The sequence below is a fragment of the Oryctolagus cuniculus genome, chromosome X, assembly GCF_964237555.1.
Source record: "Oryctolagus cuniculus chromosome X, mOryCun1.1, whole genome shotgun sequence".
Classification (NCBI taxonomy): Eukaryota; Metazoa; Chordata; class Mammalia; order Lagomorpha; family Leporidae; genus Oryctolagus; species Oryctolagus cuniculus.
Window position 1 is genome coordinate 36,220,025 of NC_091453.1, and position 144,179 is coordinate 36,364,203.

The 144,179-nt window shown below is 41.8% G+C and overlaps 1 protein-coding gene, 2 long non-coding RNA genes, 1 other non-coding gene and 1 pseudogene across 7 annotated transcripts; 3 read left to right on the forward strand and 2 right to left on the reverse strand.

Annotated features, from left to right (window-relative positions):
- Positions 1-26,981: 26,981 nt before the first annotated feature.
- MAGED1 (MAGE family member D1) lies at positions 26,982-113,527 on the forward strand. 4 transcript variants are annotated; one of them, XM_008248504.4, is made up of 14 exons: positions 27,037-27,073; positions 61,581-61,695; positions 105,403-105,476; positions 106,158-106,880; positions 107,538-108,206; positions 108,317-108,380; positions 108,820-108,899; positions 109,070-109,161; positions 109,394-109,473; positions 109,565-109,607; positions 109,879-109,941; positions 110,555-110,669; positions 112,745-113,130; positions 113,318-113,527. In XM_008248504.4, exons 2-13 carry the CDS (start codon positions 61,605-61,607, stop codon positions 113,120-113,122), a joined length of 2,472 nt encoding a protein of 823 aa, XP_008246726.1. In that variant the 5' UTR covers positions 27,037-27,073; positions 61,581-61,604; the 3' UTR covers positions 113,123-113,130; positions 113,318-113,527. The 4 variants fall into 4 exon arrangements, with proteins under 4 accessions (XP_008246727.1, XP_008246726.1, XP_051690670.1 ...); XM_008248505.4 differs by lacking the exon at positions 61,581-61,695 and having other exon boundaries at positions 26,982-27,073; XM_051834710.2 differs by lacking the exons at positions 27,037-27,073; positions 61,581-61,695 and adding an exon at positions 104,222-104,405.
- Positions 63,846-71,995, forward strand: LOC100358212 (protein SET-like; annotated as a pseudogene).
- On the reverse strand, positions 96,475-96,606 carry LOC127487858 (small nucleolar RNA SNORA42/SNORA80 family). Its single transcript, XR_007915111.1, has one exon. It is a non-coding gene; the product is annotated as a small nucleolar RNA SNORA42/SNORA80 family (small nucleolar RNA).
- Positions 113,528-126,518: 12,991 nt separating the features above from the next.
- Positions 126,519-131,104, reverse strand: LOC138847525 (uncharacterized). The gene is made up of 2 exons (XR_011385380.1): positions 130,986-131,104; positions 126,519-126,837 (listed from the first exon to the last, which is right to left on the reverse strand). It is a non-coding gene; the product is annotated as an uncharacterized lncRNA (long non-coding RNA).
- A 49-nt stretch (positions 131,105-131,153) lies between these two features.
- Positions 131,154-142,341, forward strand: LOC138847636 (uncharacterized). The gene is made up of 2 exons (XR_011385564.1): positions 131,154-131,252; positions 142,050-142,341. It is a non-coding gene; the product is annotated as an uncharacterized lncRNA (long non-coding RNA).
- Positions 142,342-144,179: the final 1,838 nt, after the last annotated feature.

Sequence of the window (144,179 nt, forward strand, 5' to 3'; positions counted from 1 at the left end):
GCGTCCGGCTAGGCCTTCATCACGGCCATAAAGGACACCTCCTGGAGGTGCTGCCCCAGCGTCTCCTGACACTCACTACTGAAGCCTGAGCTCTCCCAAGCTCAGTGGTCTTCTCCCATAGCTCTGCTTTCTGCCTGTGGAAGCATCCAGGTCTGTCCACTTTCATTGCTCCCATGAGACCTCAAGGGCAAATGGAACTGGGGCAATCATGAAGCTCTGGCTACTGCTTTTGCTGTGAGAATTAAAGGCCTTCGCCTCTGTTCCAGGGTTCTTATTATCCAGAATTCCATCAGTCTATGGTAAATTAACTTGCTAGTTTGCAAGCAGCATGAAATCTTAGACCCTTTGCCATCCTTGACACGGAGATTTAAGTGCATCATTCCTCTGCCTCCCTTTGCTGAAGGTCAGTTCCACTAGCATCATCTCTCAGACTCTGCATATCCTGGCCCAACCCACCTCTCATCTTGTGCCACTTTCCTGTAAATCTGTTCTTTTGTCATGTAGGGGAAAAATGAGCCCGTGACCTCTGGGCACTGGTCTGCCACATAACTGGGCCCCTTGGTGGCTAATAACCTGGCCTCCTACTCACAATTAGACCATTTTGTTCTCATTGACATAAATGCCTGAATCACTCAGCCTAAACCCAAATCCTATAATAGACCTTTGCTAACATAATCTTTCTGAAACACTCCCAGCTTCCTCATGTTATGCACTCTCCCTCATTGCAAGGAATAATAAACCCAGCTTATTTAACTTCCTGTGTATTCTTCCTGCTCTTTAGCTGGAAGACTTTGTTATATGCTGATACTAGTCTTTTTGTTTATGAAACATGCCCTTTTCTTTCCTGCCACAAGTACATTACACATACTGTTCCTTCTGTCTAGAACAGTGTTTTCCTCACCTTCTTAACCTAACTAATCCCTCTGCATCTCGAAGTTCTCAGCATAGATATCACTTTCTCTAACATGTTTTCCTGTTTCCCTTAGCAAAATTTGAATTGTATTGCGAGAGTACCTTGGATTTTTTCCTATTACATACACGTTTCAGAATTTGTCATTTGTTCTATATAGTTTTTGGTGTTACTCTTTACTTATTTAATATCTTTAAAGATGTTTACCAATCTCGCTTGGTCATTACTATAGCCTTACATGTAGCGGGAGGTTTGACTCATCTTAAGAATCCACTTTTCAACATCGTTCATTCTACAAATAATTATTGAGTGCATACCATATGCTAGACATTGTTCTGTGATCTAGGATCCTACATTAAAATTGATGAAGTTGTGCCCTACACAGAGATCACACTTTATTTTAGTGAAGGAAACAATAGAAGAAATAGATGTGTCCCTCAACAAATATTTATTGTGCAACTCCTACTAGATACTGTTTTAGAATCTAAGATTATAGTGGAGTAAAAAAAATCAGTAACATTTGTGTTTTCAAGGGCCTTCAATTATGGTATCTGGTATGTGTGTGTATAATATTATTAAATATCGATGAGGTTCAGTATTGATAATATTTAGTGTAAAATAAAACATGGCATGGTGATAGAGAACTTTAAGTGAATGTTAATTTTTGATATGGCTATCAAGAAGGTCTCTTTGAGAAGTTGATATATGAGATCAGACTTATGCAAAAGTGTGAAATGTAGTCATCATGTGAGCCCTTGATAGTCATTGTGGTAATTCTCTTTTTCTGTGCAAGGTGGCATCTCATGGATATCGTTGAGGAGAGTAGGGAATTTAACTTAAATTTTAATAGGATTTCTCTGGCTATTGTGAGGGATACTGACTCAGGATTGAGGAGCAAGGGAGAAAAATGCTAACAAAGAAATTGGATAAATGACTATTTTGATTATTCAAGTGAGAAATTGTGGTGACTTAGCTCATGGTGGAGTAGTACATAAGGAAATGGATCTCTCAAATCCCTCTTTAAGACGGGACTTGCCACTCAGATGAGAGGAATGTGGTCAGTTGACAACTTCCCCAACTGTTAGCTACATCAGATCTGCATTTTATTCCCAAGTAAAATTCCAGTCTTCTCTGGTGACCCTCACGCAACAACTGAATGAGATAATGGTCAAGTTATTTATTAGGTAACCACCAATCAATACATAAGCAAGGTGGTTGCACAAAGGCCTAACCATTTCCACCCTACATGGTTTCCTCTAATGGGCAATGTTTGCCCCAGAGCTCCTTACTGGGCTGGAACATGGTATGATGGCTTTCCCTACTCAATATTTCTTCTTCACGTTCCTTTCATAGGTGTTACTCCCTGTGATAGCTAATTTTATACATCAACAGTAGTTGGCCATAAGGTGATTAGACATTTATGTTGGGTGTGTCTTTAAGGGTATTTCTAAATGAGATTAATGTTTAAATAGATGGGCTGAGGGGCCAGGGTTGTGGTATATCAGGTTAAGCTGCCACTTGCCACCCACCACCCTATTATCAGAGTGCCAGTTTGAGTCCCAGCTATTTGGCTTCCAATCCAGTTTCCTGTTAATATGCCTGGGAAGGCAGCATATGATGACATAAGTGTTTGGGTCCTTACCACCTATGTGGGAGACTTGAATGGAGTTCTAGTTTCTTGACTTTGGCCTGGCCCAGCCCCGGCTACTATGACCATTTGAGGGGTGAACCAGTAGATGGAAGATTCTCTCTCTCTCTCTCTCTCTCTCTCTCACTCACTCTCACTCTCTCTCTCCTCATTCTCTCTCACTCAGCTTGTCAGATAAATAAATCTTTTAAAAAATAAATAAGTACACTGAATATGGCATATTGCCCTCTCAAATGTGGATGGGCCTCATTCAATCAGTTGAAGAATTAACACAAAAGAGTAAAGTAAGAAGGAATTATTCCTGCCTCACTGGTTGAGCTGCAACATTGTTATTTTTTTTTCCTGCATTTGAACGCGAATTTTTCAATTATCTCTTAAGGCAGATGTTTGGCCTAGTGGTTAGGACACGAGTTACAGTTCTTGTTCTGATGTTGGAGTGCCTGAGTTCAAATCCCAATTCAAGCTCCTGATGTTAGCTAGCATCCTGCTGATGCAGCCCCAGAAAAGCATTAATAAATGACTCAAATGGCTGGGTTCCTGACATCTATGGAGGAGTCCTGGATTGAGCTGAAGACATCTGGGGAGTCAGCTGTAGATGGGATCTCTCTCTCTCTCCCCTCCTCGCTTCCCTCTCTCCCTCTCCCCTCTTGCTTTTCCTCTCTCCCTCTCTTTCAAATAAAAATGTTAACTGTCTCTGCTGGTTCTTGGGCCCTAGGACTCAGACTGGAGCAATGCCATCTGCTTTCCTAGAGTACCAGCTTTCCAACTGCAAATCTAGGGACTTTGAAGACACCAAAATTGCATGAGTCAATTTCTTTTCTTTCCTTTTTTTTTATTTTTTTGACAGGCAGAGTGGACAGTGAGAGAGAGAGACAGAGAGAAAGGTCTTCCTTTGCTGTTGGTTCACCCTCCAATGGCTACCACGGCCGGTGCGCTGTGGCCGGCGCACCACGCTGATCCAATGGCAGGAGCCAGGTGCTTCTCCTGGTCTCCCATGGGGTGCAGGGCCCAAGCACTTGGGCCATCTTCCACTGCACTCCCTGGCCACAGCAGAGAGCTGGCCTGGAAGAGGGGCAACCAGGACAGAATCCGGCGCCCTGACCGGGACTAGAACCTGGTGTGCCGGCGCCACAAGGTGGAGGATTAGCCTAGTGAGCCGCGGCACCGGCCGTCAATTTCTTATAAGAAATATCTTGGAGCCGGCGTGGTGGCTCATTTGGTTAATCCTCTGCCTGTGGCGCCGGCATCCCATATGGGCACCGGGTTCTAGTCCTGGTTGCTCCTCTTCCAGTCCAGCTCTCTGCTGTGGCCCGGGAAGGCCATGGAGGATAGCCCAAGTGCTTGGGCCCTGCACCCACATGGGAGACCAGGAGGAAGCACCTGGCTCCTGGCTTCAGATCGGTGTAGCTCCAGCCGTAGCAGCCATTTTGGGGGTGAACCAACGGAAGGAAGACCTTTCTCTCTGTCTCTGTCTCTCTCACTGTCTAAATCTATCTGTCAAATAAATACTTTAAAAAAGAAATATCTTTACATACAGCCTACTGGTTCAGTTTTTCTGGAGAACCCTAATATACTCCCACTTTATTTTTTGCATTCTTAACTCAGTCTCAGTATCTGCTTCCCAGAGAAGCCAGTCTGTGACAGAGATTAGTGGTGTAGAATATGAGAAATGTACAAGATTCTGGATACATTTTGAAGGTAGAACTAATAGGATTTGTTGAGGGTTTTGATATTTCATGAGACAAATACTTATCAAATATTTCGAAACAACTACGTGGTAGATACTGCCACTCTTCATCAATTTTGAAACTCTGTGCAAAGGGAAAAGTCACTTTTTTTCCCTCTTGAAGTTATATTTACATTCTGGTAAATGAAATATGAATTGAACTAAGTGTCACTTATTTTATAGAAGAAATTATGATGTGATAAGTGTTTCTGCATGCTTTCTTAACTGCTGTAAAGGCTGGAGGTCCCTAGGATATAGCCTCTATCATCCTGTGTCTCTGTGTGAGCTCAATAGGGCACAAATACTCTTTCTGATTTATAGTATACATGTACAATAAACAAGAAATAAGCATCAGTGTCTTATAACGTGTTGATATATTTTGTCACAGCAGCCTTATCTAGCTTAACTTGACCTAAATAGTTACCAGTACTGGAAGTGGACTGCGAAAGAAACCAAGCCCATAAAAATCTAAATGGCATTGACTTAGCAATCAGGTGATAGGTGATGGGCACAGATATATTCAAAAACTAGAACTTGGTTTTTTCTTTAACATTCATGTTATGTATTTGAAAGACAGAATTACAGAGAGATAGGGAGAAACATACAGGTCTTCCAACTACTGATTCACTATCAAAATGGCCTCAATGGCCAGGGCTGGGCCAGGCTGAAACCAGGAGCCAGGAGCCTCCTCTGGGTCCCTGTGTGGGTACAGGGACCTAAGCACTTGGGTCATCCTCCATTGCTTTCTGAGACCATTAGCATGGAACTGGATCAGAAGCGGAGCAGGGGCCAGCTCTGTGGCATAGCAGGTTAAAGCCATGGCCTGCAGTGCTGGCATCACACATGGATGCCTGTTCGAGTCTCGGCTGCTCCACTTCCCATCCAGCTCCCTGCTAATGCACCTGAGAAAGCAGTAGAAGATGGCCCAAGTCTTTGGGCCCCTGTACCCACGTGGGAGACCCAAAAGAAGCTCCTGGCTCCTGGCTTTGGATCAGCTCAGCTCTGGCTGTTGTGACCATTTGGGGAGTGAACCAGTGGATGGAAGTCCTCTCTCTCTGTCTCTATCTCGCTCTATAACTCTGACTTTCAAATAAACAAAATAAAATATTAAAAAAATAAAGAAGTGGAGCAGCTGGGATTTGAACAAGTGCCCATATGGGATACCAGTACTGCAGGTGTCGGCTACTTCACCATAGAGCTAGTCCCAAAAAAACTTGTTTATGTTCACACATGTGGTAAAAGGTAGATGTGAATTTGAATGCAACTGTTTTTGACTAAAAATTCTATGTAGTTTATCAATATCTCCAATTTTGGGTTTAGGTAGTTGGATTGTGGCATGTTCTGACACATTTGATTTTTTTTAAAAGATTTATTTATTTGAAAATCAGAGATGCACAGAGAGAGACAGAGAGGTCTTCCATCCACTGGTTTACTCACCAAATGGCTGCAATGGCTGGAGCTGGGCTGATCTGAAGCCAGGTGCCAGGAGATTCTTTCAGGTCTCCCATGTGGGTGCAGAGGCCCAAACTCTTGGGTCATCTTCTGCTGCTTTCCCAGGCACATTAGCAGGGAGATGGATTAGAAGCAGAGCAGCTGGAACTTGAATCAGTGTCCATAGGAGATGCTGGCACTGCAGGCAGTGCTGGCCCCACATTTTATTCTTTTAATAAATATTGGTTTATTTGTAGTATCATTCAGTATGTGCTGGACAAGCAAAGGAGCACATATAAATTAGTGAGTCCAGCAGACTCATAGAATGGCAGATGTCCTAAACAGCACTCTGGCCTCAGAATCAGCCCTTAAGGCATGCGGATCCAGCTGAAAAGCCCATGAGAGTATTTCAGGCATGGAAAGCCAAGACATTCTGGGGAAAAAAAAAACTTAAATGAAAGATCTCCGCGAGTGAGATCCCAATGGAAAGAATGGGTCATCAAAGAAGGAGGTACCTTTCTCTGAAGGGAGGAGAGAACTTCCACTTTGACTATGACCTTGTCTAAATATGATCAGAGTCAGTGAACTCAGGGGGCTTCCATAGCCTTGGCAGCTCATGACAAGAGCCTAGGGTGATTACTAATGCCATAAACAAGAGTGTCAATTGTTAAGTCAACAACAGGAGTCACTGTGCACTTACTCCTCATGTAGGATCTCTGTCCTTAATGTGTTGTACATTGAGATTTAATGCTATAACTAGTACTCAAACAGTATTTTTCACTTTATGTTTCTGTGTGGGTGCAAACTGATGAAATCTTTACTTAATATATACTAAATTGATCTTCTGTATATAAAGAGAATTGAAAATGAATCTTGATGTGAATGGAAGGGGAGAGGGAGTGGGAAAGGGGAGGGTTGTGGGTGGGAGGGACGTTATGGGGGGGAAGCCATTGTAATCCAAAAGTTGTACTTTGGAAATTTATATTCATTAAATAAAAGTTAAAAAAATAAATTAGTGAGTGAACTTCAAGTCATAATTGAGTTTGAGCTGACTTTGGAACTGCTGAATGGAAAGAATGACACAGTAAGAATTTAATCATTCATCCATTCATTCATTTGTCAGTTTTGAATTATTTTTAATTTTTCTTGGTAAAATACCCAAGTTCATGAGATATAATTATTTAAGTTTTTATACTTTGTACTGTTTTTTTCCTGGTTTTGGAATTAGGAAAATATTTAAATTATATGTGAAGTAGTCCCTCCTGTTTTATTTTATGAAATATTCATGTAAATATATGTTAATTTTTCTTTAAATATTTAGTGTATTTCTATAGTGAAGATATCTTGGCATGGAGACTTTTTTACGAAGCTTTTATATTTTACAGTAAATACTTATAATTTGTTAAGTTTAAAGAAATAGAGATAGATACATAGTTATATTCCTGAGGAGTCTCTAACTTCAAACAAATAGAAAATGACTTTGATGTACAATGTTAAAAAAAACTTGAAATGCTATATCATTAGTTTATTGTTAATTACAGGTATTTTCATCTGTATTATTTAAGTATTGGCAAAATGCAACATGAGAATGTTTAAAAATAATATTGTATTAATTCTACTAATTATCTGTACACAATTTATGCAAATTTTGCTTTCTTCCCACATGATTGCTTAATAAAACATCTCTAATATTTTTTTTAATTTTATGTTTCTCTTTTTTTAAACTTTTATTTAATAAATATAAATTTCCAAAGTACAACTTTTGGATTATAATGGCTTTTCCCCCATAACCTCCCTCCCACCCAGAACCATCCCATCTCCCACTCCCTCTCCCTTCCCATTCTTCATCAAGACTCATTTTCAATTATCTTTATATACAGAAGATCAATTTAGTATATACTAAGTAAAGATTTCAACAGTTTGCACCCACACAGATACACAAAGTATAGAGTACTGTTTGGAGACTAGTTTTACCATTAATTCGCATAGTACAACACATTAACAATAGAGATCCCACAGGGGGAGCAAGTGTACAGTGGCCCCCGTGGTTGATTTAACAATTGACACTCTTATTGATGATGTCAGTAATCACCCGAAGCTCTTGTCATGAGCTGCCAAGGCTATGAAAGCCTCTTGAGTTCACAAACTCCGACCTTATTTAGACAAGACCATAATCAAAGTGGAAGTTCTCTCCTCCCTTCAGAGAAAGGTACCCCCTTCTTTGATGGCCAGTTCTTTCCGCTGGGATCTCACTCACAGAGATCTTTCATTTAGGTCACTTTTTTTTTTTTTTTTTTTTGCCAGAATGTCTTGGCTTTCCATGTCTGTGAAGCTCTCATGGGCTTTTTAGCTGGATCCGAATGCCTTAAGGGCTGATTCTGAGGCCAGAGTGCTATTTAGGAATCTGCCATTCTATGAATCTGCTGTGTATCCTGCTTCCCATGTTGGATTCTTCTCTCCTTTTTAATTCTATCAGTTATTAGCAGACACTAGTCTTGTTTATGTGATCCCTTTGACACTTAATCCTATCATTATGATCAATTATGAACTGAAAATTATCACTTTGACTAATAAGATGGCATTGGTGCATGACACCTTGATGGGATTGATTAGGAATCCCCTGGCACTTTTCTAGCTCTACCATTAGGGGTAAGTCCAAGTGAGCATGTATCAAACTACATCTCCTCCCTTTCTTATTCTCACTCTTATATTTAACAAGGATCACTTCTCAGTTAAATTTAAACACCACCTCTAATATTTTTATAATTATCTAAAATGCTTTCATATAATACCAATTAATTTATTAGCTTGAAGCAACTATGTGAAATAGAGTAAAAAAAGGAATCACTATGCATTTGAAAAATAATAAGTACATTATTTGCTGCTAAGAATCAACTAACATTTATTGATCACTTCCTACTTTCCAGGGTCAAAATCATGTTTGTTACCTTACAAAATTATTTTTTTAAGATTTTATTTATTTATTTGAGAGGTAGAGTTACAGACAGTGAAAGGGAGAGACAGAAAGAAAGGTCATCCTTCTGTTGGTTCACTCCCCAAATGGCCACAACGGCTGAAGCTGCGCTGATCTGAAGCCAGGAGCCAGGTGCTTCTTCCTTCTCGCCCACGTGAGTACAGGGGTCAAAGCACTTGGACCATCTTCTACTGCTTTCCCAGGCCATAGCAGAGAGCTGGATTGGAAGAGGAGCAGCCAGGACTAGAACCGGCGCCTATGTGGGATGCCAGAGCCACAGGCGGAGGATTAACCTACTGTGCCACAGCGCCGGCCCCACGAAATTCTTTTTAAAAAATTTATTTATTTGAAAGACAGAGTTACAGAGAGAGAGAGAGAGATATCCTTTATCCATTGGTTCACTCCCCAGATGGCTGCAATGGATGAAGCTGGTGGGATCCAAAGCCAGGAGCCAGGAGATCTTCCAGGTAGCCCATGTGAGTGCAGGGGCCCAAGGACTTGGACCATCTTTCACTGCTTTCCCGGGCACTTTAGCAGGGAGCTATATCAGAAGTGATGCAACCGGATCTCAAACTAGCACCCATGTGGATACCAGCATTGCAGGCCAGGGCTTTAACCCACAGTACTGGCCCGATCTTACAAAATTCTTGAGGACATACTTTAAGGTAGGTAATAGTATTTTTAGACTAACAGATGAGAAAACAAAGAATCAGATTGACAGGAACTTGTTCAACATCATATGAAGTAATATATTTAATTATATTGACTGCTAATTTTCAGGACACATATTACCTATTTTTCACATTTGTGTTGTTACAGCAAAGTTTTTTCTTCATTCATTTTTCATAAGTTCACGTGGATGTAACAGGAAAACCTGTCTCCCTAATGTCATAATCACTTGTCTATAATTTATTCTTATAATTTTAATAAAATATACATGGACAGGATCATGGCATTAAATATTATTCTTATGCTGGAGTTTTAGAATGACACAATCGGGACCCATGTTGTGGGTAAAACTGCCACCTGTGATACCAGCATCCCAAGTCCTGGTTGCTCCACTTTCTATCCAGCTCCCTGCTAATACTCCTGGGAAAACAGCAGAGGATGGCCCAAGTGCTGGGGCCCCTACACCCATGTGGGAGACCTGGAAGGAGCTCCTGGCTCCTGGCTTTGGATTGTCCCAGCTCCAGTGGTTGTGGCCATTTGGGGAGTGAACCAGCAGATGAAAGAACCCTCTACCTCTCTGTCCTCTCTGTCTCTATCTCTCTGTCTCTGTCTCTGTCTCTCTCTTTCTCTCTGTCTGTGTGTTTGTGTGTAACCCTGACATTCAAATAGATAAATCTTTGGGAAAAAAAGACACAAGCACACACTTTAAAAACTGTACCTATCATAAATGGACATAAACTATAATTTCTAAAATGCATATTTTTAAATTAGCCTCAGTTTTGGTTTATAAATATAAGTATAAATATAGTATGTTACTACAATTTTTTTTTATTTATTTGAAAGTCAGAATTACACACAGAGAGAGAAGGAGAGGCAGAGAGAGAGAGAGAGAGAAGGAGGGTTCCATCCACTGGTTCACTCCCCAATTGGCTGCAAAGCCTGGAGCTGTGCAGATCCGAGGTCAGGAGCCAGGAGCTTCCTCCGGGTCTCCTATGCAGGTGCAGGGGCCCAAGCATTTGGGCCACCTTCTACTGCTTTCCCAGGCCATAGCAGAGAGCTGGATAGGAAGTGGAGCAGCCAGGACTCAAACCCATATGGGATGCCAGCACTGCAGGCGGTGGTTTAACCCACTATGCCACAGCGCTGGCCCCTGCCAGTTGTTTTTAAGATTTGTTCCATTTATTTGAAAAGCAGAGTTACAGAGAAAGAGAAAGAGAAAGAGAAAGAGAGAGAGAGAGAGAGAGAGAGAGAGAGAGAGATTGTTTCATCCATCTGTTGGTGCAAAGGCCAGGGCTGGGCCAGGCTGAAGCCAGGAGTTTGGTACTATGCCTGAGTCTCCCACATGGATGGCAGGAGGCCCATGTACTTGGGCCATCTTCTGCTGTTTTCCCAGGTGAATTATTAGAAGGGAGCTGGATCAGATGCAGAACAGCCCAGACTTGAACCCAGGTTCATTTGGGCTACCAGCATTGCAGGCAGCATCTTAACCTACTGTGCCACAATGCTGGCCCCAACTACACGTTTAAATTACTATGAGCATGTTTTATGATGACCAGTCACTTACAAGGTACTGAAATAATGATATTCTTTCAATTTTTTTTCTTATTTTTTTTACAGGCAGAGTGGATAGTGAGAGAGAGAGACAGAGAGAAAGGTCTTCTTTTTTGCCGTTGGTTCACTCTCCAATGGCCACCGTGGCCGGCGCGGTGCGGCTGGCGCACCGCGCTGATCCGATGGCAGGAGACAGGTGCTTCTCCTGGTCTCCCATGGGGTGCAGGGCCCAAGCACTTGGGCCATCCTCCACTGCACTCCCTGGCCACAGCAGAGAGCTGGCCTGGAAGAGGGGCAACCGGGACAGAATCCGGCGCCCTGACCGGAACTAGAACCCGGTGTGCCGGCGCCTCAAGGCGGAGGATTAGCCTCGTGAGCCACGGTGCCGGCCTCTTTCAATTTTAAAGAACCTCTCCTAAGAACTGAATTAACAAATGGTTCCTTCTTTTCATTCAACTGAAATAAAGTCATAAAAGTAATATTTTCATTTATATTGCAGAAATATAACTACAACCAAAATGTCAAACAATGCAAAAATTCAATAAGTATTGAGGAGAATCCAATAGTTAATCAAATTCTAGTACATACTATTATGCTAATGTATATTATCTTACAGAAAGTCTGTTCTGATAAATAATCTTAATAGAAAGGGAAATAACTACAGAGCTGTCATTGTGGTGCAGCATGTTAAGCTGCTACCTATGATGCCGGCATCCCATATGAGTGACTGTTTGAGTCCTGGCTGCTCCACTTCTGATCCAGCTCCCTGCTAATGCACCTAGGAAACCAACAGAAGATGGCCTAAGTGCTTGGACCCCTGCACCCACATGGGAGGCCTGAGTGAAACTCCTGGCTCCTGGTTTCTGTCTGGCTCAGCCCTAGAGGTTGTGGCCATTTGGGGAGTGGACCAGCCAATGGAAGATTTCTCTCTGTCTCTCACTTTCTTTGCAACTCTTTCTTTCAAATTATTTTTAAAAATCTTTTTAAAAAAATAAATTGACTATTAGAGATATGGTAAGTGCCCTTATTTTATAGCTTAGGGACGGAAGCTCAACCTTGATAAGTATTTTACCGAAGCCATTTGTTAATATAGAGCTAGGACTGATTACTGAACCTGACTTCTACTCTGGGCTGTATATTTGTTCTCTTATTTTTATTCATCATTTTTAAACTTTAATTTAGAAAGTTATCGAGTAATAAAACTTCTTCTCCAGACCAACCAACTTTCTTTTTCTCAAAAATGAACATTTGAAGAACAGGATGCCTTTCATAACACAAGAGCACTTTCACGGCCTCATTAATATGAGAACTTTACACAGGAAAGAGTTCACTTTACATATAATTTTTGGTTCGGCTGGAAAAAGTTTATATACAAGCCATGGCTTTAAAGTCTCCTTATATCATAGCAGCTTCATGTGTCGTGAAATGCTTTTCTTTAAGTTTGACGTTTTCTTCCAATAGCCAGTTTCCTTGTTTTTGCTGACTTATAAGAATTTCTAAAAATTCCAATCTTCTTAGAATTTATTGCTTTTGTAGTGCAAGAAGAGTTATCTTCAATGACTGGGGACCAGCGTTCAGCAAGCTGGTCACATGTGAGGTTGGCCAGGCTGCCATTGGCACAGTCTTCATGGCGGAAGATCTCCACACAGTCGGGAGTGTTCCAGGTGTAGCCACACGTGGCCCAGGGCAATGGACACTATGAGAAACAGTGACTTGATCAGCCCTTGTCCTGACGGTTGATGTACAGTGTAATACTTTATCCATTTTAGTATTTTTTTGTTCTAGTACCATTGGTTGAACTCTGTAATTAACACACAATTATTCTTAGGTGTTTAAATTTTAACTGAAAAGTGATCCCTGTTAGGAATTTGGAAAACATTATGCTGAGTGTAATAAGCCAATCCCAAAGGGACAAATACCACTTGTTCTCCTTGATAGGTGACAACTAACTGAGCACAAAAAGGAAACCTGTTAAAGTAAAATGAACACTAGGAGAAATGGTGACTTGATCAGCCCTCACCCTGACTGTTGATGAGCAACTTGATATGTTATCCCTCTTAGTATTTTTTTTGTTTGTTCTACTTAATACTTTTGGTTGAATACTGTAATCAATACACAGTTATTCTTAAGTGTTGAAACTTAACTGAAAAGTGATCACTGTTAAATATAAGAGTGGGAATAAGAGAGGGAAGAGATGTGCAATTCGGGACATGCTCAAGCTGACTTCCACAAACGGTAGAGTTAGAAACATACCAGGGGATTCCAATTCAATCTCATCAAGGTGGCATGTACCAATGCCATCTCACTAGTCAAAGGGATCAATTTCTGTTCACAATTGATCATAATGATAGGACTAAGAACCAAAGGGATCACAGAAACAAGAATAGTGTCTGCAAATACTAGCTGATAGAATAAAAAAGGGAGAGAATGATCCATCATGGGAAGTGAGATACACAGCAGACCCATAGAATGGCAGATGTCCTAAACAACACTCTGGCCTCAGAATCAGCCCTTAAGGCATGCGGATCCAGCTGAAAAGCCCATGAGAGTATTTCAGGCATGGAAAGCCAAGACATTCTGGGGAAAAAAAAAACTTAAATGAAAGATCTCCGCGAGTGAGATCCCAATGGAAAGAATGGGTCATCAAAGAAGGAGGTACCTTTCTCTGAAGGGAGGAGAGAACTTCCACTTTGACTATGACCTTGTCTAAATATGATCAGAGTCAGTGAACTCAGGGGGCTTCATAGCCTTGGCAGCTCATGACAAGAGCCTAGGGTGATTACTGACACCATAAACAAGAGTGTCAATTTGTTAAGTCAACAACAGGAGTCACTGTGCACTTACTCCTCATGTAGGATCTTTGTCCTTAGTGTGCTGTACATTGAGATTTAATGCTATAACTAGTACTCAAATAGTATTTTTCACTTTATGTTTCTGTGTGGGAGCAAACTGTTGAAATCTTTACTTAATGTATGCTAAACTGATCTTCTGTAAATAAAGAGAAACGAAAATGAATCTTGATGTGAATGGAAGGGGAGAGGGAGTGGGAAAGGGGAGGGTTGCGGGTGGGAGGGACGTTATGGGGGGGAAGCCATTGTAATCCAAAAGTTGTACTTTGGAAATTTATATTCATTAAATAAAAGTTTGAAAGCAAAAAAAAAAAAAAAAAAAGAGTTATCTTTGAATGTAGCTCACAGACTTCCTGCCAAGCACAGTTCTTATTTATGTCTGTTCTACAGTAAAAATACACAGTTTGTAATATTTCCATGCTATAGTCTGCATCTGATATAAGGAATTTTCAATGTCTACGTTATCCAATTCCACAGTTTCTTTTGGGGCAGGTATAAAAGAATTAATTTCTGTTTAGATTTTCTGTGGGTTTAAAAATCACAATAATAGATTTCTTTATTTGTGTTTAATTGTCCAACTCTGATTAAAAATTGTGCTGAATAAGAATGGCTTTTGCTGTACTAACTGATTTCCATATAATTGTTGTAAAGGTTGGATTACCAAGGTAATTGATAGTTATTTCAAGTACCTACCGGATTTCTAAAGATTGCTGAACACCTTCTCAGTTGGAAGCTGTCAAAATAATAGTTGTAGAATTTCAATTCTCAAAAAAATTTATGAAAACCAGGTATATTTATGTCTTAGTTAATTGGTTACTTTGGTTTCCAAGGTACATTATGTTTTTCTTTCTTTTTTTTCAGTATCATGTTTAACTAGATGAAGAGTTTGCTTGCTATTTTGTATACATCTTGTAAAAACTGGAGCTGGTGGCTTGACCTAGGCAAATGAATCACGTAATTCTGCAAGTTCAAGGAGCACATCTGTATCTGTATTTTTGTTTGCCTCATTTGCTACAAACAATTCTTCTGTCTTGGATTTTTGGCATACTTCTCATCTTCTAGCTGTTTTTCTGAGATTTTTTAACAGGATCTTTTCTCTGATTGTCTTTTGGCAAAGAAAACATTGTTGGAATTGGTCTGTTTCAAATATTGAATATTCTCTCTGATGTCAAAAGAGGCCAGTGTTAGATGGGCACTATACAGGAACTGAATTTATTGTTAACCCACGAATATCCTTTCATATTCTTTAACCACTTTTCAAGTCTGTCTTTGTCATGTAAAGGAAGTGGGTACAAACTCAGCATGGCTCAGGTGAGACCCTGGGAGACTGGTGTAAGCAGGAGGAACAGGATGGCATTCCACCAAAAGGTAGGGATTTCTGCAGCTTTTGAATCACACATTCAATATCTTTCATGATTATTGGATCAATCAGATTAGCAAATTATGTATTTTATCTTGGTTGAGTTTTGGTAGGTTGTGAATTTTGACGAATGTGTCCTTTTCTTCTGTGTTATCAAATTGACATAAAATTGTCCATACTTCTTTTTAATTATGTGGGTTCTACAGTGATATCCCCCTTTTCATTCTTTTTTTAAAAAGATGTATTTATAAAGAAAGCCAGACTTACAGAGAGAGAGGGGGAGAAAGATCTTCAATCCACTGTTTCACTCCCCAGACAGCCACAATGGCCAGGGCTGGCCCAGACCAAAGCCAGGAGCCAGGAGCTTCATCGGGGTCTCCCACATAGGTGGCAGAGGCCCAACCATTTGGACTATCTTCTGCTGTTTTCCCAGGCCATTAACAGGGAGCAGACCGGAAGCAGAGCAGCCAAGACTTGAACCCGCACCCATATTGGATGCCAGCATTGCAAGCTGCCGCTTTACCAGCTATGCCACAACACTAGTCCCAGGAAGAACACATTCCTAGGCTTCTTATTGTCAGTGCATCGCTGACAGATGCCCCTGGCCATTACTATCAGCTGTCGTGGTGTTCCCTATGGCACTTCAATTCAGGGGAGAAATGAGCTTACCTGTCTTTTGTTCTTGCTAGGTTAGGGTCTGGGTAATGTTGAGCCTAGATTTCTTTATTTGATGGAAATTGATTGGGAGGAGATACCACAAAACACTTTGTCATTATGTTGCTCCTACACTTCTGTGCTCTGTAACAAGTTGGTCTGCCTTTTCTACTTCTCTTGTAAGATTTATTTTTAAGATTTCTACTTCTCTTTTAAGATTATTTATGTATTGGAAAGACAGGGTAACAGAGAAAGTCTTCTATGGGCTCATTCACTCCTGTAGAAATATCAATAAGTCAAAACTGAGTAGTAGCAATTACTGCCCCATTTCGAAGGAAATGGTCACTTGTGTTTTCTTTCTTCTTTTCATTATCACTCCATTAGAGATTTATCAACTTTATTGATCTCACAGAACACCTTTTTGTTTCACTGATTTTCTTTGTTTTTAGCTTTTTCTCTGACATTGTTTCCACTTTGATTTTTACTCCCTTTCTTCTGCTACTTTGAGATTAATTTTCTTTTCTGTTTCTAGTTTCCTGAGGAGGAATATGAGGTCATTGATTTGAAAGCTTCTTCTTTTCTAATGTAGATATCCAGAGCTATAAATTTCCTGCTAAGTATATCTTTAGCAGCATCACACAAATTCTAATATTGTGTTTTTATTTTCATTCATTGAAAAACACTTTTAATTTCCTTTTGATATATCCTATGATCCATGAGTTATTTATAAGCTTGTTATTTAGTTTCCAAATGTGTAGGGCTTTCCCAGAATCTATTATCTAATTCTAATTTAATTCCATTGTTGTCTGAGAATACACTTGTATGCCTTGAATCCTTTAAAATATATTGAGATTTATTTTGTTCTACAGAATATGGTCTATATCAATAAGTGTCCTGTGTGTACTTTGGAAGAATGTGTATTCTACTTTTGCTGTATAGAGTGGATCTATAAACGTCAGTCAAATCTAGCTAGTTCAGTGTGTTATCCAAGTTTGCTTCATATCTTTTTGCTGATTTTCTGTTTTCATTGAAAGAGAAGTATTGAAATCTCTGACTATAATTGTGAATTTATACATATATGTGTATATATATATATATAATATATATGTACCTTTGCAGTTCTGTATGGTTTTATCTCATGGATTTTGACATCCTTTTATTGAGTATGTAAACTTCTATGATAGTTATGTCCTCTTCTTCAAGTAACTAATTTATCATTATTTTTCCATGGCAATATTCTTTGCATCCAATTCTATTTTGTTTCACATAAATTTAGTATCTCCAGCTTTCTTTCCACGAGGGTTGACGTGGTATATATTTCACTTTTATCTTGTTAGTGCCTTTTAAACAGAAGTACATTTCTTGTAGGCAGCACATAGCTGTATGTTGAGTGTTATCCCATCTGCCAGCTTTTGACAGCAAATTGGGGTGTTCAGAAAAGTTACATTTAATGTCACTATTGCTGTGGTTTGGTTTCAGTCTACTATTTTTCTTTTGTCCAATCTGTTATATGTTCCCTTTTCCCTCTTTTCTGATTTCTTTCAATCATGTATTTTTCTGATTCCATTTTTAAAAAAGATTTTATTTATATGAGAGGAATTGTTACAAACAGAGGCGGGGGGAGAGAGAGAATGAATCTACTATCCACTTGTTCACTCCTCAAATGGCCGCAACTGACAGAGCTAGGCGGATCTGAAGCCAGGAGCCAGAAACTTCTTCCGGGTCTTCCACATGGGTGCAAGGGCCTTTGCACTTGGGCCATCTTCCATTGTCTTCCCAGGCCATTAGCAGAGAGCTGGATCAGAAGAGGAGCACCTGGGACATGAACCGGCACCCATATGGGATGCCGGCGCCTAAGGGGGAGGCTTAGCCTACTACATCACAGCACCAGCCCCGTTTCCATTTTATCTCCTTTGTCAATTTATTACCTGTTACTTTTTGTTTTGTTATTGTAGTTCTTGACCTAGATTTTATGATGTACCTCTATAACTTATTACAGTCTATCTTCAATCAATATTACATCACTTCTTAACATGGAATGCTCACTTCTTGCCTTTATGCCATTGTTGACATACATTTACTTTTATGTATGTTACAAACCTTGCAATGCATTATTATTTTAATTTAAGTCATTTCTTTTAACAAGTTTTTTTTTTTTTTTGACAGGCAGAGTTAGACATTGAGAGAGAGAGAGACAGAGAGAAAGGTCTTCCTTTGCCGTTGGTTCACCCTCCAATGGCCGCCACGGCTGGCGCGCTGCGGCCGGCACACCACGCTGATCCGATGGCAGGGACCAGGTACTTATCCTGGTCTCCCATGGGGTGCAGGGCCCAAGCACTTGGGCCATCCTCCACTGCACTCCCTGGCCACAGCAGAGAGCTGGCCTGGAAGAGGGGCAACCGGGACAGAATCCGGCGCCCTGACCGGGACTAGAACCCAGTGTGCCGGCGCTGCAAGGTGGAGGATTAGCCTAGTGAGCCGCGGCCCCGGCTAACAAGTTTTAAATATTAAAAATATTAAAAATTTTCTCACGTTTTCTCATGTTTATCCCTTTTGATACCCAGTGCTGGCCCCCTTCATTCCTTTGTGTAGATTTTCAGATTTCCATCTGGTTTTATTTTCCTTCTGCGTGAAAGATGATCTTCCACATTTCTTACAGTACAGATCTGCCAGTAATGGATTATTTCAGCTTTTGTATGCCTGGAAAATGTCTTTTTTTAAGCTAAGTTTTTTGAAAGATGTTCTTGCCAGATAGAGAATTTTACTTTGACATTTTTCTTTCTTTCAATATGTTAAAGATGTTTCTCTGCTGTCCTTACGCTTATTATACTTCTCATATTGTTTCCATGAGAAATCTGTTGTTATTATCTTTGCTCCTCTGTATACAATACAGCTTTTACCTCTGGCTGCCTTTCAGATTTTTTTCTTCGTTGCTGATTTTTTTTTTTTTTTTTTGACAGACAGAGTGGACAGTGAGAGAGAGAGACAGAGAGAAAGGTCTTCCTTTGCCGTTGGTTCACCCTCCAATGGCCGCCGCGGCTGGCGCGCTGCGGCCGGCACACCGCACCGATCCGATGGCAGGAGCCAGGAGCCAGGTGCTTTTCCTGGTCTCCCATGGGGTGCAGGGCCCAAGCACCTGGGCCATCCTCCACTGCACTCCCGGGCCACAGCAGAGGGCTGGCCTGGAAGAGGGGCAACCGGGACAGAATCCGGCACCCCGACCGGGACTAGAACCCGGTGTGCCGGCGCCGCTAGGCGGAGGATTAGCCTAGTGAGCCGCGGCGCCGGCCTCGTTGCTGATTTTAAGCAATTTGAGTATAGTGTGCATTGGTGTAGTTTTCTTTGTTTTGCTTGTGTTTGGGATTCATTTATCTTCTTGATTCTGTGAGTTTATAGTTTTCATCAAATTTGGAAATTTTCAGCTGTTATTTCTTCATTTCTGTCTACCCTCTCCTTTCTCTTTTAGAGACTCCAAATACCCATCTATTAGTCATTTGAACTTGGCTCAGAGTTCATTGGTACTGTTCATTTTTTAAGAATTTATTTTTTCATTCTTGTATTTTGTTTTAGATTGTTTATATTGTTATGTCATCAAATATGCTAATCTCTTCTTTTGCAATGTCTAACCTGCCATTAGTTCTACCTATTACATTTTTTCATCTGATAGATTTCAGCGTTTATTTGGAAATTTTTCATATCTTCCATGTATCTACATAATTTTTTGAACATACAGTATACAGTTATAATGTTTATTTAAATGTCCTTGTCTTGGGGCAGGCATTATGGCATAGTTGGTGAAGCTGCAGCTTGAGATGTCTGCATCCAATATCAGAGTGCTGATTCAAGTCCCAGCTGCTCTGCTTCCAATCCAGCCTCCTGCTAATGCACCATGGAAGCAGCAGGTGAGGGCTCAATTACCTGGGCCTGTCACTCACATGAGAGACCCAGATGGATTTGCAGACTCCTGGTTTTTGCCTGGCCCAGCACTGGCTGTTGTGGGCAATTGGGAAGTGAATCAGTGGATGGAAAATATTTCTGTATGTCAGTCTCTCTACTTTTCAGATAAATAGAAAGTGTTTTTTAAAAGAAGAAACTACGGAAAGTAAAACCAAAGCAACACAATTTATAGTAGCTCAAAAATGAGAAACAGGAATAAATTTACTAAAAAAGTATAAGATCTGCATGTTGTAATCTACAAAACACTAATAAAAAAATTAAACAAAATTGAAAGAAATTGAGAGACATCCAGGGACATGGGTTGATAGAGTCTCCATAATTAGGTGACAGTTTTCTCTAAGTTAATCTATAGATTTAACACAATTGCAACCAACATCACAACTGGATATTTTTGTAGATATAGAAAAGCTTATTCCATAATTTATAGAGAAAACCAAAGGAGTTAGGATAGCTAAAATAATTTTGAAAACAATAAATTTGGAAGAATCATGCTATTTGAGATTAAGACAGTGTGGTATTAGTGAAGGTATGATACATTGTTCATGGGAAAAAAAGAGTACTCACAAGTAGATCTTTGCTAAGTTGCAACTCCAATGGAGAAATAATAGTCCTTTCAACAAATGATGTATATACTAAAACCACAAATAGATTCTGCTACACACCTGTTGTAATGGCTAACATAAAAAGTACTGGGGGGGGGATGCCAGCTCTGTGGTACAGTAGGTTAATCCTCCACCTGCAGTGCCGGCATCCCATATGGGCACTGGTTCTAGTGCCAGCTGCTCCTCATCTGATCCAACTCTCTGCTATGGCCTGGAAAAGCAATGGAAGATGGCCCAAGTGCCTGGGCCCCTGCACCCACGTGGGAGACCCAGAAGAAGCTCCTGGATCCTGGTTTCAGATTGGTGCAGCTCCTGCCATTGTGGCCATTTGGGGAATGAACCAGCAGATGGAAGACCTTTCTCTCTGTCTCTCCCTCTCACTGTCTGTAAATCTATCTCTCAAATTAATAAATAAAATCTTAACAAGAAGTATTGGAGTTGGCATTGTGGTGTAGTGGGTTAAGCCACTACCAGTGATGCTAGCATCTAATATGAATGCCAGTTCAAATCCTAGCTGTTCCACTTCCAATCCAGCTCCTGTTAATGTACTTGGGAAGGCAGCAGAGGATGACACAAGTGATTGGGCCTCTGCCACCCATGTAGGAGACCTGGATGCAGTTCCTGGCTCCTGGCTTCACCTGGGCCAGCCAGGGCTGTTGTGGCCTTTTGGAGAGTGAACCAGTGGATGGAAGATCGTTCTCTTTTTGTCTCTATGTGTATCTCCCTTTCTCTCTGTGTAACTCTGTCCTCCCAATAAATAAATAACTTTGTTAAGAAGTATAAAGATTGGCTGGCGCCATGGCTCAGTAGGCTAATCCTCCGCCTGCGGCGCCGGTACCCTGGGTTCCAGTCCCGGTTGGGGCACCAGATTCTGTCCCGGTTGCTCCTCTTCCAGTTCAGCTCTCTGCTGTGGCCCGGGAGTGCAGTGGAGGATGGCCCAAGTGCTTGGGCCCTGCACCTGCATGGGAGACCAGGAAGAAGCACCTGGCTCCTGGTTTCGGATCAGCGCAGCACACCGGCTGTAGCGGCCATTTGGGGGGTGAACCAATGGAAGGAAGACCTTTCTCTCTGTCTCTCTCCCTTACTGTCTAATTCTGCCTTAAAAAAAAAGAAGTATGCCGGCGCCGTGGCTCACTAGGCTAATCTTCCACCTAGCGGCGCCGGCACACTGGGTTCTAGTCCTGGTCGGGGCTCCGGATCCTGTCCCGGTTGCCCCTCTTCCAGGCCAGCTCTGCTGTGGCCAGAGAGTGCAGTGGAGGATGGCCCAAGTGCTTGGGCCCTGCACCCCATGGGAGACCAGGAGAAGCACCTGGCTCCTGCCTTTGGATAGGAGCGGCACTCTGTCCACGGCGGCCATTGGAGGGTGAACCAACGGCAAAGGAAGACCTTTCTCTCTGTCTCTCTCTCTCACTGTCCACTCTGCCTGTCAAAAAAAAAAGTATAAAGATTATCAAGTTTTGGCAAAAATATAGAGCAGTAAGAACTACTGGGAATGCAAAATGATACACACTTTAGAAAATAATTTGGCAATTTCTTATAAAATTAAAAATCCATATGCCATATTATTTACCAGCAATCTTACTTGCAAAAAATTAAAACTTATATTCATGTGAAAACCTGTATATGAATGCTGTAGCTGCTTTTTCATCATATCTAAAAGCTGGAAACTACATGAGTGTTTTTCAGTGGGTGAATGGATAAACGATCTGTGGTACATACATATGATGAAATATTATTCAGAAGTAAAAACTAATGGAATGGTTAATGCATGTAACAAATTCAATCAGCCTCAAAAACATTATCCTAAGTAAAAGAAACCTATTTGAAAAGGTTACTTACTGTATGCTTCCATTCATATGACATTTTAGAAAAGACAAAACTAGGCTGACAGGGAACAGAGCAGTCTTTGCTCATATTTTAGAGGTGGGAAGGACTGTGCGACTAAAATGGATGAGCACTGGGACCAGCACTGCAGTGTAGCAGTTAAAGTTGCCTCCTGCAGTGCTGACATCCCACATGGGCACTGGTTTGAGACCTGGCCACTCCACTTCTGATCCAGCTCTCTGCTATGGCCTGGGAAAACAGTAGAAGGTGGCCCAAATCCTTGGGCCCCTGCAGCAGAATGGGAGACCTGGAAGAAGCTCCTGGCTTCTGGCTTGGGATCGGCCCAGCTCCAGCTGCTGCAGCCATTTGGGGAGTGAAACAGTGGATGGAAGACCTCTCTCTGTCTCTCTCTCTCTCTTTCTCTGTGCCTCTGCTTCTCTGTAATTCTGACTTTCAAATAAATAAATAAATAAATTCTAAAATAATAAAACATATCTTGATGGTGGTGTGGTTGCATGCATCTATACACATGTTACACTGATAGAACTGTATGCATCAAAAGATGTCACTTACCTTATGTTAGTTTAACAAAATGAGGAGCACTTTTATGTATCAATGTGAAAAGCATGCTTACATATATATCTAAGTAAAAAAGTCATGATGCACAATAGTTTGTGTTATATGCTTCCATTTGGTAAAAATATGAAATATACATATATGTATTAATTTTATGTATACAAGTATCTTCAAAATAATAAATAAAATAAATAATATGTTGCCTAAGGAGAGGCAGTTGAGTGGTGGGAAACCAGGTATAAGGTGGAAAGTTTTCATTGTACTTAAATTTTGTCTCCCTTTTGGGTAAATTTTTATTTTTAAAATTATTATTTATCTTTTCATTGTAGTATATGATACATACAAAACAATACATGTACTTTATTTGTAAATTATTGAAACAGTACTATCATGAATACTCTTGAGTCATCTCTGAACTTCTGATCAAGATAATTACCATTAAATTCCTTTTAGTCCCAAAGGGACAAATATATGTTCTCCCTGATCGGCGACAACTAACTGAGCACCAAAGGGGAAACCTGTTGACGTGAAATGGACACTATGAGAAACAGTGACTTGATCAGCCCTTGTCCTGACTGTTGATTTACAGTGTAATACTTTATCCCTTTTAGTATTTTTTTTTTGTTCTAGTACTATTGGTTGAACTCTGTAACTAACACACAATTATTCTTAGGTGTTTAAATTTTAACTGAAAAGTGATCCCTGTTAAATATAAGAGTGGGAATAACAGAGGGAGGAGATGTACAATTTGGGACACGCTCAATCGGACTTGCCCCAAACGGTAGAGTTAGAAACATACCAGGGGATTCCAATACAATCCCATCAAGGTGGCATGTACCAATGCCATCTCCCTAGTCCAAGTGATCAATTTCAGTTCACAATTGATCAACTGATAGGTCTAAGAGTCAAAGGGATCACACAAACAAGACTAGTGTCTGCTAAAACTAACTGATAGAATAAAAAAGGGAGAGAATGATCCATCATGGGAAGCGGGATACAGCAGACTCATAGAATGGCAGATGTCCTAAATAGCACTCTGGCCTCAGAATCAGCCCTTAAGGCATTCAGATCTGGCTGAAGAGCCCATGAGAGTATTTCAGGCATGGAAAGCCAAGACACTCTGGAAAAAAAAAAGGAAGAAGAAGACCTAAATGAAAGATCTCTGTGAGTGAGATCCCAGTGGAAAGAACGGGGCCATCAAAGAAGGAGGTACCTTTCTCTGAAGGGAGGAGAGAACTTCCACTTTGACTATGACCCTGTCAGAATAAGATTGAAGTCAGTGAACTCAAAAGGCTTCCATAGCCTTGACAACTCATGACTAGAGCCTAGGGAGATTACTGACGCCATAAACGAGAGTGTCAAATTGTTAGGTCGACAACAGGAGTCACTGTGTATTTACTTCTCATGTGGGATCTGTACTTAATGTGATGTCCAATGTGAAGTAATGCTATAACTAGTACTGAAACAGTATTTTACACTTTGTGTTTCTGTGTGGGTGCAAACTGATGAAATCTTTACTTAATATATACTAAATCGATCTTCTGTATATAAAGATAATTGAAAATGAATCTTGATGTGAATGGAATGGGAGAGGGAACGGGAGATGGGAGGGGTGCGAGTGGGAAGAAATTACGGGGGGGGGGAGCCATTGTAATCCATAAATTGTACTTTGGAAATCTATATTTACTAAATAAAAAAAAAGCTGTGTAAAAAAATTCCTTTTGACTATGAGACACTCCTCTGTCTTTCATCTCTGTGGCAGAGGTTAATACTACTCATCACTCCATATGTTTTTCTTTCCTATGGGATATGTCTCAGTTAGCATTGATAGACATTTTTCTTATTCAATTTTATCTTTCTGCTGGTTTGAATTTATGCATTTTTTCCTTTTTCTATATTCTTCTCATCCTTCTGATAATTTAGTGGTTATTTTTGGAAATTTATTGTGATTATTTAATTTAACAATGTCTGAACTTGAAAAATATATTAACCCCTCTCCCAAGTTAATTCTGATCTCCATCTCCTCCTGAGTTATGTAGTAATTTCATTCATAAGCTTTTAATTATCTTTTTCTTTAACCTCACAACTCAAGCCTCATTATTTATTTTATACCTACCACACTTTTTCAGATTGCATGTTTATTATTTTATTTGCTCTCAATTCTTTCTAGCTTTTCAGACTGTCCTTTTAGGATCATTTCCTTTTCCCCAAGATCAGCCTAAAGCACATTAGTTTTCAATCTCTTTTGTGCATTGGAGACACCTTAAGCAGTTTATAAAAGTGTGTGTGCATATGTATGTGTGTGTGTGTGTGCACACGTGCCCACTTGACTTCATCCCTAAGGAGCCAAGGGAGACCAGACATTGGTACTGAAAGCAAAATAAAGACAGAAGCTTTTCTAGTTATTCTAATGAGAACCCAGTTAAACACTGATGTTCTGTAAGTTACATATTCGTTGGTTAATTTGTTTATTGCTGGTATTCACTAAAATGTAAATTCTAAAAGCAGAAAAATTTTTGTCACTCCATTGTTTATGATTGTATCTTTATTGCTTTGAACAGTGACAGCCGCACTGCAGTTTACCAAAAAATGTTGAATAAATGAAAGAATATGTTAAGAATAAGACGACAGACGCAGAAGAGTAGTTGTCTGGTTTTGGTTAAGCAATGGAAGGGATAGTTAAACAAGCTTTTGTGAAAGAAATGAAATGTTACGATATTGTGAAAGAACAAAAATCCTGATGTATTTTTCTACTTATAAGCACTTAGACTTAGAATTAGGAGCTATAAAAAGTAAGGAGAAAGAGAAAAAGAGAGAGAGAGAGATGTGGGGAGGGGGAGAGGCTAACAAAGCTTTTGTACACAATACTAAGGAATTGGGATTTGGAGACAAATGTGGAGGGTCAGAACTTAGATAGTGATGTTGATGACTGAGGGTAGTGGACAAAGTCTACGAATGTTGCTCATACATCTCTCTTTCTCAGAGTCCTTCTAAAGTGGAATTGCCCACTCACCCACTCAATTACATTGCTATCTTACCTGTTTTGCTTCTTCACAGTTTTTGTCAGATTTCAGCATGTATTGCTTTAAATAGTTTATCATAGGACACAAGAATATAATTCCTACGAGGATAGACATAATAGAGTGCTTTCTGAATGAGTCCACTTTTATTTAGAAATTTGAATATGCTAATTCTCTGGATACCACTCTGTGACAAAATTCAGTAATCATATTTTTTACAAAAGCTAATAAGGGGCAGAAGTTGTGGCTGGGAGGTGTGGACACTCCTTGGGACACTGGCATCCTGAATGGAAGGTCTGGGTTCAAGTCGCACCTCTGCTTCTGATCCAATTTTCTATTGGTACACAGCTTGTGAGGCAGCATGTGATGGCTCAAGTACTTGGATCCCTGAGATTTGGATGGAATTCCTTTGGATCCTGACTTTCACCTAGTATAGCTGGGATGGATTGCTGTGGGCATCTAAGAATGAAAGAACTTTCACTCCCTTTCAGATGAAAACAAATACATATTATTCAAAAAAATTTTTATTTTATTTATTTGAAAGAGAGTTACAGAGAGAGGCAGAGGCAGAGGCAGAGAGAGAGAAAGAGGTCTTCCCTCCGCTGGTTCACTCCCCAAATGGCCGCAACGGTCAGAGCTGAGCCCATCTGAAGCCAGAAGCCAGGAGTTTCCTCCGGGTCTCCCATGCGGGTGCAGGAGCCCAAGGACTTGGGCCATCTTCTACTGCTTTCCCAGGCCACAGCAGAGAGTTGTATCAGAAGTGGAGCAACCGGGACTCGAACTGGTGCCCATATGGGATGCCGGTGCTTTCGGCCAGGGTTTTTAACCTGCTATGCCACAGTACCGGCCCCAAATACTTATTATTTTTTAAAAAGCTGATAAAAATAAATTTTCTAAATTTTCCAATTTTCCAAATTGCTGCCCCAGAAAATAGTAAATCAGTATGGTTAAATATGTAACTGTATACATCCAAGACATTGATAATGAAGTCTGAATTAAAGGAGTAAGGTAAAGGAGTCTATTTCTAAGACAACACGACGAACTGAACAAGTGGGATTTGGTAGAGATACTGTAGTTTCTGAAATGATTAGAGTCAGAATTTGCAGAAATTTACTGATTCCCTGTCCTGGGCCCTTTATATCATTATCCAACTTCTCATCTGGGAGCTAATGAGATAAAGCATCCCAGCGCTTGCTAGAGAGGCACAGGAAGTTGCCTGGAGGGAAGGGAATGGGGGTGGCAGCGGCAGAAGCCAAAGCTTCCGCCAAACAAAAGAGGAAAGCACTTCCGGTCACGCCATCGTCGCTGCCTTCTTCGTCAAGGTGAGTGTAAAGAAGGGGACTGATAATTCTCACAAATAAATCCTGCTCCCTTCGGGGAAACGTTGCTTCTGGCCTCAGCATGAGGTGGAAACAAGGTGTATTCATTCTCAGAGTACAGCGTGTGAAGGATGCTTCTGACGCCTGTGGTTCTGATCGCTTCACCATCTCCTCTCCTCCTCCTCAGGGGAAGGGAGGCCGGCACCCGCCCCCTGCCCCCACCCTTGCTTCTGACATTCGTGGTTCTTTTATCCTCCCGACTTCTGGTCATGCTTCACATCCCCTCTTTATCCCGGATCCTTTTCTCCGGTATTTCTGGTTGTTCCCTGTCCCACAAATCTCTCTCTTCCACTAATCCGCAACTTCCGCCCCGCGCCCTTTTAGCCCCAGACCCTTGGCGAGCCCCTTCCTATTCTCTCAGCGGACATTCTTCCTTCCTTCTCTTTCCATCCCAGAATGAAGGGAACTTAAGAAAGTTCCAGGAATATGAAATTAAAAGATGCAGTTATTTTGGTACACAAATTTGATTCGTAGGTTTCTTTCCCCCCATAATACGCATTTTCCACGAACTTTTTGAAGACTCGTATTTTACTCCCTTTGCTGGCTTTCGGTCTTTTACTGTCTCTCCCCTGCAGAGGCCATTGCGTTATACATTTTCCAAAAGCAAGTATGTCTTAAACGTTGAGTTTGCTTTTCTTGTTCTTAAAAAAAAAAAAAAAAGAAAAGCAAAGAAGCAGAAATTGTAGAGCCTGAAGAAGGCATCGGGACTTGTTCAAATTATGTCTGTCTATTTATTTATTTCTCTCAACAAAATTATGCGCCATTTAGTTATTATTGCACTGGTTTCAACCCTCTAAGTGTTTGTATTGATTGACTGATTGATTGTAGTTTTTTTTTAAATGTTGGCAGACAGAACTCCCAGAGTTTTGGAGGAGCAAACATAATGGGTTTTGCGTATACGTTGGTGTCAGCTTTAGAGATGGAAGCTTTCCCATCTCCTGTAAAACCATTCTTAGAGGAGAAGTGATTGACAGGCTTGAGGTCCAATCCTCAATTTATTACTTCAGGAGTTAACTTTATTATACAAATCCTTTTCTGGTCTCTAGGGGCAACATTGAACAGTAAAGCTGGCAGATTTTTTTTAAAGATGGTTTCCTAGGCTCACTTTACGATTTTTATATAGTCTGCCTGTTGCAATGGGAACTTTGTCTTTTCGTGTCTTGAAATGTGAGGTGTATTTTTCTGTTCCATGTGTTATGCAAAATTTATCTTGGAAGAATATCAACTGAATTTATTCGCTTTTCTTTACCCATATGATCATTAAATTTGTGGTAAGGACAAGGTTTTTGTCAGGCTTTATGAAGAATTTAACCACAGTTCCCCTTGAATAAGCAGTTAACTTCTTCCTCCTCCTGTAACTCATGTGTTGTGTTTGACAGAATGAGCGATGACTCCCTTTTCTAGGGCAGAATTTCAGTTCATTTAGATAGAATAAACAAATGAGGTGGATTTCATGACAGCAGAACACTCAGGAACTTTTTAAAACGGTATTAGCAAATGTCTCTTTACTCATATTATTATGCAACATTTATATGTCTTTCACACTGTTTTCAACCCACTGTGCACCCACCCATTTGATTTTGTGTGTGTGTGTGTGTGCTGAATAGCTTATATGTCAGACAGTGTTCTCAGAACTGGGAATACAACAGTACAAAACAAAAGTAGATGTTATAGCTGAGAGGCAATAAATGAATGCAGAGATCTTCAAAAAGTTCACAGAAATAGGCATTATCTTTTAATTTCCTTTTCCAGGAACTTTTTCAAGGCACCACTTCTATAAAATAAATTGTGATGGGGGCGAGCTGTACTGTTTTAGATAAGATGGTCAGGGAGCTCTCTCTGGTAGAGTGGCAGTTCAGTACAGACCTGAAGGAAATGAGGATGCAAATTATGCAGATTATTATTGGAAAAAAATACTTTCATGCTATGATCTCTCATTTGTCATTCACTCTGCTTCCTACATCTCTTTTGCCATCCCTGTGGTCCTCTAGTGGCCACTTTGCTGCATAACTTTAATTCAACACTACCAACTCAGATAACTCAATCCATCGCAATTCCCTGTATTCTCTGCCACCTGGCTAGCTTCTTGCTACCATTGAGATGAATTGCCACTTAACAGTCCCTTTAGGAAGGAGGCTGTATCTATATCTCTAGCCCCACCTCACCCCCAGTTTGTTTATTCCTGGTGCATTGTGTGCTATTCTATAGTAATATTTACCTATCTTTTTGACTGCTATTACCACTGTGTGTTCATAATATTTTGCCCATAAATGTTTGGTGTGGTAATTTGAAATTAATCCAGTGCTTGTCAGTAAGAGACAAACTTTTAAATATAGTTTCTCCACTAATGTTCACAATTACTCTCTAAGGTCATTAGTCATTGTTGTCATTTTGCTGATGATAAAACCAAGACCCAGAGGTCTGGAATAACTTGCTAAACTGCTATATTTCATGCATTTAAAGTCCATCAAACACTTAGTCCTGGTCAGGTTCTCTCTATCTCTCTGTTAATGAGAAATAGAAAAATATACAGACTATTTTATTGTTTTATAAGACATAATCTGTGTGCAGAAACTCCAGTTTTTGGAAACTTCCTGTCATAGATAGGAGTATCATGTACTTGAATTACATGCTAATTGATAAATATTAGGAGCCATGAAATATGACTCTACCCATTTTTAATAAAGATTTAAACAAGCAGAAATCGAAAGAAGAGTACAATGAGCACTCATACTCTGAACCTAGAGTCAGCAATTATTCTTTTTAAAGATTTATTTATTTATTTGAAGGTTAGAGTTACATGGAGAGAGAAGGAGAGGCAGAGAGAGAGAGGGAGAGAGAGGGAGAGAGATCTTCTATCCTTTGGTTCACTCCCCAATTGGCTGCAACAGCTGGAGCTGCACTGATCCAAAGCCTTCTCCGGGTCTCCCACACCTGTGCAGGGGCCCAAGGACTTGGGCCATCTTCCACTGCTTTCTCAGGCCGTAGCTGAGAGCTGGATTGGAAGTGGAGCAGCCAGTACCTAAACCAGTGCCCTTATGGGACGCTGGCACAGTAGGTGGTGGCGTTACCTGCTATACCACAGCACTGGCCCCCAGCAATTATTCTTTTAAAAATGTATTTGAGGTGCCAGCGCTGTGGCGCAGCGAGTTAACGCCCTGGCCTGAAGCCCCGGCATCTCATATGGTCACCGGTTGAAGTCTCGGCCTAACCTACTTTACTGTGCCTACTTTACTTTTACACCAGCCCCTCAGCAATTGTTAACATTTGCCATATTAGCTCATTTGCTCACTTGCTCTGTCTATTCAACCATTTATCCATCTGTACATCGACTCATTTTTTCAAAGATTTATTTATTTACTTGAAAGTCAGAGTTACAAAGAGAGAGGAAAGACAGAGAGAGAGAGAGGTCTTCCATCCACTGGTTCACTCCCTAGATGGCTGAAACGGCCAGAGCTGCGCCAATCCGAAGCCAGGAGCCAGGAGCTTCCTCTGGGTCTCCCATGAGGGTGCAGGAGCCCAATGACTTGTGCCATCTTCTACTGCTTTCCCAGGCCCTAGCAGAGAGCTGGATTGGAAGTGGAGCAGCCAGGTCTCAAACCGGCACCCATATGGGATGCCAGTGCTTCAGGGCTGGGCATTAACCCGCTGTGTCACAGCGCTGGCCCCGACTCATATGTTTTTTGATCTTTCTATTTTGACGAAACCATTTGAGACTTGCAGGCATTATTTTTTAGTAAACTTAATCCATGCAAAAAAGTGCACATAACCTAATTATACAACTCAGAGCATTTTCCAGAAAGTAAACATATGCGTGTATGTGTAATCAGCATCATGATTGAGAAATGAATATCATCAGTATTTAAAAGAACTTGACTGTGTCCCCTACCTGTCACAACTCCAAATCAATTACAATCATGGCTTTTGTCACCAAATAATAATTTTGCCTGTTTTTGAAGTATATAAAAATGTAATAATATGTTTTGTATAAATTTTTTCTGTCTGACTAGTTTGGTTTAACATTTTGCTTTTGAGATTCATCTGTGTTATTGACTATAGAACTAATTCCTTCATTTTAATTGTTATACAGTATTCCATGATTTGAATGTATCACTGTAGAGGTAGCACTGTTATTATAGATAAGCATTATGGTTGTTTCCCTTTTTTGGCTTGGAAATAATACTGTGAAGATTCTAGTTTGTGTCTTTTCGTTATATGTGTAAACATTTCTGTTGAGAATATATTTGAGTAGAATTGCCTAATTAGTTATGCATACGATTAGTTTTAGTAGACACTGCCAGTTTTCCAAAGTGATTGTATTGAAACACTCCTAACAAATGTTTAGGAGTTCACGTCATTGTCTTTCCTTTTTAAAGAAAAAAGTAGCCATTCTAGTGGTTGTGAATGGTGTCTCATTGTGATTTTACTTTGTGTTTCTGATGACATAAACGAACCAATCCATATGTTTGTTAGTCGTTTGGATATCATTTATGAGGTGCCTGCTCAAGTCCTTTGGCTTACTGATTTGTAGCTTTTTCTGTATAAAGAATGTGAATGCAGAGTTGGATATTTGTATTGAAAATCTCAGTGGCTTGCATTTTCAGTCTCTTAATGGCTCCTTGGTAAACAATATTTCAATTTTGATATTAAATTAATCTTTTTTCCCCTTTATGGCTACTTCTCTTTTTCTGTAAAGATTTATTTTACTTTAAAGAGTTATATGGAGAGAGAAGGAGAGGAAGAGAGAGAGAGAAAGAGAGAGAGAAAGAGAGAGAGGGAGGTCTTCCATCCGCTGGTTCACTCCCCAAATGGCCACAATGGCTGGAGCTGCGCCCATCTGAAGCCAGGAGCCTGGAGCTTCTTCTAGGTCTCCCACGTAGGTGCAGGGCCATCTTCCACTGCTTTCCCAGGCCATAGCAGAGAGCTGGATCGTAAGAGGAGCAGTCGGGACTCAAACCGGCGCCCACATGGGATGCCAGCACTGCAAGTGGCGGCTTTTACCTGCTACACCACAGCGCTGGCCTCGGTTATTTCTCTTTTGTCCTGAGATAGATCTTTGTTTTTCCCAAGGTCATGGAGATACCTTCCTATGTTATTGCTGAATTTCTCATATTTATATTTACAGTCTTTTTGTAATTGATATTTTAATATGTTGTCCGTATAGGTATATGTAATGGCCCGTTTTTTGTTATTGAAATAACCATCCAGTTAGTCTCAAACCACTTATTGAAACAGTCATTTTCCCCATTTGTAGTATAATCTTTTTCATAAAAAAATTATTGAATTACATATTGAAGTCTGGCTCTACATTGTGCTCAGTTCAGTTTGTCTATCCTTATATGAATACCACTCTGTTAATTAAGGTAATTTTACAGTTTATGTATGATCGTGCACATCCTCCAGTTTTAATTGCTTTTTTCATATAATGCCTTAATTATGCTTGGTCTTTTGATTTCCATATGCATTTTATAATTAGCTTGTCAATTTCCATAGAAATTCTTCATAGTACTTTGAGATGTCATTTAATAAATCAATTTGGGGAGTACATATTATGGCATAAATATCTTAACATTCATCTCCTAACATTAGGAACATTTTGTAAATAATTAGTTATCATCTCACCAAAGAAAATAACACTATTTCTCTGACACCATCTAATGCCTAATCTTTGAAAACTTTTATCCTTAAGAAGCCTTTTATAGCTGCTGCTAAAAAACCATTTTCTGGTCTAGATTAATATGTTATTTTTTGAGATTTTATGGGTATTGTTTTTTATTTTGTTAAACTTGTTAATATTTATATATTTAGTACTATATAATATGTTACTGTGTTTATTTCCTCTATAGGTCAGATTGTCTAGTCTAGTAGTAGGAGCTTTTTCACTTTAGCTTCTGTGTGTTTTCTTTTATTACATAAATTTTCAAATATGTTCAAGGTGGGAAATACAAAGGGTCTTTAAAAATTTTATGGATACTGAATTATGAAAGTGATTTAAAAATAGGTTTTAGGTTGATTCCATGTCTTAGCTATTGTGAATTGAGCTGCAATAAACATGGGAGTGCAGATAACTCTTTTATTTGATGATTTCATTTCCTTTGGGTAAATTCCCAGGAGTTGAATGGCTAGGTCATATGGTAGGTCTATATTCAGATTTCTGAGGTATTTCCATACTGTCTTCCATAGTGGTTTTACCAGTTTACATTCCAACAAACAGTAGATTAGGGTACCTTTTCCCTGACATCCTTGCCAACATTTGTTGTTTGTTGACTTCCGTATGAAAGCCATTCTAACTGGCATGAGGTGAAACCTCATTGTGGTTTTTTTTTATATTTTATTTTATTTATTTGTCAAGTGGGGTTACAGACAGTGAGAGGGAGAGACAGAGAGAAAGGTCTTCCATCCACTGGTTCACTCCCCAAATGATGGTGACAGCTGGAGCTGGGCTGATCTAAAAGTCAGGAGCCAGGTGCTTCCTCCAGGTCTCTCACGTGGGTGCAAGGGCCCAAGGACTTGGGCCGTCTTCTACTTCTTTCCCGACCATCAGCAGAGAGCTGGATTGGAAGAGGAGCAGCTGAGACTAGAACCGACGCCCATATGGGATGCCAGCGCCGCAGGTGTAGGATTAGTCTACTGCGCAACAGAGTTAGCTCCTCTCATTGATTTGCATTTTCCTGATGGCTAGTGATCCTTAGCATTTTTTCATGTGTCTGTTGGCCATTTGGATTTCCTCTTTTGGAAAATGTCTGTTTGATCTTTGGCCATCTCTTAACTGGGTTGTTTGTTTAGTTGTTGGGGAGTTTCTTGATCTCTTTATATATTCTGGTTATTAATCCTTTATCAGTTGCATAGTTTGAAAATAATTTCTCACATTCTGTTGGTTGATTCTTCACTTTCCTGAGTGTTTTCTTTTGCAGTACAGAAGCTTCTCAATTTGATGTAATCCCATTTGTTGATTTTGGCTTTGATTGCATGTGCCTCTGGGGTCTTTTCCAAGGAATCTTTGCCTGTGCAAATGCCCTGCAATGTCTTGCAGGGTTTCCCCAATGCTCTCTAGTAATTTGATGGTATCGGTCATAGATTTACATCTTTAGTCCATTTTGAATGGATTTTCATGTAAGATGTAAGGTACGGGTTCTGCTTTATACTACTGCATGTTTTCCCAGCACCATTTGTTAAAGAGACTGTCCTTGCTCCAGGGATTGGTTTTAGCTCCTTGGTCAAATATAAGATGCTTGTAGATGCTTGGATTGATTTTTCGTGTTTCTATTCTGTTCCATTGGTCTATCCATCTGTTTTTGTACCGATGCCAGGCTGTTTTAATTATAACTGCCTTGTAATAATGTCTTGAAATCTGGTATTGTGATGCTTCTGGCTTTGTTTGTGTTGTGTAAGATTGTTTTAGCTATTCGAGGTCTCTTGTGTTTCCATATGAATTTCAGCATCATTTCTTCTAGATCTGAGAAGAATGTCTGGTATTTTGATTATCACATTGAATCTGTAAATTGCTTTCAGAAGAATGGACATTTTGATGATATTGATTTTTCCAATCCATGAACATGGAAGATTTTTCCATTTTTTGTATCTTCTGTTTCTTTCTTTTTTTTTCTTTTTTGTTTTTGTTTTTGATAGGCAGAGTGGACAGTGAAAGAGAGAGACCGAGAGAAAGGTCTTCCTTTTTTCCGTTGGTTCCTTTTTTCCGTTGGTTCACCCCCCAATGGCCGCTGCAGCCGGCGTGCTGCGACCGGCGCACCGCGCTGATCCAAAGCCAGGAGCCAGGTGCTTCTCCTGGTCTCCCATGCGGGTGCAGGGCCCACACACTTGGGCCATCCTCCACTGCACTCCTGGGCCACAGCAGAGAGCTGGACTGGAAGAGGAGCAACCGGGACAGAATCTGGCGCCCCGACCGGGACTAGAACCCGGGGTACCGGCGCCGCTAGGCGGAGGATTAGCCTATTGAGCCGCCACGCTGCCTCTATTTCTTTCTTTAATGTTTTGTAATTCTCATTGAAAGAGGTCTTTTAAAGGGTAGCTTCACTAAGCTGGTTTCCAAACAAGGGCCATTTATTGCCACTGGGTATTTTTCTCTCAAATCTCTTTTCCTATAAAGTTCTTCTGTAGCTCCCTTTTAAATAAGACCATGAAAGTCATTATTTCTATAGGATGTCTCATATTTTGGATTTAGACATTGCTTTCTTTGTTTCTAACAGAGGAGACTTCCTTAGCATGCCAGCCCAGATAAACTGCCCTTACCCTTTAAAAATGTATTGATTTTCATTTTATTTGAAGGAAGGGAGGGATGGAGGGATGGAGGGAAGGATAAAGGGAGGACAGAGTGAGAGAAAAAGAGAGATCTTCCATTCCCTGATTCACTCCCCAAAATGCGTGCAACATCCAGGGCTGGGATAGTCAAAGACAGGCACCCAAAACTCCATCCCTGTCTCCCATGTGGGTGTCAGGAATTCAAGTACTTGAGCCATCATCTGCTGCCTCCCAGATTACTCATTTGCAGGAAACTGAATAGGGAGCCAAGTAGCCAGGACTTGAACCAGGCACTCCAATATGGAATGCAGGCATCCCAATCAGCAACTTAAGCTGCTGCACCAAATACCTGCCCCTAGATGATTGCTTTTTTGTTTAAGTTTTATTCATGTATTTATTTATTTGAATGACAGAACGACAGAGGAAGGGAGACAGGTATGGAGGAGAGAACTTAGAGAGAGAAGGGGGGAGAGAGAGAGAGAGAGAGAGAGAGAGAGAGAGAAAGAGACAGAGCTTCTATCTGCTGGTTCACTTCCTAATGCTCGCAACAGCCAGGGCTGGGCCAGGCCAAAACCAGAAACCCAAAGCTGAGTCCAGGTCTTGCACATGAGTGGTGGTGACCTAGGTACTTGAGCCATAACCTGCTTCCTCTCAGGGTGCACATTAGCTGGAAACTGGATCATAAATGGAGGAGCTGGGACTGGAGCTAGGTAGTCCTCTATGGGATGTAATCACTGCATCAAACCTGTTTGACTTACTTCATGTACATAATGACCTGCGGTTCCATCGTGTTGTTAGAAATGACATGATTTCATTTTGGCTGGATAGTATTTATGTTTTCTTTATCCACGTGGGAGACCAGGAAGAAGCACCTGGCTCCTGGCTTCGGATTGGTGTAGCGCGTCGGCCGTGGCGGTCATTCTGGGGATGAACCAATGGAAGGAAGACCTTTCTCTCTGTCTCTCTCTCACTGTCTATAACTTTACCTGTCAAAAAAAAAAAAAAAAAAAGATTGGCTATAGATGCCAGGGTTTGCTTTAGTCTTTCTGTTCTTTTCCATTGGTTGCTTCTCAACAATGGTCATAATCATCATATATAAAATGCCCTATGATTTTTAATCATGGGTCTCTTCTCATATCCCCATCCTTCAAATATATGTATTGTTTTCTTAACAAGTAGTGAGGCTTATGAAGGTATGTTCGGATCACAATCTTTTCAAAAATATTTATTTATTTGAATAGCAGTTACAGGTGTGTGTGTGTGTGTGTGTGTGTGTAGAGAGAGAGAGAGAGAGAGAGAGAGAGAGAGAGAGAAGGAGAAAGTATCTTCCATTTTCTGGTTCACTCCTCAACTGCCACAATGGCTGGGACTGGGTCAGGCTGAAGCCAGGAGCCAGGAATTCCATCCAATTCTCCCACATGGGTGTCAGGGGCCCAAGCACTCAGATCATCTGCTGCTTTCCCAGGACATTAGCAGGGAGCTGGATTGGAAGTGCAGCAGCCAGGACTCAAATCAGTGCTCATATGGGATGCCATGCATATGGGATGCACTGCACCACAACAGTGGTCCCCAGGTCACAGTCTTTTGCATCATTCTTCTGAAATAGAATCCTCTTTGTCCAAATCAGTTTCTTTTCAAGGAGATGCCCACTTCCTTCTTTTGCTTACCTCCCTAGAGGAAGATATGCAACTTTTGGAGAGCTTTCTGTTCCCAGGTTAAGTCCTCACTTTTCCATTTAGGATTTCCAGGTTTCAGGTATCTGTGATGTTTTGGTTGAGTCCTGACTATATAGTCTGACTCTGAAGTTTTTATGACAGTGGGGAGATTTATGGCTGCAATTGCTCTGGTGATTTTAATTCTCTTCAGTATGTCTATGTTGATTGATAAGATACTGCTATTTTTGTCAGCCTATTTAACTTGCCATCTGTACCTGAAGTCTTGCCCTCAAATACTTCTCAATTTGGTGTGAAAGAAAATCATGTGGGCCTTTCATATCTGTAGGTGCCTCTTCCTTGGGTTCTGAGTCCTTAAATCACTAATCACAAATCACGAAATTTGACCAAAAAATTACATCTGTGCTTAATATATACAGACTTTTTTCCTTGTTATCATTCCCTTAACAATACAGTATAACTCTTTCCATAGCATTGAGATTGTATTTGGTGTCATAAATTATCTAGAGATGTTTTAAAGTATATGGGAGAGGTCTGGCTCTGTGGCATAGTGGGTGAGGCTGCTGCCTGCAGTGCCAGCATCCCATGTGGGTGCTGGTTCGAGTCCCAGCTGCTCCATTTCTGATCCAGCTCTCTGCTGTGGCCTGGGAAAGCAGCAAAAGATGGCTTAAGTCCTTGGGCCCCTGCACCCATGTGGGAGACCCTGAAGAAACTCCTGGCTCCTGGCTTTCGATCGGTAGAGCTTGGGCTATTGTGGCCATCTGGGGAGTGAACCAGCGGATGCAGGACCTCTCTCTCTCTCTCTCTCTCTCCCTCTCTCTCCCTCTCCCTCTCCCTCTCCCTCTCCCTCTCCCTCTCCCTCTCCCTCTCCCTCTCCCTCCCTCTCTCTCTTTCTGCCTCTCTGTAACTCTGCCTTTCAAATAAATAAATATTTTTAAAAAATGGAAAATAAAAAAAACCAAAGTCATTACATCTTAAAAAAAGTGTGGAAAAAGATATGCATAGGTCATAAGCAAATACTGTGCCATTTTATACAGGGAACTTGACCATCCATGGATTTTGGTATCTGTGTTGGGTTCCTCCCCAGATTCCAAGAGATAATTATAATGTGATACCATGGAAACACAAAGGAGTGCAGGCTAACTGTAGTGTGCAGGTAGTGGGGAAGTCTTGGGTGGAGATAGGTATTAAAAGACTGTATGACTTTTTAAAAAATGGTCATTTGTTTATTTTCATCTGCTTGAAAGGCAGAGAGAGAGAGAGCGAGTGAGCTTTCCGCTCTTCTGGTTCACTCCCCACGTGGCTGCAGCAGTTGGGGCTGGGTGGGCCAGACTAAAGTCAGGATTCTAGAATTCCATCCAGCTCTCCCAGGTTGGTGGCAGGGGCCCAAGCACTTGAGCTATCATCTGATGCCTCCCAGGATGCATTAGCTGAACGCTAGATTGGAAGTGGAGTAGCTAGGGCCGTAACCAGCACTCTGATGTGGAATGTGGGCATTGCAACTGGTGCATTATGATTCCCACCTTGATGGTATGAGTTGATAGATGAAGGAGGTGAAGAATGGTAAGAGAAGTAGGTGCCATGCTTTAGCTATTGGCTTGCGCATTTCCCTAAAATTCATGATTAGATGTTTGGCCACCAGAGTGGTTGCTATTGTGATATCATGGACCTTCAGAAGATGTGGGGCCTAAGGGAAGTTCTTAGGTCATTGGGGACATATCTTGCAGAAAATTGTAGGACCACAGTCTATCTCTGACTTTCCATTTGATGGTGTAGGTTCTTATACACAGACACACACACAAACACACACACACACACTTGCCATCTGCCACCCTCATTAGAGGCAAAACCCCAGTGGAGGACTTTGAATCTCCCAAACTGTGAGCTAAATAAAACTTAAAAAAAAATCAGTTGGTGGGGCCAGCGCTGTAGCATAGTAGGTTGGGCTGCTGTCTGCAGTGCCAGCATCCCATATGGGCACTGGTTCGAGTCCTGGCTGCTCCACTTCTGATCTAGCTCCCTGCTAATGTGTCTGGGAAGGCAACATAGAGTGGCCCACGTGCTTGGGCCCCTGCACCCACATGGGAGACCCAGAGGAAGCTCCAGGCTCCAGGTTTTGATTCTGCCTAGCTACATCCATTGGCGGCCATTTGGAGAATATATCAGTGGATAGAAGACCTCTCTCTCTCTCTCTCTCTCTCTCTCTCCCTCTCCCTCTCCCTCTCCCTCTCCCTCCCTGTCAACTGTGATTTTCAAATAAATACATCTTTAAAAAATGTAAAAAAAATAACTGCCTCAGGTATTTTGTTTTAGTAATGCAAAGATGACTCATACAACAGACAATGGGGCTAAGTTATGAGCCTTTTTTAAAATTTTAACAGTCTGGAACTTAATGGGGAGGGGTTTGAATGAAAAATATCATAATCTGTTGTTTCAATTTTTATTTTTGTTAAAGATTTATTATTTATTTGAAAGACAGAGTTAGACACACACACACACACACACACACACAGAGGCACAGAGACAGAGAGACAGAGAGGGAGATCTTCCATCTGCTGGTTCACTCTCCAAATGGCTGCAGTGACCAGGGCTGGGCTAGGCTGAAGCTAGGAACCAGGAACCAGGAGCCAGGAGCTTCTTCTGGGTCTCCCATGTAGGTGCAGGGGCCAAAGGACTTGGGCCATCCTCCAATGCTGGATCAGATGCTGGCATCACAGGCGGTGGCTTAACTCACTATGTCACAATGCTGGCCCCTAATCTGATTGTTTAGAAAGATCACTACAGGAGCCAGTGCTGTAGCATAGTGGATAGGGCTGCTGCCTGCAGTGCCAGCATCCTATATGGGCGCTGATTTGAGTCCCGGCTGCTCCACTTCTGATCCAGATCTCTGCTATGGCCTGGAAAGCCGTAGAAGATGGCCTAAGTTCTTGAGCCCCTGAACCCATGTGGGAGACCTGGAAGAAGCTCCTGGCTTTGGATTGGCACAGTTCTGGCCTTTGTGGCCAACTGGGGAGTGAACCAGCAGATGGAAGACCTCTCTCTCTCTCTCTGCCTCTCCTTTGCTCTCTGTATAACTCTGACTTTCAAATAAATAAATAAATCTTTAAAAAAAGAAAGATCACTACAAATGAGAACTGAAAGTTCCCATTGAGCAAGGCAGCTTTTCTTTACTTTTTTACAAAAATATTTATTTGAAAGGCAGAGTTATAGAGAGGCAGAGGCAGAGAGAGAGAAAGAAAAAGAGAAAGAGAGGTGTTCCATCTATTTGTTCTCTCCCCAAATGGTTGCAATGGCTGGAGCTGGGCCATTACAAAGCCAGGAGCCAGGAGCCAGGAGCTTCTTTGGTTCTCCCACGTGGGTGCAGAGAGCTGGATCGGAAGTGAAGCAGCCGGGACTAGAACCAGCGCCCATGTGGGATGCCGGCGCCGCAGGCAGTAGCTTTACCTGCTATGCCACAGCGGTGGCCCCAATTGCAAACTTTTTAATACCATGTTATATGCTTTGAAAATTACTGGCTGTGGAGCTAGCATTGTGGCACAGAAAGGTTAAGCCTCTAATTGCAGTGAGTGCTGGTTAATCATCTAATTGCAGCCATCTGAGGAGTGACCTTGGGAAGGAAGATCCCCCCGCCCCACATCTTTGCCTTTCAAATAAATAAATAAGGTCTTTAAAATAGAGAAAATACTGTCTCTGATTTTCACACATCTATAAATGAGTAATACTCCTGTTTCATGGATGAGTAATTTCTAAGAAGTTAAGGGTGATAAAGTGAAGATAATTTCGGATGGGGCTGGCACTGTGGTGTAGTGGGTAAAGCCGCAGCCTGCAGTGCTGGCATCCCATATGGGCACTGTTTCATGTCCCGGCTGCTCCTCCTCTGATCCAGCTCTCTGCTATGGCCTGGGAAAGCAGTGGAGGATGGCCCAAGTCCTGGAAGAAGCTCCTGGCTCCTGGCTTTGGATTGGCCCAGCTCCTGCTGTTGTAGCCATTTGAGAAGTGAACCATCAGATAGAAGACCTCTCTCTCTCTCTCTGCCTCTCTGTAACTCATCCTTTCTAATAAATAAATAAAATCTTTAAAAAAAAGGAGTTACTGTGGAGCTGTGATTTTTTCCAAATTGCACTACTACAGCTTTCGAGAAACCAGGTAGGGAAGTGGAGACAGAGTGTTCAGTGCTTTGCACTTATTCTTCATTGGGGCGCTAACAATTACTCTGTTTTATTTTTTTTTTTAATATTTATTTATTTATTTGAAAGTCAGAGTTTCACAGAGAAGGGAAGGCAGAGAGAGAGGTCGTCCATCTGTTGATTCACTCCCCAATTGGCTGCAATGGCTGGAGCTGTGCTGATCCGAAGCCAGGAGCCAGCAGCTTCTTTGAGATCTCCCATGGGGTGCAGGGGCCCAAGGACCTTGGCCATCTTCCACTGCTTTCTTAGGCCATAGCAGAGAGCTGGATAGGAAGTAGAGCAGCTGGACTTCAACTGGTGCCCATATGGGATGCCAGCACTGCAGGTGGTGGCTTTACCTGCTATGCCACAGCGCCAGCCCCCTTATTTTATCTTTTATTTAGTTGTCCTTTGCATAATGTTTTATTTGGAAAAGAGACACTGCATCTTTGAAAATAGCCTAGAATGGAAAGAAACTATCAGCACATTGAGGAAAAAGAAAAGGAGACAGATAAAAAGAATACTAATTTGATTGAATGAGTAAGATATAGTAGATAGCTAAATGTAGAGGAGACGGTGGGATTTCGGGTGATGCTATGTTCTTTTTATGGCGTGGGTGATTCAGAATATGTGGCACCATTTACTAAGTTGGAGACATTAGAAGAAAAGATAGGGCCATTTTCATGTATTTGTGGGATAACCAGGAACATGTGTCTTTTTGGCATTTATATTGTTTGGGGTTTGAGAGAGATCTGAAGTGGAGATTAAAGTTAAGGATTTATTGGCATAGAAAAGATAATTGAAACCACAGGAGTGAAGGCAATTACATAAAACAGTATGGTTATATAGAAATATACTACAATGTGTGCTATGTGTGTAATTTTTAAAATAAATGTTTTATTTAGAATATAGTTTTAGATGTATAGTAAAATCACCAAGATAGTACAAAGAGTTTATACCCCACACAGTTTGTGTTATTGACATTTGACATTATTATTGTATGTTCCTCACAACTAATGAACTCATACTGATACTCATACTAATACCATATTTTATTCTGATTTCTTTAGCTTTTTTGTTTTCTATTCCTGGATCCCATTCAGGATGTAATTTTATGTTTATTCATCATGTCTCTTTAAGCTCCTCTTGGTTATGAGAGTTTCTCAGATTTTCCTTATTATTGATGACCAAGTTTTGAGCAATATTGGGCAAGTGTTTTGTAGAATATTTCCCAATTTGAGTTTGTCTCATACTTTTATCATTGTTGGACTAGGGTATGGATTTACCTAACTATCTCAGAGGAATAGCACACAGGAAAAGTGCCATTTTTATCACATAATATTATGAGGACATGCTGTGAACATGACATGCATGATGAGGTTAATGTTGATTACCAGGCTGAGGTAGTGTTTGCCAGGTTACTCCGATGTAACTTTAGATTTTTCTCCTTTAGATTCTTTACTCTTTGGAAGGAAGCCACTATGTGCAGTTCAAACTTAAGGGATGAATGTTAATGCAGTTTCATTGGGGGTTGGGGATTAGTAGCCACATAAGTTGTTTGGGATTCTTTTGTTTTGTTTTGTTTTTTGAGAAACACATAGAGCACCCATGCACTGGTTCACTCCCCAAATACCTGTAATGGCTAGGGCTAGAGCAGGCCAAAGTTGGGGGCTGGAAACTCAACCCAAGTCTTCCACATGAGAGACAGGAATGCAATTACCTGAGCCATTACCGTTGCCTACCAGAGCCTCCAGGAAGTTGGAGTCAGGAGCCAGAGTCTAGTATTTAACCCAGGTATTTCAAAGTGGATGTGGCTGTCTTAACTGATGTCTTAACTACCAAACCAAATGCCCACCTCTGTTTTGAATTCTGTACAGCAAATGCGACTTCCATTTACATATTTATTCAGTAATTTAAATCAACATTGACTCATGGATATTTATTTTATACTTTGGCTTATAATCGAGTAGTATATTTACTTTCTGGTGCCAGTTATTCCAGTTTTGGCCATTGAGGTTGTTATGAATTAACGCCTGGGTTTCTTGACATATCTGTATCATTTTGTTGTTGTTGTTTTTTGAGTACTTCCTTACTTTCTGGAATTACAAGGTACTCCAGGCTGATATTATATATTCCATGCCCCAATCCTAGACTCAGCAATTTTTCTAAGGGCCCCTGATTTATTTCATTGCAGAGTCCTATTACACACAAAGATCTGGATATGCTGTGTGTACTAGTTGCTATCTGTGTGTCAGTGTGTCTAGGTCCTCTCAGTAGACTGAGTTAGGAAATAATGTCTACTGACCATTAACTCACACACATTTAGTTTACACTAAACATGAGTTTTACATATATTTTTTAAAGATTTATTTATTTATTTGAAAGTCAGAGTTACATAGAGAGAGAGAGAGAAAGGTCTTCCATCCGATGATTCACTCCCCAGTTGACTGCAACGGCCAGAGCTGCGCTGACCCGAAGCCAGGAACCAGGAGCTTCTTCCAGGTCTCCCATGCGGGTGCAGGGGCCCAAGGACTTGGGCCATCTTCTACTGCTCTCCCAGGCCATAGCAGAGAGCTGGATCGGAAGTGGAGCAGCCGGGTCTTGAACCGGCGCCCATATGGGATGCCAGCACTTCAGGCCAGGGTGTTAACCAGCTGCGCCACAGCGCTGGCCCCCATGAGTTTATATTGATGTCTCTGATTTTAATCCAGTACCACAAACATGGTTTATCCCCTTTATTTATCTGTATCATTCCACTCTAGTGAGAAACCTGGCTTCTGCAACCTCCTACCCATTTATTTGTTCAATACCAGTATGCATGCACAGCATTTTCAGGATTATTAACTCATACCTCCATGAGAAACAAATTTACCAATCAGTGTACAGTGCTTCTATGCGGTTCCTTTTGCACTTAGTCTTACAGTCTCTACCCATTTCCAGAGTTACCTAGGGTGGCATATTTTCCCTTCACTCTTGGGTTCTGTCATACGTTTGTAATACAGTTAGGCCTTTTTGTCAGAGTCTGCATTCCATCTTCAGATATCCCCTGCACCTCAGTTGATTTTGTGCATATTTGCATGTTTTAAGATTCACTATTTCTTCTGCCAGGTTCTGATAAATGGACAGTGTCACAAACCACTACAGTCATACAGAATAGTTTTTGCCACCCTAAAAAAAAATGCTATACTTCATCTTGTCAACCTTCCTCTCTTCACAACTCCTTGGCCTCACTGTTCTATTGTCTGTATAGTTTTGTTTTTGAACAATGTCACACAAATGGTGTCATGCAATACTGTGGTTTTGGATGTGGTTTGTCCCCCAAAAGTTTATGTGTTGGAAGCTTGGTCCCCAGTGTGGTGATGTTTGGAGTAGGTGGGAAACCTTTAAGAGGTAGGGATTAGTGCAAGGTAATTAGGTCTTGGAGTGCTCCCCTCCGAAGGAATTAATGCTGGTTCATGGAGTGAGTTCTCACATGAGCAAGTTCTTCTAAAAAAGCAAGACTGGCTCCTTCCCAGTGTCTGGTTTCTGGTCTCTGGCTTCCTGGCTTGCCACGTGCTCTTTCCCTCTGCACATGCTCCTGCTATGAAGCTGGCCACCATGTGGTGACCTAGCCAAGAGGCCCTTACTAGAGACTGAATCGATAGTGCTGCCCAATACTGGATTGTTCTATCTTTGAAACTGTGAGCTAAATAAATGTTGTTTCTTTACAGATTACTAACTTTAGGGTATTTTGTTATAACAAGAGTAAACGAGCTAATACATGCAATAGGTGTTCTTTTCAGACTGTCTCTTTAACTTATAATATGCATTTAAGTTTCATTCATATTCCTGCGTGCGTTAATGGTTCATTACTTTTTATCACTCATTTGCGTTGTTGTATTACATTCCTTTTTAAAAAAAGATTTATTTATTTATTTGAAAGGCAGAATTACAAAGAGGCAGAGAGAGAGAGAGAGAGAGAGAGAGGTCTTCCATCTGCTGGTTCACTCCCCAAATGGCCGCATTGGCAGGAGCTGGGCGGATCTGGAGCCAGTAGCCAGGAGCTTCCTCCAGGTCTGCCATGTGAGTGCAGGGGCCCAAGGATTTGGGGCGTCTTCTACTGCTTTCCCAGGCCACAACAGAGAGCTGGATTAGAAGTGGAGCAGCCGGGACTTGAACTGGCTCCTGTATGGGATGCTGGCACTGCAGGCGGTGGCTTTAGCCACTATGCCACAGTGCGGGCCTCCTGTATTACATTTCTATATGTTTAGTCCCAACAGTTTTACGTGGTTTTGTGCTATTGACTTTTTAATACATGGGGCTGGCGCTGTGGCACAGTGGGTAAAGCTGCCGCCTGCAGTGCTGACATCCCATATGGGTACCGGTTCAAGTCCCAGCTGCTCCACTTCTGATCCAGCTCTCTGCTATGGCCTGGGAAACCAGTGGAGGATGGCCCAACTCCTTGAGCCCCTGCACCCTCATGGAAGACCTGGAAGATGCTCCTGGCTTCAGATCCACGCAACTCCAGCCATTGTGGCCATCTGGGGAGTGAACCAGTGGATGGAAGACCTTACTCTCTCTCTCTCTCTCTCTCTGCCTCTGCCTCTCTCTAACTCTGCCTTTCAAATAAATGATAAATCTTTAAAAAAAAAAAAGAAAAGAAGAAATGTATCATTAGACTGCTTTTACATTTATCTACATAGTTACCGTTACATTGCTCTTTGATTTACCCTCTGGAGCCACCTCCTTTCAGGCTGAAGAACTTATTTTAATATTTCTAGCAAGATAGGTCTGGTAGCAACAAATTCTTCCAGTCTCTTTTTGTTTATCTGTGAACATGTCTTATTCTGTCATGATTTCCTTTTTTCCCCTATTTTTTAAAAATTTATTTGTTTATCTGAAAGTCAGAGTTACAGAGAAAGAGGGGAAGAGAGAGAGAGAGAGAGATCTTCTATCCACTGGTTCACTCCCCAAATGGCTGCAGCATCTGAGGCTGGGCCAGGCTGAAGCCAGGAGCCAGGAAGTCCATCCAGGTCTCATGTGGTTGGCAAGGGCCCAAGCACTTAGGCCATCTGCTGCTGCTTTCCAGCAGGGAGCTGGATTGGAAGTGGAGCAGCCCGGACTCAAACCAGTGCTCATATGAGATATGTCGCAGGTGGCAGCTTATCCTGCTGCACCACTGTGCCAGCCCTGTTTCATTTCTTTTTAGACTGAATGATATTCCGTTTTTTAATTTATCTGTCAGATTGTGAGTGAATGAATGAGTTATTTCTCATTTTTGGCTGTTATGAATAATGCTGCTATGAACTTCTGGTATGCATATTTGTGTGGACATAATGTTCTCATTTTTCTGGGGTTATATACCTAGGAGTGGAATTGCTGGGTTGTATGGTAACTATAATTAACTTTGTTTTTTTTTAAATTTTTTATTTAATGAATGTATATTTTCATAGATAAAACTTCACCCCTCCTCCAACTCCCATCCCACCTCCCTCTCCCTCTCCCATCTCCCATCTCCCATCTCCTTCTTCATTATGGTTTATTTTTAGTTTGATCTATAATTAACATTGTAAAGAACTATCAGACTGTTTTTTGAAGTGGCTGTACCATTTTATATTCCGACCAAAGATGTATGGAGGATCCCAATTTCTCCACATCCTTGCTAAATACTTGTTATTTTTCCTTTTTAAAAATTATAGTCATCCTACTGGGGGTGTATAATAAAGAATCTAACTTTGAAAATATTTTAAGAATTATTTAAAACTATTTTTAAAATGCTGACTTTTTGAAGTTTTACTTCGCCCTCTTCATCTGCTCTCTACATCTAAGCCAAGTTGGTACAAAAGTGTGGATGCTTCCTTCTTTGGAGCTAGCAAGAGATTCCAATCATGTAAGCGCCATCTTGTGTGAAAGAACCTCACCCTCCAACTACCATAAATTTAAGTCAGTCTCCATTCTTTGCTCTTTCTAAACTGCTTGGGAGACTTGCCTGTTCTCCCCAGGAAAACCTCATTTATCTGAGTAGTAAACATTTTCATGTACTCTCAGTGTGTGAGGTCTTTTTTATCTGAACATTTGAGTCTAATTTTTGGTGAGCGTCCTCCTTTCTCCTCAGGGTGGCAAGAATAATTGACACAGTGAGCTTGGAGCCCAGACAAAGACAGTCACCAAGGGGGTGGTTGAGGTGGAGGCGGCATTCTTTATTTAATTGCTTTGGCTTGTGAACTACTGCTGCTGCCAGATGGCAGGCATGCATGTTGCATTTACAGGTTGGCTTATGCTTTAAGTTGTGTTGTTCTGTGCTGTGCTGTTGATTGTGACAGAAACTCTCAGATTTAGCCAAGTCAGAAATGTAGATAATTTAATGGGCATTTTGGAACAGAGGTATGGTAATTGAGGCTCTTGTGTAATGGCCTTGGGTGTTGTGTCTTGGTCCAGACCTATCTGTGTGTCCTCGATTGAAGCTGGATTCAGACAACTATATCTACAATGAATTGGTTTTGTAATTTCAAACAGGCTTTACTCCTGACAGCTGACTACTCATTGGATGGTCTCTCATGAGAGAGCAGTCACTGGAGGGAGGGGTGGAGGGGCATTTGCTAGGGTCACGCAGCACTACTGCCATTGCTTGTAGTTCTGTTGCAACAAAGATCCTGATCCTCAGGATTATAGGGAAGAACATCTGTGGCACAGAGAAAGGAGCATTTCAAACCCAGACTAAATCTTGGCTCTTAAATCCTGTGCAACCACTATTGCCGTTGGAGGAGCCCCCTTAACAATGACAATGCTAATTTGAGACTTGCTACATGAAAAACTTCATAAATATGAGCAGGGTAGAGAGAACTGCCTGAAATATGTCCAGTAACAACAACAAAGGAAGTAGAAGACAGACAGAAAAAATCCTGGATCTGAGAAAAGTAAACAGAAATGGAGATCTGAAATTTCAAACATACTTATTTTTTATTTTATTTGAAAGGAAGAGAACCAGAGAGAGAGACTCAGAGAGTCTTCCATCTGTTGGTTCACTCCCCAGATTCCCACAACAGCCAGGGCTGGGCTGGGCTGAAGCTGGGAGCCAGGAAATCAATCCAGGTCTCCTCCATGGGTGGCTGTGACCCAGCTATGTGAGCCACCTCCTGCTATCTCCTAGGGTATGCATTATTAGGAAGCTGGAATCAGAAGCAGAGCCAGGGCTCAAACCTGGGACACTGATATGGGATGTAGACATCTCAAGTGCATATGTACTCAAATTTTTAAAATTTATTTATTTGTTTGTTTATTTGTTTATTTACCTGGGTGGCAAAGTGACCGAGAGAAAGAGAGAGAGGGATATTTTATCTGCATCAGATGACTGTAACATCTGGGACTGGGCCAGAGCTCCATCTGAGTCTCTCATGTGGGTGGCAGGAATTCAAGTAATTGAGCCATCATCTGCTGTTTCCCAGACACACTAGCAGGAAGCTCTGTCAGAGGTGAAGTAGCCAGGAGTTGAACCCACAGATATGGGGTGCAGACATCCCAAGCATGCACCTCTCTATATATGATTTTTATACCTTGTTGAATCAATCTTCTTGTCAATGATGTCCTTCTTTTTCTCTTTTTATAGTTTTTGATTTAAAGTCTGTTTTTACTATTATGTGTATAGGTACGCATGTTCATTTTTGGTCTGATCTGCAGCAGTTCATGGAGGTGGTAGTATGACTTTGAAGTGGATATGGACTTTCAAGTTGTGTGTCTTTAGGCCCCAGAAAGTTGGGTGTCAGTCATGCTAAGGTTTGTGATGGCTGGAGCCACATTCCAGGTGCTGTGGAACACAGAGGAGGCTGCCCCCTTGTCCTGGCAGGCAATGCTGAGTGATGCTGGACCTTGTGACTCCAATAGCGGTAGCCCTGGAACTGTGTGATACGGAGTACAGTTTAAAATGAGTTAAAATTTTCATACGTTTTCTGTGTACATAGTCATATCAACTCTAAATACTAAGCTTCCTTCTTCATTTCTGATCCTTATTCTCTTATTTTTTCATCTTCTTTCCTTCTCTCCTTCCTCTGATACCTCTGGATAGGAACTCCAGTATGTTGAATGAAAAGGATGATAGCAATGTGCTCTGATTTCCATTAAAAGGGAAGCACGTTTATAAGTCATGATTTGTTTTCACCAATGAAGTAGTTTTTTTTTTCTCAAAAAGTGTTTATATATGTCTTTGAATTTCAGAGAGATAGGGAGAGATAAAGTTTGCATGTAATAAACAGTGGAGCTGAGATACAAATCCAGGAAATCTGACTGTAGAACCCAGGCATCTGTCCTGCACTTCTTTGTACTGACTCTGAGCTAATATGAGGGCATGAAATTCAGTTGTCAATTAGCTCACTTAAATGAATACAAAGACATTTCTAGTATTCACTTTTCAGTTATTTATACCAGCCAAGTAACCACTATCAATGAAAATTATAAATAGATGCTTAACTGCTGTGGTTTGCATATTAGTTTCAGTGTCCCCTAAATGCCCATGTGTTACAGACTTGGTCTTCAGGGTGGCACAATTGGGAGAGACTGGAAGTTTATTCCAATTAATGTGTTTAGGAGATAGGCTAGTAAGAGGTCCCTAGGTCAGTGGAGACGGGAACTTGGAAGGTCATTCTTTGGAGAGAGTTGGTTGTAAAAGTGGAGTTTGGGGGCTAGCATTGTGGTATAGTTGGTAAAGCCACCACTTGCGATGATGGCATTCCATGTGGGCACTGGTTTGAGACCTGACTGCTCTACTTCTGATCCAGCTCTCTGCTAATGCTCCTGGGAAAGTAGTGGAGGATGACTCAAGTACTTGGGCCCTTGCCACCCATGTGGGAGACATAGAAGAAGCTGCTTACTCCTAGCTTTGGCCTGGTCCAGCCTTGGTTGTTGTGACCATTTGGAGAGTAAACCAGAGATGGAAGATCTTTCTCTGTCTCTGTTTCTCTCCCCCCGCCCCCCAACTCTGATTTTCAAATAAATCTTTTTTAAAAAGTGGAGTTTGGCTTAGCCTCTCTCTGTTTCCTGGCTTACCATGTGATCATTGCACCATACATGCTATGCCATTGCCATGTTCTGGCCTTACCAGATAGCTGAACCCATGCAGCCCTTGCCTGATGCTGGACTGTGAACCTCCAAAACTGTGAGCCAAATTATATCTCCTTCCTTCGTAAATAGCTTATGTTAGGTATTTTGTTCTAGTAGTGAAAAGCTGACTAATACATTAATGAAGAAGACTAAGAATTCAGATTATAGGGGCTGGCACTGTGGCACACTTGGTTAATCCTCCACCTGTGGCCCTGGCATCCTTTATGGGCACCGGTTCCAGTCCTGGTTGCTCCACTTCCAGTCAGCTCTCTGCTGTGGCCTGGGAGGGGAGTGGAGGATGGCCCAGGTGCCTGGGTCCCTGCACCCACATGGGAGACTGGGAGGAGGCACCTGGCTTCTGGCTTTGGATCGGCACAGCTCCAGCCGTTGGGGCCATTTGGGGAATGAAGCAACGGAAGGAAGACCTTTATGTCTCTCTCTTTCACTGTCTGTAACTCTACCTCTCAAATAAATAAAAATCTTTAAAAAAAAAAAGAATTCAGATTATAGTCTTCTTGATGGGTTGCTTTTGGGGAATTTTTGCTTGCTAGGTTATATGATTATTTGTATCTCCTTTATTTTGTTAGCTGAAGGTTGAGGATTGACTGCTATTCTCTGCCAGTCTGAATGCGTTACTCTAATGGCTCCAATTAACTCCAGATGTTTTCTTCAGAAACGATGTAGAGATTTTGTAAAGTTAGAAATCAATCAAACACAAACTGTTGCCTAGAAAGCACCATTTACTCTCTGGTGTAAATAATTAAATTTTTTCTGGAAAAGTTTAAGAAACAGACCCAGTCCATCAGCTATTTGTGAAGGTGATAGTTAAAGAAATATGAAAGTCCAGTTAGAATCTGTCTTAGTCTGTTGCTCTAGCAAAATCCCTGAGACTGGGTGATTTATAAAGAATAGAAGCTTACTTTAGCTAAGAGTTCTGGAATCTGGAAGTCCAAGATTGGGTAACCACATCTGGCAAGAGCCCTGAGCAGTGTCATACCATGGCAGAAAAATAGAAGTGCAACTAAGAGCATGCAAAAGAGGCAAAATATGAGCAGTGACCTAGGTTTATAACACCTGTTCTTGTGTAGCTAATGTGGTCCAGTCCTGTGAAAATTAACCCAGTCCCTCTAGAAAGGCATCAGCCCCTGTTAATCAGTGCTTAAGGACCTCACCTCCCAATACCTTTATGTTGGAGGTCAAATTTCAATGTGAAATTTGGACAAGACAAACTATATTCAAACCATAGCAGAATCTTTAGGTGTCCACACCAACGATGCCATGATTCCATCACAGGGATTTCTTGTCTTTCCTGTTGACAGTTTATGGGAATAAAATAAGTCCTATTTATGATTTGAATAACCCAAGTATCAGTAATTATTTGCACAAAATGATAGATTCCTTAACAGATTAGTAGTTGTCCTTTTAAAAGAGTTTATTAATATAACTTCCTACTTTACTGATAAAAAGCTGAAGCAGACTTACTAATGATGAGAAGAATAAGATATTAAACCAGAAATTGCATCCTTATGAAAATATAGATTTCTCGGCCAGCGCTGCAGCTCACTAGGCTAATCCTCCGCCTGTGGCGCTGGCACCCTGGGTTCTAGTCCCGGTCGGGGTGCCGGATTCTGTCCCGGTTGCTCCTCTTCCAGTCCAGCTCTCTGCTGTGGCCCTGGAGTGCAGTGGAGGATGGCCCAAGTGCGTGGGCCCTGCACCTGCATGGGAGACCAGGAGGAAGTACCTTGCTCCTGGCTTCAGATTGGCGCAGCGCATCGGCCGTGGCGGTCATTCTGGGGATGAACCAATGGAAGGAAGACCTTTCTCTCTGTCTCTCTCTCTCACTGTCTAACTCTGCCTGTCAAAAAAATAAATAAATAAATAAATTTTTTTTAAAAGTTTAAAAAAAAAGAAAATATAGATTTCTGTCTATGGGCTGGGTGTGGTTCCTCGCTGGCATAAATTGGCCTTAGTAGTCAGGGTACAAAACCCTGTGATAAAGGACAGAACTGACAAAGTTGGTTTTGTGATGCAGCAGGTTAAGCTATTGCTTGGGACACTGACATCCCATATTGGAGTAGCGATTTGAGTTCTACTAGTTCTGCTTCCATTCCAGCTTCCTGCCAGTGTGCCTGGGAGAGCAGTAGATGATGGCCCAATACTTGGGTCCTCGCCACCCACATGGAAGATTTGGATGGAGTTCCAGATTCCTGATTTTAATGTGACCCAGCTCTAGCCATTGTGGTCATTTGAGGAGTGAACTAGCGAGTAGAAGATTCATTCATTCTCTCACTCTCTCTCCCTCTCCCTCTCCCTCTCTCTCTCCCTCTCCCTCCCTGTCTCCCTTTCTCTCTCCCTCTCCCTCTCTCTCTGTAACTCTGCCTTTCAAATAAATAAATAAATAAATGGTTTTTTTTAAAGGATGCAAAGTAATGGAAAACCTGACTTCAAACACTTACAGAAATTACTTCAAAGTAAAACCACTTTCAAGTTTCTCCTTTGTTTTCCTGACTAGGGAATTGTATTTAACATGTTTCAACAAAGGTTTGACTAATAATATACTAGGTATGAATTTTATTTTGCTTATTTATTTTTAAAGATTTTATTTATTTATTTGAAAGTCAGAGATACAGAGAGAGGGATAGGCAGAGATGGATAGAGAAAGATCTTCCATCTGCTGGTTCATTCCCCAAATGACCATGAGGGTCGGAGGTGGATCAGGCTAAAACCAGGAGTCTGGAATTTCATCTGGGTCTTCCACATGGGTGGCAGGGGCCCAAGCCCTTAGGGCCATCTTCTACTGCTTTCCCAGGCATATTAGCAGGGAGCTGGAGCAGAGGTGGAGCAATCAGCACTCACATGGGGTGCTGGCATTGCAGGAGGCAGCTTAAACCATGATGCCACAATTCTGGCCCCTAGAGGTTTGAATTTTAAAAGATAGTATAACAGAGGGACTCTCAGGAAGTGAATATGTTTCCATGGAGTACATGGCTTCAGAACCTAAAGGCGGATTTTCTGGCATCATTTTTAAAATCAATTCTCTTCTATTTTGGAGATTGTGGATATGAAGATTTCATCACACAGCCATTCCTTTACCAGAGCTCTTTTGAAGAGCAGAGTGCTTTAGTTTTGTTCCAGTTAGATTCATCACATTTTGAACATTTATTCCAAATATTATTGATGTCTTCAGTATTTAAAATTATTTCAATCTGGTAAATCTCACTAACCTTTTTCCTTTCCTTTTCTTCCTCTCATGTTTACAATTACTAGTGTGTCCGCCTCAGCAGAATTCCTTACTTCCAGGAAGAGGTGCCTTGTGTGTACTGAAAAGCAGTATCTTCCTGTGCGTGTTTACAGAAGCCTTTTGGGCAGAAACCTTTGAGCAGTCAACTGCATAAACAGCTTCATATCCATGATAGACCTTTATTGTTCCATTCTCTTTTGCTTTAAAAGAAAATCAGGAGAAATTTCTTATTTCTCTTATTACTAAACACGAATCAGCCCGCCTCCATTCTGCCAGAAATAAAAAAGTTGTGCTCTACCTGTCTGCTCTTTTTCTTACAGTTCTACCTAATAAAATTCTAAGACCTAGTCTTAACTGTTGAAGTGTTCATAATTAACAAAATACATCCTCATGCCTACACTTATTTAGGGACAAATACTATTTTGTATTATAAAACTAATTTACAGTCTGGAGTTGCAGTGCAGCAGGTTAAGGTACCTCTTGGGCTGCCTGCATCCCATATCTGAGCCCCAGTTTGAGTTCCACCTGCTCCACTTCCCATCCAGCTCCCTGCTGATGTGCCTGGGAAGACAGCCAAGGATTGCCCAAGTGCTTGGGTCTCTGCCACCCACGTGGGAGACCCAGATAAATTTCTGGGCTCCTGACTTCAGCCTGGCCCAGCCCCTAGCTGCTGCAGGTGGTTGGGAAGTGAGCCAGCAGATGAAAGGTCTGTGTATTTCCCTCTCTCCCGCTGCCACTCTGCCCTTCAGAGAAATAAATAAACCTTAAAAAAAGTCTTATTCAGAGATTCTTATTTGGTCTAAAAATCAGTATGTCTACAAGGATTTGTATCTGTTTGCTTTTTCTATACGGACATTTGTGTCACTGTAACCAATCTGTTTTTTTCTTGGCCATTGTAAGTCTGCCCTTAAAATTTTTATTTCAAAGAATTGAGTCTGGTAAGACAAGGCTTCATAAAATGTGGCCCACTGAGCCCTGTGTGTCCTTGTGACCCTTTCAGAGTTTTTTAAGATGAAACCTAATTTCAGATGATAGTAAGCTAATATTTTCCTTTTCAAATTTCATTATCTTAAGAGCATACAGTAGATTTTTAAAGAGACTGTATAATGTGAGATGTTACAACAGATGGGATGCAGAAGCAGATAAGTGAATCCAGCTCTCTGCTATTAAATATTAAAGAGATTTGTAAAATTGGCCGGCGCCGCGGCTCACTAGGCTAATCCTCCGCCTAGCGGCGCCGGCACACCAGGTTCTAGTCCCGGTTGGGGCGCCGGATTCTGTCCCGGTTGCCCCTCTTCCAGGCCAGCTCTCTGCTGTGGCCCGGGAGTGCAGTGGAGGATGGCCCAGGTGCTTGGGCCCTGCACCCCATGGGAGACCAGGAAAAGCACCTGGCTCCTGGCTCCTGCCATCGGATCAGCGCGGTGCGCCGGCCGCAGTGCGCCGGCCGCGGCAGCCATTGGAGGGTGAACCAACGGCAAAAGGAAGACCTTTCTCTCTGTCTCTCTCTCTCACTGTCCACTCTGCCTGTCAAAAAAAATAAATAAATAAATAAAATAAAATAAAATAAAAAAAATATTAAAGAGATTTGTAAAATTGTAAGGCAGTGCCACTCTTCTCACTATTTGTTTTGTTTTGGATTAGAACTGCATTTTGTTTATAGATTACTTTAGAGACAGAAATGACATCTTTACAAACATGACGGTGGTTCATCTTTCCTTTTATCTAAGTATTTTTAATATATTTGAAAAAAGTTAGTTTTTCCATAAAGGTATTATGTATAATTTGTTAGACATATTTCTATCTGTCCTTTGCTCCTATGAGTATTTTTAATGAATTAATTTATTTGAGAGGTAGATAGAGAGTCCTCAATCTGCAGGTTCACTTCACAAATGGCCACAGCAGCCAGGGCTGAACCCAGGCCAAAGCCAGCAGCTAGCAACTCAACTGGGTCACCTATGTGGTGACAGGGACCTAAGTGTTCGAGTGATCAATCATGTGCTACCTGCCAGGGTCTGCATTAGCAGAAGCTGGAGTTTGGAGTTGCAGCTGGGAATCAAATCCTGGCTCCCTGATTGGGAATGAGGCATCCCCAAGAGGTGGCTTAATTGGTAGACCGAACACCTGCCCCTTCATGGTTTTTAAATTACATTTTGTTTTTGGTTGTGACTGGTTTGTGGAAATGCTGGATTCTGATAAATTTGTTTTAGATCCATCCATTTTGCTAGCCTTGTACTCTAGATCAAATTGTTTGTAGATTTTACTGGGATTTTATGTAAACTTTATATAAAACATACTTAAAAATATGTGAATAACTATACAGCTCAGTAATATCATGAAATGGTTTGTTAATTCTGATTTATTAATGTAACTTGTGAATGATTTTTCCTTTTTTAGTCCTTATATCTCCAGAATTTGATGTCTTTTGCTATAAAAGAAAGTACAGTTTCTTTCCTGAAACAGTTTGCTTAAGCATCTCAGAAGTCCCATGCTCTGATTACCTGTGCTTGATGTACAAATGCATTTGAATTTATTAAAGAAAGGCAATTACCTTTATTTGGAAATTCCAACAGAACTTTATGAAAAGGTGGTGATTTCAGTTGATTGACCACAGTCTTGGATTTGATTGTCAGCATTTGTGAAAGACCAAAAGGAATCTTGGTGATAAACAAACACAAGTTAATTTATTGAGACTGACATAGATACAGGTATAGAGAAAAAGCTGTGTACACATCTCATACTATATCCAGCAAGCAGAACACCCAGGTCCTCTGTCTAGCATATGTCAGGTCTAGTGTTGAGATGCATGGGAATTCAAACTAAGAAAATGTTGCTTACCATGAGCATGGATTAATGAAGAAAAAGAAGGTAGAGAATCGCACAAAAATGGAATCTTTTGTGTTGAGGAATACATTCAGATGCTCTACCCTGTCTTCCTCATATATAAGCAAGATGTGATGAGAAGATGCAGAGGAAAAAATATGAGATTTTGTAGCCAGTTGACAAGAATTTGAATCCTAGCTTTTTTTGCACTGACCTTAGGCAAGAGTTTCAGTTTTTTCACTGATGAAATAAAAATTTTGACACTACTGATTTTGAAAAAATACAGCATCTCAAAAAAGTTGTTGGTAAGTACAGCAGAATAGCATTTGTTAGTTCATGCCTGTGAGTGAAAGGGAAAGGGCTGGTGACCATACCTAATTTGTCAGAATAAATCTTAGTATTAATTTGTTTCCAAATATAGTGTTTGCAATTATATTTTTATCACCAGATGTATTAGTTTCCTATTGCTGTTGTAATACATTATCACAAACATAATAGATTAAAATAACAGAGATTTATTATCTTACAGTTTTGGAAATCAAAGTGTCGGCAGGGCTTCACTGCCTTTAGGGAGCTCTTGTGGGAAGAATCAGTTTCTTCCTCCAGCTTCTAGAGGCTGTCTGCATTCCTTGGCTCATGCCTGCTTTCTCCATCTTCAAATTCAACTACACAGCATCTTCAGCTTTCTTCATTTTGATCTCCTGCCTTCATTGCCACATCCCCTTAGCAGACTCTGACCTGCCTCCTTCTTATAAGGACTCGTGAAATTACATTGGGCCCACCAAAATAATCCAGGACAATCTTCCCATTTCAGGATCATTAACTTAATCATATCTGCAAAGTCCCAGTTGCCTTGTAATGTAGTATTCATGAGGATTAGGATTTGGGCATTTTGGAGGGCCGCTTTTCTGCTTGCTGTAGCTGGTTAGTGAATTACCCAATTAGAATTCCACATTTCTTTCTTTTTTTACTTTTTAAAATTTATATAAAGGGAATACATTTCATGTATTTTATATATACAGTTTTTTAAAAAGATTTATTTTATTAATTTGAAAGACAGAATTACAGAGAGAGGCAGAGACAGAGAGAGAGGTCTTCCATCCGCTGGTTCACTCTCCAGATGGCTGCAACGGCCGCCAATCTGAAGCCAGGAGCTTCTGGGTCTCCCACATGGGTACAGGGGCCCAAGGACTTGGGCCATCTTCTACTGCTTTCCCAGGCCATAGCAGAGAACTGGATCGGAAGAGGAGCAGCCGGGACTAGAACTGGTGCCCATATGGGATGCCGGCACTGCAGGCGGAGGATTAACCTACTGTGCCGCGGCGCTTGCCACACACACACACACACACACACACACACAGTTTTAAGAGTGTAATACTTCCTACTCCACCTACCCTCCCTCATTCCCACCTTCCCTCCTCCTTTTATTTCTCTTTTAATGTTTACAATGATAAACTTTCAGTTGACTTTATAATCACAAGCTTAACCCTCCTTGTTTGTTAGTTATTTTCATTGAACAAAATATCAATTTCTGAAACTGTGAGAGCATCACAAAGTAGGTTTTTTTAAAGCAGTGCTTCCAAGGAACAGAACTAGTTGGTAACAGGAATGTTCACACAAGCCTCCACATTGCAGAGGGAACCAGGATTGCCATTTTTGTTAAAATGCTCAATTTAACAACTTGAAATTCCAGATTATTTGAAACCAGCAAACATGTTTGTCAACCCTCCACCAGGTGTAGGGGAGAGAGTGCAGAACCTTTTTCTGAGTTTCCTTTGTTAACTGTGAAGATTTGCATTTGTAAAGTCAGGCTCTGGAATTCATTAGCTAATTTTAAAGAAAACACATGTCTGGAGCCCAGATATGCTGGCAAAAATGGAGCAAGGGCTGAAAAGGATTTTATTATGAACAGTGACAGTCTATACTTTTTTGTGCCTTGTAAAGTAATTGTGAAGATTTACTGTGATCACTTTTACAAGTCCCTGACAGCCTTTTGGTGAATGAGAACAATGTTAATGAAAATAAACAGGTCCTGTAAAGAGATTAATAAAAGATTTATTCAGGGCAGAATGAGAGTGACCTAGGCCCAGGAGACCCAAGCCCAGTGACGTCTCATTAGGCCTGGGAAATATTCCAAAGTGATCAAATTTTAGTGAGAATTTATGTATTTCATGACAATAAATTTGTCATTGCACATCGAACATAATATTGACTTGGCCTGAAAAGGAGAGCTTTAGATAAACCAGGGCTGGGGCGCGGGTGATGGCTGCAGGTAGCACAAATTTCTCCCTAGTTGACCACTTTCTTTGGAACATGACTGGTTATAAGCTACTCAAAAGGCTACTGATGAATTTTAAGAGCGTTTCTTGGAATAGAAAAGGAATGTATAGATTAAGAACAAAGATTGGGGCTGGCGCCTTGGCGCAGTAGGTTAATCCTCTGCCTGCAGCACCAGCATCCCATATGGGCACCGGTTCTAGTCCTGGCTGCTCCACTTCCAGTCCAGCTCTCTGTTGTGGCCTGGGAAAGCAGTAGAAGATGGCCCAAGTCCTTAGGCCCCTGCACCCACATGGGAGACCAGGAAAAATCTCCTGGCTCCCAGCTTCAGATTGGCACAGCTCCAGCAGTTGCGGCCATTTGGAGAGTGAACCAACAGAAGGAAGACCTTTCTCTTTGTCTCTCCCTCTCACTGTCTCTAACTCTAACTCTCAAATAAAATTTAAAAAAAAAGAACAGAGATTTGCTCAAGGTTGCTCCATACCATATTTGAACATCACCCAAGGCCAACTGACTGAGTAGGTTAGATTAATATTAATAGCTCTGCCCAGACACATCTCAGACAGGACCCAGTGAGTATCTCCCTGGAATATTTTGCAGGTTTTACAGGGACAGTTTGTTCTCAAAACATTTCTCTCCCCAGAGACAAACTATTTATGGGGAGGCGACCCGATTTCTCTCCCCAGAGACCCACTCTCGGCGTGCCCTTTTTTGTGTACTTTCTACCCTTTTGTCTTTTCCATGCTGAACTCTGGTAATTTCCTCCAACCTGCCACAGTTTTCACAAATTCTCATTAAAACTATTGCTTGAGGTGTTAATTTGGAGTACTTCACCTTTTTTTCTTTCTAAAAGTTTGATAAGATTCAGTTGTACTCTCCCATGATCATTTTCTGTTGCTTGGCTATATCTTCAAGTTTGTTATTTGCTTCTTTACCCATAATAAATGTAGCCTTCTTATAGTTTGTGTTTGCTAACCCAAGTGTTTAAAGAGTTTTTGTGGACTTTTCTTAGCTGATCCTGCTGGTTTGTCTCTTTATCTAATTCAAAGCCCAAGGTTCCCAGAGTAGCTCATGTGATCCCAATCTGAGCTTCTTCCCATTGACCCTGTCCCTGAGGGGTAATCCTTGGAGATTCAGCATATCGTAGGGAGGGTCTCTTGGTTAGCTTTCCCACACTGTGTAATTTAGAACTTTGATCTGTGGCTCCTTTGCTTTTTAAGACAGTCAAGTCAAAGTGAAAATTCAAATTTTTGGAATGAATAAATGGCCTCAGGATAGAAACTGTTGAACTGTTTATCTGCCTCTCTAGGTTCCCCATTTCTCAGAATGTTGCCCTAGTGTTTCCATACTGTCATTTTATTATTTTCTAAAATTTATTTATTTATTTCATTTATTTGAAAGGCAGAGAGAGAGAGAGAGAGAGAAACAGACATAGGCAGAGAGACTGCTGGTTCATTCCCCAAATGACTACAATATTTAAGCCAGGAGCCAGGAGCTTCATCTGGGTCTCCCACATGGGTGCAGTGGCCCAAGGATTTGGGCCATGTTCCTCTGCTTTCCCAGGTACAGTAGCAAGGAGCTGGTTTGAAAGTGCAGCAGCCAGGACTTGAACCCACAGCCATGTGGGATGCTGGGCTGTAGGCAACCGCTTAACCCATTACGCCACAACCCCGGTTCCCACAAGCAGCATCTTAACCACTACTAGGCCAAATGCCTGCCCCATTTTATTGCTTTTAGGCAGGTGTTAACTTTTCTTTCATCAAGAATTTTTTAGGGCCTATGTTGTTATTTTTTAGGGCCTAGCAGGTAAAGCTGCCTCCAATGCCAGCATCCCATATGGGCACTAGTTTGTGTCCCAGCTGTTCCACTTCTGTACTAACTGCTAATACACCTGGGAAAGCAGCAAAAGATGGCACAAGTGCTTGGGTCCCTGCCGCCTGCGTGGGCGTCCTGGCTGGAGTTTCAGGCTCCTGGCTTTGACCTGGCCCATCTTTGGCCGTTAGGGCCATTTGGGGAGTGAACCAGTGGATGGAAGATTTCTGTCTCAGTATCTCCCCTTCTCTCTGTAACTCTGACTTTCAAATAACTTTATTTGAGGGGCAGAGAGAGAATCTTCCATCTGCTGGTTCACTCCCCAAATGGCCAGTGGCCAGGGCTGGGCCAGGGCAAAGGCAGGAGCCAGGAGCTTCAACTGCATCTCTTGCATGGATACAGAGGCTCAAGGACTCGAGCTGTCTTATGCTGTTTTCCCAGGCGCATTAGCATGGAGCTGGATTGGAAGTAGAGCAGCTGGGAATTGAACTGGTGTCCACATGGGATACTGGTACTGCAGGCAGTGGCCTTACCTGCTACTCCACAGCACTGTCCCCAAATAAATAAATCTTTTTTTAAAAAAAAGCTTTCAGCTTGATAATTTTTGTAAATAACCTAGCAGGCAATTATCAGAAGTAGTAAATTTTCCTATAACCCCTTCCTACATCTTCCTTGAGATTAAATTTAGTCTCAGAATTTCTCATTACCTTTTGGGTTTTATTTCTTTTGTTTTATAGAGGAAACATGCAGTGCTCAGAAAAGTGAAGATATGTGCCCAAGTTCACATCACAAATTAGCGGTTTTGAATTCAGCTCTGTCTAACCTTGAACTACATTCTTAACTATTTCAATACATTGCCTCATTTTTTGTTCCTGGGCTCTGGGCATTCTTTTAATAAGCTAGTAAATTACTAATTGTGCTTTTTTTCATCTCTCAAGGTCAAGACCAGGTCCCTCACTTTGGGGGAAATACATATATTTCTATGTTCTTTTCACAAGATCTCTGTGCTGTTTCTGAAACGTCTTGACAAAGATTCCCTTTCACCACCATCCTTGTAGCTTTCAAGACTGAATTAAGTAATTCAGTACTGCAACTCTAACCTCAAAGTTTTATTTTCTTTTCAACTGCAGAGTTTTTTATTTCAAAAGACCAAAATGAGTTCCCAGCTGAATCTGGAAAGAGCTAAGGATAAAGGGATCCAGGAAGCAGTCTTCTTAGATGAGAAAAGGACGGAGAATGACCCAGGTAGGAGTTAGAGAACTTACAGCTCAGTTATATAGTGTTGTGATTGCTTGAGGTTTTGGATTGTTGAATGCCCACAGGGTACCTTGATGTGGAGGTCTTTGGAGCCAGACAAACTTAAGTTGAACCTCAGTTCTATTTTTTGTATCTAAAATGTTGGGCCGGTCAGTACTCTCTGACCATCAGTTTCCTCATTGATGAAGTTGGAATATTAATGCCTGTCTTTTCCAGGTGAAACACAAATGAGGATTGCAGTGAAGTTTTGTGTTTGTAGTGGTTGGTAGCATTATTATTGTCTCCCTCAAACTCTCCATCTGGTAGGCTCCATAAGATCAGGCAAGAGAGAATGTTTCTTTTCTTTCCTTTTTTTTTTTCTTGTGCGTGTAGTTACCTTTTTATTTGCATGCCCAGTTACTCTGTGGCTTTACATTCTTAAATCTCCTGAAAGTTATCTCTTGCTATCTACCTGCTCCTGAGTCCTTGATTTCCAGTCTTAGTTCTTCACAGTCAGTGCTGCCTCTGTTCAGATAATCTTTCCATTTCCCTACTCAGTTTATTCTCTTTACATTGTCTCTGCATTGCCCTCCAAATAAAGCAGTCATCCTTACTTTGTTTCTCTATGTCTCTATTTCCCAGATTTGGGAGGCCACCTAAAAATTAGACAATGCCATGAAATCACTGAGTCTCAGCAGGCTTTAATTTCTCAACTAATTTTCTTTATTTAAAAATTATTTATTTGAGAAGCTGAGAGACAAAGATACACACACACACACAGAGCACTCCTAATTGCTCTTTCACTTTCTTTTTTTAAAAGATTTATTTATTTATTTGATAGCCAGAGTTACAGAGAGGCAGAGGCAGAGAGAGAGAGAGAGAGGTCTTCCATCCGCTGGTTCACTCCCAGATGGCTGCAATGGCCAGAGCTGTGCTGATCCAAAGCCAGGAGCCAGGAGCCTCTTCCAGGTCTCCCATGTGGGTGCAGGGACCCAAGGACTTGGGCCATCTTCTACTGCTTTCCCAGGCTATAGCAGAGAGCTGGATCAGAAGAGGAGCAGCCAGGACTCGAACCAGCACCCATATGGGATGCCAGCACTGCAGGCTGCAGCTTTACCCACTATGCCACAGCACCGGCCCTGCTCTTTCACTTTCCAGATGCCAGTGGTGGCCCCAGGCCAGGGTCTTAATCCAGGTCTCCAACGTGAGTTCAGGAACTCAATCACTTGAGCTATCATGGGTGCCTCCCTGGACCTGCCATAGCAAGAAGCTGGAGTCAGGAGCTGGAGCATGGTATTGAACCCAGGCACTTTAATATGGGACATAGACATCTTAGCCTCTAGGCCAAATGCCTGCTCTCCACTAGTATTCTTTTCTTTCTTCTTCCTTTTTAAAAGAATCTTGGCCAGCGCTGCAGCTCACTAGGCTAATCCTCCACCTGTGGTGCTGGCACCCAGGGTACTTGTCCCGGTCGGGGCGCCGGATTCTGTCCCGGTTGCTTCTTTTCCAGTCCAGCTCTCTGCTGTGGCCCGGGAAGGCAGTGGAGGATGGCCCAAGTGCTTAGGCCCTGCACCCGCATGGGAGACCAGTTACAGGACACTGATGCCAGGTGGTCAGGGAGAGAGAAACATGCCCCCTTTTTTCCCCTCTAGGTTGGCAGGTACACTGTCCCCCACAGGGCTCCAAGCCAGACTCATGCCAGGCTCTTCCCACAGCTTTATCACCAGTGACTTGGGCTGCTGCAGTCTGGTCTCACCTCACTCTCCAAAGCTGGTGCTGAGGCTCTCGGCTGCTGGGGTCCTAAGTTGTACATGTCCACACCCTCCAATTAGATCTACAGTGTCCCTCTACTTTGCATGGAGTTTCTCTGCCATTTTCTCCCTAACTCTTCCCTGAGATTGCACTCTTTCCATGCTTTTTAAAACTGTGTTCCCCTAGACTAGTGCAGTAAGCTCCCTCCCTATTCTGCCATCTTGGTGTCTCTCTCTTGTAGGTATTTTATAAGGACTGTCTGTGTTTTGTTATTGTTAGGTCTGCTAGGGCCTCAACCCTCTTGCACTCCAGTATACCATGACTGTGTTAAGTTGTGATGTGATATTAATTACTGTAGGCTGCGAGGCTTCTGCTAGCTCCTATGATACCTTTGTGTGAATTGTAAAATGGTTCTTCTCCTGAAGACACTTTATTACCACCTGCTGGAAAATTGTCTTAATAAATACAGATACCTTGCCGTCTGTACTGTGAATGGTATTTTGCAGAATCATATGGTCCACAGCTTGTACAACTTGCATTTTGTAGGCTGGACAAAGTTGCCCCTAAAATGCGTGCATCTTAATCCTTAGAACTTGTGAATATGTTACCTGAAAAATTACAGATTTGGAGACAGGCATTATATCAGATTATTAAAGTGACCCTAATGTAATCACAAGGATCCTTATAAAAGAGAGGCAAAAAGGTCAGAGTTTTGAAGAGAAGATGTGGAAGCAGAAGCAGAGGTAATAGAGGAAAGAAGATTCTATGCAGCTTGCTTTGAAGATTTAGAGATGGGCCTGGAATGGAGAAACACAGGTAGCCTCTCTAAGCTAGGAGCTTGGGCTCCTGCCACCCATGTGGGAGTCCCGGCTGGACTTCTAGGCTCCTGGGTTCAGCCAGGTCCTGGCAGTTGCGACCATTCTGGAAGGAGTAAACCAGCAGATGGAAGACATCTCTCTCTCTCTCTCTCTCTCTCTCTCTCTCTGAAATAAGTAAAGAAGTCTTTAATAATAAAATAAATTCAGAGTTCTCAGAGCTTCCTCCTGCCTGGTGTTGGGATTCAGAGTTTCCTGTAAGCATGGCCCCTAACACCTGTCTTTGCTCCTTCCTCAAAGAAGCTGAGAGCAACTCCTGGCACAAGGCCAGCGGACACACTGGCCTCTCGGGATTTGTCTACGGGAGAAAAAGAACAAGAAGCAATTTAACATATTGATGAAGTACAAAATGAAATATACTTAATGAACAAGCCAGTGAGGAGATTTTGAAAATAGAACAGAAATATAACAAATTCTGCCAACCATTTTTTCAGAAGAGGTCAGAACTGATCGCCAAAATCCCAGATTTTTGGGTAACAACATTTGTCAACCATCCACAAGTATCTGCACTGCTTGGGGAGGGGGATGAAGTGCTGCTCCTCCGCACGCGGAGGAGCCGCACCGGACCGGGCGCTTGTTGTTCCCCTTTTTTACAAGTCCTTTCTATAGTAACGTAAGAATAAGTAAACAGCAAACTCCCAAAGCAAGAATGAGTAGAGAGAAATGAGAAAGAACGAAGTAACGAACTTCCCCGCGAACTCTCCAACGCACTCTCCAACCAACCCACACCACCATGCCGTCTCTCTCCTCCTATATAGTCCTCTCCACCAATCCCAACTCGGCTGCCCACACGCCGAGCACGCCGCTCTCCTCCAATCAGGAGCAGCTCCTGCAGCTTGTCAAGTTGGTGAGAGGCAGCTGGGTAGAAGCTGTTTACTTCTCTCCCAGCGCCATATTGTGGGAGAGCAGATGCATAGAATAAATCTTAATTCCAGTAACAGTATAGTCCGAATTGCTCCCCACAGATCCCCCTTTCTTTTTATTTTTTGGCGTTGATACGCGCCTGTGTAAAGTTCAGTGTGATCTTCATGCTATTGACTCTTGTTTGTCGTGCTACTTCAGAGTTTGTTGAAAAATGTCCCGTATTCCAAAGATCCCAGGGATTGGTTATTCATTGTTTTCTTCCTCAAATGGAGTTTTCTTCTTCTAGATCTTCTGCTGGCAGGTTTATCAACCGAATTCTTCTCTCAGGGGTCCATATTGGTTGTGCCGCACCCTGTGGAAAAAAACAAACGGCGCCTCGTACTCTTCTGAGTAAGGGGAACGGGCCTTTCCATTGGTTGTCCTGTAAATCCTTCCACATTACCCACTGTATTGATTCCTTATCCACTGATTGAGTATGCATTTCTGCAGGTGTTTTACCGTTCTTTTTCTTGTTCAAAAAATTAATTGTATAAAGAGCTAGGGCCAAGACATCCTTGTTGGATGTGGCCATTTCCCCTATTCCCCCTTTTTGTTTAATTATTAAATTTTTTAAATATAAGTGAGCGCGTTCTACCACAGCTTGCCCTTGTGGATTGTATGGAATACCGGTAATATGGGAGATTCCGAATTCTTTCAAAAATGCAGCAAAACGCTTTGATGTATATGCTGGGCCGTTATCCGTTTTGATCACATGAGGAACTCCCCAGGCTGCAAAAGCCTGCAAGCAGTGTTGGATTACTTGTTGTACTCCTTCTTTATTCATGGCTGTGGCCATAATTACACCTGAGTATGTATCTACAGTGACGTGAACACAGCTTTGTCGCCCAAAAGAGGGGATATGTGTAACGTCCATCTGCCAGATATGTCCTGGTTTAAGGCCACGGGGATTGGCTCCCGCAGGAATCTTTGGAACTATGGTAACAACGCACTTTTCACAGGATCTAATGATATCTTCTGCTTGCTTGCGGGGAATATTAAATTTAAAACTTAAAGTGTGGGTGTTAACATGCCATTTAGAGTGATATTCTTTAGCTTGTTCCAAAGCGGTGCATGCAAGCAAGAATCTTGAATAGTGATCTGCCATCATGTTTCCTCGAGTAAGTGGGCCAGGTAAATTAGAATGAGCTCTTATGTGGCCTATGTAAATAGCATGCTCTCTTTGATTTAATAACCCCTGAATTTCACTTAGATAAGAATAGACTGAGGAGGATTTAAGAATAAGGCACTGTGTAGCGAGCATCTGAACTGCATTCACCACATATGCACTATCAGACAAAATATTCATGGGTGCACTCTCTCTGCGTAATACTGTTGCGATAATAGCTAATTCTGCATGTTGTGGAGAAGGGGATGCTGTTAAAACGAAATATCGTTGATTGTTAAATATAGCTGCTCCTGTTCCGCCTTTAGCTCCATCCGTAAATACGGTAACTGCTCCTTGAATTGGATCCCTTCGCACCTTCTGCACCCGTTTGATTGAAACCTGTGTGCAGAAGTTAACAAATGGATGGCGAGGGTAGTGATTGTCAATCTCTATTTGTAGAATGAGAACTATGTATGCCCATTGCCAGCATTCCCTTGTAAAGGCTTCTACTGCCTCTTGAGCAAAGGGAACTACACATCGCTTTGGAGTCTTCCCTGCCATTTCTGTCGCCTTTTTTATTGCTGTTAATATTAAATCGGCCACCGCAATGCCTTGGGTGTATAGTACACGCGGTGCATGTGAATGTGGGTATACAAACAACAAGGGTCCTCCTTGCCAAATGACTGCGAAGGGATACAGCTGTTCCATAAAAATTAATATTTCTAGGGCTTGTTGTGGATCACATCTTTCCATCTGCATTGCTTTAATTTGTTTTTCAATTTTCTGTAACGCCAAGCGGGCTTCTATTGTCAATCTACGAGGGGAATCAAGCTGGGCATCTCCTTCTAAAATATTGAATAATGGCATCATATCTTCGGTAGTTAATTTACAATAGGGCCTCAACCAATTTAAATTGCCACATAATTTTTGGAAGTCATTAAGGGTCTGTAACCCATCTATTGCAATTTCAAATTCTAATGGGGTTACCTTTTCAGAAGTTACTTTAAGTCCTAAGTACTGTACTACTTCCCCTTTTTGTATCTTCTCTGGCGCTACTTGTAACCCAACTTTTTCCAAATATAATAGCAGCAGCTTATATGCTTCCATTAGGTGACTTTCACTTTCAGCCGTTATTAACAAGTCATCCATGTAGTGTAAAATTTGTACTTTTGGGCACTGTTGTCGAACCGGCTCTACTGCCTGGTCAACATATAGCTGGCATATGGCAGGACTGTTAGTCATTCCTTGGGGAAGCACCTTCCATTCATATCTTTTGTCGGGACCTTGATGATTAATGGAAGGTACGGTGAAAGCAAACCTCTGAGTGTCTTGTTCATGTAGAGGTATGCTAAAAAAGCAGTCCTTCAGATCGAGTACTATTAGTGGCCAATGCTTTGGGATCATAGTAGGAACCGGGAGTCCGGGTTGCAATGCCCCCATGGGTTGCATCTGCTGATTAACAGCCCGTAAATCATGCAACAACCGGTATTTCCCTGATTTTTTCTTTATCACGAATATTGGCGTATTCCATGGGGAGGTTGATGGTTGCAAATGGCCTGCCTCTAATTGTTGTGATACTATATCATTTACCGCAGCCAACTTTTCCTGGGTAAGGGGCCACTGTGGTATCCACTTTGGCTTGTTGTCCAGCCATGACAATGGCAGCGGCTGCATCTCAGTGGCCCCCACGAAAAACCCGTGTCCTGTCTTTTAAAATCGCCTATGGGCTGGGCTAGGTCCCTTCTGCCTTCTCTGGAGCCTAATCCTCTCTCCTGATATCCCTTTTTATACATAATACGCCGTCCTGTAGAACTCTCCAATTGATCCTCATTTGTTAACGTCAGTCCCAATTGTTCTAAAATGTCTCTTCCCCATAATGTGATGGGGAGTGCACTAACATAAGGTTGCACATTTCCCTTGTTCCCTTCTTGATCCTGCCAATGAAGCACCTGAGCACTCCTTGATGGTGTCATGGCCGCACCTAGGCCTACTAAAGTATTATCTCCTGGCTGAAGGGGCCATGACTTCGGCCAATCATTTTCCGAAATTATACTTACATCCGCACCTGTGTCTAGCAGGCCCTGAATTGACTTTCCTCTAATGGTTAAGGTCCACAGAGGTCGATCTGCTAGAGATAGGGACAAGGCTGCAAATTTCTCCCCTTGGGGTCCATTAACATCCTGCGCTCCAATCATGATCAGTATTTGAGCCACAGGTTCTTCTGGTTTGATTTGAATAATACCCTTTGTAGATTGTATTAGCACTTTTAGCTTATCAAAAGGTAATTGAATGACTCCGGTGATGACCATTAGGCCTCTCAAAGCATTTGTTTCTTTTCCTACGATTATTCCAAGTCCGTTATGCTCCGCTGAAATTGTTTCTGCCCTCACCTCTATGGCTTGTGGCCCCATTTGAGGTGTCAGTACCGAATATTCGGTGGCTCGTAACTCTGCGCGGTAAATATTTGGTTTTGGGACCGTGGCACCCACCGATTGTTTTGGCCCCGGGGTGCAGGGGCCCACATTCCGTTTTTTTGCTGTTGACCATATACACCTGATCTTCTTATGGGGCCCGGCTCATTTGGCATCCTCTGGGGATTGCCTGCGCTGTTTATTTTAAAGTAACATTCACTGACCCAATGATTTCCTCTTCTACAGCGTGGGCAGAGGCCTGGTCTTCTCGAGTTCTCTACGCCCTGCCGATCTCGGGCTGGAAATCTGGCCCTACATTCCCTCATTAGATGCCCTTCTCGACCACATCTAAAGCATATACATCCCCTCATGTTCTGTCTAAATTGTCGGGTTACTGCTACTGCAGCATGTGATCCAGAAACTACATCATCCATGACATCCCTACAGATTTTCAAAAAGGTAGGGATGTCCTTATGCTGCCATGGTCTAAGAGCTTCCCGACATGTTTTATTGGCCTGTTCATATGCCAATCTTTTGACTAAGGGCATTGCTTCTTCCACGGTTTCGAAAATGTTTCCTGCTGCTTCCATTAATCGGTTCACGAAATCAGCGTAAGGTTCGGTAGGGCCCTGTACTATCTTAGTTAGGCTGTGTCTTACTTCTCCTTTTCTGGGTATCACCTTCCAGGCTCTTCTTGCTATCTCTCTCACCTGTAAGAGGACAGCTGTTGGTAATCGAGCCTGCTCATCGGGACAGGCAAATCGCCCTTCTCCATTTAACATTTCCTCATCCCATGCTTGATTCCCTGTTTGATAGTTCTGCTTTGAATATTCTCGCGCAAATTCTTTATAGGCAGCTAGCCACAAGAGGAAGTCACCCCCGCCTAATACCGCCTTTACTAAGTTTCTCCAATCCTCAGGTATTAGGCCTTGCTGCCCGATGTTATCAAGGATTGCCTGAGTGTAACTTGCATGGGGCCCATACAATTGTACTGATTGCTGCAACTCTTTAAGTAATTTATGGTCAAGAGGCGTCCATCCCCTGTTTCCCTGTGGATCCTGAATTACAGGAAACACCTGGCCTGGTTCCTGGTACTGCTCCCAAGCAGGTTTTCTATAAACAGCTCCCCTTTGCTTGTTTTCGGTTCTTGGCCTTTCTAGCTCCTCCTGCATACCTACTCCCTCCATCACTCCTTCTTCCTCCCACTCTTCTTCAATCTCATGGGGAAAAAAGGGGCTTTTCTTTACAGGAGGAAACTTTGGTAGTACCAATGGGCGATACCGGGGTGGTGATTCATCCTTTATGGTTGAATTTGCCAGCCTTGTATGGCCAGGCATCTCTCTCGGGGGCGAGGTTCCCTCCTCAGCTTCCTTCTCCCCCCCATAAGCTTCCTGGCTCTCTAAATCCTTCTTTGATTTTCTTCTCACTTGTTCGTTACAATAGTTGCTCGCCTGGCTGCCCTGCCATAATTCTTCCTGCATTTCACTCCCCTCATTAAGCAACAACTCGATCCCTTCCGTGGGGTTCTGAAGCACCTGATCAACGAGTTGCCACAGCTTCAGCACTTCTATCGGTTCCCCAGCCTCGCGCATTTTCCGTCCCACCTGCCTCCACTGCTGTGGAAACCAGGGGGACGTCTCTACGATTGCTCTTACGAATGCATGAATTTTCCTCCCCCCTCGTTTCCCTTGCTTAGAGGAAAAGCTGCGACGAGGTGGGGAGTAGGAAGAGAGAGAGAGAGAAACCATATTTAGCCCATAGATGATCTTTAGGGAGAAGCAGAGGATGGTGCCCAGGAGGAGGAAGAGGTAGCCAGTGGGCAAAGAGTAGCCAAAGAACTCCATTGTCTGTACCGTCTGTGACATGTTGGAGCAGTGAGCGTAATGGAAGACTGAGTCTCCCAGACGTTCCCAGTTAATACCTCCTTCCTAGCTTCTAATTTTCTTCCCCCGCGGCTTTTTTCCTAGGTTCTGACTAGCTTTTCACCGGCACTCTTTCCGTCCGGCCTTCCCCTAGGCTCTTTGCTAGTCTCTCTCTCCAGTAATTTCCCACTTCTTCCCGGTCTTTCCCTCCTAGGTTTCCTATCCGAGTCACGGCACCATTATGTCGCTCCCCGTCTTCATGGGGGAACGACACTAAACCCTGCCTAGGCTTCGTATCCGAGTCACGGCACCACTTGCTGCTCCTCCGCACGCGGAGGAGCCGCACCGGACCGGGCGCTTGTTGTTCCCCTTTTTTACAAGTCCTTTCTATAGTAACGTAAGAATAAGTAAACAGCAAACTCCCAAAGCAAGAATGAGTAGAGAGAAATGAGAAAGAACGAAGTAACGAACTTCCCCGCGAACTCTCCAACGCACTCTCCAACCAACCCACACCACCATGCCGTCTCTCTCCTCCTATATAGTCCTCTCCACCAATCCCAACTCGGCTGCCCACACGCCGAGCACGCCGCTCTCCTCCAATCAGGAGCAGCTCCTGCAGCTTGTCAAGTTGGTGAGAGGCAGCTGGGTAGAAGCTGTTTACTTCTCTCCCAGCGCCATATTGTGGGAGAGCAGATGCATAGAATAAATCTTAATTCCAGTAACAGTATAGTCCGAATTGCTCCCCACAATGAAGAGACAGACACTGCATTACCTGACCAGGGTTGAAGTGACAGAATTTGAAGATATTAAATCAAGTTACAGAGTAGATGTTTATTTTGATGAAAATCCTTACTTTGAAAATAAAGTTCTCTCCAAAGAATTTCATCTGAATGAGAGTGGTGATCCATCTTCACAGTCCACTGAAATCAAATGGAAATCTGCAAAGGATTTGATGGAACGTTCAAGTCAAATGCAGAACAAAGCCAGCAGGAAGAGGCAACATGAGGAGCCAGAGAGCTTCTTCACCTGGCTTACTGACCATTCTGATGCAGGTGCACACATGAGTTAGTTCATCAAGGATGATATCTGGCTGAATCCATTACAGTACTATTTGGTTGCTGATATGGATGATGAAGGGGAAGGAGAAGAAGAAGGAGGAGGAGGAGGATTGGAAGACATTGATGAAGAAGGGGATGAGGATGAAGGGGACTAAGATGAAGATGATTGTGGGGAGCAACCCGGACTGGACTGTTACTGGAATTAAGACTTATTCTATGCATCTGCTCTCCCACAATATGGCGCTGGGAGAGGAGAAAACAGCTTCTACGCAGCTGCCTCTTGCCAACTTGAGTGCTGACCTCCAGGAGCTGATCCTGCTCCTGATTGGAGGAGAGCAGCGTACTCGGCGTGTGGGTAGCAGAGTTGGGATTGGCGGAAGAGGACTATAAAGGAGGAAAGAGACAACATGCACCAGGAACATCTAAGGGGAACATCTATCTGAAGGAACACCTGTGCAGCCCCCGAGAGAGCCGGCCGGTGGTGTGCCGCTCCCCTGCGGAAGTGGGGAAAAGTGGCAGGGGGAACTGCCCTTCCACGGAGGTGGAAGGGACGGTAGCCAACCCGGGAAGAACCAGTAGCAAACCCGGGGAGGGCCGAGCAGACAAAAGAACAGCGCAGGGTCCTGTGTCGTTCCTCCACGAAGAGGGGGAGCGACAGATGATGGTGAAGGGGAAGAAGGAGAGGAGGATGAAGGAGAAGATGACTAATAGAAAACATTGATGGATTCCAACTATTTTTTTTTTTTGGTTAATTTTCTTCAATCCTTGGAAGCAAGTTGTCATCTTCTTTTTATTTTCTTCCCTCTTGTGTTCAGTCTCCCTGTTTTTGAGGTCTCTTTTCTCTACACCATGGTTCTCACCTTATTGTGCAGAAAATACCCGAAGCAGAATACAATGGGAGAAGAATCTCTACCCCTTTTTGTTCCAAATTCATTTTCATCCCTTTTTGTCTCTACAAAAACTGTATGGAATCAATACCACTGTGCTCTGTGGGTAAAAGAAACCCTCCTACTCCCTTGGTTCTGCTGGAAGCTGGAGGGTGCCAGGCCTCTGTGTAACAGTGCATAGAATTCTAGCTTTTCTCCTCCTTTCTCTGTGTATTCGGCTCAGAGGTTACACTGTGTCTCTATGTGAATATGGACAGTTAGCATTTACAAACATGTATCTGTCTACTTCCTTTTGTTTAAAAAAAGAAAAAAAATCAAAAAATGGAGTTATAGAAGGTCAGCAAAGGGTGGGTTTGAGATGTTTGGGTGGGTTAAGTGGGCATTTTAACAACATGGCTTCTCCTTTGGCATGTTTAATTGTGGTGTTTAAGATGACACTTTTAAAAATAAAATTATCTCCTAATAAAAAAAAATTTCAGAACATTGTAACTGACAGGATATAGCTGGTTTATGAAGAAGAAGGAATCTATTTTTTTTTTTTGACAGGCAGAGTGGACAGTGAGAGAGAGAGAGACAGAGAGAAAGAGGTCTTCCTTTGCCTTTGGTTCACCCTCCAATGGCCGCCGCGGCCGGCGCACCGTGCTGATCCGATGGCAAGAGCCAGGTACTTATCCTGGTCTCCCACGGGGTGCAGGGCCCAAGCACTTGGGCCATCCTCCACTGCCTTCCTGGGCCACAGCAGAGAGCTGGCCTGGAAGAGGGGCAACCGGGACAGAATCCGGCACCCCGATCGGGACTAGAACCCGGTGTGCCGGTGCCGCAAGGCGGAGGATTAGCCAAGTGAGCCGCGGCGCCGGCCAGAAGGAATCTGTTAAGATCACCAGTTTTCTTTGTGCTTTGGATGACTGAAGAAATGTGAAAACCATTCCATGAGCTGGAGAACTTAGAATAAAGAGCAGGTTTGAGGAGAAAGAATGATGAGTTCGATTTTGAACCTGCAAAGTTTGAGGTCTTTGAAATGTCCAAAAGGAATTATCAAGCAGTCATTCTGCTGCTCTGAAGTAGGTGGAATTGCAGATAGAGATTTGGAAGTCACCAAGCATGGAAAATGCGGTTTCAGTTAAATGTGAGTGAGATTGCCCTGGGAGAGTGTGTGGAGTAAAGGAAGAGGACTCTAGCGCCCAGGTCAGAATCTCAGAAACCTAGTCATTTTAAGGGAGGACAAAAAAAAGCTGAGAATCCTCAGAATGGTAGGAAGGGAAGAACCAAAGGAGATACTGTGTTCTCATTATGCCCTCTTGTGGCAGCCAGAGCATTTCCCAGAATAAATTCCCCCTGTCTGTCATTAGTCTCTTGGTCCATGACCCGTAAACCTGACCTGTGAGAATTGAGCTACTAGATCCAGTGGTGGTGGTCACCTCTCAAGTGTAAAGCTCCCCTTTCATTATTGCTGCAATTTAGGAGTAAGTTAGAAGAGTCCGCAAAAGTTGCAAAGGGATCGAAAACAACCATGGAGGTGGGGGGGCCTTCAGTTTCCACATTTATGCGCTGTACAGTGTCTTTTGATCTGTTGGCCTCACTAGTTTCAGCCAATCTCACTTCACATCATATCTCTTGTATTTATAATTAGAATATATTTTATGTTGCATTTCTGCTTTAGTAAGTATATTATAACATGGATTATAGACTATATATAATCCATATTATTGTAAAACCCATGGTTTAAACATTAAATAATAGTGAAAATTAGCAAGTGTTTAGTGTTACCTCTTCCCTCTACCAGGCATTGAATACTTGAAGTAACCAACTTGAGAATATGTTACCTATTTCTTTTGCTTTTTAGATCTCAATTCTAAGCAATATGGTGTAAAAGGTTACTTCAAAATGTTTGTTGAGGGGCCGGTGCCGTGGTGCAGTAGGTTAATCCTCCGCCAGCGGCGCTGGCATCCGATATGGATGCCAGTTCTAATTCCGGCTGCTCCTCTTCAATCCAGCTCTCTGCTGTGGCCTGGGAGAGCAGTAGAAGATGGCCCAAGTGCTTCGGCCCCTGAACCTGCATGGGAGACCAGGAGGAAGCACCTGGCTCCTGGCTTCTGATGGGCACAGCTCTGGCCGTTGCAGCCACTTGGGGAATGAACCAATGAAAGGAAGACCTTTCTCTCTGTCTCTCTCACTGTCTGTAACTCTACCTCTCAAATAAATAAATAAAATTTTTAGAAAATAGTTTTTTGAAAATGATAATTTTAAAATAAATCTATTGGGGCAAGGATTATGGTGCAGCAAGTTAAATTGTTGCTTGTGATACCTACATCCCTTATTGGAGTGCCTAGTTCTAGTCCCAGCTACTTGGCTTCTGATACAGTTTCCGGCTAATGCATGCCGGGAGCTGGTAGATGATGACTCAAGTGTATGTGCTCCTGACTTCGACCTGGCCCAGCCTTGGCAGTTGTGGCTGTTTAGGGAGTGAACCATTGGATAAAAGATCTGTTTCTCTGTCTCTGTCACTCTTTCATGTATATAAAAATAAATAAATGAATAAACATTTAAAAAGTTTATTTTAGTCCAAAACTTGTTTGAAATCCATGCATAGTTTTTCATAATATGCATTTCCATGAAAAGTTTAATGACCCCCCCATACCATTGCTTCTTTTCTTTAAAAAAAGTTATTTATTTATGTAAGAGACAGGAGACAGAGAGATCTCTTATCCTCTGACTCACTCCCCAAATGCCCACACTGGCCAGGGCTGGGCCAAGCCAGTGCCAGGAGCCCAGAACTTAGTCTGGGTTCCCCATGTGGATGGCAATGACCCAAATACTTGAGCCATCATCTGCTGCCTCCCAGTGTGCACATTAGCAGGAAGCTAGAATGAGGAGTTGGAGGTATGACTGGAACTTAGGCACTCTGATACAAGATGAGGGCATCCTAATCAGTGTCATAAACTTTCTACCAAATGCCTGTTCCCTTTGCCCATTTTTAGTTTTTTTTCTATTGAATTGTATGACTTCCTTAGATACATGATTTGCTTATATTTTCTTCCTTCCCATAGGTTGCCCTTTTATTTTGTTGACTGTTTCCTTTTTTGTGCTGGAACCCTTTATTTTGGTGTAGTCTTCAATGTTTAGTTTACCTTTATTTGGGGGGGGGACTTATTTGTTTTGATGCTATTATAAATGGGATTTCCTTTTCAGATTGTTTACTGTTAATGTGTAGAAATACTTTTGATTTTTCTATGTTGATAGAGTATTCCAAAACTTTACTGATTCATTTATAACTTCTATGAGTTTTTATGTGGTCTTCAATATATCAGATCATGTCACCAACAAACAGATACAACTCTACTTCTTCCTTTCTGATTTTGATGTATATTAATTATATCTTTTTCTTACCTACTTGCTCAGGTTAGGATTACAGTATTACATTGAATAGAAGTGGTGAGAATAAGCATTCTTGTCTTCCTGATCTTAGTGGAAAAGCTTTCAGCTTTTCACCGTTGAGTGCAGTATTGCCTGTGGCTGTTTATGTATACCTGTATTGTTTTGAGATACATTTCCTCCTATAACTAATTTTTGATAGTTTTTAAATCATAAATGGGTTTGTTTTTCTGTCATTAAGATTATTTATTTATTATTTATTTATTTAATTTTATTTGAAAGGCAAAAAGAAACAAGAGACAGAGAGAACTTCCATCTGCTGATCCACTCCCAAAATATCTGCAACAGTAGGGGCTGGGTCAGGCTGAAGCCAGAAACTCGAAATTCAGTCCCCGTCTCCTACTTGGGTGGAGGTACTGAAGTAGTTGCAGCAATACCTGCTGCCTTCCAGTATGCACATTGCCATGAAGCTGGAACCAAAGCAGAGCTGGAACTCAAACCATGGGATATAGGTGTCCAAAGTGGTGTCTTGACTGCTGTGCCAAACACTCACCCCAAGATTATACATTTTTTTAAAATCTTTTTTCTGGAGCCAGCATTGTGGCATAGTGGGTAAAGCTTCTGCAAAGTGGAATGAAACACTTTACTGCAAAAAAATAAAAAAAAAACCTGTATAGTTTTTCATAACATGCATGTTCCATGAACTTTTTGAAGACTCCCAAAATATCCTAAGTGTCAAACACATAATTAGTCCTCCCATGATTGGTTAATTAAATTAATGTGCGGCTGCATGGAATGATGGATGAGGGAATGGATAAACGAATCAGAGAAATCAATCTTGTATGAAATTCGGACAGCCCTTTCCCTACTCAGGGAAACCAGGGAAATTTTCATTTATCATTTACATAAGTATTACCTCTCTTCCCTCTGTTTCTTTTCTCCTTTAACTTCCAACCCACCTGCTCATATTTACATGTTAGGTTTTTTAAATATCCTGTTTTGTACCTCATTGAATCTATCACTTTCAGGGTTTTTGCTCAGTACTTTGATATAAATCTTGCACTTGATTTTCTGGTCTGTAATTCAGAGCTTACTAGTGATGCCATTTTTCATTTTTTTTTAAGATCTGAGCCTGAGAATTCTGTGTGTGTGTGTGCTACACGTGACTTTCCTCAGGTGTTCTTAATACTTTTTAGTTAGGTTTCCATATACCTTGTGCAGTAGTTTCATTTCATTTCTATGTGACTTCTGAGACTTTTATTAGGTTTGTTTTTTATTAATGACCATCTTGTGAGCCCTGATGCAGATTGGAAAAGGCATATTCGGTTCTGTACCACCAGAACCTCCAATCTTATAGGTATTAAAGGTGTTCCTTTGTAAAAGAAATTACATGTGAAATTGCAGTGTTCAGACTGCTTTCTTTTCAGGGAATACTTGGCATTTTCTTAAACTGACTGTCCTAGGGTGCAACTGAAAATTCTAATATTTGTGCCTTGTCACCTTGGATACAAATTGTACTTTGAAATACTGTTCTTTCAGTGACAGCAGATGACTAGCACAGTATTTACATTTGCATGCAAGGGCTCAAAAGCTAACTAGCAAAAAGAAAGAGATAAAATCATTGTCAGATGTGAACAACAAAAGAGCCTTCTAGCACATTGAACTCTTTTATTACAGAGGGTTTTATTTTTTGTCTTTTAAAAAATGGCTCACTGAGAAATGGTGTTTTTGAAAATAACGTTTCCGTAACATTTAGATGAATATTAAAACTTTCCATGTAAAGATTTGCCACCCCGTCTCATGAAAGAGCTCTTTTTGGTTAATGTCTTTCTTGAGCATGTTAGTATGGCTAAGGCAGACACTCAGTACCTGCTCCTCCCTATCCTGATTTATTATCACCTACTGTGCCACGGTATCTATACCCATCTAAAATTTAAATCCATAGTCCAAGAAAATCAGTAGTCTAGTATTAGTGGTAGTACAGTTTCATTGATTAGAGCTGATATTAATTGTTACCAGTGTTTGTCCTAAGTCCTAATCAAAAATGGACTCCACCTAGAAACTTACCTGTGATAAAACACGGACAATGCTATTAATGGAAATTTACATGTTTTCAGTGAGGGAGTTGTAAGGGGTCAATAAATAGCATTCATCTTCCCTGTCTAGATTTAGACCAATTAAAATTGAAAGACATAGGAATAAGATAAGTGGAGATCAAAACATCATCTTCATTACTGATAAACCTGGTCAGAGGGGCCAGCATTATAGTACAGCACATTTAGTTGCCACCTGCAAAGTTGGCATCCTATATGAATGCTGGTCTGTGTTCCAGTTGTTCCACTTCCGATCTAGCTCCTCACTAGTGCACCTGGGAAAGCAGCAGATGACGACCTAAGTACTGGGGCTCCTGCTACCCACATGAGAGACCTGGTTGAAGTTCCTGACTCCTGGGTTCAGCCTGGTCCAGTTCTGGCTGTTGCAGCCATTTGGGGAGTGAATGAGCAGATGGAATCAATAAATCTCTTTCTCTTTCTCTCTGTAACACTGCCTTTTAAAATCGATCTTTTTTTTTTTTTAGAAAAGCTGATCAGAGAAAAGTGGTTGTAGTGATGACTTCCTAGTACTAGACTCCATAGCTAATCAGATTTATCAAGAGAGTTACAAGCACTGCTGAAAAAGCTGCAGAACTTCAGACCAAAAGTGAATCCCTTATTGCTTGGCAAGGAGCCAGTCAGAATGTATGTTCTATATAAGTTTACAGACTCTTGAAAGAAAAGTAGAGATCAAAGGCATACTCAAATGTTTCTTCCAAACATTTTCGTCATATAATTCATTCCTCCTCTTGTGGATAGAATAGCAGGAGTGTTTATCTATTTAAGGTCTTCCACTTGGAAATATGAGAAGTAAGATTAAGTGTTCCCTCAAACATAGCTCAGTGATATATTCAGTATTGCCATTTGCTTGAACCTGTCTATCTCTTCAAGGCCAAAAATACCACAATTTTACTGTAACAGAAATGGTATTAGGATATTTTAGGAAGACTGAAGTATAGCACAAATAGCTCAAGTGCGGAATATCATATTAATGACATCAATGACATATTTAGAACTCTATATAAATGCTATAACTAAACATGAAGAAGTGCTTCTTAAAGGCAGACTATCAGAAGGAATCTAGTCACCACTACCTACCATGTGGGAACACTAAATATTGTAACTTTTGAGCATGCTGTATTCCTATACCTAACACTTTCTGGAACTGTGAAATGGGCTCCAAGTGAGAAATTTCTCTATTATATGTGGGCTTGTTTCAGATACACATATCAGGAAAGTGTGTGTGTGAGAGAGAGAGAGAGAGAGAGAGAGAGAGAGAGACAAGAGGAGGGGAGTCTATAGCCATACCACACTGAATGTGCCTGATCTTGTCTGACCTCAGAAGCTACAGGGTCAGGCCTGGTTAGTACTTGGATGGGAGAAGGGGAGAAGAAGGAGATGAGAGGGAATGAGAATGCAGGTGATGGGAACCACAAACGTAAAATTCTGGGTCACCTGGGTCATGTTTGATGGAGCAATGAGGAGAATATTGTGTGATAGTGGCATGGTGGTGCTATGTGGGCAAAGTTTTGTGAGAATGGTGGTAATGGGGACAGTGTTAGTAATGGTATGAAATCACTGTGATAATGAAGGCAGGGACAGTGTGAATGCCAGTACAGGAAGAAATTGGAAAGTGTGTGATACTGGTAGTTATGGTCACAGTGTATGTGCTACTGTGGAAGAAAAGATTGTGCATATGGGTGCATATGGTTGTGTGTAGACAGTGGGAAGGCAGTGAGGAAAAGACACAATGGCAATGAGACTCTGGGATCATTATGTGTGTGAAAATGTGGATGGGGCTTTCTTAATTTCAGGAGGACGTGGAAAATGGGTAGAATGGGGAAACTAATGTGGGGTGGAAGACAGGTACTTGATGGAGGTTATAGGGTTAGTGTGTGTGTATGTGTGTGTAAATGCTAGGGGAAATGACAAGTGTATGTGTCAGGACAGATTAATATAGTGGGTGTATGTGATTACAATGAATAAAAAATGTTTGAAAGTTTGGAGTTTGGAAGTTATGAGTGTGTAAATACATGGTTCTGGGAGTCAGTGAGGAATGGGGTAAGTGGGTGTGTGAGAGTTGTAGGGTTGACGTGGCTCTTTGTTGTGAGTGTTATTGGTTTTATGTTATGGAGATGGCCGTGAGAATATGTGAAAGGGACTTTGGAGGATGGTGCAGGTTTTATAGTTGGGATACGGGCTGTGTGTATAGTAGTGTGTGATAGTGTGAGGATTGAGTAATTATGAGTGTGACTGTGTAAGGGATGGGGATGATATGTATGGTAATAGGATTTGCTAACAGTAGTTGTATTTGACATCGGTGTTATAGGCTGTGTATCTGTGAGGACCTAAGGACTTTGTGTGTGATGATAGTACAAAATAAGCCAGTGTATGTGTGGAAGTGGGAGTAACAGAGACAGTGTTAGTGGGATTGATGGGTAAAGTGCAAGTGTGATAGAAGAGTTGGGACAGTGTATGGAGATCATAATTTGCAAATCATGGTCATGATCATATGAATCATAAAGGGAATCGTGTGTGAATGAGGTACTGTTAAAGGCAGAGACACAGGTGGGAGGAGAGAGATCCTATTTTGGGATGAGGCTTTGGAATTACATTTGAATATGAGTAACAAAGACATGAAAATGAGTAACTTAAAATTATTATTAATTTTTTGACAGGCAGATTTAGACAGTGAGAGAGAGAGACAGAGAGAAAGGTCTTCCTTTCTGTTGGTTCACCCCCCAAATGGCCGCTATGGCCGGCGCGCTGCGCCGAATCAAAGCCAGGAACCAGGTGCCTCCTCCTGGTCTCCCATGTGGGTGCAGGGCCCAAGCACTTGGGCCATTCTCCACTGCCTTCCTGGGCCACAGCAGAGAGCTGGACTGGAAGAGGAGCGACCGGGACAGAATCCGGCGCCCCAACTGGGACTAGAACCTGGGGTGCCAGTGCCACAGGTGGAGGATTACCCAAGTGAGCCGCGGCACCAGCCTACTTAAAATTATTAGGGAGTATGTTTCTTTCATCTAAAACAAGTCCAATGGTAAGAAGTTGAAGACCTCCATAGTTTTATCAGTCTCTCATATTCTGTTGTTCCATGATCCTTGGTGCATGGCTCCCATCTTCTGGATGCCTCATGTTTTCAAGAAGTTTGCTGTAACCCTAGCCATCCTTTCAATCTTCCAGGAGGAAGAGAAGAGGGCAAAATACCTTGTCAGGATGATCAGTCTCCTTTATATGGAACTTTCCAAATAATTCTACCCAATGACTTCCACCCACACTCCAACAGACAGAACTGTGACATATAGCTGCCACTGTATTCAGCTAGGGACATTGTAATGAAACTCAAAGTTTATTTGGTAAAGAAGAGGTATAGGGTAGAATATAGTCAGTAGAAAAGAGAGACTGAAGATAGGAGAGAACAAGTATAATTATTAGAGCAAAATCACAGAAGCAGTAGACACAAATGGGATGCAGGATGCAGGGGCACTATATGACCAGCATAACCTGAGATGCTGGGGATGCTATGGTAAGGAAAAACAGACATGCTGTCTCTACCTTCATGGAGCTTACTATCTTGTGAAGAAGACAGACTGTATTTTTTTTTTAAAAAAGATCTAATTACTTTTTTTGAAAGGCAGAGTTACAAAGAGAGAAGGAGAGACACACAGAGAGAAATCTTCCATCCACTGTTTCACTCTCTAAATGGCTGCAACAGCCAAGGTTGAGCCAGACTGAAGCTAGGAGCCAGGAGACGGGAACTTTTTCCTGGGCTCCCGCGTGGATGCAGGGGTGCAAGCACTTGGGCCATCCTCCACTGCTTTCTCAGGCATATTAGCAGGAAGCTGGATCAGAAGTGGAGCAGCCAGGGGCAGCAGTTTAATTCCTGTGCCATAATGCTGGCCCTGATTTGTTTGTTTTAATGGCATCTTTCAAAGATTTTCAGAGTTCTCACATTGGAGCTCTTTGTTGATTCTCTGTGAACTCTTGATTTTTCTGACTTCTCTTTTCTGTCACCCCAATTCAGGATATCGTCCTGGCTCTGATTGCATTATCTCTCATTGCTCTATGAACTAGAAACTCTTAAGGACTCTCCTCATTTTTCAAGCCTCTCAGGATCAGCCTCGAATCCAGTGCCCTGAAAACCATTGCTTCATATTTCTGTGCACTCCTTCTTTAGTGTTTTTTGTCAGGTCACTGTACAAACCCAATCTTTGGTTTGCCTCTTAGGGAACTATATGGTTAAGACTTATTAGATAATTCATTTCTTTTACAGTTGCTTGATACCTTCATTACTACCAACTATTGTATATACGTGACAATAGTTATATCAGATTCAAAGAGCCCAGATTCAAGAAGCTTATTCAAAATTAGGGATTTGAGGAAGAATCTAGGTAACAAGGAGTGTGGTCAGATATTCTAAGAATTAATTCTTTTCTTTTCTTTTAAAGATTTATTTATGTATATGAAAGTCAGAGTTATAGAGGAGGAGGAGGAGGAGGAGGAGGAGAGAGAGAGAGAGAGAGAGAGAGAGAGAGAGAGAGAAAGAGATAGAATCATCCATCCTCTGGTTCACTCCCCACACTGAAGCCAGCAGCTTCTTCTGGGTCACCCACATGGGTGCAGGGGTCCACGGAATTGGACCATCTTCCACTACTTTCCCAGGCCATCAGCAGAGAGCAGGATCGGAACTGGACTCTAACCGGTGCCCATATGGAATGATGGCACTGTAGGTGGTGGCTTCACCTGCTACACTACAGTGCCAACTCCAAGAATAACTCTTCATGGCTCTTGACCTTAAGAAACTTGTAAAGACAAGTTATAAAAGCGGATTAATTTCTCTTTAAGAGATATTTAGGGGCCGGCACTATGGCATAGCGGGAAAAGCCACTGCTTGCAGTGCCAGCATACCATTTGGACATCGGTTCAAGACCCAGCTGCTCCACTTCTGGTCCAGTTCCCTGCTGTGGGCTGGGAAAGCAGGAGAAGATGGCCCAAGTCCTTGGGCCCCTGCACCCATGTGGGAGACCTGGAAGAGGCTCCTGGATCCTGGCTTCAGATCGGCTCAGCTCCGGCCATTGCAGCCATTTGGGGAGTGAACCAGCAGATGGAAGACTCTCTCTCTCTCTCTCTCTCTCTCTCTCTCTCTGCCTCTGCCTCTCTGTAGCTCTGCCTTTCAAATAAATAAATACTTTTTTAAAAAGAGATATTTAAAAACTTAGGATAGACACTCAAGAACTGGTTTCCAGCCAGGGGGCTTCTAGGACCATAGTAAATGTTCGAGTAACTGCTTTATCTCAGACACTATCCTATATGAGAATGAACATACATATGACAAGCAGCTCTCGGTATGAGTCTCGTGACCATAGCTTCAGCCCAATTACAGAAATTTTAAGTCACCAAAAAAGGCCATGGTGATGAGGAAACATGTGTGAAAATCATTTAAAAAACCTTTAGTCAAGCCTTAGGTATATTTTCAAGATTTATTCATTTTATTTGGAAGGCAGAGTTACAGAGAGAGGGAGAGGCAGAGTGAAAGGTCTTCCTTCCACTGGTTCATCCCCCAAATGCCTGCAACAGCTTCTTCTGGGTCTCTCATATGGGTGCAGGGGCCCAAGGACTGGGGTCATCCTCCATTGCTTTCCCCAGGCACATTAGCAGGGAGCTGGATTGGAAGTGAAGCACCTGGGACTCAAACTGAAGCCCATATGGGATGCTGATGGCTGCAGATGGCAGCTTTACCCACTAAGCCTCGGCACCAGCGGCTACATATTGTTAGCATCAGAGAATTTATCAACAAAAAGAAACTCTCTTCTGAGATCTGGCGTGTTCAGGGTGGTACGGCCATAGACAACAAAAATAAACTCTATGGATGTGGTGATCATGGACGATTTTTCAACCAGAGTTCAAAAGCTATTCACTATAAAAGACTGCATAATAAAGAGAAGCCATTGGAATGAAGTCGGTGTAGAAAAGCCTTTAGGAACAAATCAACCCTGAGTAATCATCAGAAGTGTCAATCTGGAAAGAAACCTTTGAATATACAAAATGTGGTACTCCCTTCTGTTCTTTCCCCATGTGGCTCTCCCAATTTCTCTCTCTCTCTCTCTCTCTCTCTCTCTAAGATGTATTTATTTATTTGAAAGGCAGAATTACAGAGAGGCAGAGACTGAGAGAGAGAAAGAAAGCATCTTCCCTCTGCTGGCTCACTCCCTAGATGGCGGCAACAGCTGGACTGGAAGTCCAGCCTGGACTCGAACTGGCACCCTTATGGGATGCCAGCACTGCAGGCGGTGGCTTTACCTGCTGTGCCACAGCGCCTGCCCCTCTCCCAGTCTCTTTAAGTGATTCTTTTGGATCCCTGCTCACATGACCTGGGGGAGTGAGCCTCAAGTCCCTCCTCTTCCCCAGCCAAGGACTCACTAACACTGACTGTAAATTCTTCTGTAATTCTCTCTAGCATTCTCAGTATGCCTGTGCTGAAAGGGAATGGATTGAATGTCAGTAGCGTGACTAGTCTGCTTTCTCTGTATAAGCTCTGTGGGATTGTGTTCAGACCTCTTTGGTTCATCCATTTAGAATGTGGATGGACTAGATGCTTATTTTGTTTTAGCTATTTATCTTTGACTAAAATTATGAAGAAACAGCAAAAGTTCCATTCAATATCCTGCAATTCTGTGTTGCTTTCTCACATAATAGTGCAATAAGAGCATGCTTCTGTCATTAGAAACATGCAAATCTTATTTTTATTTGTTCCCACATAAAGGAGTCTGCAAAAGTAACATATATTAATTACTGAATTATTTTTCAGAAACAGGAATGTTTATTTAGCTTTTAGATAGCAAGTGAGATTCCTAGAATTAAAAAGAGGAAGAAGAAATGTCAATAAAAAAAGTAATGGTTTACATTTTATATTAGATGAAGAATTCAAAAACAAGACTAAGAGACAACCACCAACTGAAAAACACACTGGCAACAATTCTGACAGACATTAAGGTTAATATTTTTAATGTACAGAGAATTTTCATAACAGATGTACAAATGACTAACAAACACTGAGGGTGAGTTCCCCTTCATTAGTAATAAAATATATAATTTAAGTAAATTAAATGTCATTTTGTCTATCAAACTGGAAAAAATATTTGTACAGCAAATGTTCAACACAAGAGAATGCTTCTGCATTACTAGTGTTGATAAAAACCTTTCTGGAAAGCATCTTGGTATTACTGAATAACAACCTTAAAATAGTTCATTCCCCTTTGACCTAGTAATTCCATTTCTAATAATATGCCATAAGGAAATAATTAGAGACATGCACAGAGATGTGGGAAAATCACCACAAAGATAATTTAATGAACATATGATATACTAGTACACAGTTATTAGAAAGAAATTTGCACAGGCTTTTAAAGGAAGTTTGTTTTATTTGAAAGAACAGCAATAAGAGATTTTTTCATCCACTGATTCACTCCCCAAATGCGTGCAACAGCCAGGACAGGGCCATCTGGGTCTCACACAAGGGTGGCAGGGAAGCAAGTAATTTAGTGATCACCTGTTGTCTTCCAAGTGTGAAGTAGCAGGTGGCTGGATCACAAGAGGAGGTGGGACTCTTCAGGCACTTCAATATGGGATGCAGGCATCTCAAGTGGCGTCATAACCTGTGCCACAACACCCACTGTGCATAGGCTTTTTAATGTCATGAAAAATTTACTTTAAGATATTCATGATAGAACATTATGCACAAAAGAATCTCAGGTGCCATGTGTTATTACAGTTGTGCATGTGCATGTGTTTGTGTGATGTTGGAAGTGGTATGGACCGTATCCCCAGTGTTTTCTCAGATGATTTTGATTTCTAAAATAAAATTGGGAAATGCCACAGGCTGAAGTTTGTGATGATTTTCTGAGTCTAGCTATATAGCTGTTAGACTTGTTGTTAATGCTACATGGTTCTGAAATTAGTGGTTATTAAGTTTCCATATTGTTACATGTAGTGCTGAATCATATCCCAGGTACCTGAGAGCATTCAGATAAGTCTCAGCATTTTCCAGTTCAAATGAAAGAGGGACTGTCCTCAAATGTCACAAGATACCAGGAGCCCATAAGTCAAGTCCTTCCATTGGCATTCCCAAACTGTGTATGGAGTTTCCACTTACAGGCTTCCCACTGTATCTTCTGCTTATTACTGGAATGTGAGTTGTTGCAGTACTGGGAGTGAAGAATTCACTGGAAGGGGATTTTGCAGTAAAGTATGATCTATGTGAGTCTATGTCAAAATGTATTTGATGCAATATACAGATATAATTTTGCATGCTCTCATATTGCAAATTGGCAGTGAAGTTTCTTTTTAATTGTGTAAGCCTGACTGGACTCAGTCTTCTTTATGTTAGAGCAAAATCCATTAGTCCTTAAAAGCAGGTCATATATGTGTTTTTGCCTATTACTATTTCCCTACCGCCTATCACAATATATAGAACCTAGTAGATACCTTATTTATTTGTTATTTTAAACTAAAAACAGAGTTTATTTTATTTTATTTTCACTTTTATTTAATAAATATAAATTTCCAAAGTACAACTTTTGAATTATAGCAGCTTTTCCCTCATAACCTCCCTCCCACCCACAACCATCCCATATCCCACTCCCTCTCCCATCCCATTCTTCATCATGATTCATTTTCAATTATCTTTATATACAGAAGATCAACTTACCATATACTAAGTAAAGATTTCAGCAGACTGTACCCACAGAGACACACAAAGTATAGAGTACTGTTTGAGTAGTAGTTTTACCATTAATTCTCATAGTACAACACATTAAGGGCAGAGGTCCTACATGGGGAGCAGGTGCACAGGACTTCTGTTGTTGATTTAACAACTGACACTCTTATTTATGACGTCAGCAATCACCCGAGGCTCTTGTCATGAACTGCCAAGGATATGGAAGCCTCTTGAGTTCACCAACACCGAGTACATACACTTTTTTTTTTTTGACAGGCAGAGTGGACAGTGAGAGAGAGAGAGAGAGACAGAGAGAAAGGTCTTCCTTTGCCGTTGGTTCACCCTCCAATGGCCGCCACAGCTGGCGCACTGCACTGATCCAATGGCAGGAGCCAGGTACTTATCCTGGTCTCCCATGGGGTGCAGGGCCCAAGCACTTGGGCCATCCTCCACTGCACTCCCTGGCCACAGCAGAGAGCTGGCCTGGAAGAGGGGCAACCGGGACAGAATCCGGCACCCCGACCGGGACTAGAACCCCGTGTGCCGGCGCTGCAAGGCGGAGGATTAGCCTAGTGAGCCGAGGCACCGGCCGTAGATACACTTTTTTAAAAAAGATTTATTTATTTGAAAGTCAAGAGAAAATGAGAGGCAGAGAGAGAGAGAGGTCTTCATTTGCTGGTTCACTCGCCTATTAGCAGCAACGGCTGGAGCTGTGCCGATCTGAAGCCAGGAACCAGGAGCTTCCTCTGGGTCTTCCCACAAGGGTGCAGGGGCCCAAGGACTTGGGCCATCTTCTACTGCTTTCCCAGGCCATAGCAAAAAGCTGGATAGGAAGTGGAGCAGTCGGGACTAGAACGGGCACCCATATGGGATCCCGGCATTGAAGGCGGCGGCTATACCTGCTACGCCACAGCACTGGCCCTGTAGATATACTTTTAACATGTTTTGAAATTCTTCTACATATGTAAATATAGAAGAGGAAATCAGATTGGCTGTGGTCCAGAAAACGTGGAAGGAGAATTTAAGAATTTTAAAGTGTTAATTTTGAGGCAGACATTTGGCATACTGGCTAAGACACCAACTGGGATACCTGCATCCCAATCAGAGCCCCTGAGCTCCAGTCCCAGCTCAATTTCTGAACATAGCTTTCTGCTAATGCGCACCCTGGAAGGCAGCAAGTGATGGCTCAAATACTTGGGTGCCTGCCACCCATGTGGGGAACCTTTGCTGAATTCCAGCCTCCTGGCATTGGCCTGACTCAGCCTCATCTGTTGCTGGCATTTGGAGAATGAACCAGTGGATGGAAGGTGTCTCTCTGTCTCTTTAACTTTCAAATAAAGTGGAAATAAATGACAAGTGAAAAATTAGTTAAATAAATATAGTGTTAATTTTAAGATACTGTATTTTATATTTAGGCCTCCATGTATATTAGCAGGTGTAGAGATTTCAATAAGGACCCATTATTTTGTATGATTATTTTATCATGTGCTTGGAAAGGGATGTTACAATCTGATGCTATGATTTTGGTTTTATTATTTTTTCTTGCACAGCTGTTAAATTGTGATTTGCATTATATAATGACCTTTTCATCTAAAGCAATGTTTTGCCTTGAAGTATTATGTCTGATATTCATACATTTTCTTTTGCTTTTTATTTGTGTGCCAAACACATTCCACACTGTTGTTTTCATCCTGGCTGTAATTTTATTTTTGAGATTTTTTTTTCTTATAGAGTGCATGTTTAATAATTGAAAATGTATTGCATAAAATTCCTTTGGCTACAGCATCTCAAAATATTCTATAATTGCAGATTAGATTTCCTCTTTGAATAGAAGTTTCATTTATTCCCCCTCCAATGTTCTTTTCTTTATGTAGTTCCAACATCTGCCCTATATATATATATCATTTTCTTTTCTTTATTTGTTCATCTGAGAAAATCTTTATTTCTCCTTCAAATTTGTTTTTCCTTTCCTTCACTTTTTTTTTATTTTTAATTTTTTTGACAGGCAGAGTTAGGCAGTGAGAGACAGAGAGAAAGGTCTTCATTCCGTTGGTTCACCCCTCAAATTGCCGCTACGGCCGATGCGCTGCGCAGATCCGAAGCCAGGAGCCAGTTGTTTCCCCCTGGTCTCCCATGCAGGTGCAGGGCCCAAGCACTTGGGCCATCCTCCACTGCCTTCCCGGGCCACAGCAGAGAGCTGGACTGGAAGAGGAGCAACCGGGAAAGAATCCAGTGCCCCAGCTGGGACTAGAACCCGGGGTGGCGGTGCCGCGGGCGGAGGATTAGCTTATTGAGCCGTGGCGCCGGCCTTTCCTTCACTTTTTTAAAATTTATCTTTTATTTATTTGAAGGAATTAGAGAGAGGGAGCGCGAGAGAAAGAGAGAGAGAGAGAGAGAGAGAGAGAGAGAGAGAGAGAGAGAGAGAATCTTCCATCTGCTGGTTCACTATCCAAATGGCCTCAACAGCCAAGTCTGAGCCAGACTGAAGCCAGGAGCCAGGAGCTTCTTTCAGGTCTCTTACATGGATGCAGGGGCTGAAGAATTTGGGCCATCCATCAGTGCTTTCCAAGGCACCTTAGCAGGAAGCTGGATGGAAAATGGAACAGCCAGGACTCAAACCTGTGCCCATATAGGATGCTGGCGCTGCAAGCAGCGGCTTTACTCACTACACAACAAGGCCAACCCCTCTTCTTCACTTTTAAAAGATACTTTTGCTCTGTATAGAAATCCAAGTTGGTACGTTTGTTTTTCTTCTTGTAGCACGTTAGGGGCTGGCGCTGTGGGACACTGGGTTAAAGCCTTGGCCTGAAGCACTGGCATCCCATATGGGAGCAGGTTCTAATCTTGGCTGCTCCTCTTCCGATCCAGCTCTCTGCTATGGCCTGGGAAAGCAGTAGAAGATGGCCCAAGTCCGTGGGCTCCTGCACCCGCGTAGGAGATCTGGAAGAAGCTCCTGGCTCCTGGCTTCAGATGTAAATGAAATTATCAGAGACCATGAAGGGTACCACATAATGATAAAATGTCAGTCATCAGGAAGAAATTATGATCCTAAGTGTGTATGCATCAAACAAACGCAGCTGCAAACTATATGAAGGAGAAACTGGGAGACCAGAAAGGAGAAATAGGCAAATCCAAAATTATACAAAGGAATTTCAACAGTGTACTTTCAGCAAATTATTAAACTACTAGAAAGAATATCTGCAAGGATATAGAAGTGAACAACACAATCAATCGATATAATAAAGACAGAATTCCACCTAACACCAGCAGAAAACACATTTTTAAAAACACTCATGGAATATTCAACAGGACAGACCATACATTGTAGACAAATTTCAGCAATAATAAAATCATTGGCATCATATACTCACTTGAAAATTAAACAAAAGTACTTGTACATAATCCATGAATTGAAGATGTCTCAAAGGAAGTTAAAAATACACAGAACTGAATAGAATAAAAATATATCAACATATGGGGGATACAGTAACACAGTGATGGCAGAGAAATTTATAGCACTAAATGCTAACATCAAAAATCAACTGTCGGGGCCGACGCTGTGGTACAGCAGGTTAAAGCCCTGGCCTGAAGTGCTGGCATCCCATATGGGCGCCAGTTTGAGTCCCGGCTGCTCTCTGCTGTGGCCTGGGAAAGCAGCAGAGGATGGCCCAAGTCCTTCAGCCCGTGCTCACATGGGAGACCCAGAAGCTCTTGGCTTCAGATCAGCGCAGCTCCGGCCGTTGCAGCCATCTGGGGAGTGAAACAGCAGATGGAAGACCTCTCTCTCTGTCTCTTCCTCTCTCTGTAACTCTGTCTTTCAAATACATAAAATAAATCTTAAAAAAGACACTTTGAATATTTCACTCTACTGTCTTTTTAAAAAGATTTTATTTAGTTGAGAGGTAGAGTTACAGATAGAGAGAGGAAAAGACAGAGAGAAAGGTCTTCCATCTGCTGATTCACTCTCCAAATGGCCACAACCGCCAGAAGCCAGGGCCAGGAGCTTCTTCAGTTCTCCCCCGTGGGTGCAGGGGCCCAAGGACTTGGGCCATCTTTTACTGCTTTCCCAGGCCACAGCAGAGAGCTGGATCAGAAGTGGAACAGCCAGGACTCAAACCGGCACCCCTATGGGATGCCAGTGCCGCAGGCAGAGGCTTAGCTTACTATACTACAGCTCCAGTCCTTCACTCTACTCTTGCCTGCATGGTTTCTGTCAAAAAGTCTGCTATAATTATCCTTGGCTCACTACAAGTAATATATCTGGTGTTTTCCAAGCTTCCTAGATCTGCAGTTTGGGTCACTAATTTTGGAAATTTCTTAACCATTATTACTTGAAATATTTTTTCTGCTCCATTCTCTCTCATCACCTTCTGTTGTTCCAGTTCTGCATATGCAAGTCTAGATTTGCCTGTTTTTCAGAATTTTTGGTCATGATTTGCTTAAAACTTCATTTTTCTGACAGGCCCCAAGAAATCATTGGGTTTTCCGTTGTCCAGCTTTTTCTCTTATTCTTGGTTCTTCTTTTCAAGGATGTACTTCCAGCCTCACATTGATTCCATGGGGAAGAGAGACATAGGGGAAGCATGGAGTCAGTAAATATTGTGGGTTCCTGAGTAAAGGGAAACCCTACACCCTGTATTTCAGGGATGACATGAAATCCCAGGTAGGTTTGTAAGATCCTTTTATAAGGTGACTTTGCTACTCACTTCCTAGATAAGGCCAGAAAACGACAAGGCTTGAAGAATTCTTTGTGGTATCTACAGACATTCCAAGCCTTGGTCCTCCTCATAGTTTCCCTTAAGTCATGGTATCATAGGAGTGTATGGTAGGGACAAAAACAGATGGACAGAGATTAGCAGGCCCCAACATATTACAAGAGCAGAAGAATGTTCCCAATGTGTATGAGTGATACATGAAAACCACAGAGAAAATCAGATCCAAAGAGACTTTGTAGTCCAGAATGAGGCTCAACTGAATGACTGCTTGTGCAGACATTTGTGAACCAGAGAACATTAATGCCAGCATGGATATTTGATACTCAGCAGATATAATAACCCATCCTGATGTTTTGGCACTGTTTAAGATCCCTAGCAGTTAGATACAACTCCAAAGCAAAAAATGAGGAAGACTCCATACTGCTGGAGATTTTCAACCACTCAACAGAATTTAACTTGACACAGAAGAAAATCTTACCTTTCCTGTATACTTGAGTTGGCAAGATAATATCTTTACCTTCTGAATAATTGGCAGCAGGAAATAACTGATATTGATAAATACTGAATATCCCAAACAAATTTACCTACTTAAAAAAAAAAAAAACAAGCCATGAGATATGTAGCTCTTGCTTCTAATTTGTGAGGCAGAGAGACAGAGAGAGAAAGCTCCCATCTGCTGGTTCAGTTTCCCAATTCTTAGAATGACCAGGACTGGGCCAGGCTGAAGCTGGGTGCTTGGAACTCAATCCATGTCTCACACAAGGGGGGCAGGAATCCAATTACTTGAGTTATCAGTGCTGCCTTTTAGGGTTTGCATTATCAGGAAGCTGGAATCAGAACCCAGAGAGGGTATCAGATGCAGGCACACTGATACAGGATGTGGGCATCTTTTTTTTTAAGATTTATTTATTTATTTTAAAATCAGAGTAAGAGAGAGATGAGGGAGTGATCCTCCATCCACTAGTGCACTCCCCAGGTGGCTGCAATGGCGAGACCTGGACCAAGCCAAAGCCAGGAGCCAGGAGCTTCTTTTAGGTATCCCACATGGGTACAGGGGCCCATGTACTTGGGTCATGTTCCCTTTCTTTTCCCAGGCTATTAGTAGAGAGCTGGGTTGGAACTGGAGCAGCTGGGACAGGAACCAGCACCCAAATGGGATGCAGGTGTTACAAGTGGCAGCTTTACCTGCTATACCACAGTGCCAGCCCCATGGATGTGGGTATCTTAACCAACATTTTAACCACTAAGCCAAAAGTCCACGCCTGCATGGTTCCTATAGTTGAGAACTATAGTAGTCTTTTTTTTAAAAAAAGATTTATTTATTTATTTATTTGAAAGTCAGAGTTAAACACAGAGAGAAAGAGAGGCAGAGAGAGAGAGAGGTCTTCCATAGCTTGCTTGTTCACTCTCCAATTAGCTGCAATGGCAGGAGCTGAGCCGATCTGAAGCCAGGAGCCAGGAGCTTTTTCCGGATCTCCCACATGGGTTTAGGGGCCCAAGGAATTGGGCCATCTTCTGCTACTTTTCCATACCATAGCAGAGAGCTGGATAGGAAGTGGAGCAGCCAGGACTTGAACTGGTGCCGATTTGGGATGCTGGCACTGCAGGCGGCGGCTTTACTGGCTACACCTCAGCGCTGGCCCCAGTAGTACTCTTATCTCAAGGCCAGAGTGATAGTATATGAGAAATGACCTCCGGCATTTTGATGGATACCAATATAAAGGGAATGGGATATCTGAAGAGAGAAAATGAGAACTTTTAACACTCAACAATCTTTTCTCTGCAGAATGAAATCTGCCATCGGTGAAGTGTGATTCTACTTCATTTCTTCTTCTGACCCTGTCCCTCTTGTATCAAACACCTTTTTTGTTTCCCTGATTATATACTGTACTTCCTCCTTCCTCTTTTCCTCTCATTTATTTTCCTGTCCTGTTTCTACTCCTTACCCCTGTAACTTAGTTCATGCTGCTATGCGAGGTCTTCAAAAAGTACATGGAAAATATATATTATGAAAAATTGCATGGATTTTAAATTATTTGCATCAAAATAAACATTTGTTTCCATTTTCCACGGACTTTATGAAGTACTTTGTATAACAGTACCATAGACTGGGTGGCTTTAACAACGGAAAATTATTTCTCACAATTCTGAACGCTAGAAAGTCCAAGGCCAAAGAGCTTCCAGATCTAGTACCTGGTAAAGACCCTCTCCTTCCTGGTTTATACATAACTATCTTCTCATTGTGTCTTCAGAAGATGGGGGAGCAGAGTGGAAGGGAGCTCTCCTTGCCTCTTACAAAGACACTCATCCCATTATGGGGGTTCCCCTCAGGACCTAATTGCCTCCCAAAGTTCTCATCTCTGAACACTGTATACTCTGATACCTGAATTTGGGGGTGGGGGGGACAAACATTCTATCTGTAGCATCCCCCATTATGTCTCCTCCCACTTCCCTCGCACACTTCTCTATCCTACATTCACTCTTCCTTTCTATATTCTACATCCTTACTCTCTTTCCTCCTGTTTTTCTTTTTCAACTTCAACTTACTATCCACTTCCTTATATTTTGTTACTGTCCTAAGTCCATTTACTTCCAATGGTTATTTTTATTCACCCTTCATCAGTATTTTCTTCTTTCCTTCTTCCTTCTCTTCCTCTTTAGACCCTCTCTTTTCCACCTGATTGTTTCATTTCTCCCTCTTTCTGTGATCCCTTCTAACAAGACGGTGAAGGTGAAAAAGTGAGAGAGAAAGAATAGAATGGAATCAAAGTGTATGTAATGTGGTAGAATCTACAGGAATAGCAGATCAATTAGATTGGAGAATAAGGAAGACAGAGGCATTATGAATAACTCAAAGTAAAATAGGGAAATAAATAAATAAATAACGATTTGTAAAAGGGACTTACAAGAAAACTATAATAATCATTCTGATTGAAGTGGTGAAGTCATTTCAGGGTAAATAAAAGAGATGTTACCTATTGAGATTAATACTCAATTATTTTTTGGCTGGCACCGCGGGTCACTAGGCTAATCCTCTGCCTGTGGCACCGGCACACCACGTTCTAGTCCCGGTCAGGGCGCCAGATTCTGTGCCGGTCGCTCCTCTTCCTGTCCAGCTCTCTGCTATGGCCCGGGAGTGCAGTAGAGGATGGCCTAAGTCCTTGGGCCCTGCACCCGCATGGGAGACCAGGAGAAGCACCTGGCTCCTGGCTTCGGATCAGTGTGGTGCGCTGGCTACAGCGCACCGTCCATAGCGGCCATTGAGGGGTGAACCAACGGAAAAGGAAGACTTTCTCTCTGTCTCTCTCTCTCTCTCTCTCTCACTAACTCTGTCAAAAAAATACTCAATTATTTTTTAAAATTTTTTTTATTTATTTGAGGGGCAGAGTTACAGAGAGGCAGAGAGAGAGAGAGAGAGAGACTCTGCCATCCACTGATTCACTCCCCAAATGACCGCAACAGCGGAACTGGGCCAGGAACCTGGAGCTTCTTCCGGGTCTACCACATGGGTGCAGGGGCCCAAACATCTGGGCCATCTTCTACTGCTTTCCCAGGCCGTAGTGGAGAGCTCAATCGGAAGTGGAGCAGCTGGGACTCGAACCATTGGCCATCTGAGATGTCAACACTGCAAGCAGCAGCTTTACCCGCCACGCCACAGTACCGGCCCCTACTCAATAATTTATTAAGGATTTATTTTATTTATTTGAAAGGCAGAAATTCAGAGAGTGAAAGGGAGAAACAGAGAGAGAGAGAGAGAAAGATAGAGACTTCCATCCACTAGTTCACTCCCCAAATGCCTGCAACAGCCGGAGCTGGGCAGAGTTGGACTGAACCAAAGCCAGGAGCCAGGATCTTCCTCCAGGTCTCCTATGCAGGTGCAGGGGCTCCCCCATGAATTTTTTTGAAGACCACTAATATACATGTATCTTAAATTTTCTGTACCAAGATAAACTTACCTTTTAATTATATTTTCTACAAAGTTTTGAAATATATATTTAAAATACATATTTAAAACACTGATGATACATAATAAAGTTATATATTTAAAGCACTAGAGTTGGAGACTTGTGTTTCCAGAGGAAAGGATAAATGGGATATATATATTTTTCCCTATTCATCCCTGGACATAATATGTAAACCAAATATAAGAAGACTCTGAAAGTTGAGGAGAGATGGTATACTCTGGTAAGAAACTTGGAGTCTAAAGAATGATATGGAAGTGGGACCGGAGCTGTAGCATAGTGGGTAGGACTGCTGCCTTCAGTGCTGGCTCCCATGTGGGCGCCGGTTCAAGTCCCGGATGCTCCACTTACGATCCGGCTCTTTGCTATGGCCTGGGAAAGCAGTAGAAGATGTCCCAAGTCCTTGGGCCCCTGCACCCATGTGGGAGACCTGGCAGAAGCTCCTGGCTCCCGGCTTCGGATTGGCACAGCTCCAGCTGTTGCAGCCAGTTGGGGAGTGAACCAACGGTTGCAAGTCCCCTCTCTCTCTCTCTCTCTCTCTCTCTCTCTCTCTGCTTTTCCTTTTCTCTGTGTGTAACTCTGACTTTCAAATAAATAAATAAATCTTTTAAAAAAAGAATGATATAGAAGTGAATTTCCTGGGCTTGTTTTTTGCTGCATATATGCCAGAGCACATGCTAGAGAGGCTGGCAAACTGGAAACAGCAAAGGGTGGAGACAAAAGAAAAAGCCCCAATATAAATCTGCTGTTTCTCTATCCAAAGAACAAATATAGGAAAGCAAAAAGAAAATTTAGACAATAACTGCTTTACTGTAGCTAAATACCCGAGGACAAAGACTGGGGCTGCACCCCTGCCAACAGAGACAAACTAGGTATCTTATCCCTCTATCCTTGCCAGGCTATAATGAGATCTCATTTAATTCTTTGACATAATGGTGTCAGGAGAAGGGCAAATGCAGAATAGGAACAGTGTAATCTGCTTGATGTCAGTAGGACCATGTTGGAAACCTGGATCTTCACCACTAGTGTGTATTAATGAGATGATCCTCCCTCTAACCAAAGGTGTTTCCATCCCCGTACTGTGCAACCCACTTCAGTGCCAACAACTGTGGAAGGAGGCCAGACAATGGTTCGGGGCCACAGTTTGCTCTAACGTGAGACACTATGAGAGGCCAAAGGGAACGGGCCTGCTGTAACCAAAGGTGTTGTTAAGAGGAGACCTAATGGCCAGTCAGGATTTTTATCACCACTCAACAGTAACCATGACACTCATCCATAAGTGGTCTCAATAAAGGCCATTCAGAGAGAATTGTTTAGGCACCCAAGTCTCCCATTCAGAATGATAATCAGTGAAAGAATAAAATGTTCAAAAATTGTAAAATAATTTAAAAAAAAACTGAAAAAAGGCATAATATGAAGCAGAAAGAATCTTAAGTAACAAGGAGTATCAGTGGAGGCTAAGGGGAATGTGGATGTCCACACCAATGTGATAAGACAGAGATTTAAATAAGGTCTAGCTAGATTCTCATAGTGTAATATTTGCAATATCCAAAGCTCAATTGAAAATCATTTCTTATACTGAGAACTTTAATAATCACAACTTAAATAAGATAAACGGTCATGCACCAACATCAAAATAACACAGATATTAGAATCATCTGGGAAAGATTTGTTTATTGAGATAAAATCCGTCTAGTTGAGAAAAAAAATTGTGTGTGTTTTGGGCTTATTACTAAGATTGCAATGTAGGGGACACAAATTCAAGCAGCCTTGAAAACTTGTTTTGTTCTGAGGTTTTATAAAATGGTGGATGGTTTCATAGCCCAAAGTGCAAGGGGGATTGTTAATTGCATCTCCTGTTTGTCAGGAATTATGATTGGTGCAGCAAAGGTCAGGCTGTCCTGTAAGAAGGGGATTGGACACAGTTCTCAGGAAGCAAGTGGGATGATTTCACAAACTGTTAGAGAAGGTAATGAGTTTCATTCCAGAAATAGCAGTTCAGTCCATTTTACAAGGTCTGCATGTACACAGGTGGGTATGTGTAAAACAGCCCAGTTTGAGTTCAGTGGCAGATGTGCCTTAGGCCTGTTTTAACAAGCACCACTCTAATTCCATTTTTAAGTGCCCCAAATCAATGCCTATGCCACTTTAATTTTCTTCTGTGACAGATTTTTAAACAGAGATTTAAAAATACATCTCTGAGTCATCCTAAAATTTTTTTCAATGAGCAATTGTAAAAATGTTTAGAACAAGTGGAAAAATTGAAAGCCTCAGCAAAGAAATAGAAAATCTCAAAAAAGAAGGTGTAGTGAATTAATAGAAAAATAAAGAACTGGAAAATCCAGCAAATTAGGAAAGAAAAATTAACTGGAGTAGGCATTTGGTGCAGCAGAGTGGGAGATGAAAACTATCCCCCGTATTCAAAGATTCAAGAAGCTGAGTGAACTCTATTTTCCAGAAACTTTTGGAAGTCTCTGTGTGTGTAGTGATTTCTTAATGTGCAAGCATACTATAAGGAAAAGAAGTAATTGGGTCACTTTTACAATATGCCTAGCACTCATTTTGTTATCTCATCTGATTTGTTGAAACATTAGGAACAACAGTAAGGAGCAATCTCAATAAGTAACATAATTTTGAAACTTCTGAAGGCTAAAGACTGAAAACAAAAAAGTGTTGAAAACAACCAGAGAGAGAAATAGCACCTTGCCTACATGGAACACCAAGATAATGACAGCAGTTTTAGACACCATGGAGGCTACCAACCTTGTTAGAATTCTCAATTTCTTTTTTGAAAGTTTCCTTTAGACATTATTTTAAGGTATGTAGGCAGGTAACAAATACTGTTTGTTTGCCTTCATTCTGCATGCTTTGTTACTGAAGAGTTCTTCGAAATAATATTAAAAAAAACCCGCAATCCTTAATAGGAAAAAAGAATCAACAGATTGGACTCACTCAAAATTTTACTTCACAAAATATTCTGTTAAGAGGAGGAAAAAAGACAAGCTACAAGGAAAGAAAATAGTCACAAACCATAAAATCTAACAAAAGACTCATAAAATATATACACTCAAGATTCAACAGAAGGAAAGGAGTGAGGCAGGGATGGAGGAAGTGCAACAATCCAATTAGAAACTGAGCAAAACACATGAGACATTTCATCAGAGTGGATATATGGATGGCAGATAAACACATGACAGAATAACACTGTTAGCCATTAGAGAAATGAAAATTGAAAACAAAGTAAGATGTTGCAGACCTAAATGCTACAACAATAGATGCTGGAAAGGATTTGGAGAAACAATCACTCCCACGTTGCTGGTGAGAACATAAAATGGTACAACCCCCTCCAGGAACATTTGGGAGTTCCTTGTAAAACTTACCTAGACTTGGTGTAACACCAGGTGTTACAGATTGAACAGGACTTGGCTCTCAGAATGCATGCAGAGGTTTAAGCCCCAAAGTCGTATGTTAAGCGTTAATGGATTAATGCTAATGGTTAAAGGATTTGAATGGACACTTGATCTAATTATGGCAGCTAGGAGGTTGGGCCCACTGGGAGATCTTTAGGTTATTGGGAGTTTGCCCTTGGACGGTAGCTCTTGCGATGTTAGTTATTTAAGCAGTTAGTCCTGGCTGCTTTTCTGCTTTTTGGCTTGCCATGTGATCATTCCTCTGCACAAACTCCACCATTGCCAGCCTCCACCAGACAGGAGACTAATAGGGCTGCCTGATCTTAAACTGTGACCACCCCCAAACTGTAAGCTGAAATAAACTTTTTCCTTCCTAAAAAGTTCCTCTAAGGTATTTTAGTTAAAGCAATGAAGAGCTGACTAATATACCCAGCAATCACACTTTAGGGCATTTATCCCAATGTTTATGGCAGCTTTATTTGTAATAGCCCCAGACAGGAAATAATGCAGATATTTCAGTGGATGAATGGTTAAACCAATTGTAACACATCTATACCATGGGTTGGTACACGGCAATAAAAAGGAAAAACTGGGGCAAGCATTTGGTACAGTGGTTAAGACACTGCTTGGGATACCCACATCCCATATCAGAGTGCCTGGGTTCAAGTTCCAGCTCTCCTTCTAATTCCAGCTTCCTGCTAATGTGCACCCTGGGAGGCAGCAGGTGATGGCTTAAGTACTTGGGTGCCAGCCACTCACGTGGAAAGACCTGGATTGGCCTCCTGGCTCCTGGCTTTGGCCTGGTCTATCTCTGATTGTTGTGAGCACTTGGAGAGTGAATCAGCAGATAGAGATTTTCATCTGTTTCTCTGTCTTTCAAATAAATAAAAATAAAATTTTAAGAAAGGAATAAACTACTCATACATACAACTTGGATGTATCTCACAGGCATTATGCTGAATGTGAAAAAAGCCAGTATCAGAATATGACTTATTGTATGATTTTATTTTTAAAACCTTAAAATGATAGAAATTATAAAAATAGGGAACACAGTGTATTGCCCACAGTTAGGGTTGATAGTTGGTGAAGAGAAGGGGATGTGATTATAAAAGGGTAGTACAAGGGAAATCTTTATATTAATGGAATAGTTCTGTATTTTGATTGCTGTGGTGATACGGGAATACCTCAAAGAATTTGTGGAAAAAATGGAATCAAAGGATAAGTTTATTTTGATGCAAAAACTTTGAAATTCATGCATGGTTTCCAGGAACATTTGAAGTACCTTCCTATATACAAATGTACTAATTTTGGATTTTGTACTTTAGTTACATAAATAGAAGTCTTAGGGGAAGCAGATGAAGGACACATAGGATGTCTGTAGTATCTCTTTCTTTGTGTATCTAAAATGATTTAAAATTTTTAAAAAATGTAATAATCTAAAAGTAGATTTAATTTAAAAAAAGCTGGTGAGCACCAATTGTATTTTAAAAAGTCGTATCATAAATATAGCTGTTTGGGTAACATTACTGCTGGATGCTGTCCCTGCTGCCAATTCTGTCCCCAGAAACTGGATTTCCTTGTGGCTGTTGTTCCCATCACAACTGTGGTATGAATTCCATCACTGCATCGTTGAATTGCTCCTTTCAAAGTGTTAGGTGGGAGTTGTGATTGTGTAGTGAAGAGGTCTAGAGTGTTCAAACCAGTGTGCATTCCACCCTGCACCCTCCCCCTCCAAAAACAAAAAAGGTATTTTGCAAAGAAGGGTTTGGCTCTTGACTTCTAGGTGATAACCTGTAAGACCTTAGATTATTCTGTCCGATTAGAGAGTGTCTTTGTTGACCCCGAGCCTCACAGTATTAGTTTGACTTCTGCGTGGACTGGAAGTTGAGTAATAAACAAGGTCAGTCACATAAGTGCTCCAGGTCTGTCTTATTGACGGTCAAAAAAAAAATCTTGGGCACCAGGACTTGAATAAGCGTCCCTGGTTGACAATAACTCCACGTGTTTTCATGCACCATTGTTAGGAGAATTAAACACTGACCATGCAACTCCTTTGGGAAAGAACTACTGAAAGCTTGTGCCTGGTCTCTCCTGGACTGTGCCCTATGTACTTTTTACCTTGTTGATTTTTATCTGTAGCCTTTCACTGTAGTAAACCATTGCTATAAGTTTAGCAACTTTTCTGAATTCTGAGTCTTTCTGGTAAATCATTGACTCAGAAGGTGGTCTTTAGGAGCTTGCCACACTGGTAAATCCTAGATTGCAATCTCCTAGCTACCAAGGGGATGTGAAAAAAAATGAATATCTGGCCTTTGTAGCTTTTGCACTTGGAACTATTAATGTATTGTAAAGTGTATCCACTCTGGTACCTTACTAAAATGTGAAAAACATTGAAATACATCTGGCCCTAAGAGTGTCTAGTGAAGATCTGTAGAACTGGGGCAGTGCTGTGGCGGATTGGGTAAAGTCACTGCCTGCAGTGTTGGCATCCCAAATGGGTGCCGGTTCAAGTTCCAGCTGCTCCCCTTCCAATCCAGCTCCCTGCTAATGTGCCTGGGAAAGTGGAGAGTATGGCTCAAGTGCTTGGGCCTCTGCACCCATATAGGAGACCTGGAGGAAGCTCCTGACTCCTGGCTTTGGATCGGCTCAGCTCTGGAAGCTGTGGTCATTTTGGGGAGTGAACCAGCAGATGGAAGATTCTCTCTCTCTCTCTCTCTCTCTCTCTCTCTCTTTCTCTCTCTCTCTCTTCTCCCCTCCTTCCCTCTAACTCTGCCTTTAAAGTAAATAAATAAATCTTAAAAAAAAGATCTATAGGACTATATAAACAACTAAAATCAGTAACACAGTGACACGACCCAAATGAAAAACAGGTAAAAAAACTTGCATTTGCATAAGCACTTTAGAAAAATCTAGTATGTCCACTACTACATAAAAGTGTGTTCTACCATATTACTCATCAGAAATATAGATTTCAAAAAAGGATATACAAATAAATACACATGATATTGGTAAGAAGTTGGAAAAGTTTTATAATAGGCACTATAGAATATTGTTAGTCTTGCTCCTGGGCATCTAGTATCATAGACATAAAACATATGAAGCATTGAAATATAAAGAATACTTGTATAAGCATCATGATTGCAATGCTATCTGTATGTGCCACTCTTCCCTGAATCCCAGAAACTAAGTGTTCATCCATGTGGAATGGTTGGATACATTTTGGTTCATTCCTATCATGGAATATCATATAATCATTTAAAAGAATGAATCAGAAGTACACTGTGCTTAAGTAAATCAGATATATGAGTTACGTGGTATCTTCATTTTGTACAACAATAAAGGATGGCTTTTTGAGCGTGCAACAACAATAAAAATGAGTAAAACTGCAGGTGCGGCAGTTGAAGATAGAAGTGAAAGAAAAGAGTGAAAAGTAGTAAGCATAAAAATGCTGCTCAAAGTATTTGTGGCATATGTGTAATTCCATTGATGTAAAATCCCATGCATACATATGCACAAAGTGATATATGAAAAGATGGCATCAAAATCTTAGCAATTATCAAGGTGCTGAGGTTTAGAGTGATGTCAATTTCTGAAACATTTAGGTGTTTGAATTTTTAGTTATGAATATGCATTATTTACATAATGAGGGAAACTGAGTGACTGTATCACAGGGGAAAATGCATCTCAGGCTTCTTGCTTGAGCAGTGGGGTGGGTGATGTGGTTCACTCATTCATTAAACAAATAGTTTTGAGCATATAAAGTGTGCTAGGCATCATTCTTGGTGCTGAGGATACAATGAAGCAAAGAAAAATCCATCTCCCCAAGAAGTTTCCATTCTAAAGGGGAAAAAGGGAATAACTAAAGGAGGTGGTGGGGAGGAGAACATATTTGAAGGGATCAGTTAAACTGGAGGATACTAAGAGATACCCAATTGGAGAATGAAAGCAGACAGTTGGATTATGGATCTAGAATTCAAGGGCCAGTCAGGACTGGAGATGGAGCTATGGAAGCAGATAGCAACAACATGGTGTTTCAGACCGCCTTTCCTGAGTCTGATCACGTCCCACTGCAGACACTTTACAGAGGAAGTGCTGAGGAAAAACAGGCAGCTGACAGGGGAGGTTGCTATGCAACAGATGAGGAAAGTCATCCAGCCAAGCAGAACTGATGTTGGCCCTTGGGGACCAAGTGCTGCAGTCCTTCCTGGTATTAGCTTCCTTTCATATGCAGGCTCCTGGCAGGACCTCATATAAGAAGGAATGCGAAATGCACAAAGATCTGCTTTGAGTTTTTGGAAAAGTATCAGTTTAGTTTGAGCCTCCTCACATCTGTATATGATTTTCTGACTTTTTTTTTTTTAGTTTCTCCAATTCTGGAAGCAGTGGAGCATGTGTGCCCTTGGGTAGGACACACATACTATGCTTTCTGTTCTGCATATTGAGAAAACAAGCTCAGAGAGATCGAGTGTCTTGAGTGAGCTCACGCTAGTGACACACAGGCTGGGCACTCTGTTCTTGGGATTTTGAAATCAGTCCAGCCTCTTTCCTCAATACCACAGTTGCTCCAGATCCCAAACCTCAGCCAAGGAAGGAAGTAGGGCAAACATTGACTCTGAACCAGAGTTTGCCATGGTTCAGACACACAAGTGCCTGGTTGTCTTGGCCATTTAAACAGGCACCAAGAAAATCTTGGGGACAACATCATTGTGTCACTCAGAGGAAAGAGTCCTGTGTGACATTGGGAGCTGAGAGTGGGCCCCGAGGAACAATTCCTTGGGCTGGGGGCTTTATCCTGTGCCCTCCTGAATGCAGAACATGAGCTTAGGCCTCCTAGAAAACAAAGTTTGCTTTTTTGGGACAGATGTTAGGGTTAGGGGAGGCCAGGGGCTGAAGTGGAGGAATGAAAAGTGCATAATTTGGGCTTTGGAGTTATGAAAGCCCAGGCCCAAAGTTTGCATTTTCTGTTTTCTGGTGCCTCTCTGGCCTTCTCTAGTTTGAGCAATGTATCTGCACCTCAACTTCTTGGTCTTTGAAATGGGGGTGCTGACACGCACCTTCTAGGGCTGCTCTAAGAAGAAAATAAGCCTCAGCATAGATCTTGCTGTGATGTAAGTGGGTTCTGCAATAAAGTTCATGGGAATGCAAAGTATGGGAAACCTGCATGTATTTCAAAAAATACGTTGGCACCAAAATAAGCTTATCTTTCAATTTTGTTTGTTACGAACTTTTTGGAAGTCGCCTTGTACAAGCTGTGTCCTTCTCTCCCACAATGCACACAACATGATTACATTGACTGGAGCTTCAGAAAAGGGCTGCAGGCAAGGAGCTAATCTGAGTCTGGAAGCCAGTGAGGGGTGCATGTGGTCACGTGGCAGGCACAGACTCCAATAGTGTGTATTTTCTGGCCATTTCCTTCCCTGGGTTGCAAAGCAGATGAGTTCAGCAGGGGCCTAGCACTTGTTGCAATTAGAGATTCTCCACAGACACTTCCTTAATAGTGACCTAAACTGTGCTGGGAAGGGGGTGGAACTGCAGGCCGACCTGATGGGAGGTGCCTTGAATAGAGGAGGGATTGAACAGAGACGCATTGCGGAAAAGGTAGGGGGCCGGTGTACGGGGCAAGGGGTGGGACCAAGAGGCATGGCGCTTCTGTTGGGGGAGGGGATGTGGAGGAAGAGGAGGAACCGTTGTATACTGTCGACCTGGTTGGTGGTGGGATGGTGTGTTGGCAAAGGGGGCGGGGCCGCGTTCCAATGCGCATGTGTGTCCTGCTCTCCCGGACGAAGCTTTTGTTGGGAAAGTGGGCGGGTTTGTAGTTGGTCGCCCAGTCGTGGCGCATGCGCGTAACCTCCTGAGGTAGTGGGTGGTATATTAGGCGAAGAGGCGGGGTCGCCCAAGCTGCCGCGCTGGCATTTTCTCCTAGACAAGGAGAGAGTGCGGCTGCTGAGAGCCAAGCGCAGCAATCCTGATCCTCTCAGTCGTGAAGAAGGGAGGCAACGAGGGGGTTGGGGTTGGGGCCTGAGGCAAGGTGAGAGCTAGCTCCCAGAGAGGGCGTCTGTCCCCCGGTGCGGGTCTCTCCCCCATTTATCCCCATCCCTTAACCCCGTGTTTCTGAATCCCCCCTTCCACTGCCGGAACCCCGATTTACACCCCCCACCCGATCCTTTCTGATTCAGAGCCGCTGTGTGCTCTCTGAACCCTTGACCAATTCCTCTCAGAGGTCCTCACAGAGTCCTTAACGATTTCTTGACTGACCCGTACTGTTCGGAGATTCTTCCTGACTGAAAAATCTCCATTCAACTTCCCGAACGCGAATCCCACCACGCCCCACCCTCGGGTTCAGAACTCTGATCTGTCTCCCGAGCCCTGATTTGAAGCTTTTGCCCTGTTAGTTGCTTCTCGGAATTCAGAATCTCCATCTGGACGCCCGTTCACGTGTCCCGCTCCGCTCTGGTCCGTTCCTCCTCAGACCCAGCACCTCAGCCACTTCACAACCAAACGGCACACCCCTGCCCCCTCCCCTTCCGCTCCGATCTGGCTCTTCGTATTTTGCCCTGTGTAGTATAACGCCCAGCTCCTTTCCCTCAACCCCCAGGCTCTGCTCTTGCCAGAGGGACAGGAGCCATGGCTCAGAAAATGGACTGTGGTGCAGGCCTCCTCGGCTTCCAGGTGAGATCTCCGCTCCTCACCCCAGCATTTCCCCTCCGACACTCCCCTCCCCCCCAGCCCCTTTCATCAGCCCAACACCTGGATCTGATTTGGCCCTCTTCCGTGCCTAGACTTTGCCATTTTTCAAATTTGCGGCATTTATCTAAGGGGAAAGAAGCATCCCTTTTCAGCCATCAGTCCCTGCTTAGAGAAAGGGGAGACCCTGTTAGTAGTCGGGGCAATCTGCCCAGAGAATGCGGGCTGGGTAAAGGAACCATTTTCTTTTCCATAGGCCTGGAGTGCAGAGCAGTCTGTCACCCCCTCCCCCAGCCTCCCACCTCCACCCTCCCTCTGTCCCGCATTCCTGACTTGCTGCGACCCCCCCCCCTTACTCTCCTCAACTCCTTGCTCCGCCTCCTAAACTGAGCTCCTGCTGCACTCCCTACCAGCTCCGCTCCAACCCCACTGATTCAGACCTTGCTTGCTTTTGTGCCCACTCCTCACATTGCTCTAATTGTCATTTTGCCCCTGCCCTGCACCAGTCCACCACATGTTTTGTACTCACGCTGCCTCCCTTTGCCCACTGCCTGCTCCCTGGGTTCCTGCCATAGCCCTGTTTTTGCAACAACCATCCTCCTGCACCTTCCCAGCTGTTCCCAACCTGAGCCCCAGAGATTAAATTTGTTTTTCCTGTGTTTGCAGACGGAGGCCTCTGTAGAAGACAGCACTTTGCTTATGCAGACCTTGATGGAGGCGATCCAGATCTCAGAGGCTCCACCTACCAACCAGGCCACAGCAGCTGCCAGCGGGCCAAATGCTAGTCCCCAGAGTTCACAGCCCCCTACTGCCAATGAGATCGCTGATATTCAGGTCTCAGCAGCTGCTGCTAGGCCTAAGACAGCCTTTAAAGTGCAGAGTGCCACCCCAAAGGGCCCAAGTGGTGTCTATGATTTCTCTCAGACACATAATGCCAAGGAGATGCCCAGTGCTCAGCCTAAGGCAGCCTTTAAGTCCCAGAATGGCACCCCAAAGGGCCCAAATGCTGCTTATGACTTTTCCCAGGCAGCGGCCACTGGGGAGTTAGCTGCTAACAAGTCTGAGATGGCCTTTAAGGCCCAGAATGCCACTACTAAGGTAGGCCCAAATGCTACTTACAATTTCTCTCAGTCTTTCAATGTCAATGAGATGGCCAATAACCGACCTAAGACAGCCTTCAAGGCTTGGAATGATACTACTAAGGTCCCAACAGCTGACAGCCAGACCCAGAATGTAAACCAGGCCAAAATGGCCAATTCCCAGGCAGACATAGAGACCAACCCAGGTATCACTGAATCTGATGGTGCAGCTGCACAGACATCAGCAGATGGACCCCAGGCTCAGAATCTGGAGTCCCGGACTATAATACGGGGCAAGAGGACCCGCAAGGTGAGATCCCCACTAGCGTCACTTTGCTTTGGGCTCTCTCCTTTCTTCTCTGAAATTGTTCACTTGTTCTAAAATATATATATATATATTTATCAATAGATATAGATCTGCCTTGTTTAGCTAAGCTGTAGATAATGTTGAAGTGAATTTTTTTTCTGTCCTCTGAGTGTCCATAGACTGATGGGGAGTTAACATATGGAAGCAAATATCAAACTTGTATGTAATTCAGTTTACATTTGGATAGTAACCACCATGTATCAAATCTTGAGCTAGTTCACACAAGTTATCTTATTAAATTTTGAAGTCAGCTCTTACCAGTTGGGGACCATAGTCTTAGTTTTACAAAGAAGGAAACTCAGTCCCAGAGAAGTGAAGTGACTTGAGTGATTTGTTCAGGGTGGTACAAGCAGAGCGAGTGGTGGACATAGGAAGAGAAGAAGCCTCAGGCCCCACCCCTGGGTTGCTCCTGGCCTGGTTCGGAGATGCAACTCCTGCTTGGAAGACAGTGAAAGACAAGCCCAGGACTCAGGGTGACCAGTGGCTAGTGGGTCAGGCTGTCGTTACAGGTGAGGGTTTAGGGGGATTTCCTGAAATAGATAGGGTGAGGACACAGAATCAATTTGTGACCCTGGACTTTCCTTCTCTCTGATAATGCAGATTAATAACTTGAATGTGGAAGAAAACAGCAGTGGCGATCAGAGACGGGCCCCGCTGTCTGCAGGGACCTGGAGGTCTGCACCGGTTCCAGTAACCACTCAGAACCCACCTGGCGCACCACCCAATGTGCTCTGGCAGACCCCACTGGCTTGGCAGAACCCATCAGGCTGGCAAAACCAGACAACCAGGCAGACCGCACCAGCACGTCAGAGCCCCCCAGCTAGGCAGACCCCACCAGCCTGGCAGAGTCCAGTTGCTTGGCAGAACCCGGTGATCTGGCCAAACCCAGTGATCTGGCAGAATCCTGTGATCTGGCCGAACCCCATTGTCTGGCCTGGCCCAGTTGTCTGGCCAAACCCACTGGCCTGGCAGAATCCACCTGGATGGCAGACCCCACCTGGATGGCAGACCTCACCGGGATGGCAGGGCCCTCCAGACTGGCAAGGCCCTCCTGACTGGCCACTGCCTCCCGATTGGCCACTTCCCACCGATTGGCCTCTCCCACCTGACTGGCCACTTCCACCTGACTGGATCCCTGCTGATTGGCCAATTCCTCCTGACTGGCAGAACCTGAGACCCTCGCCTAACCTGCGCCCCTCTCCCAACTCGCGTGCCTCACAGAACCCGGGTGCCTCCCAGCCCCGTGATGTGGCCCTTCTTCAGGAAAGAGTAAGAGCTCTTCCTCCCCACTCACTTCTTTCTTTTACTCTTTGTCATCTTCCCATCTATAATTCAACCGGGTTTTCTTCAAATGTAACTAGTGATTTCTTTTCTCCCAGGCAAATAAATTGGTCAAGTACTTGATGCTCAAAGACTACACAAAGGTGCCCATCAAGCGCTCAGGTAGGCTTGTTGTCCCCCTCACACTGAGCTCTGCCCTTCCTTTCACCCGATGCTCTATGGCAGGGGTGAGGAACGTCCAGCCCATGGGCCATATAAAGCTTGAGAGATCATTTGATCTGACCCTGCCAAGGCAATCACAGGTGGAACTCAAAATTCAATAAGTCTATAGCAGGCCAATTTTTAGGTTGATAATTCTGTATGGCCTGCGAATGATGTGATAGATATACAAATGACCCTTGGCAGAAAAATGGTTCCCCACCCCTGCTTCTTGGGCATGCCTTTGCTTATAAGCCTGTTCCCTTCTGTCCTCGGCTGTCCATGGCTGATTTTCCTTTTCCACCCTGAGGACCCTGGCTGTGCTACCCTCAGCAGGGCTGGCAAAGGGGCTGCTGCTCTGTGGCCCCTGTTCAGCCCAGATGCTCTCTCCTCTCTCCTACAGAAATGTTGAGGGATATCATTCGTGAATACACTGATGTTTATCCAGAAATCATTGAACGTGCATGCTTTGTCTTGGAGAAGGTGAGAAGGCAGCCCTGAGGAACAGGAATGATGGGGAAAGTTTTGATTTCAAAGATTCATGGGGTTCCTACTGGGAGTTTAGGGCAAGTTTCACAGGGAGGTGAGTGACTGCTTATGGGTAGCTTATGCTAGATTTTGTGATTTCATAATGTATTTTCTTGCCCCTGTAGAAATTTGGGATTCAACTGAAGGAAATTGACAAGGAAGAGCACTTGTATATTCTCATCAGTACCCCCGAGTCCTTGGCTGGCATACTGGGAACGTAAGATGGGAAAGGAGGTGGAACCTGGTCTTTTACTTGCTGTCTCTTTTTTTTTCCCTGGGGGTTTCAAGTAGATCAGGGTCCAAAGTTCAGGGTCATATTGAAGGTCATTTGCAGAGCTGGGATATAATTCTTCCCTTGCCGAGAACTATTGGTGAAGCTAGAGGGTAAGCTGGCTGGAATCTCTTATTCAAATAGCTTCTGAAAATGTATTCTTTTTGTGCTCTTTTAGGACCAAAGACACACCCAAGCTGGGTCTCCTCTTAGTGATTCTGGGTGTCATCTTCATGAATGGCAACCGTGCCAGTGAGGGTGAGTGGCTGTACTTGCAGCTGGGGGTTGGCTGCAGCCTGATTTCCATGCTCATTTTCCATCCCTTGTCTCCTCTTGCCTCCCATTGCAGCTGTCCTCTGGGAGGCACTACGCAAGATGGGACTGCGTCCTGGGTATGATTGGGCTCTCTCGTCTCTTGCCTGTTTGTATCATCCTTTGGCAACAGAGGATGGTCCCAGGATTGCATTAACCTGGTGGTCTGAAGGGCTTGGTTTGGGGAGGTCCAGAGCCCAAGGATCTGATCTGGGTAGACGGGAAAACAGTCTTAAGCTCTGCCTCTTTTCTCATCTCTGAACTCTGTGCTGGAGCTCTTTGCTTTGCTTAGGGCAAATTCATAGTCTCTGATGATGAGTTCTCCCCCCCCCTTTTTTTTTTTAATACCAGGGTGAGACATCCCCTCCTTGGAGATCTGAGGAAACTTCTCACTTATGAGTTTGTAAAGCAGAAGTAAGTGATGCCTAAGGTGCTTTTTTCAGGGCCTCATGATTCTGACTGCATGCTGGTCAGCCTCAGAAAGCCTTTCCCAAGCTTATTCATGACACTGTACCTGCATATATGCACACAGAAAAATGTACTCAGGAGTATTTATTGAGTTTACTACTTGAAGTTGAATTTTTTTATAGTAAAGGTGACTTACAAATAAACCCTGCCCATCATCACCACAATAGACAGTCCCAAGGCTGGGCAAGGCTAAGGCTTTTGTGCTGCAGTGTAATCATCACATCTGACCTCTCTCTGGCTCTTCTATACGATTATAAGAACCTGGAGCTACAGTTTTGGCAGAGAGAGTGAGATTAAGTGTTGTCCTTGTCCTTTCTGTGTTTGGATTTGCGCCTCATCTGTAGCTATAAGTGGTAGCCCTGTGTAGAAACACTGGTACAGCATCTCAAAGGCCTGATTATCGAAGGGTGAATGTTCTGATGGTGTTTAGGAATGAGTCTAGAGGGACAGGGAGAGTTACCACCTGAAATTTTGGATTTTTGAAATCTGGGATTATTGTGCATTGACATACTACCATTTTACCTGGATAGGAAGACAAAGACATTTTGTGCTCTTTCAGATACCTGGACTACAGACGAGTGCCCAACAGCAACCCTCCTGAGTATGAGTTCCTCTGGGGCCTCCGTTCCTATCATGAGACTAGCAAGATGAAAGTGCTGAGATTCATTGCAGAGGTAATGGAGGAACTGCTCTAGAATTGATAGGTCAAGAGATGAGGTATCAGTGGTTGGGAGAGGCCAAGAACAGGAATGAGATCCTCGTATGGCACATGGTAGGTGCTGCATTACTGGTGATAATTTATTGTTGTTTTTATATAAGCAATAACAAAAAATAGGGGGCTTAATATGTATTAGGTGCTTAATACAATGGTATTTCAAAAATGGGTGGAAGATGGAATTAAAATATGTTTGTTTTGGTGCAGAAAGGTTTTGAATACCATGTATAACGAGGGATCTTCAAAAAGTTCATGAAAAATGAGAATTACAGAAAAACTGGATTTAAAAAATTTTTACCAAAATTAACTTACCTCTCTTTAAAAATGCTTCTTTATTTATTATTTCCATGTACTTGAAAGACAGAGTGAAAAAAAGAGAGATCTTCCATCTACTGGTTCACTCCCTTAATGCCCACAACAGCCAGGGCTGGGTCATGCCAAGGCTGGAAGCCAGAAGCCGCGTCTGACTCTCTTATGTGGGTGTCTGGAGCCCATACACTTGAACCATCATCTGCTGCTTCCAGGATGCATTAGCAGAAAGTTGGTTCAGGGCTTCCTAAGTGATGGCTTAACTCACTAAGCCACAGCTTTTGCCCCTAAAGTTATCACTCTCTTTTTAAAAGACTTTATTTGAAAGGTAGAGTGACAGAAAGGGGGAGAGAGAGAGAGAGAGAATATTTCCTGTCTGCTGGTTCATTATCCTAAGAGCTGCAACAGTGAGACCTGGGCTAGGCTGACACTAGGAGCCAGGAACTCCATCCAGGTCTTCTACAAGGGTGGCAGGGGCCCAGGAACTTGGACCATCTTTATTGTCTTCCAGGCACGTTAGCAGGGAGCTGGATTGGACTCAAATCAGCACTCTGATATCAGATACTGGCATCACAAGTGGTGGCTTAACCTGCTGTGCCAGAATGCCAGCACCTAAACTTATCTTTCTCTTTTTTTTTGTTTGAAAGTCAGAGTTACACACAGAGAGAGGAAGAGACAGAGAGATTTTCCATCCACTGGTTCACTCCCCAAATGGCTGCAGTGGCCAGGGCTGGGCCAGGCTGAAGCCAGGAGTCAAGAGCTTCTTCCAGGTCTCCCATGTGGGTGCAGGGGCTCAAGCACTTGGACTGTCTTTCACTGCTTTCCCAGGCACATTAGCAGGGAGCTAGATTGGAAGTCCAGCATCTGGATCTTGAATAAGCAGCCATATGGGATGCTGGCATTGCAGGCAGCAACTTTACCTGCTACACCACAATGCTGCCCCCTAAACTTACCTCTTAATTCCATTTTTTCATGAGCATTTTTAAATACCCTCGTATATATTAACTAATACTGTTAAGGGTTGGATTTTTAATATTTTTATTCATTAATTTTCCAACTTTATTACAGTTTTGTTGACATAATGTATATAATGTACAACATTATCTTTAAGTGTTTTTTTGTTTTTTTTCACTTAATCAAATTTAACATTTTTGGAATACAAGGTGGTATTTTGGTAATTTTTATAGATTATGGAGTATGTGTATGTAATATGTGTACATTATGTAATGATTAAATGAAGCTGATTAGCTGTCCAGATCACATACTTAGCATTTTTATGATGACAAGATTTAAAATGTACTCAGCAATTTTCAAGTATGCAATACATTGTCATTAACTATAGTAATCATGTGTTAGACATTATTCATCCTAAGTTAAATTTTGCATGTTTTAACCAGTGTCTCCTTCTTCCAGTCTCCCCACCTCCACAATCTCTGGTGACTGTTACACTTTGTGCTTTTAAGAGTTCGGTTCTTTCAGATTCTACCTATAAGTGAGATCGTGCAGTATTTGCCTTTTTGTATCTTATTTCACTTTAACATAATGGCCTCTAGGTTCATCCATGCTGCCACAAATAGCAGGATTTCTTCCTTTTAAAGGCTGTATAGTATTATCTTTTAAATATACACCTTCATTATCAAGTCATCCATTGATGGACGCTTAGGTTGATTCTGTATCTTAGTCATTGTAAATAGGTGTGATTCTGTTTTCTGTTCCTCATCTCAGGTTCAGAAAAGAGACCCTCGTGACTGGACTGCACAGTTTATGGAGGCCGCAGATGAGGCCTTGGATGCTTTGGATGCTGCTGCAGCTGAGGCCGAAGCCCGGGCTGAAGCAAGAACCCGCATGGGGATTGGAGATGAAGCTGTATCTGGGCCCTGGAGCTGGGATGACATTGAATTTGAGCTGCTGACCTGGGATGAGGAAGGAGATTTTGGAGATCCCTGGTCCAGGATTCCATTTACTTTCTGGGCCAGATACCACCAGAATGCCCGCTCCAGATTTCCTCAAACCTTTGCTGGCCCCATCATTGGTCCTGGTGGCACAGCCAGTGCCAACTTTGCTGCCAATTTTGGTGCCATTGGATTCTTCTGGGTTGAATAAACTGTTTGGTAGGTATTTCTCTTTTTGAATTGATAGAGTCCTTGGGGGTTATAATTATGTGCATGAGCTAGGAGTCAGGAAATTTGTGATGAGGAAATGAGGGAATTGTAGGGCAGCACTATTTGGCATTTATATTCCTTATTATTTGAGATACATATCATTGATTTTTCCACTTTTTCTTTCTTATATTCACAGATATTGCTCATCGGTTGCAATAGTCTTTCCCCTGAATTGAGGCTGAAGTCTCAGATTCCTTCTAAAACACAGCTATCTAGAGAGCCACATCCTGTTGACTGAAAGTGGCATGCAAGATAAATTTATTTGCTGTTCCTTGTCTATTGCTTTTTTTCCTTGTGTGCTGTCAAGTTTTGGTATCAGAAATAAACATTGAAATTGCAAAGTGAATTAGATGTGCTCCCCCTTTTTCTTTCTGTGTTTGGGGAGAGATCAGCATATTTAATGAGAGAGGTGGAACCTTAGTTATAGCCTGAAGGGTGGATCAGATTTCAGCAGAGATGTGGGTAGATCAAGCTAATGGATTGGGGAAAAAAAGAGGAATTAATGAAGTGTTAATAAGGCCTACAAATTAGTGTAGTTTTTCAGTGAGCATCATTTAAGTGAATCATATGATAGATATGTTGCTGAATGTCCTGAAGTAACACTGAGAGAAATCATAAAATGAAGGGATGTCTAGGTGGTCAGAAGGCTTGATTTAAGACAAGACAGAGGAGGTAGAACTAACTACATGTGATAAGGTGTAAGGAATGGATAGTTGAAGAGGAGAGATGGCTGTTCCTGGAGAATGAAGGGTCAGGGGCCTGGGATTCTGGACTGTTGATTTTACTGTGGAAAATGAAAAAACTTCAGGTTGGAAGCAAGAGTAGGTGCCAAAGTCTGTTCTGTGAGAAGGAACATGCACCCCTAGCCACATCTCCCATGAAAGGATGGGCTCCTAGGCACTCCTCCCATCTCTGGAAATGCTGTCCTCATAATCCCTCACTCCCACAGAACCAGGCCCTTATCACAGTCAGGGTCTTCTGGACAGTGAAGGAGAGCTCACAATGGCCTCTTCTCTCCTACAGGAAGAGAGAGACTCTTTGTTGCTTAGAAAACAAGAAAGCAAGACAAAGTTTCATCAGTGCTAGATAAACTTTAGCTATAACTGAACAGGGACCTGGCATGAGCTGCTGAGATCTATGCTGGAAGCAAAAAGTCTCTTACTGAGGACAAAATTAAGCCTAGGCCATAACTTCCTTAGAGGGTGGCTGGTATCTGGGCATGTAGGCAATGATGGCAGTGGGAACTCTTGGGGTAGAATAAAGGAATTTTTGATCTCCTGGAAAGGGTCCAGTAGTGGACAGAGAGAGTATCCAAGACTTCCTCGGGTTCCCTGTGATGTCCAGATTTTGTAAAGGGAAAAAAGCAGAATTAATTAGAAAGGAGACAGCATGGTAAGGGCCCAGCCCGTCCACTGCCTCTTGTCCTCAATGCTAGGATCCCTTTGAGGCAAGCCTGCATGCTGACCCTCAGTTTGACTTGTGGGGAGTCAGCCTGAGGCACATTTGGCAGGGGTCGCCCTAGCTCTGCATCTCTGTGGTGTCTCAGGTTTGAGCTGTGGGTCCTGCATTTCTTGAGTGCTGGTTATTCCACCTGTTGGTGGGAAATACTCTGGCTCTTGGAGTTGGTGTGCCCTTTCTGTAGGGGAAGATACTTGCATGATGTGCGGGGTACATTGCAAGCGTGGGCCATGGATCTTCCACCTTCTTCAGCCTTCTGGTGTGTGTTCACAGCCTCTACATTCAGGTAGATGGACTCCACTTTGCAGCCTCAGAAAAGAACAACCCATCTATGGGTAAGCTCCCAAGGTAAGCACAGGTCTTCCCTGAGGCATCCCCCACCCCTCAGCCCCATACTGTCAGATTGTGACTGCCCTGCAGGGAAGGGAGTTAAGATGAGCTGTGTGGTATGTGGGACAGACGCCAGGCCTAAGAGGCACTAATGGGGTGGGGACCCCCCCCAGCTCTGCCTCTGTCTCAGAATTCTTTGAATTTCAGTTGCTCATCTGTAGGTGGGGATACAGATGAGAGAACATGATCTGTGTGGCTTCCCCCGACTCACATGGACTAGGAGCCAGCAATCTAACCTATGATATTATGGAGCTCTGTGGATCATCCAGCCGGTCATTGCCTTGGGTGATCAGTTCCAGGCAGTTTATTTAGAGGACGGTGTGTTACCAGAACTCCAGAAGTGTGGAAGGTTACAAGGGAGTCTAAGAAGAAGAGGAGAGTTAGCCCTTGGAGCCCATTTAGCTGCATCCCCTTAGTTAGCACTTTAATACAGGATTCATTAGGCCATTCTGCCCTGTTCACACCCCATACTAGATTCGATTCTATTCTTTTATTGTTTACAGAATTCTGGTGCAGTTTAGACAATTGGGAAAATCTGAATAAGGTCTTTTAACAATATTGCATTAATGTTGTTAGTATTATTTTGACTACTGATTTCTGTAAGAGAATGTCTTTGTAACTAACTCTCAAAATGTTTTTTAAGATTTATTTGTTTGAAAAAGTTACAAAGTGACATATATGTGTGTGTGTGTGTGTGTGTGTGTGTATATATATATATATAGAGAGAGAGAGAGAGAGAGAGATCCTTCATCTACTGGTTCACTTCCCATATGGCTGCAATGGCCAGGGCTGTGCCAAGTTGAAGCTAGCAGCCTGGAGCTCCATCTGGGTCTATCATGTGGGTGGCACAAGCCCAAGAACTAACTTTGTCTGTCATCTGCTGCCTTATCTGCTGCCTTACCAGGCACATTAACAGGAAGTTGACTCAGAAGCACAGCAACTGGAACTTGAACTAGTGCTCTGATATGGGATACCAGCATCACAAGTGGCAGCTTAAGTCTCTAAACCACAGTGCCAGTCCTGACAGATTCTTTTTATTGTTCTTGAAACTTTTTTGTAAGTCTTAAATAACATTAGAACAAAATTTTTATATTTGAAAACATTCTGATTTTAGCAAGTAGTCACTGAAGTTCATCTGTCCAACATCTAAACACACGTTGTAAAAGGGCCAGTAGGTAACATAATGCTGTGATTTTTCATATAAACACAAGTGTATTCTCTCCAGAGAGAGAAAACTTTTGCGTCCAGATCCAAGTGCAAGGGATAATAGTTCATCTCTCTCTCTTTTTTTTTTTAAAGATGTACTTATGTATTTTAAAGGCAGAGTTACAGAGAGGCAGACAGAGAAGTCTTCCATCCGCTGATTCACTCCCCAGATAGCCACAGCCGCTGGACCTGTGCCTATCTGGAGCCAAGGGCCAAGATGTTCTTCCAGGTCTCCCACGCAGGTTCAGGGGCCCAAGGACTTGGACCATCTTCTACTGCTTTCCCAGGCCATATCAGAGAAGGATTGGAAGTGGAGAAGCCGGGACTTAAACTGTTGCCCATATGGGATGTCAGCACTGCAGGCAGTGGCCTTACCTGCTAGGCCACAGCACCAGCCCCAGTGGCTCATCTTAATTTGCAGGGATTTATAATAAGGGCATTTTGGAAAAATCTCTCCCCCCCAAAAAGAAAACTGATTTAGACAAATAGTAAGTGAATATCTTGGAATTGCTCCAAGCATGAGACTATTAGTATTAAATATGAATGCTCATTGATGGACCTCTAATCTGGTGAGCAATATGACCCACTCATTGGAGGTCATTCAGCCTCTTTCCTCAACTGCTCATCCACTTGCTTAGTGTTCACTTGTATGAAATGGTCGTGGTGACATGAACAGAGGCAATGTATGGTCTCTATAACAGAAATTTCCCCTCAGCAAGGCTGCTATGACTGCCCTCACTGCTAAGTGTCCAGCATTCTAATGGGATACTGAGTTTCTGATATGTACCAATCTGAAGGCATCCACCCAAGTACCTGGGAATAGGTTAATTACATTGGACCCACTGCATCATGAGAAGAGTTAATATGATCTCCCTGGAATAAATAAATATTTTAGGTATGGGTTTGCCTGCCCTTCTTGCCATGAGGCAAACCATCATCTGTGATTTTTCAGAATATCTCCTTCACCGTGGTCAACTCTTAGTGTGTGGTGGCAGAAAGCATTTGTAGACATTGGCTACATGAACTATAGGGAGTAGTTAGTGTGTTAGTATCCCCTCATGTTTCTTAATAGCATTCAAATCTTTGGCTAATCCAGTTTTCTCCCTGTAGCAGTTGGACTTTCAGTGTGGCTCACAAGATTCCTACTCTCTGGTATATACACTTCCTCAGTTATTCAATAAAACACTGGTCTAGACACTGTTGTGAAGGGATTTTTGCACATGTAGTTAAAGTTCAAAATCAACTGACCTTAAAATAGGGACATAATATTGTGTGGCTTTGACCTAGCGGGTGAGACTTTAGAAGGGACTGTTCTCTTGGCAAGAGATTTGAAGAATAAAAGGGATTTGATACATGGACATTATTCATTCCTAGATTTGAAGACTGAGGGGGCTACATGACAAAGAATATGGGATGGCCTCTGTGAGCTAAATGAGGCCTCTAGCTGATAGCCAGTGAAGAAAGCACTTCAGATCTACAGCTTCAAGGACAGGAGTTTCACCAATAATCTGAATGAGACTGGAAGTGGTCTTAGAAAGGGGAGTGCAGCTCTGCCAACAATTTGATGCGGGTCTTATCAGAGCAGAGAACCCATCCAAGCCATGCCCAGACTTCTGGCCTATAATCACTGGGAGATAATAAATATGTGTAATTTAACCACTCAGTTTGTAGTCATCTGTTATGCATGAACAGAAAACAAATATGGTCTTGGGTGGCATGTCCAGATATTTGTCACCCTGGTTGAAATGGAATAAGCCAGATCATTCATTTCTTGGTCCTAACATTGCCAAGGGCTAGGTCAATCATGTGACTTCTCCTTGGACTTTGAAACTTAAACAATTGACACTATAGAGTGAAAAAAGATGATTTATGTGATTTTTATGTCCAGGGTAGCATTGTGATCAGACTATTCCTATCTGTTTCATGCTTCCTATCTCGTTCTCAAGTTGCTTTCTCTAGTCTCCCTTCAGTGATGTGAGCCTCTGACATCTTTCTAATAAAATCCATTTTACTTACATTGGTAATGAGGAATTCCTGTTGGTAGTTACCAATAATCTGCTTGGGCCAGTTTGCACTGGATTGAGATAGTATATTGTGTGCATCTCCTACTTTTCCCATTAGCGAAATGGGTAACATGAATTTGACCATGGTTGGGTGTCGCTCCCCCTCTTCGTGGAGGAACGACACAGGACCCTGCGCTGTTCTTTCGTCTGCTCGGCCCTCCCCGGGTTTGCTGCTGGTTCTTCCCGGGTTGGCTACTGTCCCTTCCACCTCCGTGGAAGGGCGGTTCCCCCTGGCCACTTTCCCCACTTCCGCAGGGGAGCGGCACACCGCCGTCCGGCTCTCTCGGGGGCTGCACAGGTGTTCCCTCAGATGTTCCCCTTAGATGTTCCTGGTGCATGTTGTCTCTCTCCTCCTTTATAGTCCTCTTGCACCAATCCCAACTCTGCTACCCACACGCCGAGTACGCTGCTCTCCTCCAATCAGGAGCAGGTCCTACAGTTTATTGGTTGAACTGGAGGCAGCTGTGTAGAAGCTGTTTCGTCCTCTCCCAGCGCCATATTGTGGGAGAGCAGATGCATAGAATAAGTCTTAATTCCAGTAACTTAGTCTAGTCCGAGTTGCTCCCCACAGTTGGGATTGGTTACTCTAGGAAAAATATCAGACTACCCACCAGGAATTTTGCCATTTTGGGGGAGACCTGTTTTTTAACCATTTACCAGCACACCATTTCTTGCAACTAAAATCATAAATAAGAGAATATGTGAGTACTTAGAAAAAGGCTGGGATGCTCTGAGCCCCAGGAGGTCAGAGGCAGCAGGCTGCTGTGGAAAGAACCCGGATTTTGCCATCAGAGTCCTATATTTTAATCCTAACTTTCTCCCGTGCTGTGACTTTGGGCACGTATCTTCCTTTCACTGAGTTGTAGTTTACTCATCTATGAAGAGAGATAAAGAAACTCAGTATTCGGTAAAAACTGTTTTCATGCACTCCCCTAGATTTCATAGCTACTTTTTCTGTTGTGTAGGGATCATTTTTGACTATTTATAGCCAGTGTATAGAAGTGATAAGTGCACTTCCAGGAAAAGACACCTATGAGTTTGTATAACTTCAAAATAATGTGTGCTCAGCAGAGTGTTTAGAGGTTCCCTGGATGGTTGCTTGGATATCCTGATGGAGGTGAGCCCAGTGCAGTAGGATGAGAACAGAGAAGGTGGAAATGGCCTCTGAATCTATGGCCTGGCCACAACTTTCTTTGTTTCTGTCAGAGCACTGAGCTTCAAATGTTCTCACATGCAAAAGGAATTGATTTATTTGGCAAGGACATAGACAGAGGCATAGACAGGCTGAACTGGAGGGCCCAAAGGGGAACAGAGGAACATATGTAGATTGGGACCAGATTGAAGAATAAAAAAATTTTAAAGGTGGGCTTGAGTAGCTTAGATTCTCCAATGGGTATTACTCAGCTGTGCACATAGTGTCGGTTTTTTTCACTAGCTTTAGTATCCATTTTTCCCCTAGTTTTAAAATCCATTGGTGATTCTTCCTCATTCAATCATTACCATGCTTATGATACGGAGAAAAATTTCTATTTCTATCATTCTGTTTCCTTTCCAGCTTTATTAAAGTATAATTGACAAAATTGCATATGTTTATAGTATACAACATGATGTTTTGATATATGTGCACATAGTGAAATGATTGCCACAATTCAGCTAATTTACATGTCCGTTGACTAACATAGTTACTTTTTTGTGTTGAGAATATTTAAGATCTGCTCTCTTGGCAAGTTGCAAGTATACAATACGGAACTGATTCCTAAAGTCATCATGCTGTGCATCAGACCTCCAGATCTTACTTATCCTGCCTAACTGAAACTTCCTATCCTTTGGCCATCCTCTTCCCATTTCCATACCCCTTGCCAGCTCCTGGCAAACAGCACTTTATTTTCTTCTATGAGTTTGATGTTTTTAGTTTCCACATATAAGAGAGATCATGCAGTCTCACCCGTTTAGCATAATTAGAATAATTAAAGTATTGGCTTATTTCATTTAGCATAATATCCTCTAAGTCCATTCATGTTGTCACATGGCAAAATTTCCATATATATATATATATATCACATTCTCTGATCATCTCACATTGATGTACAGGTAAGTTGATTTTATATCTTGGCTATTGTGAATAATATGATAATGAGCATGAGGATGTCGATGTCTCTTAGACGTAGTGATTTTATTTCCTTTGATTTATACTCAGTAGTAGGAGTGTTGGATAATATCGTAGTTCTATTTTTGATTTTTTGAGAAAACAATGTCATATTTCCATTGAAAATGCTCAGCATCACCAATCCCAAGGAAATTCAAATTAAAACTACAGTTATAGCTGTTACAGTGTTATTATTAAAAAGACAAAAGATGACTAGTGTTGGAGAGGATGTGGCGTAAAGAGAACCCGTGTGTACTATTGGTGGCAGTGTAAATTAGGGTATACATATACATTTAAATTTAAGCTGGTCTTTGTCTACCAAAAAATTCTTACTTCAACTTTGATATTAATTGTACAAAACTCAAAGATCATTTGGGGGGAAGGTACTTTTTAAAGTTTTATTTATTTATTTGAGAGGCAAAGTTACAGACAGTGAAAGGGAGAGATAGAGAGAAAGGTCTTCCTTCCATTGGTTCACTTGTCCGCAATGGCCAGAGCTGCCAATCCGAAGCCAGGAGCCAGGAGCTTCTTCCTGGTCTCATATGGGATGCTGGCATCGCAGGTGGAGGATTAACTTACTGCGCCACGGAGCTGGGCCTGGGAAGGTACATTTTTACTGTATTATGCCTTCCATTCCATAAATATGGCATGCTACTCCATTAGCTTAGGTCTTAGATTTCTTTCATCAGAATTTTTACATTTTGAGTGTAGGTGCTGTATGTGCTTTGTTAGTTTATGCCTATTATTTCATTTTCTTTGAAATGATTGTAAGCAATAACTATTTTAATTTCCATTTCCACATGTTTTAGCAAATAGACAATTGATTGATTTTTTTAAAGATTTATTTATTTATTTGAAATCCGAGTTACACAGAGAGAGGAGAGGCAGAAAGAGAGAGAGAGGTCTTGCATCCTCTGGTTCACTCCCCAGTTTGGCCACAATGGCCAGAGCTGCGCTGATCTGAAGCCAGGAGCCAGGAGCTTCCTCTGGTTCTCCCTCGCGGGTGTAGGGGCCTAAGAACTTGGGCCATCTTCTACTGCTTTCCCAAGCCACAGCAGAGAGCTGGATTGGAAGTGGAGCAGCCGGGACTCAAACCGGTGCCCATATGGGATGCTGGCACTGCAGGCAGCGTCTTTACCCAAGTGATTGATTTTTGTGTATTGATGCATCCCATGAATTTCCCAAAGTCAGTTATTGGTTTGATGGGATTTTTTTGAAGTTACCTTGGGATTTCCTATATAAACAATCAGATCATTTGTAAGTAGGAGCAGTTTTATTTCTTCATTTTCAATATGTATGCCTTTTGTGTGTTATTTTCCTGATTGCACTGGCTAGAATTTCCAGTACCATGTTGAGCAAGAGTTGTGAAAAATAATCTTACATGTTCTTGCTATAAGGAGGGAAACGATTAAGTATGCAGCTTTTGCGGTAGATGCCCTGTATTAAGTGAAGGAAGTTTCCCTCTATTTCTGGTTTCCTGAGAATTTTTACTATTAATGATTACTGATGGATATTGCTAACGTCTGTAAAACAGATATTACCGTGCAATTTTTGTAGATTTCTTGTTTAGCATTTTTGTAGATTTTTTTATTATAGTAAAATATGCATAACATGAAATTTACCACAACAATCATTTTAAAGTGTACAATACAGTAGCATTAATCCATTATCATATATATGATTTGCCAATATCTTTTTCCATTTTTTATATTACCTTTCCACTCTGTTGATCTTCTCTTTTGATGCATGAAAGTATTTAAGTTTGAAGTAGTCCCATTTGTCTATTTTTGCTTTTGTTGTCTGTGCTTTTGGTGTCATAACAAAAATTCATTATTAAATCCAATGTCATCATGGTTTTTTCCTATCTTTTCTTCTAGGAGTTTTTCTTTTCAGTCTTCCCTTTAAATCTTTATTGTTAAAAAGGTTTATTTTATTTAATTCAAAGGCAGAGTGACAGAGAGAGAGGAAGAGACAGAGAGGTAGAGAGATCTTCCCTCTGCTGGTTCACTCCGAAAATGGCTACAATGGCTGGAGTTGGACCAGGTGGAAGCTAGGGGCCTGGAACTCCATTCTGATCTCCCAGGATGGTGATAGAAACCCAATCACTTAGTTAATCTTCTGCTCTCTTTGGTGCATTAGCAGGGAGATGGATTGGAAGCAAAGCAGCCAGGACTCAAGCCAGTGCTCCTATATGGGACGCCAGTGTCCCAAGCAGCAGCTTAATTCCTTGTGCCACATGTACCCCCCATTAGATCTTTAATCCACTTTCAATTAAATTTTCTTTAAAATTCAAGATTTTTTTGCATGTGAATATTCCAGTTTTGCCAGCATCATTAGTTGAACACTGGTCTTTCTCCACTGAATAATCTTAACACCTTTATCAAAGATGTTTTAACCACTTTTGTGAATTATTTTATTTCATTGGTCTACATTCAATCGTTTTGCCAGTACCACATTGTTTGAATACTGTAGCTCTGTAATAATTTTTTATATCACAAAGGGTTAGTCCTTCAACTTTAATCTTTCCAAAGCTGTTTTCGCTGCTTGCAGTCCCTTGAAATTCCACTTGAATTTTTTCTATTTCTGTAAAAATGATGTTGAGGTTGTATTAAATCTATAAATCACTTTGGATAATATTGACAGCAGTAATCAATATTCAAATCTTTTATTCCATGATCACAGAAAGTCTTTCCATTTGTTTGTGTCTTTAATTTATTTCATTTTTTTTAGTTTTCTGTGTATAACTTTTTTCCACATTGATTAAATTTATTCCTGAGTATTTTGTTCTTTTTGATTGTATTGTAAATGAAATTGTTTTCATAATTTCCTTTACAAATTGCTCAATGTTACTCTAGTTACACAACTGATTTTTGTGTATTGATTTTGTATCCTGCAACTTTGTTAATTTGTTTTTAGTGTTAATAAGTTTTGTTTGTGTGTGTGTATGTGTAATATTTATGATTTTTAGTGATATTTAAACAAAGATAATTTCACTTCTTTATTTCCAATATAAATGTCTTCTAATTTTGTTTTCCTGCCTGATTGTTAAAGGATTTTCAATATTATATTGAATCAAAGTTACTAGAGTAAGCATCCTTATCTTATCCCTGGTCTTAAAGGAAAATAGGTAGCTCATAGCATTAGTTTGGAAGTGTTTCCTATTCTTCTATTTGTGTCAGAAATTGTCTAAAATCAATATATTTTTAAAGATTTATCTATTTATTTATTTATTTGAAAGTCAGAGTTACACAGAGAGAGGAGAGAAAGAGAGAGATCTTCCATCTGCTGGTTCACTGCCCAATTGGCTGCAATGGATGGAGCTGCGCGGATCCAAAGCCAGGAGCAAGGAGCTTCCTCTGGGACTCCCACGTGGGTGCAGGGGCTCAAGGACTTGGACCATCTTCCACTGCTTTCCCAGGCCATAGCAGAGAGCTGGATCTGAAGTGGAGCAGCCAGGACTCAAACCGGCATCCATATGTGATTCTGGCACTGCAGGCAGCAGCTTAACTCGCTACGCCACAGCGCCGGCCCCTAAAATCAATACTGATCGTTTAGATATTTGGTAATATTCTTATGTGAAGCCACCTGGGCCTATAGATATTTCTTTAGGTAGATTTTAAGTTAAAAATATTTTTCTTCACTAGTTATATAGCTTGGTTGAATTTGGATACCTTTTAGTTTCTAAGGAATTAATCCGTTTCTTCTAAGTTGTGGATTTTATAAACATTGTTATTGGTTACATTGCCTGTTAACACCTTTCATGCTTGCAGGACCTACAGTGACATTCTTTATTTCATTCTTGATATTGGTCATTTATGTATTCTCTCGTTTTCTTTTTGTAGATTTCACTAAGGCTGTAGCAATTTTATTGACATTTGCCTAAGAACCAGATTCTGTTGCATTAATTTTCTTTACAATTTTTCTGTTTTCAATGTTATTGCTTTCTATTCTCAGCTTCATTTTTTCTTTCATTTTTCTTGTTTTCTGTTTACTTTGCTCTTCTTTTTCCTAGTTCCTTGAGATAAAAACATAAATAATTGATTTTTGATGTTAGCATTTAGTGCTATAAATTTCTCTGCCATCACTGTGTTACTGTATCCCCCATATGTTGATATATTTTGTTTTTATTCTATTCAGTTATGTGTATTTTTTAACTTCCTTTGAGACATCTTCAACTCATGGATTATGTACAAGTATTTTGTTTAATTTTCAAGTGAGTGTATGATGCCAATGATTTTATTATTGCTGAAATTTGTCTACAATGTATGGTCTGTCCTGTTGAATATTCCATGAGTGTTTTTAAAAATGTGTTTTCTGCTGGTGTTAGGTGGAATGCTGTCTTTATTATATTGGTTGATTGTGTTGTTCACTTCTTCTATATCCTTACAGATATTCTTTCTAGTAGTTTAATAATTTGCTGAAAATACGCTGTTGAAATTCCTTTGTATAATTTTGGATTTGCCTATTTATCCTTTCTGGTCTCCCAGTTTCTCCTTCATATAGTTTGCAGTTTCGTTTCTTTGATGCATACACATTTAGGATCATAATTTCTTCCTGATGACTGACATTTTATCATTATGTGGTACCCTTCATGTTCTCTGATAATTTCATTTACATTCAATTCTAATTTATCTGATAGTAATATCAACACTCCTGATTTCTTTTTATTAATGCTTGTATTATATATTACTGCCCACCTTTTACTTTTCCCCTATATATGTCTTTGTATTTGAAGTGAATTTATTTTGATTTTTCAGCTATTTTATTTTCACATAAATTCTATTATTTATGTTTAAAGTATAGAACACGATGCCATTCTTTTCCATGCGGAAATCCAGTTATTCCAGCACTGCGTATTGAAGTCTATCTTTTCCCCATTTTGCCCTCATGGTGCCCTTGACAAAACTTATTGATTGTACATGTTTGGGTTAATATCTGTGTTCTCTATTCTGTTCCAGTGGTCTTTTTCTGTCTTTATTCTGGTATCATACTGGTATGATTGATATAACTTTGTATTATAATTTGAAATTAGGTTGTATGATGCCTCCAAATTTTGCATTTCTTTCTCAGAATCGCTTTGGCTATTTGGGGTCTTTTATAGTTACATATGATTTTAGAATTTTTTTCCTAGTTCTGTGAAAAATGCTGTTGGGATTTTGACAGAGAGTACATTCAATCTGTACATTGTATTAAGTAGAACTGACATTTTTGCAATATGAATTCTTTCTTTCCACAAGTTTGGTGTAGTTTTCCATTTATTTGTGTCTTGTTCAATTTCTTTCATCAAAGGTTTATAATTTTTACTGTATAAGTCTTTGCTTCCTTGGTTAAATTTATTTCTAAGTATTTTTGATGCTATAATAAATGTGATTGTTCTCTTATTTCTTTTTCAGCTAGATCATTATTTGTGCATAGAATGCTGCTGATTTTTTTACCCTGCAATTTTATGTAGTTAATTTATTATCTCCAACATATTTTTTGTGGAATCTTTGGGATTTTTCTATATAAAAGATACAAGATTTGGCAAAGGCAAAGATAATTTTATTATTGATTTGGATGTTGTTTCTTTTAGTATAAAGAAGGAAATAATAAATGTCAGAACAGAAATAAATCAAATATAGACTAGAAAACTCAGAAAAAATCAATAAAATAAGAGTTGGTATTCTGAAAAAATAAATAAAATTTACAAGCCATTAGCTGGGCTAAATAAAAGATAAAACTTAAACTCTAGAAATGAAAGTGGAGGTATTACAGCCAATGCCTCAAAAATAAAGAGGATGATAAGGAAATATAATTATATGCCAACAAATTGGATAACCTAGAGGAAATTGATAAATTTTTAGAAAAATACAACATAGCAAGATTGAACAGACTAACAAATACATAGATTGAAGTATAATTAAATGCCTCTTAACAGAAGATCAGGACCATGTCTCCCAAATCTGAATTCCCCCACACATTCAAAGAGCACCTACTACCAACACCTTTTAAGCTCTTCCCGCTCAAAAAATAAAATAAAATAGAGCTAGATGGAATACTTTTAAACCTATTTTATGAGGCCAGCTTCACCTTAATTTTTTTAAAGATTTATTTATTTTTTATTTGAAAGAGTTATACAGAGAGAGGAGAGGCAGTGAGAGAGAGAGGTCTTCCATGCACTGGTTCACTCCACAAATGGCCACAATGGCTGCAGCTGTGCCGATCCGAGGCCAGGAGCCAGGAGCCAGGAGCTTCTTTTGGGTCTCCCACGCGGGTGCAGGGGCCCAAGGTCATAGCAAAGAGCTGGATTGCAAGTGGAACATCCGGGACTCAAACTGGGCCCATATGCCAGATGCCGGCGCTACAGGTGGCGGCTTCACCTGCTATGCCACAGCACCAGCCCCCACCTTAATTCTGAAGCCAGACAAAGACAGTACAAGAAAAATACAGGTCAATATCTCTGATGAACATTGATGCAAAAATCATCAATAAATAACTAGGAAATTGAATTCAAAACATCAAAAAGATTGTATATTATGACCAGTGCGATTTATCCCTGGCATACAAGGCTGGTTTAACATATGCACATAAATTAAAGAGCTACATCATGGGTGCAAACTGTTGAAATCTTTACTTAATATATGCTAAACTGATCTTCTGTATATAAAGAGAATTGAAAATGAATCTTGATGTGAATGGAAGGGGGGAGGGAGAGAGAAAGGGGAGGGTTGCGGGTGGGAGGGAAGTTATTGGGGGGGAAGCCATTGTAATCCATAAGCTGTACTTTGGAAATTTATATTCATTAAATAAAAGTTTAAAAAAAGAGCTACATCAGATGAACAGACTGAATGATAAAACCACATAAAAATTATCTCAATGCTGAAAAACTATTTGATAAAATGTGACATTGTTTCTTCATAAAGACTCCCAATAGTTGAGGTATTTAGGGAAAGTTTTGCAACATAATAAAGAACATTTATGAAAAACTCACAGCCAACATAGTAGTAAGTTGGGAGAAAATGGAAAGATTTTCTTCTCTAAGGTTTATTTATTTATAAAATTTTAATTTAAGGCCGGCGCCGTGGCTCAATAGGCTAATCCTCCACCTTGCGGTGCCGGCACACCGGGTTCTAGTCCCGGTCGGGGCGCCGGATTCTGTCCCGGTTGCCCCTCTTCCAGGCCAGCTCTCTGCTATGGCCAGGGAGTGCAGTGGAGGATGGCCCAGGTGCTTGGGCCCTGCACCCCATGGGAGACCAGGAGAAGCACCTGGATCCTGGCTCCTGCCATCGGATCAGCGCGGTGCGCCGGCTGCAGCGGCGGCCATTGGAGGGTGAACCAACGGCAAGGGAAGACCTTTCTCTCTCTGTCTCTCTCACTGTCCACTCTGCCTGTCAAAAAAAAAAAAAAAAAATTTTAATTTATTCACTCAAGAGGCAGAGAAAAAGTGAGGGAGAGCAAGGGCTACCATCTGCTGGTTCACTCCCCAAATGCCTGCAGTGACTGAGGCTGGACTGGGGCCAAAGCTAGCAACTGGAGATACACCGAGGTCTCCCACATGGATGATGGAAACTCAGAGACTTGAGCCATCACTGCAGCTTCCTAGGATCTTAAGTAGGAAACCTGATTCAAGAGCCAGAGCTAGGAATCCAGTCTAAGTACTCCAATATACATGTCTTAACCACAGAGCTAAATACCTGCTTTGCTTTTCCTTTAAGATTTAATACAAGGCAAGGATGCCCACTATCAGCACTTCTGTCTGACACAGTACTGGAAGTGTTATGATGTGAATTTCTTGTAGATGGTATATTGGAATTTTAAAAATCCTTACTTCCAGTCTCTTTAATTAGTGTACTTGGACAATCTACACTTGAAATAATTATTGCTATGTTAATACTTAAGTCTGGTATTTTAATTTTTTGTGTGTTTTACCTCTCTCTCACCCCCCCTTCCTGTGCTTATGTGAACATTTGATTTTTTATACTATTTTTTTAAATAAAACTGTGTCCTTTTTTTGGTATTTGCATTCAATTATTACAATATTGTAGTAATTACAAATATGCTCGTGGTTTATACTGGAATCAATGCTTTATCACTTAGAGTGAGGTGCAAAAACCTTATTCCTGAAGTGTTTTTATCCCATGTTAGCAGTAGTTACTGATGTTTCAATTTGAAATAACTTACTGCTTTTGCCTGTATAATTCTTATAGTGGTTGATTTTTGTAAAGCAAATGAACATATAATAACATATTTATGAAGTCACTACCTTTTATCTCATTTATTTTGTGAATGTAGCTATATTTTGTTAACCAGAAAATGTGGTCAACTTACACTGTGATTAAAACTTGAAAATCAGGGCCAGCGCCGTGGCTCACTAGGTTAATCCTCCGCCTGCGGTGCTAGCATCCCATATGGGTGCCGGGTTCTAGTCCCGGATGCCCCTCTTCCAATCCAGCTCTCTGCTGTGGCCAAGGAGGGCACTGGAGGGTGGCCCGGGAGGGAAGTGGAGGATGGCCCAAGTCTTTGGGCCCCTGCACCCGCATGGGAGACCAGGAAGAAGCACCTGGCTCCTGACTTCGGATTGGCACAGGGCTGGCTGTGGCAGCCATTTGGGGGGTGAACCAATGGAAGAAAGACCTTTCTCTCTCTCTCTCTCTCTCTCTCTCTCTCTCTCTCTCTGTAACTACCTGTCAAATAAATAAATAGAAAAAAATTTTTTAAAAACTTGAAAATCTTCAGCATTTTTACACTAGTCTTTAGATTTGAGTCCCTTGAGATGTAAGCAACAAAATCGTTTTTCACACATGGCCTAATTTTTCTATGAGCAGATCAGTTTCTATCCAAGCATTAGTGATCTAGGTCTCTGGGGTGAGAGCAAGTTTTTCTTATAACAGATCGCTAGCTCAACAAAAGCCCCAGTCTCTCCAGCCTCTTCCTCACTCCTCCCTGAGACGCGGGAAGAAGAGGTGAATCAGATCCTAGAGCACTGTGAACAGCACTACCGTGTATTGCTAGGCAACACCCATGCATGTAAGACACATCCAAGTGCCTTTCTTTCTTGTGATGCTGAAGTGCAAAGATGAGTCAGTGCAGACTGCTGGAGACTAGGCTTTGATACATTGTCCTCTATTTTCTTTACCATATCAATCATACCTGCTCACTAAGGGTCAGCTGACGGTAAGATGTAAAATTGGAAAGACAAAGAAACCCTAATTCATTCTTGTGCCTAACCTGGTCATCAACTCGACTTGACCTGAGGACTCTGCATTAAAACTGGGAACAGGCCTGTCAATGGTGAACTGGTTCGTTGTGGGTATCTCTCCTTTAAAGAAAGCCCTGGGTAGGGGAGGCAGAGTGGCCTCCTGGGTAGGAGTGTAGAGTTCCTGTGTCCTGTGGTGGACAAATACAAACCTCACACTGTCAGATTCTCACCAGTATTGTCATACCTTCATACGTCTGTCATTCTACTACAAATGGTGTACACATCCGCCAAAGTGTCATAACTCACACTGAAATGTCACTCGTGCTCATTCAAATAGACATGTCTTCTGGTGTTGACATGTCCTCATCCAGGCATCAGCACTGGATACTTGCAGGCATGATCAGTAAATTCCATATATGTAAAGACAAGGTAAGTTTCTTCAGTGCTTAACAGCTCCAACCATTTACAGAGTCATCCTAGTCTCTTATCTGCTTCTTTCCCCCTCATTCCTCAGTGGGTGAGAAGTATGCTTTGGCCTTTTTGGCACCTGCTTTCATTTTCTAGGTTTTTATCATAATATTGCCTATGCCTTTCTGCCTTCCTAGGACTCGTGGTGCTGCAAAAACTGGTCTGCTTGAAACTTGAATGCGCAGTCTGATGAGAGAGTTGATTGATAGGAGGACTAGTGGCTTCTCAACTCCTACTTTTCCCTCTGTTACATGTGCTATCCTCAGATAAATCAGTTTCTGACTCTTAATATGGGCTTATAGTAACCAGGTTGCCTTCATATAGACATCATTATCACTCAGTTGTTTCACCTTGACATTTAACAGGTCCAAACTGCCGAACATATCCCAGGCAAACATACTAGTTTCCACCATTTTTCAGTTGTCTCAGTTGGAGTTAGGACTGGATACTTCAGTTCACCTTTAGTAACTACTTTGACCTACCTAATTCTTGACCTTCCTTGCACACGAGGTTATTTTCTGTACCTCCCATTTTATAACTTTCCTGAAACAGAGAACACTATCACTCTCACACTGTTGAGAAATGACATTTAGCTCTCAGTATATTATGTATCTGAAATTTTGTCCTGCATCATTGCTGTTTTCCAATATATATTTTCTCTTGCACAAGAAGTTCATACTTGCAGGATCACATTAACTGTTAATGTAAATTTAGTCAAAATAGGATGAATACATTTCTTTTTTAAAGTCAGTTTCCAAATATGCATCCACATGAGCTGGTAGAGTCTGCTTTATAGCTTCTATAATCAGTTCTCAACTGCCTGTTACACAGCAGTTTGCCTACCACTGGAGAATCAATTCTTTTTTCTAAGCCACCAAAAGATCCTGAACCATACCTTATTTTTGGTGACTCTCCTCTGTCTCCTTGAAGCCACTGGAGTTTGGTGTTTGCATGCCTTAAATTGTCAGTGCTCCTTGGTTGTTCCCATAGATGGCTCTTGTAAAGTGACAGTCCTCTGCCATCCCAAAAATAAATCCACTAGTGAGACCACACCCATATCACATGGTGCCATCACTCAAATTGAGCTCTAGTGGCATGGCCATAGCATATATATCCCCTAACACAAGTTCATGTAAGGAAGGGGAAGAACCTCCTAGCAAAGGTAAGATTGATGCAATATAGTGGTTTAAGGATGGGAAGCACTTTTCCCTTTCAATTAATCTGAATACTGAAAATTTTGGCTAAAAGACTCCTTGTCAGAATCTGTTAATACTGGCTCGCAGTGAATTATAAGAGAACGTATAATGATAAATATTTAACATTGCCTTTCACTTTTGCACCAAGATTACCTTGTTTAATTGTCATAGTTACTAATATTTATTTGTGCTGGGGGAACAGCATTTTCATGACTCTTGCATATAAATTCCTTATTTAGTAGATTTATTTTTATAATGAATTAAAAATACCAGCATGAATATTTTGTGAAGAGATAGGATTAGATAGCACTCCAGTGTCCCAGGAAAGGACATGGATTATTTATCATGAAATAGTTAACAAATTTCTAAGAGAAACTTTTTAACAATGACAAATGCAGTAGTCTATGCTACTCACTAAGGCATCTACCACTCATGTTCATTTCCTACAGAGTGGACAGTATTAGTATAGAAAAAAAATCTCGAAACAAACAAAACACACCCATATTAATTTTTGTTACAGCTATCACCTACAAGACAAATAGAAAACTCCTGGTCATGTGACTTTTAAAGAATGTGTTTTCTTTTTTAAAAAATAAATTATCTTAGTTTTTTAAAGTGAGGGTTTTTTATTTTTTTATTTTACTTTATTTTATTTTTATTTTGACAGGCAGAGTTCTAGACAGTGAGAGAGAGAGACAGAGAGAAAGGTCTTCCTTCCATTGGTTCACCCCCCAAAATGGCCACTACGGCCAGTGCACTGCACTGATCTGATGGCAGGAGCCAGGTGCTTCTCCTGGTCTCCCATGGGGTGCAGGGCCCAAGCACTTGGGCCATCCTCCACTGCCCTCCCGGGCCACAGCAGAGAACTGGACTGGAAGAGGAGCAACTGGGACTGGAACCCGGCGCCCATATGGGATGCCGGCGCCACAGGTGGAGGATTAACCAAGTGAGCCACGGGGCGGGCCCCAAGACTATGTTTTCACAAAGTTTCTTTAGCATTCCCATCTCTCTCCCTGTTCTGAGAGACCACCCACTGTTACCTGGCACCCTCATCAACACAGAAGTGTCTATCCTCTTCTAAGTCACTGATGCCTTCTCCTGTAAAGGTTCTGGACCAGGCCTTATTTTGGTGACTTTGCTCTGTCTCCTGGAAACCACTGAAGTTGGGTGTTTGCATGCCCTAAATGGTCAGTGCTCCTTGGTTGTTTGCCGGGAATGATGATGCTGTTCTTCAGTCAGAAAGAAAAGGCCACCCTTTGACAAAGTACTGCTGCCCTGGGCAGGATTGGGGGTTGAACAGTGGAACTTTCGCTTATTTCCCTGTGGAGGTCCTCTCTTCAGAAACATTGTTTCTCTGGCCTCTAAATATTCTCAAATTGAGGAAACTGGGTGAGTCTCAACATCCAAATTATGGAGAGCTCCACCAAGAACTGCCAAAGGTGGAAGCCTCCCCATCTGATATTTCTGTTCTGTGAATTCCTCCTCATCTCAGGATGGGGTGATGCTGTATTTCTAATCTGTTTTGTTTCCTTAGGGATCTTCAATCTTCTGTGAAAAATATGGAGGTGGCAAAATTAGGTCAAAGTGCCTTGAAAGATAGTGAGTGTAAGGAGGGAAGAATGAATTTACTTCCCCATCCCTTTCCTGTTGCACACCTACGTCCTGGATAATCAAAGCTACTGTCTTATCTCCTAATTGGCAGTTTCTGGGATACTAGAGGCTCTTCTTTTTGGTAGTGCATTACTCTGTATCTGGAAGCCACTAATAATTTGGTTTTTAGTTCCAGTAGTAGGGCAAAAAAAAAATGAAAAAGGAGGAAGGAAGATTTAGAATCAAGAGCTAGTATAGAATTTTTACATCAGTCCCAATATATGCTTCAATATATGCTTCAATATATTAGACTTCAAAGCAGAAAAATGAAAAAAATAAAGTATCAAGTCAAAATTCTATATCATATATGAAGTATAATTAATTCATGAAGGGACTTTGAAAAGTTCATGTAAAAATGGAACTAAAGGTATAAGTTTATTTTGGTGCAAACATGTTCTTGAAACCATGCCTAATTGTTTTTTTATTTTGAAAATTTGTTTTAGTTTTTGAAAAATTCAATATAATTCATAGGTACAATTCTAAGAATAAAATATTCCTTTCCTTCCTTCTTCCCTCTCCCTTCATTTCATTTCATTTCTTTGTTTCTTTCTTTCTGCATAGTTGTTTTATAATATGCATTCTCTACTTATGAAAAATATTGGGGGCCGGTGCTGTGGTGCAGTGGGTTAATGCCCTGGCCTGCATCCTGTATGGGCGCTGGTTCAAGACCCGGCTGCTCCACTTCTGATCCAGTTCTCTGCTGTGGCCTGGGAAAGCAGTGGAAGATGGCCCAAGTCCTTGGGCCCTAGGGCGTGGGAGACCGGAAGAACCTCCTGGCTCCTGGCTTCGGATTGGCACAGCTGCATCCGTTGTGGCCATTTGAGGAGTGAACCAGTGGACAGAAGACCCCTTTCTCTCTCACTGCCTCTCCTCTCTCTGTGTAACTCTTTCAAATAAAAATAATAATTTTTAAAAGAAAAATTTTGGCACTGATTTTTTGCACCAAAATAAACTCATACTTTTAATTCACTTTTCCACTTTTTCAGGTACTTGAAAAGTGAGTATGAAATATAAAACTTTTTTGACAAGTGAAAGCTAAGAGCTCATCACCGGTAGAACAGGACTAGTAGCAATACTAAATGAAATTCTGCAGGCTAAAGTAAAATAAGATGAAATGGAAATATTCATCTAAAATAGTTAATAAAGACTATCAGAATATGAAGTATTATCTTTTTACTTCCCATTAATTATAGAAAGGAAAGCTAAGTGTTTAAAGCAAAAATGAAATTCTATTGTGCAGTCTATAACAGATTTTGAAATAAAATATATGACCACAACCACACGATTGAGAGAAGTAATGGATTTATACCATTGTAAATTTATTATGTTTTATGTGAGGGGATAAATAATAACTCTATTAGAGTTAGTGATGCACATGGCAATCCTTGAGCAATCACTAAAAATGATAAAAAGAATGATAGCTAAAAACAAATGAATATATTAAAATATTAAAAATAATGATTACCTCCAAATAAGTTTGGAATGTGGAATAGAGGAATTATAAACAAACGGGACAAATAGAAAACAAATAATAAATGTTATACACATAATCAATCTTGGGCACCAGCAATTCATGTGGAAGAACTGGATGAAATTCCTGGCTCCTGGCTTTGTCCTGGCTAGACCTGACTGTTGAGACTATTTCGGAAGTGAATCAATGAATGGAAGACATCTCTCTCTTTATGTATGCATATTTGTGTGTGTGTGTGTGTGTGTTACTCTCCTCTCAAGCAGATGAAAATAAATAAATAAACATTAAAAAACACATGTCCACACATATCAGATGTTTGAAATCTTACACTGTATGTTCTCTGGACACAACAAAATTAAATCAGAAATCAAGAAACACAAAATATATAGAAATAAGTACATACTTCAAAATATTTATAAATGAGTTAAAATATTCTTCAATGAAATATTAACCACAGATTAAATCACAAGGAAATTAGAATATATTTTGAGTTGAATTTTAAGTATCAAAATGTGTGAGGTACAGCGAGAGCATTTCATAAAGTGAAATTTAAATGATTACATTAGAAAAGCAGAAAGTCGGGCTGGCCTTGTGCCGCAGTGGATTAACGCCCTGGCCTGAAGCACCCGCATCCCATATGGGCGCCGGTTTGAGACACGGCTACTCCATTTCCAATCCAGCTCTGCTATGATCTGGAAAAGCAGTGGAAGGTGGCCCAAGTCCTTGGGCCCCTACACCCACGTGGAAGACTGGAAGAACCTCCTGGCTCCTGGCTTCAGATTGGTGCAGCTCCAGTCATTGGGGCCATCCAGGGAGTCAACCAGCAGATGGAAGACCTCTCTCTCTCTCTCTCTCTCTCTCTCTCTCTGCCTCTTCTTCTCTCTCTGTGTAACTCTGACTTCAAATAAATAAATATATTGTTAAAAAAACAAAGCAGAAAATCTTGAAATCAGTCACCTAGATTTTCATCTTCAAAAGTTAGCAAAAGAAAAGCAAATTAAACTTAAAGTAAGCATATGGAAGGAAATAACAGAAACAACTAGGATAGAAATCATATAAATCATTTAAAATTACAAGTCAAATGTTTGTTCTTAGGGTGTGCATTTGGTGCAGTGGTCAAGAAGCTCTTTGGGACACCCATATCCCATATCAGGATGCCTGGGTTAGAGTCTTGGCTGTACTTCCAATTCCCGCTTCCTTCTATTGTTGCACCCTGGGAGGCATCAGGTGATAACTCAAGCAGTTGGGTCCCTGCTATCCTGGCTCCTGGCTTCAGTCTGGCCCAGCACCTAGATGTTGCAGGCATCTGGGGAATAAACCAGCAAATGAGAGATCTCTCTGTCTCTGTCTCTCTCTCAAATGATTAAAAATAAAATAAACATTTTAAGCTTGTTCTTTAACAATGCATAAATTCCTAGCAAGAGTTATCGAGAAACTAAGGAGCAAAGAAAGAGAAAACTCAAAATACCAATAACAAGAATAAAAATGTGTGAATCACTGCAAAGTTTATAGATGCAAAAAGTTCAGTAAGAGTATGCTCACTGACCACAACAAAATTAGATTAGAAATAAACAATATAATAATCAAGATTTCCTCTATGAATAAGAGATCTATTTTTTCTCTTTTTAAAAATATTTATTTTTATTTATTTGAAAGGCAGAGTTACAGACAGAGATAGAGTCAGAGAAAGATCTTCCATCTGCTGGTTCACTCCCCAAATGGCCACAAGTTCCAGGCTATGCCATATGGAATCCAGGAGCCAGGAGCTTCTTCTGGGTTGCCCACTTGGGTGCAGGGGCCCAAGAACTTGGGCCATGTTCCACTGCTTTTCCAGGCATGTTAGCAGGGAGCTGGATCAGAAGTGGAACAGCTGAGTTTGGAACAGGTGCCCATATGGGATGCTGGCATCTCAGGTGGCATCTTAACACAGTACACCAAGAGACCTATTTCCATCTTCAGTTGTATGTCTGATTAATTCATGAACTTACTGATTTGTTCACATATTACCTGAGTAACAGAAAAAAGAATTGAGAAAAGGATACCATTATGGGAATTGCTTGGTAGAGAGAGGTTTAAGATTGTCATAGCATTTGTAACTGAAAGGAGATTGAAGACTACGGTCTTTCTAGTACTGTTGTAATATGTGCATGGGTAGCTAAAGAGGTACACATTATAGAATGGTGTTCTGTGAAAGCCAACAGTTGCAGGTTGGGGGTATGGTGACCAAATCTTATAAATGTCTTTATTTACTTAGTGGGGCTACACTTGGGTAAGCTACTCATCAATAAGGCAATGGTATACTTATAACCCATTCTCATTAATCTCTTCAGTATGACTTGAGAAAGGACTTTTTTAATAAAAGATTTATTTATTTATTTGAAAGTTAGAGTTAGACACAGAGCGAGAAGGAGCAGTAGAGTGAGAGAGAGGTCTTCCATCAGGTGGTTCACTCCCCAATTGACTGCAACGGCCAGAGCTGGGATGATCTGAAGGCAGGAGCCAGGAGCTTCTTCCAGGTGTCCCACTTGGGTGCAGGGGCCAAAGAACTTGGGCCATATTCTACTGCTTTCCCAGGCCATTGCAGAGAGCTGGACTGGAATTGATTTAGCCAGGACTTGAACTGGCGCCCATATGGATGCCAACACTGCAGGTGGCAGCTTTACCGGCTATGCCACAGCAACAGCCCTGAGAAAGAAGTTATTTTACTAACAGAGTGGGATTGGAAAACTCAGTCGGTTGGGTAAAGATTTACTTGTCTGTTTCTCTCCCTCTTTCTGTGTCCTGCCACACCACGGAGGAGAAAGTCAGTGCCTAGAAGGGAGACAAAAAAGGGGGGAAGAAATGTGTAATTCTTGACTTCTATGCCTCTTTCCATATAATGCAAGGTTCAAGTCACACCTTGGTCTAGCATGACCTGGGCTAGGCAAGGAGACCTGAGGTTTACATTGAGTCATAAATCAAGTTGCAAAATAAATGAAACTGACTCATAAATATCAATATGAGATCATTCTAATAATAATATCACCAGAAAGTTATGGCATTTGGCCAGTCCACAAATGTAAAGGGAATGTTTTCAACTTCACTAGATGGAGAGCTGTTACTGGCAAAAATAGAACCATTTCATGTTTTCACTCCAGTTGAGAACCCTTAATATATTGACTTCCAGTTAAGATTGTGACTATCTCAGCCATTATCTCTCTTCTTGTCCCTTTACTTTTGCTTGGTCTTTAGCTTGTCCATTTCTCTTTTCCCTGTATTTAGCCCCTCATCTCCTGTTCTCAAGCTTTATTATCCTTCATAATCTCTTCTCTTTATGTACCCTTCCAATTTTCCTACTCTTAAGCTTTTGTTCTATCATACTGTTGTTCTGTTATTTCTATCCCACAACAGGGTATATTGGACCTCTACTTAGAGTTCATCATATAACTTTATTAACCAAATTGTGTCACTTTTGAGGGTGGCATTTAAAATTCTGCTAAAGCAATAGGCATAAATCAGTGCTATCCTAGGAAAACAGGGGTGGATGTTCACACTAGCTGTGACAAAGCCACAATTGGACAGACAAGTGAGGTAGGTCACAATGAGAACATGATATTAAGCTGATTTCGGTAGGATGTGTAAGAGTTAGCTAAATAAAGAGTAAACAGAACATGTTACTAACAAAATTAATGTGAATAGAGAAGTTGTAGGGTGAGAATGAAGTGAGTTCTAAACAGCTGGAGTATGGAAAGAGATGGTTTGAAGAGTTGGCACACGCTGAGACTGCAGGACAAGAACTGAACAAGGGGGTTTCCAGAAATTCTAAATATGGAGGAGAGGCGCTTATATGCGGATTTCTTATTGGAATGAGGTGGTAGTGCTGGAATACTTGTCACAGGGCTGCACTTTTATAGCAAGCACCAGAATTTTACTTAGAACTGCAGCAGTCAATAAACATACCACTTTTGTAAAGGTACTTATGTTCACAAATTATATCAAACAAGAAAGCACAAATTTTTCCTGAAGAAGGTGAAAAGGATGTGAATTAAGTGACACTGAGGAATGGAGATGAAGAAAACAAGAGAAGAAGGTTAGAGTCTGGTCCAAGTCATTTGTTGGCCAGGGTTGAGAGTCTGACTTTTGTTATAATTGCAATGGAGAGGCAATGAGAGATTTAAGTAAGGAAATGATGGGATTTGATTTATATTTTAATATTGCACTGTTAACTTTAAGTTACTCTGGGGGTGGACTGACTGTAGCAGGAAAAACAAATGAGACAGGGAGGCACATATAGACACCTTCAGTAGGCCAGGTTAGAGAGATAATAATGGCTTACACTGAGATGATAGAAAGAGAGAGATATATTTGAGAAAGAATTGTCAGAATTTGGTGGCGGTTTGAATAAGGTAAAGGAAATGAGGGAAACAGAGAGGTGATGGAAGACTCGTAAGTTTCTGATTTGGGAATCTGAATGCATGTTGGTGGTACTTACTGAGTTGTAGAGGTCAAGTGAAAGAACACATGATGTTTGTGAGAAGGACATAAGAGGTTAGTTCAAGACATGTTAATTTTGAGTGCATCGGTGCCGGCACTGTGGCGTAGTGGGTAAAGCAGCCGCCTGCAGTGCCAGTATCCCATGTGGGTGCCGGTTTGAGTCCCAGCTGCTCCACTTGTGATCCAGCTCTCTGCTGTGGCCTGGGAAAGCAGCGGAACACTGCCCAAGTCCTTGGGTCCCTGTAACTGTGTGGGAGAACTGGAAGAAGCTCCTGGCTCCTGGCTCCTGGCTCCTGGCTTCGGATCATCGCAGCTCCGGCCATTGCAGCCATCTGGGGAGTGAACCAGTGGATGAAAGACCTCTCTCTCTTTCTCTCTCTCTCTCTGCCTGTCCTTTTCTCTCTCTATAACTCTGAATTTCAAATAAATAAATCTTTAAAAAATTTTTGAGTGCATCAAGAGATACCCAATTGGAGAATGAAAGCAGACAGTTGGATTATGGATCTAGAATTCAAGGGCCAGTCAGGACTGGAGATGGAGCTATGGAAGCAGATAGCAACAACATGGTGTTTCAGACCGCCTTTCCTGAGTCTGATCACGTCCCACTGCAGACACTTTACAGAGGAAGTGCTGAGGAAAAACAGGCAGCTGACAGGGGAGGTTGCTATGCAACAGATGAGGAAAGTCATCCAGCCAAGCAGAACTGATGTTGGCCCTTGGGGACCAAGTGCTGCAGTCCTTCCTGGTATTAGCTTCCTTTCATATGCAGGCTCCCGGCAGGACCTCATATAAGAAGGAATGCGAAATGCACAGAGATCTGCTTTGAGTTTTTGGAAAAGTATCAGTTTAGTTTGAGCCTCCTCACATCTGTATATCATTTTCTGATTTTTAAGATGTCTCCAGTCATTGGGGTGTCTCCAGTCAACTGCGAAGCACTGGAGCATGTGTGTCCTTGGGTGGGAACCACTTGCTGTGCTCTCCATTTGTCATACTGAGAATCCAGGCTAAGAGATCTTCAATGACACGAGTGGGCTCACACAGCCAGGGCCAGACAGGGCACTCCATGCCTGGAATTCTCAAGCCATCCCAGCCTCTTTCCACAGGACCACAACTGCCATGGGCTCCAGCCCTGGAAGGAAGCAGGGCAAACACTGACTATGAACCAGAGCCTTCCATGACTCAGACACACAAGTGCCTGATTGTCCTGGCCAATCTGGTGGACACCAGGAAGGCCTTGATGACAGTGTGATGGTGTTAGTCTTGGGAAACAGATCTGATCTTGGGAGCTGAGTGTACACCCTGAGGATCAATGACTACACTTGGATGGACTCCCATAGTATAGATCTGTAGTCGGGACGGGGGCTCTCCCTGTGTCCTCCCGAACGCGGAACATGACCTTAGACCCCCATAGAACACAAAATTTGCTTGTTTGTGACAGACGTTGGAGTGAGGGAGAACAGTCATCCAAATGTAGGAGGAGAGGGTACCTTCATCTTGGGGTGCCACCAGCAGAACATGGGGTTGGGCAGTTAGACTCAGGCCCCTAATTTGCATTTTCTGTTTAATGGCTGCTCTGTGGCCTTGTCTAGCTCATGCAGTGTCTGCACCCTCAGTTTCTTGGTCTGTAAAATGGGGGTGCTGACATGCCCCTCCCAGGGCTGCTGTGACAGGAAGGCAAGCCTCAGCACAGGTCCTGACAATAATATACAAGTTTTTTCCTTCTTGATATCTACCAACATAACACCAAGTAAGTCTGTGACTGGGCCTGCAGAAAATGCAGAGAAGATTCAGGCAATTCTCAAGTGAGATGGTCATGTGTTGCTAGTTGGTGGCTACTGATATAACTGCCACCCTCATTAATGTGTCTCCTCTTGGTTTTTCCTTTTACAAAACCCTAAAGCTGAGGAGATGCTCAGGAGATATTTGACGTAGTTCTTATACCAGTTCGACACCCTCAGAGAGATCTCTTTTGAGAGGCAGCTGGGTTCTTGGAGTGGCTACTCCTACATCTTACTAGGTTTAATTCTAAGTATGTCTCATTTTATTCATTAAATGATGATTGTTTTTCTTATCTTTCCCCTAAAACCATGAAAATATTCTTAAAAAACATGTTTTCCTTTTTTCAAGGTTTATTTTATTTATTTGAAAGACAAAGTTACAGAGAGAGGCAGAGACAGAGAGAGAGAGAGAGGTCTTCCATCTGCTAGTTCACTCCCCAGATGGCCACAATGGCCGGAGCTGTGCCGATTCAAAGCCAGGAGCTTCTTCTGGGTCTCCCACACGGGTGTGGGGGCCCAGAGAGTTGGACCATCTTCTACTGCCCTCCCAGGCCATAGCAGAGAGCTGGATTGGAAGAGGAGCAGCCAGGGCTACAACCGGTGCCCATATGGGATGCTGGCACTTCAGGCCAGGCTTTAACCTGTTGTGCTACAGCGCCAGCCCTCGAAAGACATGTTTTTCTAACACTAGAAGAGTATTCCAACTGTGGATTCACATTTTACATAATATAATGAAAAAATCTCATATGGTTAGACATTTTTTGTTTTCCAATTTATTTAATGTACATGAAAATTAATATTTTTGCTTCTAAATATCAAAGTAAATTTATTTCAAAAAACAGATTTATTTATTTGAAAGGCAAGGAGGAAGAAAGAAAAAGAGAGAGATCTTCCATCCACAACAGCTGGGGCCAGGGCCAGGGCCAGGCCAAATTCAGAAACCATGAGCTACATCCAGGAACCCAATGTGGATTTAGGGGCCCAAGCACTTTGACCATCTTCCACTGCCTTCCCAGGTGCATTATCCAGAAGCTGGATTGGAAGCAGAGCTGCTGGGATTTGAACTGGGGCTCCAATATGGGATGCCATTGTTGCAAGCACCAGCCCTAAAAGTAAATTTCTGATCATTTTCTTAAAGTTAATTCCTAAAAGTGTAATCATTGATATGTGATTACATGAACATTTCTAAAGGTTTCATGTATATACTTCTCTCCAGAATAGCTGTACCAACTTACAGTGCTACATTTATGTGTGAATGCAAGTTTTCAAGTTTCACTGAATTGTTGTCAACACTAACCACTATTGTCGTTTAAAAAATCGCCAGTTCTATATTTCAAAAATGTGATTTAATATTGATTTACTTTAATATTGTTTTCCTTTGCTTAATTTAGGGCCTGGCGCTGTGGCATACTGGGTAAAGCTGTCAGCTGTGGCGCTGGCATCCCATATGGATACCGATTCAAGTCCCCACTGCTCCTCTTCTGATCCAGCTCTCTGCTATAGCATAGGAGAGCAATGGAAGATGGCCCAAGTGCTTGGACCCCTGCACTCATGTGAGAGACCAAGAAGAAGCTCCTAGCTCCTGGCTTCTGATTGGCCCAGCTCCAACCTTTGTGACCATTTGGGGAGTGAACCAGTGGATGGAAGACCATTCTGTCTCTCCTCTCTGCTTGCAATTCTACCTCTTAAACAAATAAATAAATCTTAAAAAAAAACAGAATGTATTTACTCTCTTCTAATTGTTGAAACAATTCATATTCAACTCATGAAATTATAAAATATGTAATGGGAGGGAGGTGTTGTGGGGTAGTGGGTTAAGCCATAGCCTGCAATGCTGGCATCCCATAAGTACGCTGATTTTAGTCCTGGCTACTCCACTTCCAATCCAAGTCCCTGTTAATGGTGGAAAAGAATCAGAAGATTGCTAAAGTTCTTGGGCCCCAACACCCATGTGGGAAAACTGGATGGAGTTCCAAGCTTTTGACTTTGGCCTGGCCCAGCCTCTGCTCTTGTGGCTAGGCAAGTGAACCAGCTGATAGAAGATCTCTGTCTTTCCCTCTCTCTCTTTCTGTCACTCTGCCTTTAAAATAAATAAAATTTTAAAAAGAAACTACTATGTACTATATGTATGCTACTATGTAGCATACTATATATGCTAATAAATTGAAGAAACGGATGAATTCCTGGATACATACAACTTAATGAGATTAAATCAAGAAGACATAAAAAATGTAAACAGACCAATAGTAAGTAACAAGATGGAAGCAGTAATTAAATCTCTCATCAAGATAAGGTCCAACTTAAATAAAATTAGAAAGGAAAGAAAGACAAATTACAAGCAATAACATAGAAATACAAAGAATCACTAGAGACTATTATGAACAGCTACACAGAAATCGTAAAATCTAGAATTGGATAAATTTATAGACACATATAACATATGAAAATTGAAGCCTGGTAACATACAAAATCTGAACATATTAAGAACATGTAACAAGATTAAGTAAGTAATAAAATATCCTTCAACAAAGAACATCTCAGGACCACATGATTTCACTATTGAATTTAATCAAACTTTTGAAAAACTAATGACACTTCTCAAACTATTTCAAAGTATTGAAATGGATGGACATATTCCAAACTCATTCTACAAGGCCAGTATTACCCAGATACAAAAACCAGACAAGGACAAAAACCAACAGAAAACTATAGATCAATACTCTGATGAACACAGAAGCAATTTTTTTAAACAAAAAATACCAGCAAATAAAATCTAATAGAAAGTCCAAAAGATTATGATACCATGATCACATAAGATTTACCCCAGGGACACAGGATGGATCAACATAAATAAATCTATATGTAATTCATCTATCAATGAATAAAAAACCCATATGATCATCTCAATACATGCAGAGAAAGCCTTTGGTGAAATTCAATATCCCTTCACGTTAAGAACTTTCAAAAATTAGATGTACACCTCAACATAATATGAGGTGCAATTATGAACCTTAATACAATAAGGGCCATATATGGCAAACCCTAAGTCTACTTCATTCTGACTGAGAGAAAGCTGAAATCATTTCCTCTAAGATCAGGAATTAGAGAAGGATCCTCACTTTCACCACTCTACTCAATATAGTACTGGAAGTCTTAGCCATAGCAATTAGGCAAGAGAGAGAAACAAAGAGCATCCAAATAGCAAAGGCGAAAGCCAAATTATCCCTGTTTTCACATGACATAATTTTATATATAGATAAAGCTAAAGACTCCACCAATAAACCCTTAAATGAATTCAGTAAGGTCACAGGATATAAAACTAATGTATGAAAAACAGTAGGGTTTTTTTTGTACATCTATAGCAAAATTACTCAGAAAAAAATCAAGAAAACAATTGCATTCACAATAAATACAAAAAAATGTACCTAAGAATAAATTTAACCAGAGAAGTGAATGATCTATGCAATGAAAATTACAAAACATTGATGAAATAAATGGAGGTGGACTCACACCAAAAAATG

Excerpts from the sequence above, each read along its gene's own strand:
- MAGED1 (XM_008248504.4), top strand. The coding sequence starts at position 61,605 with ATGAGTTCCCAGCTGAATCTGGAAAGAGCTAAGGATAAAGGGATCCAG. Across the intron at positions 61,696-105,402 it reads AAGGACGGAGAATGACCCAG|GCTCTGCTCTTGCCAGAGGG; the intron begins GTAGGAGTTAGA and ends CTCAACCCCCAG. Across the intron at positions 109,608-109,878 it reads AAGATGGGACTGCGTCCTGG|GGTGAGACATCCCCTCCTTG; the intron begins GTATGATTGGGC and ends TTTTAATACCAG.